The sequence below is a fragment of the Canis lupus genome, chromosome 3 (assembly GCF_003254725.2).
Source record: "Canis lupus dingo isolate Sandy chromosome 3, ASM325472v2, whole genome shotgun sequence".
NCBI lineage: Eukaryota > Metazoa > Chordata > Mammalia > Carnivora > Canidae > Canis > Canis lupus.
The window spans coordinates 65,644,806-65,788,984 of NC_064245.1; the positions used below are offsets into that span (position 1 = coordinate 65,644,806).

Below are 144,179 nucleotides of genomic sequence, written 5' to 3' on the forward strand. Positions count from 1 at the left end.
AAATAATTATTTAAAAATGTTTTATTTATTTATTTATTTGAGAGAAATTGTATGTGTGAGCAGGGGAAGTAGTAGAGGGACAAGGAGAAGCAGACTCTCCATGGAGCAGGAAGCCTGACTGAGGGCTTGATCCCAGGCCCCCAGGATCATGACTAGGAGGCTGCTTAACTGCCTGAGCCACCTAGGTGTCCTGAGAAGTATTTTCTAGAAGGACAGCAGGGGGAATGGCTTTCTCAGTAGAAACAACAACATAAACAAAAACACAGAGATATTTAAGTATACATCCTTGTTGGGAAACAGTATGTTAAAGTATTTGAGGGGCAAATTGTGAAGGATAAGTTTTTGAAAATGGTTTATGGGTTTAGGTTATGAGAACTCAGAGACTTCTGTTAATACCATCCCATAAACATCTGAGAATTTTTTCAGTTGAGATTAATTTTTGATGGTAATCAATCAATAATACAGTATGGAACATTTACTCTGGTCAAGGCCCCTGAAGGATAGGAGAATAAAATACATTATCTTCACATTAGATTCTCTGCTGAGAAACAAAAAGGCTACTGACACAACAAACCCCAAAACACCCATTCATTTGTTCATATATTCATCCAGTCATTTATAAATCCTAGTGAATCCCTATGATGTTCTAGGGTTCTAGAATAATGAATAAATGAAATAATGCCCTTGTCTTTGGAACTCAGAGACAATGAAATAAATGGTTATACTGCCCAGTGTTACAGATTATGGCAAAGGTACGTACAAGGTTTAGAGATCTAGTGGGAAGTGAATTTAAAGACCTAGTGGGAAGTTGGTCAAGGAGGGCTACCTACAGGAACCAGCAGCAGTGTGACCCCTTAGAGTATAACTATATCAAGCTAAGGAGGGCATGAGTGTTGTGCATGGTCTAGAGGGAGCAGAGAAGACAATTTTCGGAAGGATTTTCAGAGCAGGAAGTGAGGAGATCCTGTGACTGGAAGGAAACATTTATAGGTGGAGGTGGGCATGTCAGGAAATGGCTGGGGCAGGACTAAAACTGAGTAGGCTGAGTAGGGCTTTACACCCAGGATCTGGCTTCAGATGAGGGGCTGTCCATGGTACTGAGGAGCACAGAGGAGGTAGCCTCTCAGTACTGAGACTTTGCAAAACTTCAGAGACAAGAAACTTTTCATAGAAATAGAAAACCTTTTAAAAGGTCTTCTATTTTATTCTGAAGCCTAACTAAAGAAGGTTTCCAGTTCAGAGAAAGAGAGGGAAAAAGGGAAAATTTAGTTTTCACTAAATATTTTTCCCATCCCATCACTCATTTCAGAGCATGGTTCCTTTAGTCTCTGGGAAATGCTCAGATAAAATGAGAAAGAGCTGATGGGAAGATTGAACTCCATCCTCCACCCCTCTCATCCATGCCCCATGAAGGTAAGGCTTTATTTTCCTTTGGTGAAAGCCCCTGGGAGTGGGCTTGTCTACTCTGGGGACTGACTAGATGTCTGAGGCTGTGCAAATGGGAAAGCTCCAGACCCCAATAATGCCCAGAGGCATTATTCACCCAACCTCCCAGAGGGCTTGTCCAAAGCTATCCCAAGGTAGTTCTTAGAGACTTAGTTTAATAATTCACTAATTTTATTGTGTTCCTACTGAAATGCTTCTCAATCAGGACTCCAAAAATCAGTGGCAGAGTGGTATTACTGTTAAGAGAATGAAGTCCAACAGGAGTTCTGATCCTTAATCTTGTCTCTCTCAAACATGTAAAGGAACCATTACTGGAAGGGATTATAGCAGAGTTGTTCAATGCCATGCAAGTCAGACTGCCCAGGTGTAAAGGACTTAGCCATTTGCTGGGCTAATTAATTAAGCTCTTAGGCCCTTGGTGTCTGTATTAGTCTCCTGTGATCGTTACAGCAAATTACCATGTATTTGGTAGCTTAAAACAACTGAAATCTATTCTCTCACAGTTCTGGAGGCCATAAATTTGAAACCAACGTCCCTAGGTCAAATCAAGGTATCAGCAGGGTCATGTTCCCCCTGGGATGCTTTTGGGAGAGTGCCTATCTCTTGCTTCTTCTGATGGCTGCTGGTATTCCTTAGTGATGGTGACTGTCTAATATTCAAGGCCAGAATCTTCAAATCTCTCTGAGTTCCATCTTCACATAGCCTTCTCCTCAGGGTGTAGTTAAAATGTTTCTCTGCCTCCCTCTTACAAGAGTATATGTGGCTGCATTTAGGGCCCACCTGGATAATGCAGGATACCCTCTCAAGATCATTTATTTAATCATATCTGAGAAAACCTGTTTTTTTTTTGTTTTTTTTTACATATGGAGTATCTTCAGGGTATTTGTTGGGTGGCTACTTTTTCAGCTTACCACATTGTTATTAAATATAACACAGATCTAATGAAAGCATCTACTTTATTGGGTATTTGTGAGGATTAAAGATGGAACTCTTACCTCCAACTTTCTCTTTCTCTCTCTTACACACAAACACACACACACACACACACATCAGTATCTGCCGTATGTATGGTACATGGTCAGTAAATATTAATAATGATTGCTTTTCTGTTAAAAAATACCAAAAAAAAAAAAAAAAACCACCCAAACTGAAAAAACCCTTTTATTTCTTTTCTCTGCCAAAATTTCTAGGGGCCTTTCTTCCCCCTCTCATCCTATCTTCATTACCTTGTTTTTCTTTTTTTTTAATTCCTTCTTTTTTTCAGTACTTAAGCATTATTTTGATGGCATCATCCATTTCCTTTTGTTAAAAAAATATTTATTTATCTATCTATTGATTTATTTGACAGAGAGAGTGAGAGAGCACACAAGCAGAGGGAGCAGCAGAGGGAGAGGGAGAAGCAGGCTCCCTGCTTCAGCAGGGACACGGGGCTCAATCCCAGGATGAGGATCACAACCTGAGCCAGAGGCAGATGCTCAGCTGACTGAGCCATCCAGGGGCCCCAACATTATCCATTTCTGATGACAACTTTTCTTTTCCCAGGATGAGCTTTCTTCTAGGAATTGACTTCTTTGTCCTTAGTGAATAGGGGGTGAGATTAGAAGTTAGAAGAGAGAGAGTTCGGAACAAATAAGGAGAGAGAAAGGGGAGATCATAAATCTATACACATTAATATTTTCTCTTCCTTTAAGAACTTTTCCTCTCCTAACCTCACTCATATCCCAGAGTATCACCCATGTAACCATGGAAGGGTATATCTATACACCCACATAGGGAAGTTAGAAGGAATCTTGGACTCCTCCCCTTCTCCATGCCTCTTCTGACTCCATTGCTACTCCCCACTTTTCACCAGCTGAAACCCAGTAGAAACATCTCTTGATTGGGCCTCGGTTCTCTAGTCCCAGTGTCAAACTCCTAGTTAGGTCACCACTACTCTTAGGTCACCACTACTCACCACTACACTCTTAGGTCACCACTACTCACGCTGATGATTAAAACAGCCTCCTAATTGGTTTTCAGCCTCTTAATTTGCCCCATCCTTTATACTTTCCAAAAGCTCATTTTTGTTTGTTGGCTTGTTTGTTTTCCTCTTCAGAGGAAAAATGAGAGAATGGTCTTTGGACTCAGATAGGTGAAGATTCAAGCTTTTACTCTGTTGCTCAAGATATGCAATTTTTCTTAGGCTTGAGGATAGCCTAAAAGAGCTATTGTAAAAATTGTCTAGTGAATACAAAGCATGATGCCCAGCATCTAGCAGGTGGCAGATAACTAGTTCCTTTTTCTGCGTTTTATAAGATAAATAAAAACTTCTCATATCATGTTCCTATATACACATCTATCAAGGACCTTGTTTTATCGATTTTTCCTTTTATATGTTGCATCCTCAATAAGTATTCCTTTTGATTAGATCATTCCAATCAGCGTACATAATCACTTGACTTCACTTCTGGGAGTCCTCACCAATTTCTATGTATTTCTCTGCTTCAAATATTGAAATAATTGTCTCTTTTCAATTTCTCTCCTCTTTTCCCTCAAAAGCAATTTAAAAAAGTCTTTCTCTCCACCACTCTGTGGTAACTGCTCACTTCAAGGTCACCACTGAACCCCCAAATTATTGAATCCAGTGGTCAATTCTCAAACTACATCATACTTGATTTACCAGTAGCATTTGACACAGGTGATTCACTTCTCTTTGATATACTTTCTTTACAATCCCCAGGACTCTAAAACTTTATGATGTTTTTCCTACTTTACTGATGATTTTTTTTCTCAGTTTACATTATTGGTACTTTGTTGTTATGACCTCTTTATCTGAGGTTGCCCCAAGCTCAGCATTTGTCTTTTCCCTCTTTCCTTACAAGTTTATTCCCTTGTTGATCATGCAATAGCCAATTTTAAATACCATCTATGTGCTGAAGGATCAAGACCTCTCTCCCAACCTTCAGGTTTAATATTCAACTGTTTCACATCTCTATTTGGAAGTCTAACAGACCACTCAAATTCAATATGCCAATTACCTTCTCACTCCATCCACTGTCACAGCCTGATCTTTTCAGCCACCTTCCCATCTCATTTGATGACAAATCCTTCCTTCCATTTGCTAAGTCCAAAAATATCTTCAACTTGATCCTCTAGGGTACCATATTTGGTTTTAGCAAAGATGGTTGTGTTCTCACAGTACACTGTATAGACTGTCAATGTGATATTTATCATATTTTTTTCTAATTTATGTTTTTATCTGTGTCTTCTTTCCTTTCTTGTTTAGTTGTACCATCAACTCCCCAATTATCAAGCTAGGGATCTATTTGTTGTGTCTTCTAAGTATTCAGCACAATGCTCAATGTACTATGGTCCATGATTCAAAAAAGTCAATTTAAAATATGTTAAAGGTGATAAATAAATATATGAAAATGCAAGGAAGTAAAAACTAGGTGGAAAATATATAAATATTTAGTTGCTTTTTTTTAGTTGCTTTTTAATTTTATGATTGAACACAGTGATTTTTTTTAACCAATGTCTGATGAAACAGAACAGAAAGGTTGAATAGATCAATTAAAAATCTACTCAATAAAATAGCTTTAGGGCAAACACAGAATGGATGCTGCAGGTTGTATGCACTGGAAGGACCTGAGCTCTAAATCTGGAAGACTTGGACTTGAGTGAGGCTCAGACTCATCATTCACTAGTTGAAGACTTTGGGCAAGCTATTTCATCTCCTTGAGCTGAAGCTTCCTCATCTGTGAAATGAGCATCATAAATACTCACCTCAAAGAGTTGTTTTGAACATTAAGTGAGGGAAAGCCTGGTTCATCATCAGTACTGAATAAATGGTAGCTATCATTGTTAGCCTCAAGTAATTGTCTCAGTAGCAAGAAATGACTGTCAATTGAGAATTTCCATCTTCTAAATGTTCTGTTTTTTTCTCCCTTTTTTCAAAATTCTTATTTACATGTGTGTGCACGTACATGCATGTGTGCATTTGTGTGTGTGTGTGTGTGTGTGTGTGTTTTGTGTTTGTGTGTCTATGGCTATGGGTTAGAGGAAAGAGAGAGGAATGAAAGTGACTGAAAGGCCTCACCATCTAGCTATGGAACCATATGTAGCCACAAAGACTCAGGTTGTTTCTTCAACCTATCCTCCCAACACCTTGCCTGATATCATCCACTGTTAAGTCAACTACTCTCCACTTTGCTCTTTGCCACTATTGCTAGAGAAAGCCACATGGAGAAAGCCATGCCAAGGGTATACTCTCTAACCTCAGCTGTGAGCTCTCACCACATCTCCTTGCCTTATTTATTGTGATCCATTTGCTATGGCATGACTCCACTTGGAAAATCAGCAATATTTAAAGTCCTGAGGAGCCCCAGTAGTTCTCATTTCTTTATCTTCAAAGACAACTTTGTAGGAAGCCATTTCATTTATGGACAAAATATGTTACAAATATTAAATTTCTATGTGAACACAGAGAGTTCCAACAAGAAAATCTTAAACCTTGTAAATGATTAACTGCCCCATTTACATATGGAGAACTCTCCATCCTAATTCTGATGTGTTCATTGCTTCCAGAATCCTAGTCCTGATATTCTGCCAAAGCCTTCAGCCTGGCAGCAACTCAAAAGGGCCCATCAAGTGCATTTGGGGTGAATACCCAGTAGTGCAATTGCTGGATCATAGGGTAGCTCTGTTTTTAACTCTTTGAAGAACCTCCACACAGTTTTCCAGAGTGGCTGTACAGTTCACATTCCCACCAACAGTGCAAGAGGGTTCCCCTTTCTCCAAATCCTCTCTAACACTTGTTGTTTCCTGTCTTGTTAATTTTCCCCATTCTCACTGGTGTGAGGTGGTGTCTTATTGAACTTGGCCAAAGCAACTACTTGCAAAATACATCTATGAAGGTAAGGGAAACAAAAGCAAAAATGAACTATTGGGACTTAATCAAGATAAAAATCTTCTGCACAGCAAAAGAAACGGTCAACAAAACTAAAAGACAACCTACAGAATGGTAGAAGATATTTGTAAATGACATATCAGATAAAGGGCTAGAATCCAAGATCTATAAAGAACTTATTAAACCCAACACCCAAGAAATAAACAATCCAATCATGCAATGGGCAAAAGACAAGAACAGAAATTTCACCAAGGAAGACATACACATGGCCAACAAGCACATGAGAAAATGCTCCTCATCACTTGCCATCAGGGAAGCACAATTATTTACTAACCTGACCCTCACTTTGTTTCTGTTTAATAGGACATGGATATTTCAATCATGGGGTTGTTGTCATGGACAAATGGAGACCCAGTTAATACTTTCACCCTTCCCTTTTGGGTTCCTATTTTAGCTCGCTCGCTCTCTCTCCTACCTTTATATCCCAACAGTCTACTTTATTCACAGTAAGTGCTTGATGAATGTGGTGATCTGGGTTAATGAGGAGCCAGTAGAGGATAAAGCCAGCTCCTGCAGCCTGATATCATATTCTATGTACCCTCTGATATCTCTTGTCCTGGAATACCCTTGTGCACTACTTCACATTCTCTCAACCCCACCTTTTATGCAGCCATTTCTATAGTAACCAGTTACATGGAAGTTGAATTGACCAGGTGAAGCCTGACAGCATCTCACCTAAGCCTGCACTGAATACCTCTTACTTCCTGCCCTAACGATTCTCTGACACTGAAGATTGGTATGCACTGTCCACATAACCTGAAAGTGTAGGAGACATAATGACTATGGGGCTATCCTTGACCTGGGGAATAAATGTCCTACCCATATATCCCTTGTTTAGAAATATTTCATAAAACTTTAGAAAGTCATTCAGGATTGATGACCAGTTGGATTTCCCTTGTTTTGTGACCCGAACCGCCACTCCTCCTTTCTGAGATCACATTTCTAAATAAACTATCTGTAGACAAGCCTTTGCCTCAGTCTTTACTTACAGGAAACTCAAGCTAAAGCCTTTCAACCCACTAAAGCACATTGTAGTTCCTTGAACATAGTACAGTAAATAGTCGATGCAATTGTTTACTTCACGCATTCACTTCATTGCAGTGAGAACAAATAAAAGATTCACTAAAGTTTCCCCTCTCAGACTGACCTCTTGAACATTTTTTTTATTCCTCTTGAGTCTTTTCACCATTCACATTTCCTTATGTTTTGAATAAGTAATGCTGCAACCCTTGGATATAGCTGTTGATTGAATGGCGGACATCTGACCCAGAGGGAATCCATTCCTCAGTAGGGTGAGCTAATCAAATTTCCTCCCCAGAATTTGTTATCAGTATGTGGTGACACTAATCTCATTTGGTTGGATTATTAACTGGGAGATACTAAAACATCAAGAAGAAGATATAATAAGAGTGTAGAGAAAACCAGACTGTAGATAAAAAAGATTCAAATATATGAGATGAGAGGACGCAATAAACACAGGAATTGAAAAGGGAAAGCTGGGCAGGCCTGGTGGCCCAGCAGTTTAGTGCTGTCTTCAGCCCAGGATGTGATCCTGGAGACCCGGGATCGAGTCCCACATCGGGCTCCCTGCATGGAGCCTGCTTCTCCCTCTGCCTCTCTCTCTGTGTCTCTCATGAATGGATAGATAAAATCTTTTAAAAAAAAGAGAGAGAGAGAAAAGGTAAAGCTTTCCTATTTCTGTTTCTAGTCCTTATAGAAGAGCAATTGTACTCCCTGCCCTTTGGTTTTTAGTTATACTCTTGTCCTTATAACAATTAATTACTGAGTTTAAATCACTTCAGTGGCTTTCTTTCCTATGGACTTGGATCCTCTTTAGAACATTCAAGGTGATGACTAGTCCTTTTATCCATAGGATAGCAAGACCCTTAAAGGCCAGAGTTGTGTTCTGCTTATACGTGTATCCCCAGTGTCTCACTTACAGCGCTACATGGTAGATTTACATGTTTGATAAATAACTGACTAAAAGAATAAGCCCTTCCTTTATTTCTTTTATTCTCCCTTATCTTCCTAGTCAACCTGAACACCAGCATACAGTCCACCCCTGCACCCTTCTACCACTCTGAGGTTTTCTTTTTTTTTTTTTTTTTAGTTTTTTTTTTTTTATAGAAGTAATGTCTATTGGTGTTCAATTTACTAACATACAGAATAACACCCAGTGCCCGTCACCCATTCACTCCCACCCCCCGCCCTCCTCCCCTTCTACCACCCCTAGTTCGTTTCCCAGAGTTAGCAGTCTTTACGTTCTGTCTCCCTTTCTGATATTTCCCACACTTCCAACTTTAACTTCCTTAGTTCTCATCTTCCTAACACCCTGACCCAGTTGGTCCACTTTCAAGTCTATTGGTTTTTCTGTGCTCCATGCCAGCCCCTGCTGCTTAAGGAAATCACACATGTATGATAGTCAAATCAATGACAAGTTAATTCCATTTAACCTCAGTTTAAATCTGCCCACAGCTTAGCATCCCTAGGTTTATCTTTAAAGGGATCTGATATATTACCAAAGCAACAGCTACAAACCTTTTACATTGTCACCCCAATTCTTTACCCACTTACTCACCACTGACTCACTTCCTGCCTCACCAGAAAAATTGGTGAGATGTGCCATAGCTATTATATATCTTTACACAGTTTCTCTTCTATTGTTTCTTCTTCCTTGTTTGCCCAAATTAATAATTTTACTTCTTCACTAGGTCACCATGCCCACCTTTTTTTTAAAGATGTCATTCCATCTCTCTACTTAGTTTTGCTATAAGGATCTTAAAAATGTCTTATTTATATACAGCCTCAGTGTTATTATGATCCAGTTGGTCCTTCTGTAATCTGGGTTCCATTCATATACCTCTACTAAATTGATGGGTTGACAGTGCCCTTACAATTTCCAAAATTGTTCTGTCCTCATCATCCTCCAACACATCTGATTTTGCTGACTACTTACCTTCACTCTTCAGGCTTTTGTAAAACGTATTTCTCTTGGTCTTCCTGCCAACTTGATGGGTATTCTTTGCATGAAAATCATCCTTAAGCTTTAGTTATCTTTGCATTTTCTTGGAGCTATCTTCCTCTGTGGTATTGCTATAAGTATTGGATGGCTCCCCCAAGGACAATAAGGGAATTAGCTTCTCTTGTATATTCTGGTCTTGAATTTCTAATGATTGGAGTTTCCTTGGTTCTTCCCTAAACTGTTATATACTAAACATCTACTTTTACCAAAAAGACTAAATCTATATGACTTGTATGACTGATTCAGAGGGGGAATGCCGGAAAAGAGAGAAAGATGGAGAAAAGCAAAAAATGGGTTTTAGATTTTTAGCCACTGCTTTACTAGTGGTAATGTAGATAGAAAAAGCTTAGAGGCATTGGGTCATTCCTCTATCCATTCCTACTTCCAAGATAATTGGGTAGGAGGGGGATGGTTAATTATTGAGTTCCTACTGCATGCCAGACATTAACATACGTATTTTATTTTTTAAAACTTAAAAAAATTTTTAATTTCAGTATGGTTTACATACAATGTTATATTAGTTTCAGATGTACAATATAGTGATTCAACAATTCCATCTATCACCTAGGACATGTGCACTTTTTAATCCTCATCACCTATTTTACCCATTCTCCTCACCAACTTCCCCCTCTGGCAACTCTCAGTTTGTTCTCCATAGTTAAGAGTCTGTTTCTTGGCTTGTTCCCCCCCCCCCCTTCCTTTGCTCATTTGTTTTGTTTCTTAAGTTCATATGAGTGGAATCATGAAGTATTTGTCTTTCTCTGATTGACTTATTTCACTTAGCATTACACTGTCTGACTCCATCCATGTTCTTGCGAATGACAATATTTCATTCTGTTTTATGGCTGAATAACATTGAATAACATTACATTATATATATATATATATATATATATATATATATATATATATATACCACCTCTTCTTTATCCATTCATCTGTCAATGGACACTTGGGTTGCTTCCAATTTGGTATTGTAAATAATGCTGCTATAAACTTAGGAGTGCATGTATCCCTTTGAATTACAGGTTTTATATATATGAATGTCCAGTAGTGTGATTACTAGATCATAGGATAGTTCTATTTTTAACTTTTGAGGAACCTCCATACTCTTTTCCAGAGGGGTTACACCAGTTTGCATTCCCACCAACAGTGCAAGAGGGTTTGACATAGGCATTTTAAATGGGCTATTTCATTTAATTTTCAAAACAATTTTGTTTTACATACTTTCTATTACTGATTATATTTTACAGGACTACAGTATTTTAAGTGAGATTTTTCAAGATTATATAATGAGTTGTAAGCCCAAGATTTGTCCTGTCTATTCAACTTCAAAAACTATCTTTCTCATCATAGCTCATAATATGGAAATATAAGGAAATACATAAAGCCTTGAAGATTAAAGCAAAATTAATGACTGGCTTTAAATTCACATTTACAGCCAGAGTCAAGGTAGGCTTTTGTTTTGTTTTGTTTTGTTTTAAATTGTGGTGGTCAGTTTAAGTCCTAGTCCTTCTATTTAGGAAATTCTTCTTTCAGATATTACTGAGAAAAAACTCATTTTATTCAGGGTTTCTCTTCAGCTAGAACTCTGGAACACAACTCTTCTTTTGGTACTCTTATTTATACTTTTTAAATATGATTTTATTTTTTATTAATCTCTGCACCCAATGTGAGGCTTTAACTTACAATACCAAGGTCAAGAGTCACAGGCTTTACCAGCTGAGCCAGCCAGACACCCCTATAATCTTTTTTTTTTTTAAACACACAAACACATTCCTACATCAGGGCTTCTCACCATGTTATTGGCATTTGGTGCTAAAATTCTTAATGTGGGTAAGGCTATCTTGTGCATTGTAGCAAGTTTATCAGCTCTCTGGTCTTTTATCACTAACTGATAGCATCTTCACATTGAATGACAACCAAAAATTCTCCAGATATTGTCAAATGCCTTCTTAGGGGTTCCATATCCATATCATCCAATAAAAATGCTTGTGTGGTTCAAGAAGGCTGAGATTTATTAGTCTTGCTCACAACTCTATCCCAGTACCTGGAAAAATACCTTACACATGCACAGCACAAAATGCAATAAATATTTATTGAGTAAATAAGTAAATGAAGAGGAAGAAGCAATTTTTAAATGGAGAAACTATTTTATGCTATATCCTTCATTAAGAAATTTCCTTCAAAACAACTCTGCGAGGTTAATAATAATAAACTTATTTCCTAGATGAGAAAATAGAGGATCAGAAAGGATGACTTCCCCGAATCACACAGCTAGTTAGTGTAAGAATTGTCATTTCAATCTGATTCTGTCTATATTAAATTTTACCCTTTTTCCCAGGATACCAAATTGTGGTATAGAATTATAAGAATGAGAGTTTAAGACTGGACAGATGAATTGCTAATTATCATTCCAACTTTTTGCAGGGAAAATGTCTTTGAAATCATGTGTTGTCCAAAATAGAATTTTTGAGTACTCTTCTCCAAACTTTCCCTACTTCCTACCATGGGCAACCTTATTTCTCAAGTGAAATGTTTAGTGATTTGTCGTGATTTGTTTCTTTTCCTCACTGCACATCAGAAGCATGCAGACTTAAAGCTAAATTGTTGCCCCATGTGTTTTGCCCAATTTGATCCCTCCTTCTTGGACTTCTTCTCATATGGCTATCCTCCTTGTTCATTAACTTCTCATCAACTGCCCTTTTTGCCCCTGCATATGTCACTCACATCAATGTCATGGATGTTTTTGTACTTGGTTTTCCCTGTCTTTGAAATGTTGTTTGAAATGCTTATTTTGTAAATAAAGTTTTATTACAACACAACTATGCCTATTTATTTGCATATTGCCTGTAACTTCATTCATGCTACAATGGCAGAGTTGAGTAGTTGTGACAATGGATGATCAGTGATAAAAAAGGAAAAGGAACATCTTTTATGGAGTGCTTACAACAAATTTTGCAATGCTCCAACAACCTTGGCTTGGATGCAAATCCTGAGCCTATAAAGATAAGCTTATAGATTTAGGGGAAGAAATCAAATAACAACCAATATATTACCCTGGGGAAAATGGAGTGGTGAAATATTAAGGAAATGTCCTTTTACCAGTTTTGATCAGGTAAGATTAGAAGAAGAGATTGACTTTTTCAAAATGATACCCAATACTGTAATTATTCATTTCTGTTTTCTTTCCAGAGAACACTACAAATTGTAAAGTTACATTGCTTCCTGAAAAGAATAAGTTTTTCATCTGCTTGGCCACTCAGTGATGTGAACATGTTCCCAAATTGCTTATGACACATTCGTTGCCCAGATACAAGGGCTTGGTGAGGTTGATCAGCTAGGTCTAGCTGCCACTTTACCCATAGCTGAGAATCACAATCTGAAAACCAGCAATCTTTGACAAAAGTATTATTTCCAAGCACTTCAAGGAAATACGCTCTTTACTTTGTTGTTTGGAAGAAGCCTGGAAAGAAAATGGACAAATGCATCAAGATTTTTCTCTTGACCTAAACTTCAGATATCAGAAAGATTGTAATGAGTTCCCAGGCTAAAAAGTTTCTTTGGTTGGAATGACTTCAGTATAACAGTGGAGTTTCAAGTGTTCATTCTTTTCTCTTAAAAGTGAAAAGTTATGTGATAATAATTCTAATGATGATAATAATAATGTTAAGCAAGGTGAGCTGCATGCTATAATAAAGAATCTGAGGGTAGCTTAGAAATATTGATATTCCCAGTGAAGCAGACCTCCTGGGTACCTTGTTTCCAATGAACACCTCAGGGATGCTGGCTTCTTGCAGCTTTCAAAGCCACCATACTCATCACTGGGCCTCCATTGCAGTGGAAAGAGAGGACATGATGAATGTTTGCCATGTATTTGAATTCCTTGTCCTGGAATTAACACATACCATTTCTGCTCATGTTGGCCATACGTAACAGGACCCCACATAGAGTAAATACAAGGGGATTGGAAAGCATAATCCCTGGTTTGGTAATGACTTCCCAGCAACAACTCTATAGCATAGAAAGGGAACATGAATCATTGGTAGTCTGCATTTATTGTATATTTTAGGCACATTCTTAAATTATACAAGGTTAATTAGGTTCATTTCCATAATACTTTTCACTACAAGTAAAAAAAAGTATGGTATCATTGATCTTTTTTTCTATTAAATAAGGTTGTAATATGAATTAAATAGGTTAGTAAATGCAAAATGTTTAGAATAATGAATGGCACATAGTAAGTATAATGATTGATATCTATCATTTTTGTTATGTTTTCTGAAAAAAAAAACACCTTTTAGCTTTATTTTTTAATAGTTATTCAGGGATTCCCAACAAGACCCTGTTCTACATTGGTATTCAATTCAGTCCATTTGGTTCTACAGATATTTATTTAATACCTACCATGACTGAAGAGTTTATTTTCCATGGCTGTCTCTTCCTTCTCTGACCTATTATGAAATCCGTAAGCTATCTGAGGTTCCACTGAACAGATGAAGGGATATTCCATTTTATGTTCCATAATCAATCAACAGGTACAAATTCATGAGACTAATAAATCCCCAGACTAATGTGGTTTCTGTGGTGTTGGGGCTACTGCTAGCAAAGTTCAACAATTGCTTCCATATCTTTAACTGTATTAATTTCCTGTGGCTACCAAAACAAATTAATACAAACTTGGTGACTTAAACAGCAGAAATTATTGTTTCATAGTTCTGGAAGTTAGAAGTCTGAAATCAAAGTGTTGACATGGACAATTTCTCCTGGAGGCTCTGAAGGAGAGTATTCCATGCCTCTCTCCCAGGTTCTGGTGATTGCTGACAGTCCCTGGTATTCTTTGGTTTCTAGTTGCACCACTCTGATCTCTTTCTTCTCTTTCCATGTCATTCTTCCTGTGCCTCTGGGGCCAAACTATCTTCTTATGACACCAATCATTGAATTAGGGCTCATCGTAATCCGTTATGACTTCACCCTACTTGATTATGTCAAAGATCCTATTTCCAAATAAGGTCATATTAATGGGTGCTGGATTTTAGGATATGAAAATGCATTTTATGGTGAATGCAATTCAATCCACAGAACTAATTAAATTGATTATACTGAGATGATGATGATAAGGTAAACATTTATTATATGCTTGTTATATACCAGGCATTAGGTTAGGTATTTTATAAGGATTGCCTTATTTAATCAGAACACGCTATTGAAGCAAGGATATTATTATTTTTACTATTACTATCATCATCATCATCATCATCATCATCATCATCATCATCACACCATTTTCAAATGAGTTGACTGAGATATGGAAAGGTATGGATGCTTTGCCGTAGGTGAGAAAATGAATTGACAGAGCTGGGGGTGGAATAAAGTCAGTGTGAGTCCAGATCCAATGCTGTCATTTAATATATTGTACAGTCAACATCTGTTTCTAACTCAGTAACTGCTCCTGAAGCCAATAAAAATGTAGATCCTTCCTCCAGTTCCAATCCAGCACATGGGGCCCTTCTCTTGCTGCTGTTCCCTTCTTATGTTTTCCCTTTGATCCTTCCTGTTTATATAAATGTTTTCCCCATTTCCATCTCAGAGCTTTCAGAAGATGCTGCTCTTCTCAGTTAACCACAGCCAAAGAAGATTAGCTGAACCTTTTCCTGAAGCTGTGCTCTGGCTCAAGGCAAGCTTTCAATGCCAGCTTCCTTCCTTGGAATCTCTGGCTAATATGTCATGTAATTGCAGAGCAGAGAAGCCTTTCTACTCATCCTGTTTGGCCTGAATGTTTGCACAGGGCTTTGTAAAGAACTTGGGTTATTGTTCCTCCTACCTAAAGAGAAATCAGAAATTACTATTTTGGTGGGAAGAAAACTTTTTTCTTCATCTGAGGTTTATAAATTATAATCACTGAGGCAGTCTGGGTGGCTCAGCAGTTTAGCACTGCCTTCAGCCCAGGGCCTGATCCTGGAGACCCGGGATCGAGTCCCACATTGGGCTCCCTGCATGGAGACTGCTTCTCCTTCTGCCTGTGTCTCTGCCTCTCTCTCTCTCTCTCTCTCAATCTCTCATGAATAAATAAATAAATTATTTAAAAAATAAAATAAAAAAACAAATTACAATCACCTGTTATAGTAGGTAAAAATTAAGGACAGAAACAAAGCTATATAATGGCCTAATGATCCCCTCCACAGTAATACCTGCATTTCCATGCTTCTGAGGCAGCCAGTGTCAGTCAATAAGCTCATATACACCCTTCTGTTTTTCCCACTGTTCTGATACATGTATATAAAATAAGTGTAAAATAAAATAAAATAAAATAAAATAAAATAAAAAAGTGTTTAGACTCATTTTAAACCAAACAGAATCATACTATACACATTACTTTGAAACTTGTTCTTTAAAACAAATCTATCATTCATATATATATACACATATATATAATATATATAATTCATATATATTATATATATATAATTCATATATATAATATATATAACATACATCATGGCTATTTTCATCCAGAGTTTAATCCTTAGACCTCTTCTCCAACTCATTGTTCTCTTGGAGATACCATGCAGTCCCAAGCCATTGCAAGTCTCTAGGTTGCTGACTCCCAAATTTATATCTCCAGTCTGGGTCTTTGCCTGAATATCAGACTTGCATATCCTATTATGTCTTCATCATCACTCTTTGCATGTATTATAAAATTTAGCATTCTCACACAGAACTCTAATACTCTCTTCAAAACAGACTCTATTTGTGCTCTGTCCCATCTTAGTTTATGGAAATCTCATCATTCCATTGACTCAGGTCCCAAAAATCTTATAGCTGTGCATATGTCCTCTCCTTCTTTCCAAGGATAAAATCCTCACCAAATTGTTCAGCAAATCCCTTTGTCTCTCTTTCAGTGTATATCCAGAGTCAATCACTTCTTATTCCTTCATTATTTTCATTCTGGTTTAAATCAGAATCTAAATTTTATGATATATAATATAACATACACTCACACATATTTATAATTAATAATGTATTTAATTATATATTATATTCCATAACATTATATAGAAATTATATATATAATACATATAATCTTTGTTCTAAATTGACATTTTACACAAGTGGGATTATACTATGTATGTTATTCTACTGTCATCTTTCCTCTCATTCTCCTATTTTTATTTTCAATTTCTGCTGTTTTTCTTGCCACACATTTACCTTATCTACTCTCCCCATGGTAAAAAAAAAAATGCATCTTTTTATGCATAATTTCTCCAACCTTTATAAACATTTAAAATATATAGATATCTATTCACTTATAAATATATAAATTAAGGGATTAAGGAGTTCCTTGTTTGCTTTAGAAAAAAACTGAATTATATCTCCCATATGTTTTCTATATCTTATTTTTTCGACTTGTCAGTAAATAGAAATCTCGCAAGTTAACCTTTATTGCTCAAATTCATTTTAATGACTGGTCAGTAGTCCATGAAAAATGTAGATGCAGTAAGATTTATTTAATCTCATTCTCCTGGTGGATATGCCTTGTTTCTGATTTTTTTCCCCCTGTGAAACAATGCTGGAATAAACACTCTTACATTCAGTTCCTTTTATTTCTAGGGTAGGTTCCGGAGAGTGAGACTTCTGGGTTGAAAGAGATTCCTAGGTCAAAGGTGTATTTTTATTTTGAATAGATGTTTTCAGGTTTCTTTCCAAAATGGTTGTAATAAGTAACGTGTCTACAAGTGATGCATGTGAGTATATTCCTCCATTGTTGTCAGTAGTCAGTGTTATTGTACCTTTTAAACTTTGACAGGAGGGATCCCTGGGTGGCGCAGCGGTTTGGCGCCTGCCTTTGGCCCAGGGCGCGATCCTGGAGACCCGGGATCGAATCCCACATCGGGCTCTCGGTGCATGGAGCCTGCTTCTCCCTCTGCCTGTGTCTCTGCCTCTCTCTCTCTCTCTCTGTGTGACTATCATAAATAAATAAGAATTAAAAAAAAATTAAAAAAAAAATAAACTTTGACAGGAAATAGATATATAAGGTAATACTTTGCTCTTTCTCATCTACCAGTGAACTCGAGCATCTTTTCATATATTTGTTGTCCATTTGAATTTTCTCTTCTACAACTTACATGTATGTAGACTTTACTATTTTATTTTTTTGATAATATGTGATAACTCCATGTTATAGATACTACTTCTTTATCTGTCAACTGTATTGCTACCCCTCCCCCTCATTCTTCCCATTTTATTGACTTTATAGTATCTTTTCTCCCATTTCTATGGCCATTTGTGTCTATATTCTTTTAAGTGCTTCTGGGTTTTCTGTGTTTATTGAGGTCCCTCCAAACCCTAGGTTGCTGTGTGCTTTTGTCCTTTAATTTTGTTTTTCACATTTAAATAGTTTATCCATTGACTTTTTTCTTATATTTAGCATGAGATAGATATCCAACCTTATTTTTCTTTAGGAAGATAATCAACTGTGTTTATACTACTAAATAATTTATCATTTTTCCATTGTCTTAAAATACCACCTTTGACATATATTACATTTTTATATATACAGAGGTTGTTTTCTGGAATATTTTTGTAGTTTTTCTATTTGTAGATTACTGTTCAATACTATATTAGTATGAATACAGAGGAGTTGACATTCAGGTCACATTCTATACCAGTTAGCTATTATTACTTAGTGCCTTACAGCAATGATCTTTCTTTCCTTTTTCTCCTTCTTCTCCTTCTTCTTCTCCTCTTCCTCCTTCTTCTTCTCCTCCCCCTTCTCTTCCTCCTCCTCTTCCTCTTTCTTCTTCTTCTTCTTCTTCTTCTTCTTCTTCTTCTTCTTCTTCTTCTTCTTCTTTCTTCTTTTCTTCTTCTTCTTCTCTTCTCTTCTCTTCTCTTCTCTTCTCTTCTCTTCTCTTCTCTTCTTCTTCTTCTTCTTCTTCTTCTTCTTCTTCTTCTTCTTCTTCTTCCATCTATTTTGTTAGTTGGCTGGGTGGCTTTTCTGGTCTGAGTAACTTCTGATCCCTTCTGGGCTTTCCCATAGACCTGTGGTCAGCTAATGCCTTGTCCAGTAGCTGGATGATCTAGGATGGTCACACCCATAATGCCTGACTGTTGTAGGCTGTGCACTCTGGTGCCTCAGTCTTCTCCACTTGACCTCTCTTACTTTAGCAAACTAGTTTGGGTTCAGGTCCATGGTCATCTTAGGTCATCTCAGGTCATCATCTCAGGATTCTGAGTATGGTGAGAGAGAGAAAGTCCTAATGTGCAAGAACTTTCAACCTTGTTTATGTCATGCTTATTAATGAGCTAGTGGTCAAAGCAAGCAAAAGCCCAAATTCATATTCAAAGAAGGAAGGGTGCAAATTTACTCTGCCTCTTGGTTAAAGAGATATGTATGCAGGAATTGGAAGACTTTGTAGCCATTTTCAGAATGTTCCACACATTAAGAATCTGAATGAGACTTTGCTTTCCAGTGTCAAATAGGATCCTGCCACTCTCCATCTTATAAAATTGCCTTGGCATCTTTTGATCTTCAGAACTCTCAGCATGACATGGTCTGGTCTCTACCTACCTCACATCAGCAATGCCCATTCACAATACCCTGGGCTCCATCATGCAGAACTATTTTATTTTCCTTTTACCTGTACCTTTGCTCAACTTAAGACAATAAGATAGCTTTCTTGCTTTCATGTTTCTGCTTTGATTCATATTGGAAGTAAATGTTTCCCTTGATTCACTATGCCCTTGCTTGTTCCTACTCTCCAAAAAGAGGCTATTTTCCCTGGAAATATACTAGCAGCCACTGGCCACTGGCCTTCACACTTGATGATCCTTAAGAGAAAGGTCACTGTTCTCTTGCACCTGCAATACTTGGGAGGAGCACTCCCTCTCTTTCTTCCTCATCTCTTGTGGTCTACCCATCAAGACTGTTCCTTTCCCTGAGGAGGAAGCTCATCAGGGACTGGGTGGTAAGTCACAAGTGAGATAGGAAATAAAAGGTCCTGTCACATCTTCCAATCAATAACTTCACTTTTGCAAAGGTTTGGGCCCATGCTTGCTATAAAAAAGCAGATAATCCCACCCTGTCTTAGGTAATTAATTCTCATCTTTGTTAGGTAGACTCTGGACAGAACAATGGTGATGTCTTACATCCTATGTTCCTGTGTCTAGAATGTTCTTCTTTCCCTTTTCATTAATCTGCCCTTTCAATTGATATTTACTGACTGCCTGCTACATGCCATTGTGCTAGATGTTGAAGATACAACAACAGATTAGATCAACCCAGTCCCTGTTCTGATGGTGTTTGTAAGTCAAAGTGATTCTCTTATAAAGTCTTTCCCCATTTCACTCACATCCATTCCTACTTCCTATAGCAAGTACATCTTTTTTTTTAAGATTTTATTTATTTATTTATGAGACACACACACACACATACACACACAGAGAGAGAGAGAGAGAGAGAGAGAGAGAGAGGCAGAGACACAAGCAGAGGAAGAAACAGGCTCCATGCAGGGAGCCCGATGTGGGACTCTATCCAGGGTCTCCAGGATCATGCGCTGGGCTGAAGGCAGGCACCAAACCCCTGAGCCACCTAGGGATCCCCGTCAAGTGTATCTTTTAATCTTTGGTATTACTATAATTTTAGCTCATTTGTCATTCTCCAGGGGAAGTATATACATGCACATGCACACACATATCTAGGCTTGCTTCCCCAAGTTATACATGCTAGGAGAAGGACGATAACACAACAGTAAGGAAAAGGCACTTTTGTATTTTTTTTTAAATATTATATTTATTTATTCATGAGAGACACAGAGAGAGACAGAGACCTAGGCAGAGGGAGAAGCAGGCTCTCTGCAGGGATCCTGGTGTGGAACTCCATCTCAGGACCCTGGGTTCAGGACCTGAGCCAAAGGTTCAGATGCCCCAGGAAAAGGCACATTTGCATTGGAGCTTACACCCAAGAATTACTATGAATCCAATCCTTTGACTTTCTTTCCTTTCCCTTCAGGATCCCTGAAAGTTCACACATTTTGGGGGGTGATTAGTAAAGTGCTTTCCTGGTAGTTCAAGGACTGATTTCTATTTTCTTCCTTGTGGCTGTAGCCAGAGCTACTGACTGTCTCTTGTATTCAGCTCTCTGAGACCATAGGCTCTGGACTCAGAGACTCACTGCAGCTCTGTAGTTCTGGTTGGGGTGGGAAACAGGTACTTTTCTGGGGTTAAAGCTGTCTATTTAACTCCTCGATGTAACAGTGCTACACTTTCAGGTTGGTTGGTTGGTTGGTTGGTTGGTTTATTTATTTATTCATTCATTCATTCATTCATTCATTCATTCATTTGACAGAGAGAGAGCAAGCACAAGCAGGGGGAGCTGCAATAGGAGAGGGAGAAGCAGACTCCCCACTGAGCAGGGAGCCATGTGGAGTTCTATCCCAGGACCCTGGGATCATGACCTGAGCCAAAGGCAGATGCTTCAGTGACTGAGCCCCCCAGGCACCACGACTTTCAGTTTTCATATGGAATATTTTTTAAATAGTTCTGGAACAAGTTCACCTATTTCTGATTCAGAAAACACTTTTTTATGAGTTTTTTTATGAGCAGAAAACATTTTAATGGATCTTTTTGTTTTCACTTTAAAGGATAATATCATTATTATGATGATGATCATCATTATTATTATTTAGTATGCAGTTGCTGGATCTTCTTTTTATTTCTGTATGAATTTTATTTTTCAGTTGAAAATATAGAATGCTTCACAAATTCATGTGTCATGCTTGCTCAGGGTCCATCCTAATTTTCTCTGTATTGTTCCAATTTTGGTACATGTTCTGCTAAGCAAGAACTAAATATATTTCCTCTTTAGTGCTTAGTGACACTAACAAATCTACTCATTTTATGAATGAGGGATCAAAGGCCCAGAAAAAAGCCTTGCTCAGAGGCAAGTAATTCTCTCCCTGTCCCTCAGTCTTGTTCTCAATGTCCCAGGCTGGATTTTCAGCTCAAGTATTCATCAGGTTCTGAAGCAAAGAGGTTTGCTGGTGGTCTTTGGGGGCTTTCTGAGGAGTCTATATGAGCAAACAGATTAGGTCTCACCTCTTCCTCAACACTATCTTCATTTGTTGAGGGACATTTGATTGGCTGAACATGAGAGAGCACTCTGTCCTTTTCATCTCTTGGGTCTTGGAACCCAACTCAGGTCATTACTATCTAGCGGATTGTAATGAATTAAAACCTATTGGAAAATTATGAGGGTGAGACATACCCTGGCTCTTTGCTCCAGTCTAAGATAGTGATCTAATCCAAGTTCCTAAGGAAGTGTACCTGTGTAAACTTGTGAATATCATGGGACAAATAATCACCCTTCTAGTTCCCAAGCCTCTGACCATCCAGTAGAAACACCTTGCCTACTAATGCATCAGAAATAGAACAGAAATCATAATAGCTGCTACTTGTGATATGGTGCTTATATACCCACTGCAACTTTAAACTAATTACATGTATTGTCTCATTTAGTCTTAACACACCTTAAGAAGGCATTGCATTTTTTCCATTTTATAAATGAAAACACTAAAGCAGAGGAAAAAGTAACCTGCTAATGTAACACTTCAAATGACAGAGCTAGTCTTCAAATCAAGACACTATGACTTCAGTACTCGAGTTTGTAAAAAAGAGATGACAAAACAATCTCTTCATGACATTTCAGAAAATGTCTTGAAAACCACATGGGGCTTTGCTTTGTTTTGGCATTAATAAGACAGAGCAGTAGGACTGGAGCTGACCCAATAGTGAGTCAAAAATCCCAGATTCTCATCCTGACTCTGACAACTTGCATAGGCTTCTTGGACTGCAATGTCTTCATTTGTAGAATGATAGATGGAGCTAGCTGGTCATGACAAAGATGTCATGGGCTTTGTAGTCAGACAAGGTCTAAAGTTGATTTCACCATATACTAACTGTGCTTGCTAAGGCAGGTATCTTAATCATTCTGAATATTTTTTTTTCCACATGTGGAGTGGGATTTAAAACCTTATATTAAAAGCTACTGGGGCAGATAAATGTGTCATATAAGAAGAGAAGCTCAGGTGAGGCTTGTGACAGATGCCTGATCAATGCTCCATAATATGTTCAGGTCTTTCAGCTGGTGAGTCTAGAAACAAGATGTGGTTCCCAGAGCTCCTCTCTCTTTAGCACCTTTATTTCTATTGACATCCAAGGCTGAGCTACCCTCCTGATCTGTGGCTATGGAGTTTGTGGTTTGAATGTTTATGAAGCTTATCTCCCTGGAAGCCATAATCAGTGCCAGGATTCTCCCTATGGCTCCTTGTTTTAACAACTCACTTTTCTTGGCACATTTGACTGCTCTGGGTATAGGATTTCTATGATCTCTCAATATCCTGTTTCTGAAGTCCTTGAGGGAATCTGAGCAACCCTACATCCTTTCATCCTTTTCCCCACTGAGGTGCTTTACTAAGAGAATGATACACATAAGGCAGCAAAAGAAAAAAAAATCAGAAGAAAAATGCTTTGTTAATAGCCAAGAATTTAGCATCCATTAATATATAAATACCTGATAATTTTGAGTTAAGAGTTAATAAATAAAAGAGGAAGTGAAGTGTCTTATCTTCCCCAAGTTTAGATATTGAGACCCATGGGCTGAAGGATGCCTGTGGGTGAAGGAACATGTAAATGGGCACAAAGCTCCCTGAATGTATTTACCCAACTGGACATGGGGGTGGGAAGAAGTAGGCTAAGAAGGAAGACAAGCCTACCTTAGAACTGAGATTTTTTGCAGCAGAAGACAAAATGAGAAAGAGATGGGCAATGTAGTTTCCTGCATTAAAAGGTACAGTGGCCTCATGCTCCAGTAAGTGTAGCCCAATGAATACATAGGCTCTGATCAGTCAGCTCAACAAAATAGGCCTGGCATGAGAAACAATTTCAACATTTGAAGGAAAAATTCTAGAAGTCTTCTCTCTCATAGCTTATTAATCAGAAAGGACTCTAATGTATTTCCTTTTCAAATTGCCAGATAATTCACTTAAACATTTTCATGCTAAATTCCTAGAGTATCAAGGTGGAAAGAATCCTTGAAGACATCTAGTCTACCAACCAATCTTTTGAATGAATAAATAACAAAATTCCAGAAAGAAATGACTTGTCTAGAGTTGTTCCAGGGTTCTATATTCCTTAACAAGTATTCTCTCCTCTACTATAGTATATCATTAATCTTGAAATGCTGTTGTTGTTTCTTTGTTCTCTGTGCTTCTTCCTTCTTGTTATTTTAAAAATTTATTTCCAATACTGATGTATATTCTCCATATATCCAGAAAGGATTTCCTCATGTACACAGAAGACTACTAAAGAAGCAATTCATTCTAGATATGCACCCATTAGACTATACACATATCCACCAAAATAATTATATACAAATGCTCACAATTAGCTTTATTTATAATATTATCAAGCTAGAAACAACTCATATGACCATCGACAGAAACATAGATAAAAAATTTGTGATGTACTTAACATTCCATTTTACAATGGAATATTACACAGCAATATAAAGGACAAACTACTGATAAGTGCAATGAGGTAGATGGATTTCAAAGACATTATATTAAGTAAGAGAAGTTAGACACAGAAAATTAGGTATTCTATGATCTTATTTATATGAAGCTCAAGGAAGGCCAAAACTAATCAATGTAACAGAAGTCAAGTGACAGAGTTGAAGTTGAGAGCTATTGATTGGGAAGGGGTACAAGCATAGGGGAGTATGAAAATAATCAATGTCTTATTCTGGGTGGTGGTTGTAAGGGTGTGAAAATATGCAGACATGCATAAGTCTGCATATTTTATAAGTACCTAAATTATACCTATGTATAATCTTTAAAACAAATCTTTAAAAGAGCAGTAGAAAAGCTGGAACTATCCCAATGGAAAGAATAATTAACATACTCCAAACCTAGGCTAATAGAATTAATATCATTGAATACCAAATTTCATTTTAAGATAGCAGCCAATGGAAAAAAATCCTAATCATTTGTCACTCCCATTTTTTAAAATAAAAAAAAAATCACCAGGAGAGAGATTTTAGAAGTGACATTTTTCTTGTAAAATTAACTTATCATATAGTCTTTTAAATGAAAGGCATTAGACAATATAATGAATAAAATTTCTGATATTAACTCAGCAGAAATGTTGAAATATCTTAATACGCCCATATTTTTCTACCAGTCTTTCATAAAGATGACATTTATGATGAAATGGGATGAAGAGATTTTCTCAGAGGAAAAGATAATGAGATCCAGGTGATCATGACTTACCTAATTGACCAGAGGACAGAGCTTTGACCAACATGTCTCAACTATGACATGTATAGGAACCACCTGGGGATCTTGTTAAAATGTGGAAGATTCAACAAGTTAGGAATAGGGCTGAGATTCTGTATTTCTAACAAATCTCTGGGTGATACAGTTGTTGTTGGAACAAAGACCACACTTTGAGTAACAAGGGCTTAGACCACTCAGGAAGTGTTAACTCATCATTTACATTACTTGTATTGGGGTGTTTGTTAAAAATAAGATTTCTGGGCTCCGTCTCCATAGGAGGTGTGATCAAAGATGTTTTTTTTTTCTTTAATAAATCTCAAGAAGATTATGGCATATGTTAAAATTGTCTAGCCACTGACTAAGAGAAATGGACTTGTGACATGCCCTTTATAGTTTTCCAGAAACTATAATTGTTGCATCTGATTTCACATATCAGGAGAAAGGAAAAGAAAGGGAAAGAACATATTTTCAATATCTTATATACATCAGTCACTTAATGGATGTGCAATTAACTTTAGTTCATTTAATCCTAATGAATATCCTATAAGGTAGGAATTATTTTCAATATTTTAGAGTAAAAGATAATAGTTGATAATTATTCAACACCTACTATGTCCTAGACACTAATAAATGCTTTAAAAGTATCATCTCAATGAGTAGCATGATGAAATAGGCTTTGTTGTTTCATCACCATTTTATATTTCAAATAATGACACCACTCTGGAATCTGTCTTTCTAGAGCTCAAGCCTCAACCCCTAAATGATATCATCTAAGAAGGCCAGGTTGCAACCCAGGTATTGTTTATTTATTTATTTTCTTTCAACTTTAGTTTGACCAAATAGCACATCTTATTTTCTTTTCATTATGCTGTTATTACTCCATCATTCAATTATTTTGTTTTGAGAAGTATCAATGAAAAGACTTAGGGTATTAAACTATAGTTATTGACATCTGTACAGTATTTTAAAACTTATATATAGATTGTTTACAAAATATTTTAGCTGATTCGATTCTCCATGTATCCTCATTTTATGTATCCTCATTTTATGAATGCCAAGTGCCAGAAAAATGGAATTAATTCTCTGTATTTCAGATGTCAAACTTCTCACTCCAAATCTGCAAGCTTCCCTTAGGTCAGTCTGCTAAGGGAAGAAAGAGAAGAATACGGGAAGTGGGACAAGCAATTACTTGGGAATCAGCAGCATTGCATTCTGGTCCTTGCCCTGCCAATAGTGGAATGAAAACTTGGGCAGTCTGGTTTCTGTCTTTGAACTATAACTTTTTCCATCTTAAAAAAAGGGATTAGAGTATACTTGTTATTTTTAAATAGTGTTGACTCATTTTTATCAAAGCTCTTTCTTTAAAATAAATCTTACAAAAAAAAATAAATAAAATAAATCTTACAATGGACCACTAACTCATAAAGTAAATCTTATGGTAGATAGTTAACAACTAAACACTGAGAACCCATCACTTTCCATTCTAGGGCAGGGCCAGAATCACATTCATTTTGTTACTAAGTTCCCAGATCAGAACAGTGGGTACTCATAAATACCTTTGAATGAACAAGGCTCCTTTATGGATTCTCTGGAGCTCCCTGGGGCACAGTGTGAAGACTATTGGGTCAACAGGTGTCAAGCTTTTTTGTGATTCTAAGAGGCCACATTTCTTAGAAACTAAAACTTCTCATAAGAGTTCAGACAAAAAGCAGAGATATCTCTGAATATCCCTACTATACAGGGACCCCAGGTGTTTCCAGGTAAAGTCATTTCCACAAAGGCAGAATTCTACAGTGCTATTTTTCACATGATGAAGTATCTTATGCTTAAGGATTGGACAATTTGTTCTCCCATTCATTCTCAAGAAAATACCAACTGAATAACAAAGCAAAACAGACAAAAAACTAGATCTACTTAGTGACTTATTTTTTTATTTTTTCTTTGCTGTGAACTCCGTGCACAAATCTATTCTTCTCCCAACTCTTCTGCAAAATTCTTGGGTCCTCATGGAAATTAGTTTTATTTGTATGTTGTCTACATATCTAACTATGACACAACTGACACTTTATTTTTCTATTTTTAGATTTTAAAAAGAGGTTTTATTATGAAAAACTTCAAAAATACAAAAAAGTGGGATGAATTACTAGCACAATATTTAGAATTACTAATCACTTAGAGTTATGAATACAGTATATTCTCATACACTGCTCAGTTCTACTGTTTGTCTCATTTACTTTACCGATCCCCATTTTCCTTTGTGAAGAATTTTAAAAGTAGTTTGATGAGATGAGCACTGAGTGTTATAGTATATGTTGGCAAATTGAATTTAAATAATTTTTTTGAAAAAAAGAATGTTCACAGAGAGGATCTCAGTGTCTAAAACCAAGAGCAAAATGCTTCAAATGGCCAACCGAGAAGCTAGTCTTCATGGAAGGTCAGATATAGGCAGAGGGATGGCCATACTACCTAGCACAATCACCAAACCCTTTGCATCTAGCCCCAGTCAATAACCCTCACTTCACTGTCTTCCCCAAGAAGATCATATTCTATTTACCCACACCATGGGCCATCCTGAGTCAGCTATAAATAGGGTCCTTCTCTGAAATGTCCTTATCTCCCTTTCATAGCTGAGAAAACTCTCACTCATTTTCAAGACGTAGCATCAATGTCTCATTCTCTGGATTAAATTAGTCATATTTCCTTATTGATAAAGTACTCTATAAACAAAGATATGGTAAACTTATCAAAGCCTTTAATTATATATTATAAATCATCAAAAATATGTAATTGCTTATGAACATTTATAATTTATTTGTGTAGGCAAGGCATCTATTCATTCTCTAGGTAGATTCTAGGTGTGTGTTTGTGCCTGGCTAAATCCTTTGTAATCTTTCTCAGGACACCCCCATTTCCACCTGTGATCCTGTGTAACAAACTGATGCATACACTCATTGGCAACAGTAGAGCTATGGGCCCATTCAAATTGCTGCCTGTCATCTAGAAACAGATCTTAACTTATTACACAGATATAATGGAGCTAGATTGTATCTGCCTATTTCAGGGGGCTGATTGTACACCTCTATTCCTAATTCCCCTTTGGTGACATTACATTGGTGGTTTAACAGAAAGCCCAGTGGAAGTATTTATACTACGGAAGTGGGCAAACACTCCACATCATTCTTTTTCCCCTAGAAAGTTCGCTGCTGAACCTTTATCAGAATTGTAGTGCTCATTTGTCATTTCCTGATCTCTCAAATTGAAGCATGTCATTACATATTGTCATAACCATGCTCCTCTCCTTTGTAGTACTTACCTTTGTTGTAAATTGATATTCATTTCCACTAGGAAGATTAATTGGGATCATATATATTAAATACTGAGTATAGGTCTTGGATATTTATTAAGTTTAAATTATTAAGTTTATTATTATGTAAGTATCTGATAAGGTTATTTTCCCCTCCACAAAACTTTCCATGAAAGCAAGATAATATTTGTCTTCTATCCTCAGGATCTAGCACAGTACCTGGCCCATGATAGATGAGCAATTACATTGCAATAAATTAATAAATAAAATCACTTTTTTTTTTTTTGCTGTTGACAACAGCCCTCTGATCTACCACACACTTAACCCCCTTTGTGTTTGCTTCTCAAAAGTAAGAGAGTTTGGATTTTGCATATTATCTGCATAGGGGGTGCGAATGAGTGTCCTATGATTCTGTCACATTAGTCATGAGCATTTGTGTCTGTCCCTGTCTTTTAGTAAATTATTAGTATGAGGACAGGTTTCCTGAGAGACTAAGTAACCTTTAAAAATATTTAGTGAGTAGGAACAACAAACGTATCTTGGGGATTCATGTCTAGGAAATAGACTTAATTAGGTACTTAACCATTCACTATTATCCTCTCCCTTCTATGTAATAATGTGGCTTTGATTTGGTTACTATGGCTGTCCCCAAGTTGTCCTTGTTTTAAGAAAACTCATTTTTTTCCACTTGTCATTTCTGAGGATGTTACAAAAAGATAGTTATGAAGTATTTTTAGCTTTCCCTTTTCTCATTTGATTCATTAGTGGGAATGTAGCTAAAATGTGGCTTCATTAGGTCTTTTCATTGATGAGCATACATTCATTAAAAAAAAGCTTGGCCTTCCAATGCTGACTTTCATCCATCCAGGGATTCCTGTTCACAAGTTAGACCTTGCATCTTTAACAAGAACATCAGGGTGCTTAGCAGTGAGGGCTGCATAGGTGAGGCACCATGGATGGATTTAAAGGTCAATCCAGGAAAGTGAAATAATTTTGTTTTTAGTCCTTTGTTCTGCAAACAAGTGATTTGGAATATCTCAGACCTTACAGCACCAGGAATCCAATGTGTAAGTTTGTATAATTCTGGTGGCTACCCATGACATTGTATTCTTAGCATAAATGTATTGCTAACATGAGAGGCCCCTTGGGATTCTGGAAGGGACATTTGGCTGAAGGTCAGGAGACCTGAGCCCCCAGTCTGTCCCTGGTATTAATAATAATGATAATAATAAAAATAGTTCACACATTTTGAGTTCTTGTTTGTGATAGACAAGATTTTAAGAGATTTATAAGTATGAGGATATTGAAGAGATGCACAGGCTGAATGTAATTCTTTTATTCCTTGTATGTTTGCTCTAGTCTTCCTGCTCAATCCCATGCACTGGTGTCTAGGAAATAAATAAGACATTTAGTCCAATCTAAATTTAGTCATAATGAATACTTTTAACCTGAACTGTCCAAAATGGTAATCACCATCCACATATTCCTAGTTTGAGCACTTAAAATTTGGCTAACTCAGATTGACATAAAAAATTGTATAAAATACCATCAAATTTTAATATTTTGAGAAAAAGAATACAAATCTGTTTCATAATTATTATACTGATTGCATGTTGAAGCATTTTAGATAGTTGGATTATAATGCATTGTTCAAATTAATTTCATTGCTTACTTTTATTTTAATTTAATGTGGCTACTGCAAAGTTTAAAACTATATATGTGTCTACTATTAATGTATTCATCCAGGCAGAGAAACAGCATGTGTTAAGGATCTGAGTCTTAAATAACTTGGTGCTTTTGAAGAAATGGAAGACAACACAGTATCTTGGAGTGCAGCGAACAATTCAGAGAGTGTATAAAAGGCAGGGAATGAGATAAAGGTAGAGAGTGAGGGATCATATCATGCAGGAACTTGTAGTCTCTGGTAAGAAATTTGAATTATTCTAAAAACAATGAGAAACTGTTGAAACGTTTAGGCAGCAGAGGTAGGATATGATATATATTTGATATCACCTCTCTAAATTCTCATTTCCCTGCCTTTATTTTTTTATTTTTATTTTTTTAATAATAAATTTATTTTTTTGTGTGTTCAATTTGCCAACATACAGAACAACACCCAGTGCTCATCCCGTCAAGTGCCCCCCTCAGTGCCCGTCACCCATTCACCCCCACCCCCCGCCCTCCTCCCCTTCCACCACCCCTAGTTCGTTTCCCAGAGTTAGGAGTCTTTATGTTCTGTCTCCCTTTCTGATATTTCCTACCCATTTCTTCTCCCTTCCCTTCTATTCCCTTTCACTATTATTTATATTCCCCAAATGAATGAGACCATATAATGTTTGTCCTTCTCCGATTGACTTATTTCACTCAGCATAATACCCTCCAGTTCCATCCACATTGAAGCAAATGGTGGGTATTTGTCATTTCTAATGGCTGAGGAATATTCCATTGTATACATAGACCACATCTTCTTTATCCATTCATTTTTCGATGGACACCGAGGCTCCTTCCACAGTTTGGCTATTGTGGCCATTGCTGCTAGAAACATCGGGGTGCAGGTGTCCCGGCGTTTCACTGCATCTGTATCTTTGGGGTAAATCCCCAGCAGTGCAATTGCTGGGTCGTAGGGCAGGTCTATTTTTAACTCTTTGAGGAACCTCCACACAGTTTTCCACAGTGGCTGCACCAGTTCACATTCCCACCAACAGTGTAAGAGGGTTCCCTTTTCTCCGCATCCTCTTCAGCATTTGTGGTTTCCTGTCTTGTTAATTCTCCCCATTCTCACTGGTGTGAGGTGGTATCTCATTGTGGTTTTGATTTGTATTTCCCTGATGGCCAGTGATGCAGAGCATTTTCTCATGTGCGTGTTGACCATGTCTATGTCTCCCTCTGTGAGATTTCTGTTCATGTCTTTTGCCCATTTCATAACAGGCCCCTCCCCCAGAAGACCAGCTAGATGGAGAAGTTCCAGGGGAAGTCAAGGGACTTAAAGTATACAGAATCAGAAGATACTCCCCCGTGTTTTTTTTTTTTTTTTGCTTTTTGATGTCTGTTTGCTTCCCCCACCCTTTTTTTCCCTTTCTTTATTTTTCTTTCTCTTTTTCTTCTCTTTCTTTCTTTTTTTCTTCCTTTTTTTCTTTTTTCTTTTTCTCTTTTCTTTCCTTCTTTCTCTCCTCTCTTTTTCTCCTTTTCCCAATACAACTTGTTTTTGGCCACTCTGCACTGAGCAAAATGACTAGAAGGAAAACCTCATCTCAAAAGAAAGAATCAGAAACAGTCCTCTCTCCCACAGAGTTACAAAATTTGGATTACAATTCAATGTCAGAAAGCCAATTCAGAAGCACTATTATAAAGCTACTGGTGGCTCTAGAAAAAAGCATTTCCCTGCCTTTAAAATAGGTATAATATTAATGCCTTCAAAATACCATTAAATAAGATAATGCTTCAATAATCACTCTAAATGCTGTACCATGCTATAGAGGTATAAATTAATCTCATCACTATGACTAGTGCTCAGAAATCTTCAATGATTCCCTGACATCCGTGGCATAAGGTCTTCCATCTGTTAGTCACAACTGACCAACAGAAACATTTATCTTCCATCATGTCCCAATATATACCTCCAGTGTTCTCCCCATTGCACCTCTGCTCCTATACCTGGCCTTCGTTCATGATGGACAGCAGTTCACTTAGAATGCCCTCACCACTTATCTCCACCTATTCTAATCCAATTCACATCTGCACGTGTATTAGTAAGGACTCTTTTGGTCACAAGGAACTGAAATACCTCAAATTGTCTTGAACTGTTAAAGGAATTTGTGAATAATATAAATGAAAAGTCCATGGGGACATCTAGTTCCTTCAGGAATGAATGGATCTGACAACTCATGAAACTTTGCCCAGAATCTGTATTTTGGGTTTCCATCTTGAAGTTTCTCCCATAATTTACCAAGATGATTATTTGGAGCTCCAGATTTTATCCTACCAAGTTAACTTCAGTAGAAAGAGAATTTTTCTTTCTAGTGCATTTTAGCAAGAGCCTCATGTTTTACCATATTGATCTAAATATATTATACATCCTTAACAATCCTATGTAATACTTATTACCAAACCCAACGCCAGAGCCTGCCCATGGATTGATGGTACCAAGTGGGGTTAGTCCCAATTCTATTGAAATGGATAAAGTAGAATTGAGAAAATATTCTAAAAGAAAAAGAATTAGGAAATGGACACTGGACAGGCAAAAAGAAAGGAAAACAAAAAACTCACCCAGGTATCTACCATAATGATATGGCTCATGTCCCATGTCCTCTATGAGGCCTGCCTTGATGACTTCAGGCAATAATTATCTTTTTCCTTCTTGACTTTTCTTCATACTTGGTCTCTGAAGCATACACTTTTGGTTCTTGATATTCCATTCTGCACTTTATTACAACCATAAAATTTTTATTGCTTGATTAGACCTTGGTGGTAATCTCATCCTGGAGATGTGAAAGCCCAGAAGGAAAAATAATAAATTTTGGATTATTTTGAAAACATTTCTTAAGGACTTTAGGTTATATCTGGGGGAAAATAATATAAAAATTCTTTTAAAAACCCTTAGCTTTATTCCCAGAAATCTTCCCTTATTTTCCTCATCCTTAAAATTTCTAAGTATGTCAATGACAATTTTATGAACAAACTAAGTAATACGTGGTGTAATTATAAATATCTAACCAACTGTGTCTTTTGATCTACAAAGAAGGAATGTATTTCTCCTTTCAATGAATAGATCTAAGTATGTATATGTGTGTGTGTGTGTATTTACTTAATTCATTTGTTTTCCTTTGTCTTTACTTTCTAACTTTTTTCCCCAACACTCCTTTAGGTCTAAATGTGCTTGAATCTGCCTGCCTGTCATTCCTGTTATGTTCTTGTTTGTGTCTTACAGTTGTCTATGAGTTGAGAGGTATCTACCCAAGGGCAATTGAGTATCTGTGTCTGTTATAAGTCTAGGAGCTGCTCTGTATCTAAATGTATCTGTTTCCCGCCCCCCCCAGCTTTATTGAGATATAATTGATAAATAACATTGTGTAAGCTCAAGGTATATAGTGTGATGATTTGATACATACATATATTGGGAGATGTTTCCTGCTATAAGGTTAGTTAACACATCCTTCATCTCACATAATTATCATTTTATTGTTATTTTTATGGTGAGAACTTTAAAGCTATACCCTCATAGCAGTTTCTGAGTATACAATACATTATTGTTAACCATAGTCACCATGTTGCACATTATATCTTTGGAATTTGTTCATCTTATAACTAAAAGTTTGTACCCTTTGATTAACATTTCCCCATTTCCCTTACCCCTGTATCCCTGACAGCCACCATACTACTCTCTGTTTCTATGAGTTCGATGTTTTCTTTTCCAGATATAGTTTTCTTTTCCATATATATATATATGTGGTATTTGCCTTTCTTTAACTTATTTCACTTAGCATAATGCCATCAAAGTCCATCCATATGGTAAATGGAAGGATTTCTCTTTTATGGCTGAGTAATATTCCACTGTGTGTGTGTGTGTGTGTGTGTGTGTGTGATATGTATATACGACATTTTATTTGTCCATTCATCTGTTATGTACTATTGGATTGTATCTATATCTTGACTATTATGAATATTACTGCAATAAATATGAGAGTGCAGATATCTCTTTGCAGTAGTGATCTCATCCCTTTCAGATATATGCCTATAAGTGGGATTGCTGGATCATATTAAACTTTTCTGACTTCTGATTTCACAGATAGGAAAAGAATAGTAAGACCTTTTTGGTTGAACACACCTGGGGTTAACATTTGCTTTAACATTGAATAATTTTGAGTATTCCAGTACCATCTTTACCCTCTATTCTTTGATGTTCTCACTTTCAAAATATAGCAAATAAGGCCTATTTTATAGGGTGGCCATAAGAATTAAATAAAGTGAAGCATATAAAGCACCAAGAGCAATTCCCAGCATATAATAATCCATTCATTTATTTATTCTATTTACTAAATATTTTCTTAAGAGTTTACTCTGCCACTGGGTATTATTCTAGGTACTGAGGATGCATAGATGAATAGCATAAAAACCTCATGAAGCTCACTTTATAGTGAGAAATTGGTCAATGAGGGATACTTCTCTTCTGATACACCTTTTCCAACATCTCATGGTTTATTAGTAGCACTCTTAGGGCTAGAATCTGACATGAGGACACAGTTGTCCTGAATCCCAGACAAATGCTTGAATCACCAAATTTTCCTATTACATACTGACAAATATGAATCAGTATTGTGTATGTGTTTTTTAAATAAGTTTCTTAAAGGTTAGCATCATAATTTGGGGAGGAGGGAAGCTTAGAGGTATAGAGAAAAATAAGCTGAATGGAAAGGGCCATACCAGGATTTAGAGCACCCGCACTCTAATCCTGTTCCTCTGCTCCCAGCAAACTGTGAGAGCCTTTTCTTAATAGGCTCTGCCATTCTGGATCTCTATTTGCTTCAATATTAACTGAGAGTTTTGGATTAGATGCACGTGAATCTAACACTGATGTTTCTAATTACAAAAGATTTCCTTCAGTATCCATGAGTTCATTCATGTATTCCTTTATTTAATAGTTATTGAGTTGCCTCTTTATGCAGTGCAAGTTGGTAGACATTAGGAGTACCAATAGGATAAAATACATGACTCCAATACCCTTAGAGAGTACATTTTAATTAAAGAGGTTAACAGGTATGCAATGAATGATAACATAATGTGCAGAAAGCTACAGTATAGGTGTGAAGAAAAGGCTGTTGTACTGAAAATGAGACTGGACTTATTTCCATTTGTAAGGATGGTGGAGAGAGCCTTGACAGAGGAGACGGTGTTCAACCATGGCATTTGATGGATATTGATAGATACAATTCAGATAGGCAAGGAATTGAGGAAGGAAAGTTCAGGCAAAGATGACTCTGAAAGTTTATGTCACTTTATGGCAATGACTAGTAGTTTGGTTTGGTCAGGTAATATTGTACTTTAAGAGGAGTGACCTACATCATTAGAGATGTAAGTTGGAGTCTGATTGCAGAGCATAGAGACTATCAGATTTAGGAATTTGAACTTCATCTACTAGGTAATGGTTAAGTGTATATTTTCAGGTAGAGAAGTGGCATGATTAATTTACTTAAAAAAATAGAATTCTGGTGGTAGAATTGTAGATGAATTAGAGGGCAGTGAAGTGGAAGTTCAATTAGGAAGCAATAAAGATCCCAAGTAGGGCAATAAGAATTGAAATGAAGAAGTGGATTAGACACAATTAAGAAAAAAGTGACAAGTTTTAGTAACCATTTGAGTATAGGGGCACTGGACAGGAGAAGCTGGAGATGAATATGTCATGTCTCACTTAGGTGACTAGACACTCCTAGTTACATAGGGGAGAGAAGGGCGAACTTTGAGAGAAGGATGAAGGTTCTGGTTTGCAACTGAGGAGATGTCCTAGTGTGACAGACACCTAGATGGATGAATCTGATATATATGGACATTGGAGTCTGGAGCCAGCAAAAGAGACTTTGAGCCCTGTTGTCAGTGTATCCATCCATGAAATAAAATTATAATATAGGTGAGAAAATAGAGTTTATGGAGCAAATAGAGCTTCATATGGAGAAAACAGAGCATGAAGGAGTTAAAAGATAGTCCTGGTCCTCCTCAAACAGTGACCCTGTACCCAAGGGGAATTGCTCAATGTCATCTCAAAGAGGCAAAAGCCCAAGTGAGTTACTACAGGTAGAGATTCCTAGGGTATTAAATTCTGTGGTCAACAATCAAGAAGATAAGATTGAAGTGAGGGTATGCAGGAAGTAGAGCAAAGAATAGCATTATGGAAAGGTTGGTTAGGCAAAGTCTGACAAGGATCCAGAGGTGGGATCAAGTCCTGAGGGTAAGATTTTCTGAATTGCTCATGGGATGCTTTTATTAGTAGGTTAGGTTCATCTAAAGGGTCTGGTGTGTGATGAATGTTTTAACGACTTTTCCTTATTGTGCTATGAAGGACAACATATATTCAGAACAACTAAGCCATAAAGAGAATTTTTGAGGTAAAATGACTGAAAAGTATAGTGGTATGGCTTCACCTAGATAGCTCAAGTTTAGGTCAACAGCATTTATTTTATATGTCATCTTTGTTTATGTATTTATTTTTTTAGAGTCATTGTTGACTATTGTAAATTTTATAATAATAGGAAAGCACATCATTTAAGGAAAGAGTGAAGAAATTATTTTCCAGTTCTATGCATATTGGATTATTAGTGGCAACATTAGCTGCCATTTTTGTTGAAAACAAACATGTATATATTTTTAAAAACAACTTTTGTTTGAGTAAAGTTGACATACTGTCTGTGTTTATATTGGCCTCATTATCAGTCAAGCTCTTCTAGTGGTGGAAAAATGGCTCTAAGTCGTGTGTCTTTTCACCATCAGGAGCAGAAGAGAGGTGAGAACTACTTCACTGTAGAAGCCACAACATATCAGAGGCTCTAAGCTAGTTATGAACTAATGTCTGAGCCAATCAGTGTGGCCAGAAGCATGGCCAGATGATGTGCTTCTGGTCAATGGGGCCTCACTTCTGGAAGTAGTTTAAACTACCTTAAACATATTGGCTAAAATTGAGGGGCATGCATTCCCAAAAGTACAAGAATGGTAAAGACACAAGCAGATGACCACTCTAATTTATCAAGGTGATTCTTTGTTATTTTGAAAGAATGCTACTCAGAGACAGGAGTTAGTTTTATTTCTCTCTGTCTGCTCCCCCATCTCTCTTTCTCATTTCCTAGTTGAATATAGAGGCAAAGATGTAAAGCTTCAGGAGGATCCAAGGCAAAAATACATAGGTAAAATAAGTCTAAGACACCAGGAAAGTGGTACATCAATGTCACCTGAGATTGCTGGTAATTTGAAATGCTAGAGACAGAGTTTGTTGTGACTTCTTATTAGCTATCCGAGGCTCTATGACCATGTCTGACTTGTATCCATTGCTTCAGATTTATTTTAGCTTCTAGGAAAGAATCATTGGCCTGAATACTTCATTTTCCAACCAACCTCAATAGCAATGATATTTGGTGTAATTTTGCAGGTTGGCTTTGTTTCAAACCATCAACTTTCCATCAACACGTTTTGTCTCTGAAGGCAAAATCACAGTTTCTGCCCTGTACATTTTTATGAAGGTTCTCATCTCTGGGGATGCTATATTCAAAGTTACCAGATGTGCAAATACAGCCTCAGGCTGAATCTGTGGCCCCATTATAATCGGACTTCCTGTTTTGACAACTCTCCGCTCATACAAAGAGGAACAGGTAGCATCTTGAAGTGAATTCACTGCAACCATTTGGAATGAAACCTTCCAGGTGCAGCAACTGACAACTACCTCAATAGAGAAAATGACAGCATTTGCAGCTTGGAGAGTCACCTCATAAATCTGCTGTCCCACTTTTAGTATACAGATTTTAATTTAGACTTGATTTATTAGAAAATTTCCAAGCTACTGAGAAATTAAGCATGGACTGAAATGCCTTTCATCAGAGAATTAATGTCAAGATCACTGGTGATGTAACATAGAGAAGAAATTACAGCTCAAATATAATGAAAAAAAAATCTTATTTAAAGTCAAGAGAATTGAGTTCTAGTTCATGAGTTGGCCCTGAGTAGCTGTGTGACCTTGGGCAATGTCCTTGTAGGATCTCATTTTCTTTACTTGTAAATAAAAGGCTGCAGTTGGAGGACTTTCAGTCCTAGTAATCTATTCCATTTTTGCATTCGTTACTCACAAGCTAAGAGAAAAAAGGAGATAGAAAAGAATGATAAAACACATCAGCACTGAATCTACTCAACACTCACCATCATAATAAAATATATTTAAAAAGTTGCAAAAGGAAAAAATCTATTATACTTTATTTTCGACTCAGTTACCTAATTTCAGTGAACAAATGACCTCTAGTTACATTTACTTAGACCTAACTGGTTAAATTGTGTGGAAATTTTATTATATTTCAGAGGATCTTTAAATTTTTATTCTGCATCAGCACATCTGTGGGGTAGCATCCACTAACACCATTTAACCCCAAAAGCTTGTCTTTGGTGGATGGGCCACCCTCAGGTTACAACAGCCTCTCATGGAGTAGGAACTGAAGTGGACATAGAGATGTGTCACCTGGGATCTGTTACCTACCTTATGAGGCCCAGGGCACAAAATGCGGGGATCCATTTTTCAGTTACCAAGAATTTTCAGACAGCAACAGCAGAGCATTGACCCAAATAAAGGCCCCTGAGGGACCCTGAGTGACTGAAAAAATGATATACCCATAAAGCAGGCCCTGGTTTTACCCAGATGTCCCTATAAGGAAAGACTTGTTGCCTCAGCTGTCAGGAATGCCAAGGATGACATCAGCTGTGGCAAGCCACCTTGCTGAAGATCAGTAGCTTCTTGGGGTGGACCATATCCGACTGTGGCAGGGATAAAAAGGACCGGTCATTTTAGGCCTAAGTGAGACAACTTGGATGTGCCATTTCCACACCTTCTCAAGGGTCTGCTGAAGCTTGGTCTGTATCACAATTTACTACTTAGTTCTGCCTCCCCTGTCTAGTCCATAGCTGTTGTTTCCAATAGTACTTTCTGTATCCTAAATGTTGTCAGAGGCTGCTTCTGAAGACCCCATATTATTATTTATTTTAAGAATAAGAACTTTGAAAATTATGTAGTTTTAATTAAAAACATACAAGAAGAATCTTTACAAGAGAAGATAAGAATAAAATCACACAAATGTTTCACACCCAGTAAGGATAGCATTTGTATGTGTTAAACCTTATCTCAAGTTTCGCTCTGGGCCTGTGTACAGATAGAAGGGTTTGATGGTTCCGTAAAGAGATAGATGCAGATAGATATAAATAAAAATAAAGTAAATGTGAGGACTAAACAATATCACATACTAAGTCCACACAAGGAATTCAAAACACCACTAGGCACATAAGGGATAATGTCCCCAAATCCCTCCCTGTACATGTATTTCAATTGAAATTCTATTATATCACTGTTTTCCCACTGCAAATATCACTGGATGTTCACATATAAATGAGGTTCCAGGGAGAAGTTCACAACAGTAAAAGAAATATAAAAGGTGCTAAGCTTTTGGATGGATGCTGCTTAGTTGGTAGTTCCTTTACTGTAAGACGTAATAGCTCCCATGTGTTAATTATAATGACAATTGATCTTTCAAGGTCAAAACTCTGGAGGAGGAAAACCTTTCAAATTAGCAGCCAATGTAAGTTGAAATTGTCATCAGTGCCTTTGGCCTGAATAATATGTTTTTGCAAGCTAGGAAGCCTTAATCACCAACAGAACCATAATAGAAACAGAAATATAATTCAGAATTCTCTTCCTGGAAGCTTTCTTCACTGAAGAAAAAAAAAAATCAGGTAGAATATTTGGTTGCAGGGTTTATTGTTACCCCAACAGTGCAGGTTTCTTTGACAGCCTTCTAATTGTAAGGAGTACTGGGAGTCTTGGTCCCTATTGTAGTGCATTCACCTCTAAAATCTGAGGGTTTGACTGAATATAGTAGTGTGGAATAAGACTCGGCGACTTGGAGGTCCAATTTAGGATCATCACAGAAACCTAATATATAACCCAACAACAACAGATCCATCATTAAATCCCAATTAGAAAAAAAAAATTCAGCTAGCCAAAAGGAGTATGTGTTTATCTGAAATAAGAACAGTACTTTGGGGCAGCCCGGGTGGCTCAGCAGTTTAGCACCGCCTTCAGCCCAGGGCCTGATCCTGGAGACCCGGGATCGAGTCCTACGTCGGGCTCCCTGCATGAAGCCTGCTTCTCCCTCTGCCTGTGTCTCTGCCTCTCTCTCTCTGTGTCTCTCATAAATAAATAAAATCTTAAAAAAAAAAAAAAAGAACAGTACTTTGAAGCAAACCAAATATGAAACATCTTCTTCTGCCCAGATGATGTCCTAGAAGAATGCTTTGCCAGATGTATGTTTCAAGTTAGAAGGAGTGCTCCTAGAGCCTCAAACTAAAGCTATCTTCGGTAAAAAGACAGAAGAATTGCAAGAATCATCTGCAAACAGACTTGACAGCCCTTGAGTAAATCTTTGGAAAGTCTAAAATCACCAGAATTTGAAGTCCTAGTGAATCATAAGTGGGCCATGTGCTGTGCTGATTGCAGCTCTGCAGGGTGGAGCCATGCGGGAATGGGTATGAATCCTAGCCCAGTCACATTTCATCTGTAAGAGTCGTCCAGTCTCTTAACCTCTTTACACAATAAATTCCTTACCTGTAAGTGGTGATGTAAACCACATCAAGTGTCATTGTGAAAGTGGTTTCAGATAACTTACATTAGGCACCAGGACAGAGCTGGCACACAATGCATGACAGCTATTACTCCTCATGGTATCATCTTTCAGAATTCTGCGGCACATGGGAAAGAGGGAGAAAAAGACAGAAATAGCAAGCCAAAGAAACATGAAGTTTGAAGCTTTCGAGGCATTTTAAGATTCAAAGAACAACTTGAAACACAAAGTGTTGCAGCAGGAAATGAGACACACAAACCTGGATGCTTAAAACATAGGAGGAGGTTTTCAATAGAAATAAAAATATGTATAAGAAAGTCTTCTATAAAGGGCACAGCCCTGCACTGTTCCTACCAAGAGTGTTGTTTGGGAGTTCAGTGATAAACAGAGCACCACGACAGCAGCCGCCATGGCCGAACATTAACAGCTTATTATGCATAAAGACATGCTAAATGTGGGATCCCTGGGTGGCGCAGGGGTTTGGTGCCTGCCTTTGGCCCAGGGCGTGATCCTGGAGACCTGGGATCGAATCCCACGTCGGGCTCCCGGTGCATGGAGCCTGCTTTTCCCTCTGCCTGTGTTTCTGCCTCTCTCTTTCTCTCTCTGTGACTATCATAAATAAATAAACATTTAAAAAAAAAAAAAAGACATGCTAAATGCTCACCATGGATGTCTTATTTTATATTTTTATATCTTAATTTATATTTTATATTTATGAATATTCTTATTCATTTTATATAAATATATATTGTTTAGATGAAATTTATGTATTTATGTATATATTATTTGATTTTTTATTTTCATACTGGAAAAGTCCCCAGACATTGGCTTTTTTTTTTTAGAGTTTGCAATGTAATGTTTTGTATATGTTTCACAATATACATTGTGAAATGATTACCACAACCAAGATAATTAATATATCCATCACTTTATATAGTTACTGTTTTGAAACATGGGTTAAAAAGACTTATGAACTACTCTCAGGAAATTTCAACTATCCAACCCAGTATTATTAACTATAGTCACCATGCTATTCATTGTATCTCCAGAGCCTATTCATCTTCCATAATTGAAACTTTCTGCACTTTGACTAACATCTCTTCATTTTATTATTATTAACCCTATTTTATAAATGTGAAAAAAAGGCACATGTTCGGCAACATGCTCAGCATCTCACAAGCAGAAAATGGAGGATCCCAGTTGCCAGTTTGAGTCCTGCCTGTACATTTCTCATCTGCCATCTTGTGCCACAGACTGTGGAATGCCACGGGCTTCACAGTTATCAGGAGCCTGCTTGGCACTACTACATGTTAGTTGTTTACTTCCTGGCCACACAATTATTCAGTTTTTCTTAACTACCATTTATTTATTAAATAAGGAGTATACCAGTTCCTTCCTTGCAGGGTTGTTGTAAAGTTGCTATTATTATTAGTGTTTTTATTAATGTAGAAGATATTTACTCATTTCGTTGTTAATTTTCTTGTCTTTTAAGGGGCAAAAACACTTTTCATAACACTTTTCAAGCAGAAATCACTCTTCTGGTCCAGTGTTCTCCATTTTCTTCCTCATCTCTAAGAATTTTACATTTATTTATGTATAAGCTTATAATATTATTAGTCTTTCTCCCTGTAAGTTGCCTAATATGTAAGTTGACGACAATTTAAATATCTACTGTAATCTCATCCAAAGCAATAAAATCTGTGAAATCTCAAAGCAGATGAGATACTTTGATTTTTGGTTGTACTAAAATAACCAAATGACCATCACAAATTAAAATTCCAACCCTGTCCTGACAGGCTAGCTTTTGTGCCCTCAGTGGTATGAACACTGCACTTTGGAGAACAGCATTTAATCAACCTTCACACAAGAGTGCTGAGACCCAGAGGTGCAAAATGCTCCTGGGCATACAGATAATTCATGGCCAAGCTTGGAACTCACACTTCCAAATGGCTTACCAACTATACAAGATGGCAATCCTGTTCTTCAAAGCCAAGTTGCAGGTCCTTGGACTGAAGCTTAGGAAGGAAGTGTGAGATTGTTGAATCAGTTCATTTGAGGGGAACAACTGAGTCCCCTGTGTTGTGAAATGTGTCTCTGAAACTTAACACAGATCACACATTTTCATTCCTACTAAAAATCCTGTCAGAGTTTCCTCAAACTGGGCTTTGAACTCTTGGCTAAGTTTGAATTACATATGCTTTGGCACTGTTTAGGAGGAAGTGTTCTGGATAATGTTTCTCTACTAATAGAGGGAGACTTTCAACACTCTCATTGAAATGTTACTGAATTGGAATCCTTTTCTGTTCATTGTGCTTAGCAAGGAAGACACTGTTTTCTTTTTGATGTAGACAGAGTAAACAAATACTACTGTTACTACTGTGTATGTCAGGACAACACTCATTCCTTTGAAATGTCCAAGTGTGATGCTACTTCCCAAACCCAGATGGATGTTCAATGTACTAATTTCCTGTGCCATTCTGGATATGGTCTGTCAACATCTGGCAGACCATGAGATGAAAGAGGTCATAGTTTGAAACTGGAAAACCAGCTCTGACACTAAGTAATCATACAATCTTAGATGACCATATGACCTTAGATGATGAACTTAACTCATCTGGACTCTACTTTCTTCCTTTGGAAAATGAAGAGGATAATAATGCCTGGTCAATGAAAGTCACACAGATGTAATGAGGGTGAGAAAAAATATGTATGGAAGAGTCATTTATCAAAGGCGCAGCATTACATAACAATTACCAAGGATGAACTCTATTTTGGAGTTCAATTATAATATTGGAATGCACTTTAACACACCTTCTTTTTTTAGATTTTTTTTCCTAGATATTTTATTTATTTATTTGAGAAAGAGAAAGAGTGTAAGTGAGTGAGAGAGAGAGAGAGCACAAGGGTGGGGAGCAGAGGAGAAGCAAAGTCCCCACGGAACAGAAAGCCCTGATACAGGGCTCGATCTCAGGACCCTGGGATCATGACCTGAGCTGAAGGCAGATGCTTAACTAACTGAATCACCCAGGCACCCCTAAGACACTTTTGAAGGTGAAAAATGTTGGTTGAAAAAGTGGAAATGTGCACTTATGCTGTCACTCATTTTTTCTTCTATAAACTATGTTATTGGCTCCTCCAATTCTTATTTTTTTAATTCTTTAAACTAACTGGGCAGAGATGCTGAAGAAAGGTTCCTGGTGAATTGTTTTGTTACTTAGTTCAGAATAATAAGATGTTGCCAAATTCATTAAACTACATTTTAGGTTGGTACAGTATAATTTTCATCATGCTTGGGAAAAAAATAGAAACTACTCTTTTTGAGATTAATTTTATTTTTGCCAAGAAATTCATGTGCATAGTGAAAATAATTAAATATTATGAAAAAGGCTCTAAGTAAATATAGCAGGAACTTTGTTCATCTCTTCCTATGCACGAATCTTTTCTTTTGAGGTATCCTCTTTCAGCTCTCAAAGCCATTATTTCTGATTTTTATCTCTAAAACTCTAAATAACATGTTTATAGTTTTCTTTCTTTATTGATTAAATGCGAATATTATCTATTGACTCTGTATCATGGTAGTTAGTGAGTATTTAGCTCTCTTACATCTAGATTTCTGTTCTCTTCCTATGATAGATTAGAGTTGACTGCAAAATCTGTGTCACCTTTTCCATTTGAGAGGTAGGACCTACTTCCCTCCCCTTGAATATGGACTAGCCTATAACTACTTTGATCACTGGAGTGAAGCAGAAGTGATGCTATGCTATTTCTGAACCTAGCCATTAGGAAGACTGGTAGTTTTGCCTTGATACTCTTGGATTACTTGCAGACTATTTGCTAGGTAGGAAGACTGAAGAATTTTAGACATGTTGTCCCACAGCAACCTCACAGTCAACCAAAAAGTATAGGGATGCCTTTGTAAGAAAGATTTATAGATATGAATATCATCTAATATAGTAGGCCCTAATAATATTCAAAAGAAACTCATGAAGTTTTAAAAATAATTTAAATGGTGTATATATCACCAGCTTTGTGTGAAGAGTCAGAGAGAGCTCAGAGTAAGAGCTATCAGAGCCTCTAACCTCTCAGTAGGAATCAGACTGGACCATGTGCTATCTAGTTTTCTTCTTATGGAAAAAGAAAGATAATTCATGATGGAACTGGAAACCCAGAAGACAGTCAAGAGCAATGGAGAACTTTCCCAAGAAGCAGGACCAGGATGGAATATAAGTACTAACAACACATGTCTAGTTAGGTGCCAAAATTTCTCTAGAGTAGTGACTGCAACATGAGTCTTAATAATCTCTTCTTTTTAAATAGGAGCCTCTGTGGTAGCTATTCTCCCTCTGTTCCAGCACTGTGTATTTGGTGTTCAGGGGTCATGTAACTTTGTGTTTTGTTTCTAGGTCTTTAGATTGAAAGGACTATACTCATAGAACCATGCCTGAAAAGTCTCACCACTTTTTCCTTATTCATTCATTTTGTCCTCTTGTACCAGGGCTGACCTATGACTGCTTTGACAAATGGAGCATGGGGGAAGTGATGCTTTTTCAGTCTATGTATCACATTTAAGAGGACTGTAAACTTCTGCCTAAGTCTCTTGGATGCCTGAATATATGCCATGAAATAGATCACATAGAGAGGTCCTGAGACTACATGGAGAGAGAGAAGGGTCTAGCTAATCCAGGGAAGGTCCAGGCATGTGAGTAAGACTATCTTACATTCTCTTTTTTGTCAGTGTTTGGAAATAAAAAATGGCACTTGATTTTTCCCCCATTCACTGTGCAGAATTCTATGTAATTTTGCATTTTCAGTGCCTTACTCTCAGCTTCTACCAGATATGGTGACTTCCAGGGCCTCTCTGATTCTCATTTCTTGAAAGAATAAATTCTGTTTTTTTTTAATAGGAGAAGGAATAAAATTTAGTTAGTTATTTCTTCATGGGGTAGGAGAAGGAATATGGGGGGTCAAATCCACATTTAAGCTTATCTAAATTTTCCATAGTACACAGTACACCAATTTTGAACATTTCTGGGATTCTTTGGGTTTAATCAAATACTTCTCACAATCATTCCCCTCCCAGGTGTTTAAGTTCAGATTTATAGTGTTATTTTGGTATGTTAACAACATAACAAATGCATGCTATTTATATAGACACTTGTGTTAAGAATTCAACAAATTATAGCTTTGCTTACAGTTGTTATCTCTAACTGTATGGTAAAGGATATACTGCATCTGTATAATGTAGAACACAGGAACTATATTGTCTGGGTTCAGATCTTCATTCTGCTATTTCATAGTTAGGAGATGCTGAGCAAATTCCTTCTCTCTTTCCATTCTTTGCATCAGTAACCCTATCTGTAACGATGGGATCAATTAAACTATCTCATAGGGAGATATATAGCAATCAATATAAATCACCAAACCTTTAGATAATATTGAATGAGTATTAGCTACTCTTATTAATAACGTCTCTAGATCCTCTCCAACTCAATGATTCTCAAATGAAGTATCTCTATAATGACATTTATTTGATCAAAATAAAGTATTGAATATGATGGAAGAGTTACTGTTTATTCATCTCTTTGACAGCTCATTAATCATCTCTGTAGGTTGTCTGGGAGGTTGGCTTTTGAGGGTTCAGCTTCTAGGTCTTTTTTACTTTCTCTCTGAGAGGCTACTGTGTACAGAATCATGGGCTAGTTGCATTTCTAGTGTCTTTATTATAAAGCTGGGATATAGAGTTTCTTCCCAGAAATCCAGCAAGACATTTTCACATTGTTATGGTACCATGGGTTTTATAAGTTACTTGCTCTTTGTAATGGATTGAAACCTGATCATTGTCTTCTTTAGGTAGAACTTCATTAGCAAAGAAAGCATACTCCAAACTACAAAAAGAATGTTGTCCTTTAAAAGCAGTTGAACCTTGGAAACAAAAAAAAAAATCTCAGTCAACCTTAAACAGAGGCATACACTTGGGCCTTATTTTGTGCAATAGAAGTCTTATGAAAAATCTGTATGAATCTTACTTTTGAAAAAGATAAGTACAGCGTCCAATTGTCTATGTGGTTATTTTAGTAATTTTCAGTGGGCAATGGATACTTACTGACAATTCAGGAAATGTATTAACATCTCCAGCATCAGTTATGTTTCTCTTCACTGAGTATATGTGGTTTCTCTCCCCAGGGAGTCCATAATCTAGTGATGCAAATGGACACAGAAATGAGTAATACTCAATGTATTCAAAAGTCATAGAAAATTTAGTAAGCCTACCTCCTCCTGTAATCTACTTCCTTATTCCATAATGATCTTCATCTTTAGTGTGCCTTCAAAATTTTTCCTCTGTAATTGTTTTCATTTGTTCATTCATAAACCAACATTTACTCTAAGCATATTTCTAGACCAAATGTTAGTTTTGGAGAAACCAAAGCAAAGAAGTCTATGTATTAAATAAGTAATTCCAATGGTTTTGGGACTGTATAGAATGATATCTGCATAGGGCCGGGGAAAGCCCTGTGGAAAAGATAGTAAAGTTGAGATATATAAAACAAATGGGGTTTACCCAAAACAGAAGGGCAGGAGAAAACCCAAGGTGCAAGAAGTCATATAGTGTATTGGGAAAATGGAATAGAGTTCATTCTGCCTTCAGTGAAAGATTCGGGATGTGGAGTTGGAGGATATGAGGTCAAAGAGGTAGGTAAGGGTCAAGTTGTAGAGAATCTTACAAGTCATATTACAAAGTGATAGGTTTATATTTTAGTATAAAAATTCATTAATCAATTGATTGATATTTAGATTGCTTCTATATCTTGGCTATTGTAAATAATTCTGTAATGAACATAGGGGTACATATTTTTTTTTTCAAATTAGTGTTTTTATCATCCTTGGATGAATACCTAGAAGTAGAATTGATGGATTGTATGGTCATTCTAATTTGAATTTCTTTGAGGAAACTCTGTACTGTTTACCATAGGGGCTGTACCAGTTATATCCCACCAACAGTGCATAAGAGTTCCCTTTTTTCTACATCCTCACCAGCACTTGTTATTTATTATTTTTTGGTAATAGCCATTCTGCTGGGTGTGAGGTGATAACTCATTGTGGTTTTGAGTTATCATTTGCATTTCCCTGATGATGGGTGATTTTGAGCATCTTTTCATGTATCTGTTGGACCTCTGTTTATCTTCTTTGGAAAATGTCTGTTTAAGGATTCTGTCCATTTTTAAATCAGATTGCTTTTACTTATATAAAGAGTTTTATCAGTTCTTTGTATATTTTGGATGTTAACCTCTTATCAGATATATCGTTTGCAAATATCTTCTCTTATTCAGTAAATAAAAAAAAACACTTTAAATTGTTGTCTGACTGGGTAATTTCCTTAACTGCTCCATCCTTTCTTTTTCTCATCTGCAAAATGAGCATAATAACAGTACTGGCACCTTCCATATAAAGTTGTTACAAAGATTACGTGAGGCAACAATCTAAAATCATGACTGCCCTTAAGATATAGGGAAAGGCTCAATATGTTTCATCTACTCTCATTTTCATTGCCATCATCATCATTACCATGAAGACTTATTCTTCAGAATACATAAAAACAAATGTGAGGAAGTTGAGACTCATTAGAGCAATTTTTGAAAGTCTCAAGGAGTTAATGGAAGAGACAGGGTATCTTTGAAGATTTTTGAGTCAGTGGTAATAAAGGTGAATAATGGTAACCTGGGAAAGATTCATCCAACTTCACTATAGAAAATGCATTATTGAGGGTGGAAAGAGAAAGAGAAAGTCAGAAAGAAAGATAACAGATACATCTGCTCTAAGAGAAGATATCACAGAATTAATAAATAAATTAGAGATAGCAAAGAGTAAAATAGAATAGTTGAAAATTGAGTGTCCGTCCTAAAACAAAGTCTTGGGATAGTCACAATGAACAAAGAAGAAAAAGATAGAGACTAAGAAAATCCAAAGGAGAGGATAGATGTGGAAGGCAGAAAATGTGATCTTAACAGATGAAAGAAAAGATACTTATATAATGCAAACAAACTCCTTGAAAGCAATAAAAAAATGAATTCATAGCTAGAAAGTAAAATTCTGATTGACTAATATTGGGACACATTCTAATGGAGATATCGGTTGGTTGTCAAAGATAAAGAAAGAATGCTTCCAATAACCTGGCCAGGAAAAAAAAAAAAGAGCCACCTATAACGGAAATTAGTAGTCAGGATTTCGACCTCTTGACAGTAATATTCAATGCCAAAATATAATGGAGAAATACCTACCTGGATCTAGTAGCATGTATAGAGATTATAGTGGTGTTAGGCATAAATACTCTAGAAATACAAGAACAGTGGGTCTCCATTGCAACAAAACAAACAAAATTGATAATTAGCATAAAACACACAGAATTTGAAAATGAAAAAGCTGTGTTAAAAGGCCTGCAATGAATATTAAACTTTCTTAATTGTAACTAAAACTTAGGTAGTTAAATATGCAAAACACAATGTGACTATTATAAAACCCGATAATATAAAAATAATAATATAGTTTACAAAGATTAGAAGTAGAGAAAGGTTGAGTGCAGAGGAATTATTGGCAGGGTAGGCTCACCACCTGATCTGACATGGTTCATAATAAAGAATGAATTTAAACTTTCCAAAATTAAAGCATGTAGTCAAAAGAACTAATGAATTCAATCTTATAATAATTTTTTCAAGTCATTTTTTTCTTAACTATAAAGGAATGTTTTTAGTAAATGACATTTCTTTTTGTGAAGGAATTGTGTGAATTCAACAGTTTCCTTAATTTTACTTATTAAAATTAAGTTCAATATAAATTTTTAAAAATTAATAAATAGGATTTATCAGAATGATTCTTTCCTCTAGAAATTACTTCCATTTACTCATGTCTTTAGCCTTTTCACTGTATATATGCATAAATTGATATCTAGAATTATATTGTCTAATAATAATGATAAATAATAGTAGGAGCTTCTAGCACTATTTACTGAGCACTTACTCAATGCAGGAATTTTCCTGAGCACTGTGCATGCAATACTTCATTTAATCTCACAACAACATTGAGAGCCAAGTACCATCATTATCATAGCCATTCTATAGATGAGAGAATTGAGGCATAGGAGGGGTTTAGTAAAGTAGCAACATAGGTATTGAAGATAAAGCCATGATTCTAACCCAGATAGCTTTCAATTACTAACATTAAAGTTTCTAGGTACTGAGATTTTAGGATAACTTGTTTCTTTTTTTTAAATTGAAATATAACTGGCATATACTCTTATGTTACTTCAGGTGTGCAACATAGTGATTCAACAATTCTACACATTACTCAGTGCTCATCATGATAAGTGTAGTTACCTTCTGTCACAATGTTATTACAGTATAATTGACAATATTCCCTATGCTGTATTTTAATCTCTGTGGCTTATTTATTTTATACTTGGAATTTCATACCTCTTAATCCCCTTCACTTATTTTGTCTATCTCTCACCCACCCCAACTCTGGTAACTACCAGTCTATTGTTTGTATTTAAGAGTCTGTTTGCTTGTTTTTTTTTTTTTGTTGTTGTTGTTGTTTGTTTGTTTGTTTTTTAGATTCTACATATAAGTGAAATAATATGATATTTGTCTGTCTGACCTATCTTATGTAGCATAATATACCATAAGCCCATCCATATGGTCACAAATGGCAATATTCTATTCTTTTCTATGCCTGAGTAATATTCTATTATATATCTGTTATATATGCATATGTGTATATATATGTATATATGTGTGTGTGTGTTGCTTCCATATTCTGGCTGTTGTAAACAAAGCCACAATAAACATAGAAGTGCATGTATATTCAAATTAATATTTCTGTTTTCTTTGGGTAAACAATCAGTAGTGGAATTAGTGGGTCATATGGTATTTCTGTTTTTAACTTAAAAGAAAACAAAACCCCCCAAAAATTCCATACTGTTTTCCACAGTAGTTGCATTGTTTTCATTTTTGTAGTTCCTTACTTCTTGAATTTTATGTTACAAATATATGTATACATTTATATGTACATATATATTTGTCTGAGAGATATATATTTATTTATTCACATGTAAAGATAGAAAAAAAGAAATGTGCTAGGGGAGAGCTCTGAGGAGAAAGAGGGTTAAGGGAGATAAGAAAAAAACAGAGGCTGGAAAACATCTTTAGGCTAAATCTGACTTGCTAGAAATTAAAAAAAAAGTCTTAAAATATCAGGGAAATTTAATATTCAATATGAATGTATTTTCTACATGCTATTGTGATGTGAATCCACTAGGGAATTATAATCTACTAAAAGCAGCTGAGAAACCAATGAGATGTACACATGTCTAAATTCAGATTTACACTGGAGCAGAAATAAATAACAAGCCACAAGATGCAGGGTAATGATTGAGAGTTTAGCAGAAGGTAGAAATTAAAGCTGAAAGTGACTGGGAAAGAAGCAAAATCTCAGGAGTTCCCAAAAGTCTTGTGAAGGAGTTTTCACAGTGTGTGAGATCAGATATGATGAGGTTCAATTGGTTCAATTACTCAAATGATTCAATTGACACTGTGTATGACTCACATACATCTTCACACCAACACTGTCTGGTACTTTATTATACCCATTCTTTTTTTAAAAACTTAAATTAAATTAGCCACTATACAGTACATCATTAGTTTCAGATGTATTATTCAATATCCCCATGTTGACATAGAGGAGGAAAGCCAATGAACCTTGAAGAAGGGAAAAGTTCTCCCCAAGTGTACCCCAGTCAGCTTAGTGGCAGAGGATGAATTCACAGCTATGTCTTACTGTCAGCAAAGCCCAGAATCTTTCACAATTTCTTCTTCTGAGTAGTGTAATATGCTTTATTATCTCACCTCAAGAGAGAGAGAATACATTAAAAGTGATATAAGCTGTGTGGCTACTCCTCTGTTAGCAGCCAATTCAGGCTCATCCCGTCAGGGAAACTCTCAGATCAACCCAGTTATTCTTCAAGTCAGTGTGAGCCCATAATTTAATAACTTGCCAGCATAAAATTTAGTTTTGAGGCAAATTCCCAGGTGACATCATAGTACATTGCCTACTATGTGATTAAAGAAAAAAAGATCTTAAAAAAGAGGAAAATATCACTTGTTGTGAGCCACAAGTAAACAACTAGTATAGGATTTTCAAATCAGTATTCGTATATCTGAAACTAATATAACATTGTGTGCCAACTATACTTCAGTAATAAAATTTTATAAATAAATTCATGAACACAGCAGCACAGGTAGTGAATGAGAAATGTCCATCAAACAGCATAATTCTGTCCCTTGACATCAGGATATTACATAGTATCTCATAATGCCTCCTGGAGAATTCAGACATTTTCCTTTGTTGACTCTATCTATACCTCTTACATGGCTGGAACTACTGCTGCTCTGAGATTTATCTACTGCCATCAACTGGTGCCTGGCTTGGACAATTTCTGCTACTGTTCCCTTTCTTTGGTACTTCTAGCAAATGCGTACAATAAAAATATGAGACATGTTTTATAAATATACATAATATTTATATATAATATCTATAACACCATATATAATATCTATAAGTATGTTATAGATATTATATTGTACTGAGCACTATATTATTATTATTATTATTATTATTATTATTATTAATTATTTGAGGCAAACCACCTCTTGTGCTTCATCACCCCTAGAATATGGCCCATGAAAAGTATTCAGATTTCTTACATGCATCTAGAGAGACCCAGGAAAGATGCTGATACAGGCTGACTCAAGAAATTCTTATGCCCAATCAAGCTATTATCCCATGGCTACCATCTTGTCTTTAATATATGGAATGGTGGAATGGAACCATCAGAGGCACTGCCACTCTCAATGGCCCCAGGAAGGAACGGGATTAACTATTTCTTTAGCTTTCAAATTTCCAGCCTTCAAAGGAGGGTTTCCTTATATCTCCATGTGCTCAAGACATTCCATTCCTTTCTACTTCTTTCTGTCATGTAATTAGTTGTCAAAAAGATAGAAATAAGTACTTTTATTTGAGGTGATAAATGTTACTTACTGGATGACTTTATTATTTATTGAGCTCTTAGGGTGAAGTTGAACAAAATTTTCTAGAAATAAGACAGATGAAACTATATGAGAGACCTCTAATTCTTTATGATTTCTGAGTTCATGCATTTTAAGAAGTCCAATGGTCCCTATCAAATATCAAAATGGTGGGAAAGTCCACAGAAATGTTAACTTGTAAAGACATTTGGTATCTATGAAATGAACTAAGAAAAATTAATATTGTATGAATTTAGTGATTTAATTGTGCTTGGATTAGTTAATTAGATAATTAAAATAAGAATGTGCTTTTCATATTAGCTTTCTATATATTAATAATGGAATTGCTCATAAGATGAGAAAACCAGACATTGGGAATTGCTAATGAACTTCAGAAATGGAACCTGCTAATTGCTAAAGTACTTTCTCCTTGTGTCCTTTAGAGAAGTGCCATAGCACACCATTTGCCGGACTATCTTTTGCCTTGCTGATTGATGGCTTTGTTTTTCAACATTTGTTTTTTTACTTGTCACATTCTTTTAAAAGCAAATATAAATCAGAGAGGGAAGCAAACCATGGGAGACTCTAAACTCTGGGAAACAAACTGGGTTGCGGAAGGGGACTTGGGTGGGGAGATGGGGTAACTGAGTGATGGACATTAAGGAGGGCCCTTGATGTGATGAGCACTGGATATTATATGCAACTGATAAATTATTGAAAACTACATCTGAAAATAATACTGTAATATTTGTTGGTTAATTGAATTTAAATAAAAAAAGTAAAATATGCTTAAAAAGCAAATATAAATATAATCAAATACATTTCCACATGCCTGCATGAAATAATCTACATAATTGCTTCCATGGCTTTCTACACAGAATTCTGGCAATTCTTTGCATTCTATCAAGTTGTATTTCTCTCTGAAAAATACTTTAATTCATGGGGTACATTCATTAGTACAAACATGTAGCTTCTAATATATAGAGTCCCCAAAATCTAGTGGTTTAAATAAATAGAAAATTATATTTTAATGTAACCATGCATTCAGTTTCACTTCTACTTTCCTCCTGAGTGGGTTGTGAATAGTTGGAAGCCTGGCAAACTGGCCTTTCCCAACTCAACTGGATGCAGTTGCCTCTTTAAGATAGAATGGCATTGACAATTCTTCCTTTATTGATCTTATGGTTGTAGCAGTCTTTGAAGATTAAAAAATACTCTGTAAACAACCTCTCTCTCTCATATTCAAGTTCTCAAACTATTAAAAATAAAATATCACTTTTTTTACTGATAAAGGTAATATTAGGGAGATAGTGAATCCCATGAGCAACTGGGATCCATTACATTGAACTAAAAAACTATACAGACTTGCCTAGTAAATGTTTCAAATATGAGAAAATATAAGAAGAAAGGAAGAAGACCCAACATAGAGAAATCAAGGAACTGAAAAGGACTCATATTTTTAACCAGGAAATATTTAAAAAGATTAGATGTTTATAAGTGAATACTTAAGAGTCACTTTGAAGTACACAAAAGATTTTTTTTTTTTCATCTTATAAGGATGCCAAATTCTACAGATCTGGGACTGTGAAACAAGAAGTTTAAAGCTTTTGATACTTCTGATTAGTTTGGCATTTTTAGCTCTTTTCCTTCTAAGGATTTTCAGAAATTTCTCATTTTTAGGAAAAATTCCTAAATGCAAATTTAATGCATAGTCATTAGAAGGAAGTATAATTCTTTAAAGTTTGGATGTTAACATTTACACAATTATTAGGATCAATTTGCTTATTTGTGTTACATAAAAAACATATTTTTATTGACTAATTTTAAAAATATATGCTATGTTTGCTGCAGCATTACTGACAATAAGTCAAGATATGGAAGCAACTCAGGTGGTCACTGCTAGATGAATGGATAAAGAAGAAGTAGAATACTATTCAGCCATAAAAATGAATAAAATCTTGCTATTTTCAAGACAAATGCCATATGATTTCACTTATATATAGAATCTAAAAAAAACAAAACAAATGAATAAACAAACAAAAAGCAGAAATGTTCTTATAAATACAGAGAACAAACAGGTGGTTGTCAGAGGGAAAGGGTTTTAGAGATGGGAAAATGGGTGAAGGGGAGTGAGAGATAGAGACTTCCAGTTATAGAATAAATAAGTCATGTGAATAAATGTTACAGCAAAGGGAATATAATCAATGGTATTTTTACTTTTTTATTTTATTTTATTTTATTTTTTTCAATGGTATTTTTAATAGCACTCTATGGTGACAGATGGTAGCTATACTTGTGGTGAGCATAGCATAACATATAGACTTGTAGAATCACTTTTGTGTATACCTGACACTAATGTAATGTTGTTTGTCAACCATACTTAAAAATAATTATGTTGATAGTCAGAGAGCTCTTTATCTATCTCAATATTCCTTATTTGGTGTTTCTTATTTCATTAGTCTTTCTCTTGTCCTTTCTCTTTCTGTCTCTCTCTTTGACTCTTCAAGAATTGAACTCATGGTATTATCATCTCTCATTTTTAAAAATTTCATTGTTTTTTATTTTAATAGCATATGATTTTTTCTTCATGTTTCCTTTTCTTTTATTTTCTTATTCTTTTAGTGTATAGAATTGAATAGCTTGATCATTTATTCATTCCTGTTTTCTAATAAGTGCATTTAAGCCTATCTCAACAATTTAGTGTGGTGTCTTCTTATTTGATTCCATGTTATATAACTTCAGTTTTGATTTACTATAAAATAATTGAGCTTATTATTCGATACCTTGTTGAATATCAAATTAGAACAGATTGCATGTGCAATAATTCTGAAAGTTTTTATTTTGGGTATCTTTCTTAGAAGTAGCTCAATAAAGAAGATGGTGTCGAATATTAGTGATAAGGGCCCCGAGTTATTAGTGGAGTAATGGAAAATCTCAGAGATCAATGATCCAGAGGGAAACAGGCTTATAATGAGAAATTTAGTGTTTATGTCTTACGCAGGAAGATCACATAAATCTTATTATATATTTAGGATTGTGTGTGCTCTTTCTATGTTTCTTTAATATTAATATCATGTTCAAAAGCAAATATATACTCTTTACCATGACTCATAAGATCTTGCTTGCTCCATATGTCAAGCTGTTCAAAGACTCATAATTTTCCCACCAATATGGTACTACCTCTTCAGTATTCTAGGTATGAGGACGACTACAATAAAGAAAATTTACAATATCACTTCTCTCAAGGAGATGATTATATTCTAAAAGGTGAGAGAGACAGTAAGTTATTAAAAACAAAATGATCAAGATTGTTTCTAAGGAGGGCACATGATGTAATAAGCACTGGATTTTATATGCACCTGATAAATTATTGAACAGTATATCTGAAATTAATGATATACTATATGTTGCTAATTGAATTTAAATAAAAAACAAATGAAAACAAAATGAAAAAGAAAGAAAAAAGATTGTTTCAATTCTTTCCGAGAGTACTGAAATGTATTTAAAAATGTTGATAGTGATATGAAGATAATCAGGAAAGACCCTTCTGAGGACGTAAAGAGAGAACAGAAGAACAAGAAGAGTCTGAAAATTTAACTGTCTGAAGGAAGACTATTTCAGGTAGAGCGGTCAAGTAGAAGGAACAACAAATACGAAGGCCCTAGGACAAGAAGCCTCTAGGCTTGGACAAGGAGAAGAAAGAAGGCCAGGGTTGCTGGAGTGCAATTAGTGGCAGGGAATGTGATTGAAGAGGTAGGAAGAAGCAACCATCAAATATTTGAAACAATATAATAAGGACATATATTATAGTTATAATAATTTTATTATATTATAATAAGGGCAATACAAAAGTAAACAATTCCCATCTTCAAAGTGGAAAAGACTTAAAAGCTTGATAATATCACATATTGAGTAAAGAAACTGCTCACAATTACTTCTTGTACAAATTGGTAGAACTACTTTGAAGAGTGAATTTCAAAAATGTCCATTCTTATGATCCAGTTCCCCAGAGAAATGATCTCACGGATGCACCAGATGGTTCATTGCATTGTTGTTGTGAATAGCAAAACAAACAAACAAACAAACCTGCAAAAATATTGACTGGAAACAATCTAAATGTACATTATTGGGAAGATAAATAATAAGTTATGGAATAGTATACAGTGAAAATTCTGTATCAGTGGAAATTAATAAATAAGAGCTGTAGTCATCCCCTGGATGAAGCTCACAATGTTGAGGGACAAAATGTTGAAGAACAAAAAAATTACATCAGAGCATATAAAGTGCAATTCCATTTGTATACATTTTTTATATTTTTATTTTGGAATAATTATAGACCCTCAAGAAGTTTCACAAGAGTGCAGTGAGATCAAATCCACCCATTACTAAGATACCATCAGTAAAAACATCTTACGTATATATAATACATTATTAAAATTAGAAAGTTGACATCAGCCAATTAACTAGACTGCAAACCAAGCTCAGATTTCATCAGTTTTTATATGTAGTCATTTTTTATGCCCATAGTTTACATGTGCAAGTTCTATGCCATTTTATCACTTGTATAGATTTATATGACAACTGCCACAGTCAAGATACAGGACTATTTTTTTTTTTTTTCAGTACATAGGAAGTCCTTCATGCTATCCCTTTATAATCACAACTTTATCTTAAATCCTAACACTAATTTATTCTCCATTTCTATAATTTTGTAATTTTGAGGATGATATATAAATGGAGTCATAGAGTGTGCAATCTTTTGAAACTGTTTTTTTTATTATTATTATTGACCATGATGCTCTTGAGATCTCTCTATCCAATAACTCGTTTCTTTTTTGCTGAGTATTATTCCCTTGTGTGATGTACCAGAGTTTGTTTAACCATTTACTTCTTGAGGGGTATTTGTATTGTTTCCAGTTATTCCAGCTATTTTAAATAAAGCTGCTATGAATATTTGTATTTAGTATTAGTGTAAATATATGTTTTCAATTTTCTTGGGTAAATGCCCCAGAAAGGGCATTGCTGGATCTTGTAGTGAATACATGCTTAACTTTAAAAGAAAGTGACAAATTCTTTTCCATAGTGGCTTTATGGGTTCCATTCCTTTTAGCAGTGTGTGAGAGATCTGCTTTCTTCACATGGTCTCCAGGATTTGGTACTATCAGTATTATATCAGACATTTTAATAGATTTTTAGTAGTATCTAATTGTGATTTTAATTTGCATTTCTTTAATGGCTAGTGATGTTGAAAATCTTTTCACATGCTTATTCAGCATTCATATATCTTCTTTGGCAAAATGTCTGTTCAAATCTATTTTTTTTTTCACTTTCTAATCGGATTGCATTTTTCTCCCTCACTATTGAGTTTAGGTTGTTTTTAAAATATAGTCTAGATAGAAGTCCTTTGTCAGATATGTGATTTGCAAAGAGTTTTTTTTCTCATTGTTAGCTTGTCTTTTTATCCTTTTAACAGGATTTTTCACAGAGGAAACATTTTAAATTTCAATTAAGTTTATCTTAACCACTTTGTTTTTTTAGATCTCTCATAGATCATTGTGTCTAAGAATTTTTGTCCAACTCTAGGTCACAGAAATGCTCTCATGTTCTCTTCTAAAAATTTTATGGTTTTACATTTTACTTTTAGATCTGTGATTTATTTTCAGTTAATTTTTATTAAAAAAATCCATTTTAGTTTGAAATTTATTTTTTGCCTTTTGATTTTCAGTTGTTCCAGTATCATTGGTTGAAAATACTACCCTTCTTCTTGAGTTGCCTTGGCACCTTTTTCAAAAATCAGAGAAGTATATTTTGTAGATCCGTTTCTGGGCTTTTTATTCTGTTCCATTGTCTATGTGCCAATCCTTCTACCAATACCTCACTGTTATTAATTATTGTAGTTACATTATAAGTCTTACAATGGGAAAATGTGAATCTTTCCACTGTACTCTTCCTCTTCAAAATAAGTTTAGTTATGCTTTGCCTTTACATATGTAAGTTAAAATAAATTTGTCTACATCTATAAAAGTTTTGATTGGGTTTTGGTAGGAATTGTGTTAAATCTATATATCAACATGGATAGAATTGACATTTTTACTATGTCTTCCACTGCATTTATATTATGTCTCTCCATTTAATTAGATCTTGTTTGCTTCCTTTCATCAGAGTTCTATAGTTTTCTACATATTTAACCCACTGGTGCTTTATTAGATTTGCACCTACATGTTTTAATTTTTATAGTGGTTACAAGTGGTTTGTGCTTTGAATTTTGGTTTCTGATAGATTAATGATGGTATAAAGAAACGCAATTAGGGACGACTGGGTGGCTCAGCGGTTGAGTGTTTGCCTTCAGCTCAGGGTGTGATCCTGGTCCGGGATCCAGTCCCGCGTCAGGCTCCTTGTGGGGTGTCTGCTTCTCCTTCTGCCTGTGTTTCTGCCTCTCTCTCTCTCTCTCATGAATAAAGAAATTAAAAAAAATTTTTTTTAAAGAAATGCGATTGAATTTTGTGAGTTTATTTGTACCTTGTGACATATAATTTAATAGGATAATATCCATATAAGTCAGTTCTAAAATTAATCTGGGAATGTAATTTAAAGCAAGACAAAGGAACAATTGTTTCACTGGACTTAAGGTATAATATATGAAATAGTAGTAATTAGCACAATATTATTGGCATAAGAATAGGTAAATGAGGGGCTCCCTGGGTGGTTCAGTGGTTACCGCCTGCCTTCCGCCTGGGGCGTGGTCCTGGAGACCCTGGATCAAGTTCCATGTCGGGCTCCCTGCATAGAGCCTGCTTCTCCCTCTGCCTCTCTCTCTCTCTCTCTCTCTCTCTCTCTCTGTGTCTCTCATGAATAAATAAATTTAAAAAAATTAAAAAAAGAATAGGTAAATGAACAATAGGTTTATTCTCTATTCTTTATTCTAAATAGAAAATCCACAGACTCATGATCATTTGGTAGGAGAAGAGCTTTGGGCTATTGGGCTTCCAATGAAGGTTGATGAAGTGATTATTTTTAGCCAATATCCACATAAGAAGCTTTAGCTTTCCCATATGGTTCATTCAGTTTTCTCAGACAACAGACTCCACTTCATGACTATGGGTAGATGTCAGTTCACCTTGGTGTTGTGCAAAGGGAGAACAATAGTTAAGGAGATCTTAAATTATTCCATGTTTTACAGTCCACTTCTCATTTCAATCTTCCAGTGCACTTGTTGATCTTGAATGAGCCAGTGGATTTTTTGAGTCCCTATGAGCAGAGGGGCCCTCACCTCCTCTGTAACCTCCTGTAGCAGGTTCTTTAACGCCACTTTTTCTGAATATTCATCCATGAACTTGTTTTTATTCTCTTCTATTTAGTAATTTGCTGAACTCTCTCCACTGTCATCAGTAGTGACTCCTCCAGTCCTTTGTTTTCTGCTATAAATGTGCTCCTTTTTGTACTTCTAGAGTTTCATTTCAGTGAAGACTCAGGAGAGACAGAAGATAAATGTAGAAATCACATCCTCCATCTTGAAGCTGACAGTACTTGTCTATTGAATGAATGAAAAGTTGTTCAGATTATCAAAAAAAATTGTTGAGTGAATGAGTAATTATTAAACAGAATTTGGAAACAAAGCACATATCCCAATAGAAAGTAAAATCAATTTAGATAACAAAATCAAAGCAAGATTTTTCAGGTTATGATAAATTTAATTCAAGAAGTGTTTTTCAGAATGTTTGATGTACTTTGTTCTTTACTATGAACAGGCACTTGGTCCATGATATGGAATTAAATCTAACACCTGCTCTTGCTGTATGGTGATCACAGAATAATTTTTGTTCCCAATGTTTAGTAGCAACCCCAGCAGACCCCACAGAATTAATTTCTTTGCAATAATCTGTCTCAATGTCACTTATTCCTTTCTGATATCATCTCTTTCTCACTCTTTATCCAAGGGATCTCGAAGGCATTGTTGGAATAGATTCAGTTTCTGGCTTTCATCTTCTGTTCCCCTCCTTCACAGACACTACAGTCTGGCCATGCTTCACACAATTCCCTATTTTTGAGTTTTCTGACCTCCGTGATACTGCTCACTGGGTCTGTCTCCCTGGAATGTACTCCTTCATTCTGATCCATAATCAACACAAATTGTGTTTGCCTGCTTACTAAGGAGTCCTTAATGACCCTGCCCTCCCCCCTGGGCAGGAAGTGCATTTTTGACTAAATGCACTGTACCAGTTGGACTCTTTCCTTAGAATTTGAGCACAGGAATAGAGATGTCAAGTCATGAAATGCAGCTACAAGCTAGTTATTTCTTGGCTGCATCCTAAAAAGAAGTCAAGTGCCTCTGTTGCTGACATGTCTGGACATCTATCTCCTGGTTCTTGGCCTTTCCTCAAGCTTGTATTTTAACTCTTTAATGCATCTTTCCAATAAATCTTTTCTTTCCTTTAAGAGAACTATTACTTTTTTTTTTTTCCTTTGCTGTCTGGTGCATACAACCAGGAACTTTAACCTACCTTAAACCCACCTTAAACCCTATCTCTTCAGATCTACCTTTGCTTTCCATTTAAGGTCACATTCAAAATCTTTCTTTCTCTGTAAGGAATCTTTATGGCCATACACAAGTAGAAGCCTCTCCATTCTCTGAATTTTCACAGTCCTTTGCCTTCACCTCTCTCATGACAATCACCACTTATAACTTATCAGAAGCATATTAACATATGGTGAATATCTCCCCATATGAGAACAGTAGTTCATTAATATCATGACTTGCATTTTTTTCCACAGTGCCTTTATGATACTTGCACAGAGCAAATATTCAAAAAACAATAGTTAGTTTTTAAACTTGCATATTGGAAAAGAGCTTCCCCATCCAGGCATTAGACACTGAGAGTGGCCTTTGTTCAGATGCCATTTAATTTAATTTAATTTAATTTAATTTAATTTAATTTAATTTGATTTAATTTATTTTGAAAGAGAGAAAGCATGTGTGTGAGCAGTGGGGGAGGGACTAGAAGGGAGGGCCAAAGGGAAAGGGAGAGAGAGATTCTTAAGTAGACCCCACACTCAGTGTTTAAGATCCTGACCTGAGCCAACTGTGAGATCATGACCTAAGCTGAAATCAAGAGTCAGATGCTTAACCAACTGAGCCACCCAGGTGCCCCCAGAAGCCATTTTATTAATAGCAGCTACCCTCTTCTTAAGTGTACCTTCGTGCTATTTCATGCTACTTTCTTAACTTTGCTGCAAAATAGATAATATTATGCCTACTTTCTAAATAAGGAAGAAGTTCAGAGAAGTGGAATATCTTTTCCAAGGTTTAATTGTGATTCAGAAATGTACCTGAATCTTAGTTCTGATTTGGATTCTGCTTTGATATAGCTCACAAGTTCCCTTATTAGAGATTGCTTCTGTCCAAGCCACATCTACAATTCCTGGGTACTTAAAGGAGTAGGAATGCTGGAAGCAAGTGAAAGGGGACAATTTCTTGTCTGATCTCCAAGCACTCATTCCTTGAGCTCTGAAGCAGACAGCGCTCGGGACCAGTGATATATTTGTGATGAAAGTATAAGTGCAGATTTTTTAGCCCTCATTATTCCACAATGAAGTGAGCCATTACTGCAAGTTAGAAGATGTTTTGAAAGATGTCACTGACAAAATGTCCCAGAGGGACTAAACGAGTGATGGAGGAAAATATTCTGTTATTCAACACCTGGAAATAAGAAAAAGCAGTGCTTATTTTTAGGCCTGGACCAGTATCAGTGCCAGTATGAGCATCCACAGACATTTGCATGTTTATTTCCATTTTAGAGATTAAGTAACTGAGACTCAGAGAAAAATATCTGACTCCTCTTCATACAGAGAGTGTCAGAGTCAGTATTCACATTAAAATCTTATCTCATTCTCTGGTACTTTTTCACTGTGTTGCATTGTTTAACAGAAATCAAGTAACTCAGGAGTAATAATGGAAGTCGTAGTCAAAAATGGTCAAAAATGGTAGATCAACCCTACACAGAGACTACTGATGAATAATTCTGTGTGATCTCCAAGTCAGCCATCTCTTGGGGCACCACAGTGTAACCAGGGCACAGGATTGCAAGAGCACCAGGTTTCAGGGGTCCCAAACAGACCAGGTTTGACCACTAGCTGCTGACAAAATCCAAAGGCAGAGGGACAAGTTATGGTGAACCAAGAAAGGAGTTTATTTCAGTGAGGCCCACACCAGGACGATAGTGGAATATCTCAAAGACTGTGTCCAAAGTCCAAACCAAAATACCTCTAGGTTTATATAAGGAACATGTGGGACAAAAGTCAGTGGATACATACTGGTGGGCAATGAGGTCAAGTGGATCGTTGTCTTGGGTCTTGCTGATGTCAGGGCCTGAGGGGGTAGTTTTGGTTCCCATCATGGGATGCATTACCTGTAGGGTCTTTTGCCTGAGTTAAGAAGTAAGCTGGAAAGAAGAGCTTAATCAATTAGAAAGTATAGTCTGAGGTCTGAATGGTGGTAGTCAAAGTCTTTCTACAGGGTTCTCCTGATCCCATCTTGGACAACATTTTTTTTTCAAATAAAGGATGTACACAGACATGGAGACAAGCTTGCTAAAAGGGCCAGAGAAGAGGGGGTTGGTAATTCTTATGACTAAACAAAAGAGAATGAGATTTAAATAATCTCTGGAGGCACAAATGCTCTGAAAAACTGTAAAAGTAAAAAACAATAAAGGTGAAATTACAAAAAAAAAGAAAACAAGGTGAAATTGCTCATGAGAGAAGGCTTAAAGAGAAATTTCATTACTTCAGGAAGGAAGAGGATTGATCAGACAGTTGCTCACTGGGAGATAACTGAGGATTTGCTTGATTGCCAGCCTTACATACACCTGCCGAAGACTGATGGATTGAACAAGCAGGGTCTCACTGCTATAGCCCCTCATTTTTGTGCAGTGGACAGTTTCTGGTGGGATATGCCATTTTTATGCTTTTGGAAGCATATAGACAAACCAAAGACTGAGAGATTTTGTGCTTACTCATTGGCACATTCTAGTCCCTCTGCTTGGAATGTCTCTTTTCCTGGGGGGCACCAGGCAAAGTCAGTTGGTTTATCCAGTCTCCTTTCAAATTTTTGCTCCACTATGGAGTCTTCCTTGTCATCTCCAGACAAAATGCACCTCCATAAAAGGAATGACCACAGACTGGATTTGTGGGGGTGTCTATCTCTCCACAGGTTGAGAAGTCCTGCCTGATAGATTTTCCAATCCACATCTTATACCACTTCACTCTGTGAGGTGTGAAGTATTACAAGTTATTGTCATTATGTGTCAGCTTGTAAACCAAGCAGTATACTTTCTAAAGATTTAATTAACTCCCAGTGTGTCAATGAGCCAGCAATGAAAGCTCAAGACTTTGTTTATGCCTTGGGCTTTTAAACTTCTCTTTATCCATGTAACATAATAAAAAGGAATGTTTTCTGAGTGTGCTACAATGCTCTGATTCAGATCAATGCAATCTGAGCTGTGTCAAATAGTATATTGTGAAATATTGGATTTCACAGAAAGACAGAGGTTCAATTTATTTTTCTGCTGGCGTGCCCATCTAATCAGAAGAATAGACCCACTGCAGATTTTTTCTAGACATGATACCTAAGGAAGATGAAAGTGCAATTACATTCTGCTATTGCGTGGCAGTTTGAAAGGTGTGTGTGTGTGTGTGTGTGTGTGTGTGTGTGTGTATGTGTGAAGGAAGGGGGAGAGAGAACGAGAGAGAGAGAGAGAGAGAGAGAGAGCATGGAGACAATGGATGCCCTCCACACAATGAATTGTGGGAGACGGAGCCAGCGAGAGGGACAGGTGATGTTTAAATGATGACAAGCAGTGATGGGCTTGGGAGTCACTTCACGTGTCTGCCAGGCATCAGTCAAACAATAATTCTCTGTTTGTTTGTTGGGAGCCTGAGAAAACACTTTCAACTCGACTGAACATAATTGCTTCCTGAAAATAGATTCTGGCGAGTGAATTGAGACTACTCCCTTGTAGCTGTAGCCTTTTAGAGTTTTTAGAGTTTACACAGCATTTTCCCACACACTGTCTCAAGCATTGTTTTGAGCCCTCTGCCAGGCACTGGCAGTGCTACATCGAGCAGGATCAGACATAGTGTACATCCTTGGGAAGGCACTAGTACAAGTACAGGTAGATATTAAGCAAATAATCACAAAAGGAAGTGTACTGTTGAGATTCTTTTTATTACACTGGTATTTAAAAACATTAAGTCCATTAGAGGTACTTCTGCAACAGCTATGGAAATCGGGGGGCGGGGGATTAAAGGACAGGTTGTGGTCCTTATCTCTGTTTCAGTTAACAGCATGCAGGTTTTGTTTGACATACCAATATTTATAGTAAGCTTTTACTTGAAAAAAGTTTAATTGTATGCAAAATACCAACAACTTCTGAACTCTACATTTAGGAGAATGGGTAATGTGCTATTTACTAGAATAATTGTATTTTTCCTGGTGTGCTGCTGTTTCTAAGCATAACACTTATGTGTTTCTCTCCTTGAATGCCACTTTGTTCAGTTAGTGAAGGTCTATTCTCTGAGAATTCCAAATGTGACTCCAGCAGGGTGTCAGTGAGGGAGGCTACCTGACTTACCAAGGCCAAGGGGACCCACCTGTCAGGGCCCGTGCAGCCTTCACTTAGCATTAGATGCCCAGAATGCCACTTCTCCTCACAAGAGGTAGCTGACCTTTTCAAGACAAGCCCTCCCTTCTTACAAATATCTGTGCAGTCTGAACACCTTTTCAAAGGTCATACATAATGTTTTAGTCTTTGGCTGATGTGAACTTTGACTTTCCTTGGGGCTTTTTTCAGGGTCAGGTATAGGTGTTACTTAGCCGTCAGGATAATCACATGAAGTAGGCCCTTAGCGTCACTGTGCTTTCTGGGATTATGGTCATTGAAAAGGTGAAGTGCCTAAAAACTGCAAGTTTCTCTGTCTTTTCTCACACCCTGATCAGCTTCTACTGATCCCACAAACTTCTGAAGGTCCCATTTGAGAAAATTGAAGACTTGTGTCAATCATCTGAGGAGTCACTTACAACACTAAATAGGTATTTGGGCAAGGTTGGTCAACCAGTGAGATCTCTCTGGATATTTTCCTTTTATCTGTAAATGGGTGAATGGCTCAGGTGGTCCTGAGCCAGCTATACCAGCAATACGATTCAGTAGTTCTTTGGCACAATTTTTAACAATCATAATTCTCATATTTTCAGCTCAATCCATTGAATGTATCTTATTTCCCTTTGAGTATTAGTCTCTTTATCTATTAGGTGAGTTACAATCCAGGTTGCACAGAATTGGGAAAAATTAATTAAAGTATGATAGGTATGAGTTTGTCCTCCTCCTCCTCATCTGCCTTATGGTTCTCCTTGTTTTTTATCTCTTTTAACCTGTCCTTGTTACCTTCCTCCTCCATCATCAGTCACTGTATCCCTTTTCTTTGTTTTCAATAGTCCTGAAATCCTTCCATCTTATTTGTCTCTAATAATGTTGCATTTAGAAACTCCATCACATGAATCATTATGTGAGTCACAGGTCATTAATGCTTATTGTCACTCATTAGTTATTTGTGTATTTTTTAAAAACTTATTTATTTGAGTGAGGAAGGGTCAGGGGGAGAGGGGGAGAGAGAGAATCTCAAAGAGTCTCTACTCTATGACTTGGGGTTAAATCTCACCACTCTGAGATCATGACCTGAGCCAAAATCAAGACTCAGATGCTTAGCCAACTGAGCCACCCAGGTGTCCCTGGTCATTTGTGTATTGAATCCCTAAATACAGGGCCCAGAGCCAAGCCTGGGAGAGAGCAGAAAGTAACACTGACCTCAAAGAGTTTACAGTCCTCTAGGAAGACCAATTTCAAACATGTAATTTCAGTAATGAGTGAAAAATGTTTGATAGGACATTTAGCAAAGGAAATCTAATGTTCTTATAGGTTGAGATCTGAATTATTCATTCCATATTAATTCAACACATACTAACTTAGTCTTAACTATATACCAGTCTCTATTTTAGGCACTAGTACTTCAGGAGTTAACAAAACAGACAAAATTCCCTGCCCTCTTGAAGTTTATATTATACTGCCCACCTGCTCCGAGGGCATGAGGAGGAAGAGGAAGAGTGGAGCTTGACCAGAGTTCCAAGTGCTCTGAGTCCCATTTAGAGTCAACAGATGTTTACAGAGTCAGGCCATATGAGTTCCTCCCAAGATTCATTTCAATTAATTAGGCTTTAAGACTATGTATAATTCTGAAAATTATTTCTGCATTTGTTCTGAAATTATCATAGAGGACGGTGTATACCACACAAGTAAGTGGACACCCAGTAGAATGACCCATATGGAGATCAGTTTTGAAGGTTGAAACAAGAAAACTATAATAATAGTTATTTCCAGGAAACTGAGACCTTCCTTCCTGTATAATGAAATTCAGTAACTTAGCACATTGCACTTTTTGCTCTCACAACCAGAAAACTCAGGGAAAAATCAGCCATCAATATTTAGGCTTCAGGTATTTGCTTCCTATTCATTTGTTTTAAATTTATATTTTGTTAACGTTGCTATATGAATATTTTTTATTTGGTTAGTCTAGATCCTAAATATGGGCTTTGGTTATAAAACTGTCAAGAATGATGACTCAGAATTTTCTGTTATTTTCACCTCGTTTTGCTATATCTCTGGTAGCATATAATACGACAATAATGCCAGGGGCCAAGAGGGAGAAGATCATTCTTCTCTCTTAAATGAAGCTTTGACATTTCTCTCTGTATATTCACATTTATCTATCAGTTGAGTTTCTTTGACTGCTCATGCTTCCCATGCCCTGCTAACTTTGTCTTCATATGGCTTTGTCTTCCTGTCTTTTTCCCTCTATGATTCTTGCTTCTGATAATTCTAGATACCTCCCTTTGGCTTTTGCCCATATTACTCACTACTTTGGTCCTTCTGTTCTTGTATTTTAAGTTAATGAGTGAGGCATCTGATTGAATCATCTTTTCATGTCAGATAAAAGATCTACATCTACTTGTAGAACTATTCTGTCCATGGGCCAGGTACATACACTGGTCTAATTGGCTTTTGCTAGCTAAGGTCAGGTTATGTCTGACAAAATAACACTGAATGTTCCTTACCACAGATGGAGAGGTACCTTTACAAGGACTAGAGGTGGAGCAGGAGCAATGATATCTCTAGTTACATGGCTTTCCTGATACATGCTTAGGAATAGGGATAGAGAACCTTCATCAATCCACTCAACATTGCAATGATCTTGCATGGGATGTGCTCTCTGCCTAGAACTTGGAGTTCTTTTTCTGCCTACACCTGCCTTCTTCAGTTTTCTCCCCTGATCATCTTGTGCTCATCCATTGAGGCTCAGTCCTTTTATTGCAGGTCAAGGAAGGTGTCCTTAATTTCTGTCCCTGTGCAGGTCTTTTGATTCTGATCTCAGAGAACCCTGTGCTTGCCTCTCTTGAATCTTTTTCCATTTTATTAGTTGTCTTTTTCCTTATTTGGTTCCTCCTGCTAGGTCTTGACAACACTGACAAAGTTAGCTTCTCATTTCTGTACATTTAGTCCCTGAAACAGCATCTGGCCCTCATTAGGACACACTATGAGATGGAACAGGGAATTGAGGCTCTTCTTCTTCTGTCCCAGGTTAGGACAAAAATCCATTTTCTGGAACAGATATTAATTTGGTGCTCACATTTGTATAACAACCCACTGGAATGAGAATTAAAAGTCCTAGACCAAATGTTGAGACCACAACCAAGTATTCCTTTCCATAGACTTCCTGGAAATTTCTTCCTTTGCCAGTTTCTTATCTCTTTTCTATCCCCACACTCTATGTCAACTTGTTCCACACTCATCATCTTCTTATAATTTACCATCCCTTCCTTCTAGGTCTTTGCATATAACCCCTACTGGCCTCTGTTGAAATCTAAGCCTCTGTTGAGCTCATCTTTTGAGAAGGTTGGCTTGGAAAACTTAGAGTGAAAGACTTAGCTCCACATCTCTGAAGTAGGTGACTGCAAACAAGTCACTTGATCTCCTTTTCTCTAAAGTGAGAATCACAATTCCTTTTCTGCTCTTTTCAAGAACTGCTGAGATTATTCAGTGATATAAACACAGAATAAGGTTTTTAAATCCTGTGCCAATATTAGTGACAACTATTATTCAGCTTCCTTTCCTACCCCCCATTCCATCTCCCATCTTTGTTGCTTATTTACAATCTCTGACTTCCAGAAAGGATTTGAGGCAATTGTCTCAGCAATATACCTTTCTAAAACTGTGTGAATCCAATTTAATAAATATTGATCTCCTGTTATATTAACTTTATTGAGTACTTGCTATGCCCTGGGAGCTGCATAAATCGTATCGCTGAAACCACACATGAAACACTTGAGGGAAATATTTTTATTTACCTTTGCTTGCAGATGATTGTGTTGAGGATTATGGATGTTAAATAACTTGGTCCAGGTTGCACTTGGAAGTTATGGAGTCCAGATTTAATTCAGATGTCAACGAGTCCAAAGTCTATACACTTAACCATTACTCTATACTACTTGTCATGTCCTGTGGCCTCAAATGAATCATTTTTGATGTCTAACTAATCTTTCAGTCTTTTCCAAACATTATTCTGGAAGCTGTCCAGAATTGTCAAATTAGTGAATGAGGTTTGTGCTCATAGGTACATAGCACTCAAGGAGGCTTCCCACGGACTATGTTCCTTGAGTAGGTGACTCATTTTCTCCCTGTAATTTTCATCTCACCTGTCAGTCTACCTAATTAAATTCTAAGCTCTTTAGAAGAGATTGGAAGTGATATCTACATACTGTATTCCCAGGCTAGTTCATTTTTTTTGTCACAAGTTAATGTAAAAAGGTAATTACATTGTAATATGAGGGTTGGTGGTTTATTATGTCATATATCACAGTGTTTAATTTCAAAATTCAGAATCTTACATTCTTTTCCTTCAGCAGCAGAAACCCTTAACTCAGAAAAAGGAAACAGAACTTCTGAGTTGTGAGGAGATGAAGAAAATCCCCCAATCAAGAATTTTTGCTTTTGGAGGTGAGAAGAAGGAAGCCTGGATCAGGGAAGTAACTTATTTTTTTTGGGGGGGGGGCACGGGGGAATAACTTGGTTTTAAAAAGATTTTGGGCGGTTCAAATTCTCTTCTTTCATATGACTCATCATTGTGCATCTAAGAATAGCAACACAGAAGAGTGAAAACAAGAGTAGGTTAGAATAGGGGAGAATGGATACTGGGTCCTTCTGTCCTTACCTGCTTCTTGATGCTGGCTGGGCAATTTCATGCCTCTGACACTCATGTAACTCCACTACAGACTTGGCCTATCAGACTTGGATATTCTGCTGGTTGAGGTTTCCATTGTGTTCTATTAGGTGGAGAACACAACAGAGAAAACTTAATAGTCTTCACTTTGAAAGAATTTCATAAGAAGTTCCATGTTGAACATGTATGCATAGACACAGCAACACTCACTTCATGAAGCCAAGAACAACAAACTAGTTTTATGCTGAAAGGCATGAAAATGATAACTCATGTATAAATTTAGAGGCACAAAGGTCATTAGAGATAGCATTATCAGGTCAGTTCCTATGATAGAAGTAAATCACTGAAGTAGTCCTTGAAGGACCACATAGAGAAGAGTAAGGAGTGTGGTCCATACAGAAAGACCAGAACAGACAAATGCGAAGAAGTGGGAATGGGATGGATGGAAGATCACGTAATGTATGTGAAAGCCAATTTTGCGAATGGTGATTAAAATTTTTAGATTGGTTCTTATATTAAACAAATAATCATGGAGTTCCTACTATGTGTGAGGCCCTATGCTAAGCTGCAAAATATGGCATTGATCAGGACAATGTCCTTTTCTGTCTGGATCTTCCATTGTAGGAGGGTGAGGGACACTAATTAGAATGACTAAAAGTTAAATGTGATGAGCATTGTGGAGGGAAGCCCCAAGGACTGGGAGTAAAAACAAGACCCAGTCAAGAAGCTATTCTCTGTAACATCTGCGGTATCATCCAACTTCTCCTTTGCCCTCATGTTCTCTAAGGGTCAGAGAGAGCCATTGTCCTGCAGTCCTGCACAACCATGATATATAGCTATTTAATTACGTCTTTTCCTTCTGTTATATTGTAAACTCATAGAGACTAGGGATGATGCTCTTCTTATACCTAAATCTCCAACACTTAACTCAGAACTTGTCATACACTAAGTGGAATGAGATAATGAAATATCATCTTTCCTCTTCTATGAAAAACACATCACTATCCTCAGCTTTTCTCTAAATGGGCTCTGCCATGATAGTTCCAATGATTTTGTGAACTATCAAGCTAGCACACATTCACATAAAGGCCAGCCTTCTGTGTCCCAACACTATATGTATACTGTTGCTTAGCAATTCAGTGCAGGAAATATTACTTGATCAGCGGGCAAACACAAGCTTAGTTTGAAGGAAGAGCAATAGTTTAATGCATGCATGGATGTTGGGGCTGCTTCATGCAGTAACATCATTAGCTGCAAAGAGGTGTGGAGAAGCAAGAGATATCCAGGGGTCTTTGATTATTGTTTTGGAATGTTGCATTGACATTTCTCCTTTCCTAACTTGAATCTTAGGTTTGCAATGAGGAGTGGATGGGATTTCAGAGGAGGATTAAGTAAATAAGTCATATTAAAATGACAAAATGGGTAAATAGAATATAACATGGAATGAAATGTAAATTGGATTTAGGCAAACACTTTTATACAGCCTTACCATCCAACCCTATCCGACTGCTTCGGATTCCTACAGTGGCTTCCGCACACAGTTCTATTACATGTTGCCACTCAAGGGCATTTGATGTTTTCTCTCTCTGGAAATTCATTTGCATTTAAATGATTTGAAATAATCATAAAAGCCAAGTGCTATGAAGTTTGAAATTAGTTACTGTCTATAAATTGCGATGCCATTAAAAGATGATTGTGGAGAGCTTTGCTGTCTCAAATGTAGGCAGATTAAAATCTAACAAAGTACACCTTGTTACAAACCTGTAAAGAATGATGGGATGCAGAGTTAAATTGATTTATTCCTCTATCAGTGCCTGTAAACTCAATGTACTTGAGTTTATTCTTGGAGTAACAAACTTTTTCATCTGGTCTGTATCTGTCCTCTTTAAATCTATGGATGTTTTATAGAACTTATGAGATTTCATTCTTATCCTTTATAGAAAAGTGAAAGGAAGGGGAACCGGGTTACATTTTCTTTTTAAACTTGAGGATCTGGGCAACATGCTTTGTAAGAGAAGCTTGGACACCAGCTGGTTCATGTTTGAAAGCTTCAGATCAAAATTATCTCCAATAGAAACTCCTAGCCATCTTGGAAGACCCATGTAACAGTATGTCAATATCAAAAAGTGCAGGCTTAGGGGTCAGAAATTTAGTTTTAAATGACAGTTCTGACTGTCACCATCTATATGACCCTGGGTAAGTTGCTTGATCTTTTTTATTTCAAACTGGCAATACAACAACATCTATATTATAGAATAAGAAATAGAGTAGAAAGAAATAAAGAACATAAACAGCTAGTACAGTGCCTAAGGCATGGGAGTACTCCACAAATGTTAGTTGTTATTTTTTACAAGGCATAACAAAGATGCTCCATCCTTGATTTTGTTTCTCAGTCTCAATTCTTAAGATGTTTTCACACATGGACTCAGTATTATTTGATGCTTTTTCCAACAAGAAGTGGGGTAACATTATGTTCCTTCCTTTTAATCTGGCTTCTTATTTTTTGACCAGTAGAGTACAGAGGGAAAATAGCACTGTGCTAGTTTCTGAGTCCATGCTGGAAGAGACTGGCAGTTTCTGCTTCCCTATTCTTGGCATGTTCGTTCTTGGAATCCAGCCAGCATGCCACAGGGAAGCTCAAGTCACTCCAGAGAGAAACCCATGTGCAGAGAAACTAATAGCTAGCTAGATTGCTTCCTTAGGGCTGCTGTTAAAAAGTACCACAAACTGCATGACTTAACCAACAGAAATGTATTGTCTGACAGTTCTGAGGACCAGGAATCTGAGATCAAGGTATCAGCAGGGTTGGTTCCTTCTGGGGGTGACATGGGAGCATCTGTTCCAGACCTCTCTCCCTGTCTTATATGGTCATATTCTCCCTGTGTCTTCACAGTCTCCTTTCTATATATGTCTATGTCCAAATTTCCTCTTCTTAGAAGGACATTAGTCAAATTGGATTAGGAGCCACACTAATGACTTTGAACTTGATTACCTTTATAAAAACCCTATTTCAAAATAAGATCACCTCCTGCTATAGCAGGGGTTAGAATTTCAACCTATGAATTTTTTGGGGGGGATACAATCTAATCCATAACATTTACATTAACTTGCCAATCATGTGAGTATGCTATCTTCAAAGTGGTTCTTTCAGCCTCCATAATACCACATGAACCTAATTCATGAGAGAAATAAATGATTATTGTTATTTTAAGCCACTAAGTTTGGTTTGAGTTATTACATAGCAAAAGATAACTAAACCATGATCTTCTTTGAATTGGACACTTAATGTTGATTTTCATGACATAATCTAAGACCTTTGTCTTCAACCTATCCTTTGTTACATTTTATTCCTGGCTGTGTTAGGAAGGGTTTATAATCTAGTTCTGGCCCCCAAGAATGAAATCTCAGCTCTGTATAGTTAAACTATGCAATCTGCCCTCCATACCCAGTCAGTCCAAAAGGTCAAGTTTGGACACCTGACTATGACCCAAGGCACCCCTAAGGTCTCTTACAGACACAGCTTGGCTTGTGTCAAGGAGATGCCAATGAAAAACACGTGTTTTTCAGGCTAGTGTATCAGAGAAGAAGTGAGATTAAGGTTAATTTTGCAGGGCACCTGAGTGGCTCAGCCAGTTAAGCATCTGCCTTTGACTCAGGTCATGATTTCAAGGTCCTGGGACAGAGTCCCACATCTGGCTCCTTGCTCAGCAGGGGAGTCTACTTCTTTCTCTCTCTGCCCCTCCCCCCACTCATGCTATCTCTCAAATAAATACATAAAATGTTTCTTAAAGAAAGATTAATTTTCAAAATGAATCACTGCTTCTTCTGACTTTTACTATCCTGGTGTCTGAAAAAGCTTGTTAATAAAGCTAGTCTTACCAATATACTTCCATGGAGATGACCTCCAATGTTATTGGCATGTGACTTATTCAACTTCATTCTTGTCAATTTTCCATCACTTTTCTGGATTGTTTCTTCTAGTTCTATTTTTTAAAATTTTATTTTATTTAAATTCAATTAATTAACATATAGTACATCGTTAGTTTCAGAGTAGAGTCCAGTTATTCAATCAGTTGCATGTAACAATCAGTACTCATTATATCATGTGCCCTCTTTAATGGTCATCACCCAGTTTTCTTTCTATTTAAATATCACACTGGGTGGGAGCACTAGGCCTTCCTTTTCTTTCTTTCTTTCTTTCTTTCTTTCTTTCTTTCTTTCTTTCTTTCTTTCTTTCTTTCTTTCTTCTTTCTTTTCTTTCTTTCTTTCTTTCTTTATTTCTTTCTTTCTTTCTTCTTTTTCTTCCTTCCTTTCTTTCTTTCTTTCCTTCCTTCCTCCTTTTTCTTTCTTTCTTTCTTTCTTTTCTTTCTTTCTTTCTTTCTTTCTTTCTTCCTTCCTTCCTTCCTTCCTTCCTTCCTTCCTTCCTTCCTTCCTTTCTTTCTTCTTTCCTTCCTTCCTTCTTTCTCTTTCTTTCTTTCTTTCTTCCTTCCTTCCTTCTTTCTCTTTCTTTCTTCCTTCCTTCCTTCTTTCTCTTTCTTTCTTCTTTCTTTCTTTCTTTCTTTCTTTCTTTCTTTCTTTCTTTCTTTCTTTCTTTCTTTCTTTCTTTTTTTCTTCTTTCTTTTCTTTCCTTTCTTTCCCCAAGCCAGAGTGAAGATAGTCTCCTCTACCTGAGACAACCAGGGGTGGGAACATCAAATGACACATCTGGCCAGAATCTTAGAGAGTACCAGGGTGGAAGCTGAGAAGATTCAGATTGTATATCATAATCAAAGGACAGGACCAGAGTTAAACTAGACAAAAAAAAGTCTAAAGTCTGATTTTTTTCTCCACTTTCCTTTTGGTTTTTTAGTCTTCCTATCATTTTTTTTTTTTTTCCTGGAATAGACATTGAGGGAAGATCAGAAAAATCCAATGAGCTTGGAGGGCCTGGGCCTATGGCTCCAGACAGAGGAAATCCTGGCACCTCCAGACTCAGGGACTTTGATCTTTCATCCCCTGTGGCCTCTGAGTGCTGGTTCAATTGCAGGAGGCACAGAGACTCTATAAGATTGAAGACTGTGGACAGGATGAACACATTTTGCAGATTGGCTCAAGCTACAGTTACTGATTAGACAATATACCTTTCTACCTATGTAAGTTTTTTTGCAAAAAAGTATTCTTAAGTTCAAAGGCTGGAGACACTGTGGGAACAAAATAATTAGGTGACTTACAAGGGTAAGACTATATGATTATCAGCACCACAGTATTTAAGGGAGAATGTGGCAATTTTCTTGGTGATGTTGATCACCTTAGGGCAACCAATCAGATGTTCAAACATAAAATCTTTCTCTTTACAACAAGCAGATTAGGTTGATTACTTAAGGCAAAAACCTCCGACTTAATTTTTCTTTATTTTTTTATTATTAATACTTTAAGATTTTATTTATTTATTCATGAGAGAGACATAGAAGGAGAGGCAGAAACACAGACACAAAGGGAAGCAGAACTCTTGCAGGGAGCCCGATGTGGGACTCCATCCCTGGACTCCAGGAACACACTCTGGGCCAAAAGGAGGTGCTTAACCACTAAGCCACCCAGAAGTCCCTTAATTTTTGTTTAAAAGATCTTCTCTTAGTTCAGACTGCCATTTGCCATGCAGAATATTTGCATAGAGTTTTTTGCCTTGGGGTTTATTTCATGTAGAAGATCTCTCAATTTAAGATGTAACAATTCTTCTGTACCTGAAAAGCAAAAAAAGTTCTCCATTTTAATTTCATGGTTTTGGGCTTCACAGTTCATTATGAGAACCAAACTCAAGGGTTTATGTATCGACAGATGGCATGATTATACTCATTAAATGTGTTGCACTCCTATAGATTTTCCTTAAACTTAGACTTGTCAACTTGTATGTGATGGAGTAAGCCCAAGGATAAAACAGATGGGAACCAGTGAGTGTGTGCCTTTTTTTAAAGAGGTCAACAGAATAAAATGTATATTTTTATAATAGTCTACACAATGTGCATTCCCATTCACTGAAAGGGTAGTGCCATATCAACATGCAGAGGGACGCGAAGGGAGGCTTTGAAGACACCCTTGTGGTATTGACCTCAAATGGGAGTAAAATTGAGAGCTGAAATATCAATTGTTTACTTAGTAGTTAGCCTTTCTTCTATTAAATATTTACTTATGATACTTGTAGACCTGTGTTCAGGGCCAGAAGATTAAACCATCTGACCAGAGTTACATCCAGGGCTGTGATTATGTGTAGGCTATAGTGATTATGTAGTTTGAGTCCCCAGCCTCACACAGATAAAATAGAGTAAAAGCATTACACTACTTCCAGTATAGCTTCATCCCTCTCCTCCAGTGGAGGGAATGTTTATTCACTGGCAAGACAAAACAGACTAGAATAAGCACAATAAGAGAGGTATTAAAAATTCATGAAAAAATGAGCTCAATCTGAGTAGGCCTTGTAAGACTCAGAGGAATTTGACCCACCCTGGAAGAAATGGGATTAATTTTAACACTTAGCACCCAGACAGTGAACTCTTCCAACAGATAACCAACTTCTAGAGGGCAAGACTTAATGACAACTTTACTACAGTTTCTAATTCACAAGACTGTGTCTGGTTCATGGTAATTGTTTTAGTAACAGTGCTTTTGAGTCTACCTAACAGAAGACTCAATTTATCTGACTTAAACAATAGGGCCAAATATGTTGGGTCATGTCATGGGTCATGTGGTTCCAGAATTGGTTTTTTAGTGTCTCAGCAATCCATCAAGTACGCTGTTTGTTTGTTTGTTTGTTTTTCCATCTTTTCTTTTACCATATTCATTAATTTGACTATGTCCTTGGCTAGAACCCTGTATTATCACTTTGACTGAAAGAAAAGAGACTATTTATTCCAACTGTTTGTGTCTAAGAGTTATGGAATTTTCATGGAAGACCACCAGCAAGCTTGTCCCTTACAACTCATTGACTCACATTGGGTCACAGAGTTCCCCCAAACCAAACATTGTTAACGGAAAGGGATTGCCATGTTTGAGTGAAATAAATCAAGATTTGCCTCTGAGCCAAATGGTGAAGGGGTGAAACAAAAATGAGTATTTCTGTTGAGTAGGCAACCAACAGTGCTTACCCATTGTTCAACCCACTCTAAATTTGAACTGAGGTGGAATGGTAAATCTAGGCAGAAAGTGCAGCATTAGCAAAGATACAGAGAGGTCCCATGTTACTCTTGTTGGACTATTTCCATTTCTCCCTCAATGTCTTCAATCTCTTCCCCTCAATGAAAACTTGAGTTTTCATTCCTAGTCCAATATTCTTTTCTACAAACTATGATGTTTCCTTTATTTAATTTTACATTTTATAGTAGAACCATAGTATACTGTTTTAGTCTATCCTGGTTGCTATAACAAAAATATTATAGACTGAGTAGTATAACAGCAAACATTTATTTCTCATAGTTATGGAGGTTGAGCAGTCCCAGATCATGGTGCTGGCAGATTTGGTACTAATGAGAGCCCACTTTGGTTCATAGACAGTCAACTTCTCCCTGTGTCTTCCCATGGAAGACACATCATCTCTGGGGCCTCTTTTTTTTTAAGACTATTTATTTATTTACTCATGATAGAGAGAGAGAGAGAGAGACAGACAGACAGACAGACAGAGGGAGAAGCAGGCTCCATGCAGGGAGCCCCATGTGGGACTCGATCCCAGGTCTCTAGGATCACATGCTGGCCTGAAAGTGGCACTAAACCACTGAGCCACCAAGGCTGCCCTGGGGCCTCTTTTATATGGACACTAATCCCATTCATGAGGATGCCATCTTCAAGATCCAGTCACCTCCCCAAGTCCCCACTTTCCTAATGCTATCACACTGGACAATTTTATGTTTTTAACATAAAATTTTGGTGGACACAAATGTTTGGACCATAGTGCATGCCAAACTACAAGAGGGAAAAACAACAACAACAACAGGAGTTTTACAAGCAAACTGTAGTGTAATCTATACAGAATTAGACCTGATATAATTCAGCAGTTATACACTGTGCATGACTTCCAAGTGGGCCCTTCAATGGTGTGATACAGGAAGGGGCATACATTGAGAAGATGATACATTTCTTCATACATTTCCATCATTCGTCTCCTTTAAAGTTATATCCACCCTCTCCCTTCCTCCAGAATCCAGGCAACCACTAATTTGTTTTCCATTGTTATATTATGTCATTTCAAGAAGGTTATATAAAAGAAATCATATATTATGTGACCTTTGCTATTGGATTTTTTTTTCACTCAGTATAAAACCTTGAGATCCATCTGTATTGTTTCATGTATCAATAGTTCTTTCATTTTTAACACTGATTAATATTCCATGATGTCTTAATCTTCTCAGTCTACTATAATGGAATACATAGAGTGGGTGACTAAACTGAAATTTATTTTTCACAGTCCTAGAGGCCAGGAAGTCCAAAAGCAATGTGTTGGCCCATTTAGTGTCTGGTTAGACCTCTCTTCCTGGCTTGCAGATGGATGACTTTATGCTAAATCCTCAAATGACCGAGAGAGGAAACAAGATTCTGGTCTCTTTTATTTTTTTATTTTTAGTTTTTTATTTATGATAGTTACAGAGAGAGAGAGAGAGGCAGAGACATAGGCAGAGGGAGAAGCAGGCTCCATGCACCGGGAGCCCGATGTGGGATTCGATCCCGGGTCTCCAGGATCGTGCCCTGGGCCAAAGGCAGGCGCCAAACCTCTGTGCCACCCAGGGATCCCTGGTCTCTTATTTTTAATGTAAAATCAATAAGTAAAATATAGTGTATTATTAGTTTCAAATGTAAAGTTTAGTGATTCATCAGTTGCATATAAAACCCAGTAGTCATCACAATAAGTGCCCTCCTTAATGTCCATTACCTAATTACCCTATTCCCCTATCCATCTTCCATCTGGCAACCCTGTTTGTTTCTTATAGTTAAGAGTCTCTTATGGTTTTCCTCTAGTTTCTTCTTCAAAGGATATTAATCTCATCATAAGAACTCTGCCCTCATGACCTAATTGTGTCCCAAAGGCCCCATATCCAAATACAATGGGGGTTAGGATTTCAACATATGAGTTTTAGGATGGATGCAAATATTCAGACCATAGCATCGATGGTATAGAGGTACAACACTCAACCACTCAGCTAGTAAAGAAAATTTTGGTTGTTTCCAGTTTGGGGCTATTATAAATAAAGATGCTATAAACTACCATGTAAGGTCTTTGTTCAGAAAAAAATGGTTTTATTTCTCTAGGATAAATGTCAAGGAACACAACTGCTGGATCATAAAGTTGGTGTGCATTTAGATTTTTTAGAAACTGTAAAGTGTTTTCAAGACTCGCTGTGCTATTTTATATTCACACTAGAAATTTATAAAAGGTCTACTTTTTCTACATGCTCATCAGCACTTGGTATTGTGTTTATTTTTTTTATTTCAATTATTTGAATAGGTGTGTAGTGATATCTCATTATGGTCTCAATTTACATTTCCTTAATGGCTAATGATTTTGAACATTTCTATGTGCTTAATTCCATTGTATACCTTCTATGGTGAAGGTTTGTCCTTTGTCCATTTTCTAATCAGATAGTTTTATTACTGTTGAGTTTTGAAAGTTATTTCTTTTTTTTTTCTTTTTAAATATTTTATTTATTTACTCATGATAGACAGGGAAAGAGAAAGAGGCAGAGACACAGGCAGAGGGAGAAGCAGGCTCCATGCCGAGAGCCCGATGTGGGACTTGATCTTGGAACTCCAGGATCACATCCTGGGCCAAAGGCAGGTGCTGAACCACTGAGCCACCCAGGGATCCCCCGAAAGTTATTTCTGAATCAAAACTGGCCCTAATGGGTCTGAGTAAGAGACTATGAGCATTTATCATGTTTTATTTAACCGGCTCTTATTGATGAAGATTTTAATTGTTTCCCGTGTTTGTTCTTACAAAGCTAATACATATATGTTCCATGCCTGTGAGTAATCTATAAGGTAAATTCTTCAAAGAGGAATTTCATGGGTCAAAGTGTTTGAATATTTTTAATTTTGCTCAGTTTGACCAAATTGTTCTTATGCTCCCACCAGCACTAGGAGTATCAATTTTCTCTGTCTGTGGGATTTTCATGTCTACTGAGTGAAATTAGCCCTCAGTCATCCAGTGTTTCATTAGCTGGAACTCTTCATCAGCCAGGGACACTCTTTCCTGAATGATGAGAGTTGGTGACAGTGAGACCCACAAGGATTTAATGAAAGGAAGAGAAACTGGTGCTGAGCCTTGTTTGAGTATCAGGTGAAGTTGACTAGCTTCACTCTTGGAAAGTAGGCAGCTGGGTACAGTAGATGAGGTTTAATGATGAAGTCATGTGACTCATCTTTTAAGCAATAAGCCAGATGGTAGGCAGTGGTAACATTGTGGGTTACCAGGTTTGTCTGAAGGGAAATGATTGTCCCGTGTTGTTTTAGCAACTGCAAGGTTGCCCTTGGTCATTGAATTAGAACACAAGTCATTGCTTGTCTTGACAAAAAAGCTTACTGTTGAAGGAACATAGTTGTCATGAAAGGATCTGGGTTCAAATCCTGCCTTTGCTGCCTAGTAGCTATGTTCACTTAGGCAAGTCACTTGACTATCCAGAGATTTGGTTTTCTCATCTGTTTAATTAGAATAATAACTATTATATTATTAATAGTGTATTATTTATATTATATAATAAATTATATTTTAAATATAAAATATAATATATTATTATTATCAAGCAGGATTAATGTATTTTAGATACCTGACATGTAGTATGTACTCAGTAAATCACTGGTTTTAATTTTGAAGTTCTGAGCTTAGAGGTTCTAGATTCCTGTTAATTTTTTAACTCTTACAGATAGTTTCTTCATTAGATCTCTCAAAAAGATTGATTTGAACAGCTTCAATATAAATGAATGAATCTTAAGGAGACTCTTCCAGGTTGTGTTATAAATAAACTCATTATTTTCAAATTTTCTTCAGGACAGTAAACAAATATATAGCATAAGAATTTTGAAAGTGGAAAATAATATATATGCACAGGAAATTTATAAACTATAGGAGATATATAGTTAAATTTTATGCTAACAAATTTGAGTAGCTCAATACAATGAATATTTTTCTAGGAAAATATATTTGACAAATTTAATCACAAAGAAGTAAAATATTTGAAAGGCACAATATTCATGAAAGATAAGAATGAATTGAACCATTAATGTGTTAAAGGTATATTATAATATGTCTCAGAAGGGTTTTTCCCAGACTCAAGGATAGTTCAGCATTAAGAAGTTATTAATCAACACATTTATTGCAATAAGATAGAAAAGGAAAAAATAGATTTTAACTATCTGATAGGTTGCTATAAATTTATTGAGATTAAATATCTATTCTTAACTTTTAAAAATTTTAGTATATTAATTATGAAGGAGAATAATACTTCTGTAGCATGATAAAGTATGTGTCAGAATCTAACAGTAAATATTATGCCTACTAATCACTGTTATAGTGAACATTTGCTACCTGCTAGGAACTGTTCTAAGTACTTGTGCATATATTAGCTCACTTAATACTCAAAACACTCTTAGGTGAGTAGTGTTATTTTCCTCTTTTTACAGATAAGAAAATTGAGGGGCAAAAAAGTGATGCAAGTTTGTCAAAATCCTACATTAGGAAAAAATACAGCTGTCCTTTGAACTCAGGAAGACTGGCTTCCAAGTAGACTTTACCATGCAATAAGCCTTCATGAGTATTACAAGCAAATTCCACTAAAATTCAGTACAAGAAGGTTATTAGGTGCCTGGCATCAATATTAATATTCAATATTTTGGGAAGACTATAGCAAAATGCAATAAAATAGTGTGTATATATACCTTCATTTTTATAATTCATATTATATATATATATATATATTTCTCTATCTCATTGAATATGGCAATAGAATTTTATTTATTTATTTCTTTTTTAAAGTTTTCTTTTTAAAGATTTTATTTATTTATTCATGAGAGACACAGAGCAAGAGAGGCAGAGACATGGGCAGTGACAGAATCAGGCTCCATGCAGGAATCCTGATGTGGTACTTGATCCTGGGTCCCCAGGATTATGCCCTGGGCTGAAAGCAGATGCTCAACCACTGAGCCATCCAGGCTTCTCAAAGTTTTTGTTTATTTTTAATTTTAGTTTAAATTAATTTATTTCAATTCAATTAGCCAACATATTTATTTATTTTGAGAGAGAACAGGAGAATGGGCAGAGGGAGAATGAGAATCTCAAGCAGACTCCCTGCTGAGCATGGAGACTGGTGAGGAGTTCAATCCCATGACCCATGAAATCATGACCTGAGCCAAAACCAAGCGTTGGATGCTCAGCTAATTGAGCTGCCCAGCACCCCATAGCAACAGAATTTTAAAATGCATAATTATTAATGAACAAGTAAGATGCAATATTTTGACTTTGATGAAGAAAGCTACAAAATTGTACCCAAGTGCATGAAGGAAAACTTAACAGATGTACTTATAATTTTAGATAATAAAACTCAATATCTATTATATAGTTCTTCCAAAAAAATCCTATTCCCATCAGAATTTCTACTTGACAAATTGTTTATTTAGATAACTAAATGCACAATAATATCCAATAAACTTCTGGGAAAGAATATAATGGTGTGGAGGGCTGTGTAGGATGACTTCGGGTCCTTCTACCAGAGATCTGCTACAGAGATATAGAAAATAGAATAGAGATATAGTGGCACAGATAGAGATAGAGACAGGTAAATTGACAGAAAAGAGCAGAATATACAGAAAGAGACTTTTATGTATGCAAGAAACTGGCATATACTAATACTAGTCTTTTGAAATTCCTGGGGAAAGAGGGACAATTTGAAAAATGGTGAGACAAATGGATTCAGTTAGAAAACAAAGTCAAATCCATCTATCACACCTTCAGTTAAAATGAATTCCAGATGGATTTAAAGTACAAATCTAAAAAGGCAAATATTAAAAATCATATCTTGAAGATGTAGAGAGGTATATAGAAATCTATAGAAGGCAGACATCACAAACTGATGATACCTGCAGTACTGTCAGCTGATGCCTTCAGCTTGGCCTGGGGACGGATTTTAAGAAAGAAAGGAGGGATAGAAGGAAGGAAGGAAGGAAGGAAGGAAGGAAGGAAGGAAGGAAGGAAGGAAGGAAGGAAGGAAGGAAGAAGAATGAAAAGAAGGAAGGGAGGGAGGGAAAGAGGAAGGAAGGATGGAAAGAAGGAGGAAAGGTGGGAAGGAAGGAAAAATAAAATGAGAAATGGAGGCCTCAAAGACACATCATTTCTGATTGTCTCAGCAATAAAATATTAGGTAGTCTGATGTATAGTTTTACACATATCTGTTACCTGCTTGGCTCCCAAAGGCATTTGATTTTGTGTAACTACTTTCCTCCCAATTATAAAGGAATGGCTTTAAATATTTTAGTTCTAACGATGTGTGTATGTAAATATAAAATAAAATGGTAAAGTTAAAAGACAAATAGTGCTCAGTAAAATCTTTAACATAAATGACTAAGTGGTAATATCCTTAATATATAAAAAGTACTTAGAATTCAATCTGCAAAAGATAAAAAAAAACCTCAATACAGTAATGGGTAAAAAATACAAGCAATACAAAGATTTATGGAGGGCAGAAAATATAAGCCAAGAATTCCATAGCACAATGGATCTAAGAGATGAGTATGCTCTGCTTGTTTGACTATAACTTTGGGAAAAGTTGAAATATTAGCAATGTTTAATACTAGCAAGTGCAAGGAAGAAACAGGCACTGCCAGGTATTGTGGATAGGGTTATACATTTTTATAATTTTTCTATGTACAACTTGGCAATGTATGTTAATATATAATATATGCATACCTTCTTTTTTTAAGATTTTATTTATTTATTCATGAAAGACACACAGAGAGAGAGAGAGGCAGAGACACAGGCAGAGGGAGAAGCAGGCTCCATGCAGGGAGCCTGACATGGGACTCGATCCCGGGTCTCCAGGATCACGCCCTGGGCTGAAGGTGGAGCTAAACCGCTGAGCCACCGGGCTGCCCCATACCTTCTTTTTTTAAAAAATAATATTTATTTACTTATTTATATGAGAGAGAGAGATTAAGATAGCACAAGTAGGAGGGAGGAGCGGGCTCCTCACTGAGCAGGGAGCTGGATGTGGAGCTTGATCGCAGAACACTGGGATCATGACCTGAGCTAAAGACAGATGCTTAACCAACGGAGCCACCCAAGCACCTCTAAAATATGCATATCTTCTGACTCAATAATTCTACTTCGAGAATTTACCATTTAATCAACAAATAGATATTGAGATTGTATTATATGCTAGATACTATAGTTAGATCCTGGGGATAAAAAGATGAACAAGTTCTTTAAGCCTCCCTTCTTTTTACATAGTGCCTATTTTCATGGATATATATCCTTAGTAAATGATTGGACATATATACAAATATATAGGTGCAAGGGTATTTTTTCCCCATATACTTGATGTAGTTAAATTTGGAATTCAAAAGCCATCAATAATATGGATTGGGTAAATTATTTCACATTCCAGAAAAGCACACTATGCAGCCATTTTTAGGGTGATAACAGAGCCAAATGATTTAACATAGAAAATGTCCATGATGTATTACTAAGGGAAAATGCAAATTATAGAACTGTACAGCATGGTCTATCTACTGGTTGAAATAAATTATGCCTAAATAATGTAGTAGTGACCTCTAGACTACTGTTTGGTAGTCACAGAGAGAACTAGTATGTGTTTCTTCCAGAGCAGAGGTGATGTGAACAGAAGCTGAGGACAGATCATGCCTGAGCTAGGTGTGCGGGCTGGCATCACAGTGTGCAAATTGGAGTATGGCAAAGTTTCAAGGCTGATGGAAAAAAAATCTATCACCCAAGGAGATAGAGAGCTCTGGTTCGTTGAATGGCAATGCCAAAAATCAGCAGTCCAGAAGCCTGAGATTTCCAGGACAGCTTCATAACAGTCCAGATTTTTTTAGGCTGGAAAGGATTTTGGAAAGGAATTAGCTCAATAGTTTGGCTTCATCATTAAGGAACATGAAGCTCTGTGAAGGCAGAGGGTGGAAAGGGCATGGGAATAACAGTCACCATGAATATAGTATCGTGAATTTTATGTGAATTACTGTATTCCATGTTCCCTTGAAAGTTGTTATGCTGTTACTATTTTCAACTTACACAGGAAAGAGAACTCAGAATGGGTTAAGAATTGTTTGAGGCCACAGAGTTAGCAAGAGATAGGTAGGCCCATTTGCCCTCACAAATACTCTTTAATCCATGCCCCATCACATAGGGCACTGGTGGCAGAGGGAGGAGATGGCCCTTCTGATGCCCAAACGAGGGCTCCTCTGAGGGCTCAGTGCTTTCACCACAAGGTCTGTAGACCGATGCAGTGGGCTCTGCTTTTTCCTGGGCATTCCCCATGTCTTGAAATTCCCTCATCCCTGGCCCCAGGATCTCCCAGTCCCAGCACAAATTGGACTGGAGGGCTATAGTCACTGACACAGCTGATTCTGTAGGGGCCTTTGAACTCAATGTCTTTCTTTCTTTCCTTCTCTGGAGAGGCTGGCTAAGACAGTCAGGATATGGGTTCATCAGAATTGGAGTTCCCGTGGCATCTTCCAGCCAAAATTGTGGTTTCATCAATTCAAGTCATAGGTTCTCAAACTTAACACTATTGACATTTTGGGCCAGATATCTCCTATTGTTGGGGGCTTTCCTGTGCAATGTGGGGATGTTTAGCAACATCACTGGTCTACCCATGAGACACAGAAGCTCCCCCCTTCAGGCCCAAGTCACGACCATTAAAGATGTCTCCAGACATTTTCCCTGAAGGCAAATCTCTCCCAGTTTGAACCATGGATTTAGGGAAATGTCCACACTCTTCTTCCTCATAAACATCCTTAAAAACAAAAACAAAAATACCTAAATGAAAACTTAGGAAGGAGAATCTCATAGTTTTTCTAGAGGCTAATTAGATCCTTACCTGCCTCTTGTGTGCATATGGGGATGCCCAAAAGGAGATGGTTTTGCCTGATTCAGTGAGATAATTTTCTTTCCTTTCCATGTTTTAGGCTGTCTTTGCTCTCCTCCTTACCATTCATCTGCCTCTTGATGCTTTTACTTTCTGAGCTTTTACTTGAAGAAGACACCTGTTTAGCATTTTTAATTTTGCCACCTCTTGCTTCCTAGATTCCTTTAAACATTTTCTGCACCCCTTCTTTCTGTTTCCCCAGCCAGTTTTATCGTTCTTTTTTGTAAAGATGGAAGGCTGGCTGAGGTAGAGCTCAGGGGCCTGCACCAGGTTTGTGCTCATTTTTTGTCATCCTTACATTGTCACATGATCTTGAACAACTCACCCAACTCACACACCCTCTCTGAGACTCAGTTCCTCCTCTGTAAATTGGGTGTGGGGGGGTCTGGCCTGCCTTTCTAACATTACAATATTGTATTAAGGATCAAATGGCTGCATAGATGTGAAAATGCTTTGCAAAGAATAAAGTGACATAATTTATTAAAAGTATCATTATCATGACAAATTGCACACATCATTTAAATTACAGGTGGGACAGATGAGCTTTTTATCATGTGGCCTCAGCTCTTCAGCCTTGCTTGGCATAGGGAAGACACACTGGCCAGGAGTCTGGGAGTGGGCTCTGTGACCTAGACTTGCCCTTTGTTTGTCAGTGCCCTTCTTTGAACTCTAGTTTTCTTGTCTAGCTCAAGCAGAGGATTTGACTGGATGCCCTGATGTCTTCCTCCCTTGCAAACTAATCTGTGGGATGAGGTGTTGCCTCCAGGGCAGTGTTCAGAGTAACTGGCCTCTTCAAGATTACTTCATTCTTTAATTTGTCTTCTAAACTGCATTTGGGATGCTGACACAAGAGATAACACTGAGCAGCTTTCTAGGGGACCCTTAAAAGGGAGAAGGATCACATCAGAATTCCTTCAGGAGAATTTTTCAAATCATCCAATTCCATATTCACTTCTGACCTCTTGGATGGCAACATACTTTGAGTTCCACTAAACTAGGATAACGTTTTATGATATGGAAGCAAAGTAAGAGGACCCCCCCCCCCCAGGAGTTTCTACAAGATTATGTGGGAACTAAGTAAAAGCCTACCAGGACAGTAGGTGGAAGATGTGCCCACTATAAACTCACTAATGCCTTTAGAATGTAAGAGCAGGAGCTAGGGGCTGGCTGGGCTGAGATGGAGGGGTTGGTGAAAGGTCAGACCCAATTCTATAGCCCAATGCTGCCCAAAAGACCTTTCTAAGATGATAGAAATGTTCTGATCTACACTTTCTTTTCTTTTTTTTTAATAATAAATTTATTTTTTATTGGTGTTCAATTTGCCAACATACAGAATAACACCCAGTGCTCATCCCATCAAGTGCCCCCCTCAGTGCCCGGCACCCATTCACCCCCACCCCCCGCCCTCCTCCGCCTTCTTGAGGTGTAACTTATACACAAAAAACTATATATTTTTAATTTGTACAATTTGATAAGTTTGGATGTGTGTAAACACTCATGATACCATCACCACAATCCAGGTATTAAAATGTCCAACACCTCCAAAAGTTAGCTGGGTCTCTTGTTTTCTTTTCCCTTCCTTCCTTCCTTCCTTCCTTCCTTCCTTCCTTCCTTCCTTCCTTCCTTCCTTCCTTCCTTTCTCGTCTTTGTCTTCACCTTCATATTTATTTTGGGGCAAGAATACTCAAGAGGAGATCTACTCTTTTAACAAGATTTTAAGAACATAAGAATGTAAAGTTAGCTACAGACACTATGCTGTGCAGCAGATCTCTAGAACTTATTGGCCTTACATAATTAAAGCTTTGTATCCAATGAGCAGCATTGCTTCATTTCTCCTTTCCCATAGCCTCTGACAACCACCACTCTACTCCTTGTTTCTATGAGTTTGACCATTTTAAATATCTTATATAAATGGAGTAGTATTTGTCCTTCTGTGGTTGGCTTATTTCACTTCACTAATATCCTTCAGCTTCATCCATTTTGACATAAATGGTAGGAGTTCCTACATTTATACAGTCTGAATAATATTCCATTGTATTTATACACCACATTTTCTTTTTTCATTCATCTGCAGAAGGATATTTGTGTTGTTTCCATATTTGGGTTATTGTAGCCACTGGTCACATGTGATACTATAGATAGATAGATAGATAGATAGATAGATAGATAGATATAGATACTAGATATTTGAAATAAGACTGGTGTGACTAAGGAACTGGATTTTTTATTGTATTGAATTTTGATTAATTTTATTTAAATTTAAATAGCCATATGTCTGTTTCAGCACTGTACTCAACTTTCTGGACTCCAGAGATCAAAGGTAGCAAAGATGTAGTGCTCAGTCAAGGGGGAGGATAACATCAATCCTGGCACCAAAGGTTGGGACTCATTTCAGTCACAGAAAGTAGGGAGATGCCAAGTGGCATAGAGCTCTTAGAGCACTCATGAAAAATAAAATTGCTATCAAAAAGTATATTTCCCTACTGTAGTGACACTTATTGTTACCTCTTTTATCTAGTCCCTATATATACCAAATTGACAAATGAAAACAAAAAAGCAAATCCATCAGATCGATCCTACAGATCAGTCTGGAAGGAAGGAATGGGAGACATTAGGTCATCCAGCCTAGTCTTCTGATTGAGCTAGAAGTGAAAAAACCTGGAGCTCATATAAAGAAAGTGACCAGCAGTGTAGGTTATAACTTCGTGCCTCTAAACTGCCAGCCAATGTGTTTTCTCTCGTCTCCAACTTCAAATGCCAAGAATGGAGCATCACATAGACAGGTATGTGATGTCTTTGACAGAAGAACTGTCAGTTCCCAATAGTAAATAAGTTGACCTTATGGAATCTAAGGGTATTAAATGAGAGAGGAAAATAACTAAAAAAAAAAAAAAAAAAGAGAGAGGTAAGATTTAATTGGATTTAAAAATAAAAGCAAAAGTCCAGGACATCTATTTAGGATATGTTCATTCATATTTTCATCAAGATTTGAGGAGATACCAAATCAATAAAGAAAGAAAGGTGATTATGAATTAGAGTGCTTTAAACCTAACATATTTTAGAAAGTTAAGACAGATTATTTTTGAATTGAAGAAAAAAGTAATGGAGACACTGGGTAGAATTGGTTTCTACAAGAAAAGTAAATATATCAGGATTTGAGAAGTTGACAAGAATCCACCAAACTCCTAGAGGAGAACACAGGCAACACCCTTTTTGAACTTGGCCATAGCAACTTCTTGCAAGATACATCCATGAAAGCAAGGGAAATAAAAGTAAAAATGAACTATTGGGACTTCATCAAGATAAAAAGTTTCTGCACAACAAAAGAAACAGTCAACAAAACTAAAAGACAATCTACAGAATAGGAGAAGATATTTGCAAATGACCTATCAGATAAAGGGCTAGTATCCAAGATCTATAAAGAACTTATTAAAAAAAAAAAAAAGAACTTATTAAACTCAACACCCAAGAAACAATCCAATCATGAAATGGGCAAAAGACATGAACAGAAACCTCACAGAGGAACACATACACAAGGCCAACACGCACATGAGAAAATGCTCCGCATCACTTGCCATCAGGGAAATGCAAATCAAAACCACAAGGAGATACCACCTCACACCAGTGAGAATGGGGAAAATTAACATGACAGGAAACCACAAATGTTGGAGAGGATGCGGAGAAAAGGGAACCCTCTTGCACTGTTGGTGGGAATGTGAACTGGTACAGCCACTCTGGAAAACTGTGTGGAGGTTCCTCAAAGAGTTAAAAATAGACCTGCCCTACGACCCAGCAATTGCACTGCTGGGGATTTACCCCAAAGATACAGATGCAGTGAAACAGCAGGGCACCTGTACCCCAATGTCTATAGCAGCAATGTCCACAATAGCCAAACTGTGGAAGGAGCCTCGGTGTCCATCGAAAGATGAATGGATAAAGAAGATGTGGTCTATGTATACAATGGAATATTCCTCAGCCATTAGAAATGATGAATACCCACCATTTGCTTCAATGTGGATGGAACTGGAGGGCATTATGCTGCGTGAAGTAAGTCAATCGGAGAAGGACCATTATTATATGGTTTCACTCATATAGGAAATATAACAAATAGTGAAAGGGATTATAGGGGAAAGGAGAGAAAATGAGTGGGAAAAAATTAGAGAAGGTGACAAAACATGAGAGACTCCTAACTCTGGGAAACGAACAAGGGGTAGTGGAAGGGAAGTTGGGTGGGGGCATGGGGTGACTAGGTGACAGGCACTGAGGGGTTAGTTGACGGGATGCACACTGGGTGTTATACTATATGTTGGCAAATCAAACTCCAATAGAAAATATACAAAAAAATACTTGTATCACTCAAGGAAAATAATAGAAATATGACAAAAGAGAAAATAAATGATATGTAGGATCAGATAAGAAATGAAAGAAATAATAAAATAAGATTGAATAATTAATGTTCAAATCACAAAGTCTTACCCATGAAATGAATGTTATGAGGCTCATAGCTGGAATACTTGGCATATAGCTTTGTGACATCCATAATGAAAAAGGAAAGGAAGGGACCCCTGGGTGGCTCAGGGTGAGCGTCTGCCTTCGGCTCAGGGTGTGATTCCGAGATCTGGGACGTAGTCCTGCATCAGGCTCCCTGCATCAGGGAGCTTGCTTCTCCCTCTGCTTATGTCTCTGCCTCTGTGTGTGCGTGTCTCTCATGAATAAATAAATAAATCTTAAAAAAAAAAGAAAAAGAAAAAGAGAGGAAACAGAATTTGCAATTTAAGCAGGAAGTAAAATGAGACTATACCTATAGTGGCCAAAAGTTTTCTGTTTCCACTTCATTTCTCCACAGTACTACACGGGACAAGGCCACTCAGGTGGTTCAAACATGACATAACCCATATAAACACTTTTATTTCCTCCCAATGCAGTTAGAATAAATTGCAAACTCATTACATATTTTCAAAGAAAGAAATTCAAAGTCAGTATCTCCAGGTATTTTTATAGTGGATTTCCAACGCTTAAAGAATGGAGAAGTCATATGTTATTTAAATTATTCCAGATCTAAGTGTCTTATGAGGTAAACATAACTTTGTGAGCTTGCAAAAGAGAGTCCAGAAAACAAAATTCTAGTCCAATCCCACTTTTGAACACAGCAGTTCAAATTTATATACACACTCAGACAGATTACAAAGAAAATCCATCATAGTATTTTCAGGAATAATGCCCATTATTTACTTGAGAAATAGTTTAATATTAAGAAATGAAGTGACAATTTTTTTTATAATTCTTGGCATGTAATAATAATAGCTCATGCTTAATGAGTACTTACTATATGTCAGGTGCTATTCTAAATATTTATTTATTTATTTATTTATTTATTTATTTATTTATTATAGTCACAGAGAGAGAGAGAGAGAGAGAGAGGCAGAGACACAGGCGGAGGGAGAAGCAGGCTCCATGCACCGGGAGCCCGATGTGGGATTCGATCCCAGGTCCCCAGGATCGCGCCCTGGGCCAAAGGCAGGCGCCAAACCGCTGTGCCACCCAGGGATCCCTCTAAATGTTTTTTTTTTTTTTTTTTTTTTTTTAAGATTTATTTATTTATTCATGAGAGACACAGAGAAAGAGGCAGAGACATAGGCAGGAGGATAAGCAGGCTCCCCATGGGGAGCCTGATGTGGGACTTGATCCTGGGATCTCAGGATCACACCCTAAGCCGAAGGCAGACGCTCAACCTGAGCCACCCAGACATCACTCTAAAAGTTATTAAATCCTCATAACACCCTTTTGAGGTCAGTGTTATTGTCCCCATTTTATAGAAAATGGAGACACAAAAAGGTAAGAATTTTGTCCGAAGCCACACGGATAGTAAAGTCGGAGGCAGGATGTGATTACAGGCAGCCTACCCCTGATCTCGGGGTTCTTAACCGTCGTGCTGCCCAGCAGGCATATGGTAAATATTTGTTGACCTACATTTTATTATTTCTGCTAAGAGTATCTCTTGCTGTGTGCCACTTGCCCTCTGCTTAAGGTAATTTTAAAAAATAAAATGGGATCCCTGGGTGGCCCAGTGGTTTAGCGCCTGCCTTTGGCCCAGGGCGCGATCTTGGGGACCTGGGATCGAATCCCACGTCGGGCTCCTGGTGCATGGAGCCTGCTTCTCCCTCTGCCTATGTCTCTGCCTCTCTCTCTCTCTCTCTCTGTGTGACTATCATAAATAAATAAACATTAAAAAAAAAGATTTATTAAAAAATAAATAAAATAAAATAAAATAAAATAAAATGAATTATTGTGACTCACAGTTTTCAGTGGGTTGACTGGGCAAGGCGCCCTTGAGGTCTAATGTGCAGTTCCAGTGAGATGCTAGCTGAAGGTGTGGTTGCTCTGGATACTCAGAGGCTTATTTACGATGTGTCAGAGGCCCCAATACTTCTCAGCCTCTGCACTAGGCTTGGGCTTCTTGGAGCATGGTGGTCTACAGGTAGCTGCACTTATTCAATAGCCGTTAACTTCCTAGAGGCAAGAATTGGAAGCTTCTAGGCCAACTGATGGCATCCCAAGTGGACACAGCATCATTTCCACCATGTCCTATGGGACAAGCAGTCACAGGCTCCCTCTGGATTCAAGAGGACATAGGAAACAGCTCACCGGCGGGTGGGGAGTGGCAGTGGTACATGATAGGAGAGCAGGGCTGACCTGCCACAATTACTATTTGTGTTTAATAATGCAAAAGCTAAGCACTATACAATGATCCTCAGTGAAAAGACTTCTTCCTTCCATAGTTGTCTTCATCTTTCTGGTTTTCCCCAGCTACCTCCAACTGGTAACCACTTTCATTGCTTTGTTAATGTGTCCTTCCAGGTCCTTCTTGGAAATATAACCAAAAGCAAATGTATATCCTTCTCCTTCTGGTTTACAAAAGGGAGCAGACTGTATACACCAGTTACCACCTTATATCTTGGAGAACTGTCTGTATTAATATGCACTAAAAGAGAAAAAGAGATGGAAGGAAAGGAGGGAGGAGAAAGAAGAAGGAGGAAGGAAGAAGATAGAATTAGAGACTACATACCAACAAAAACACCAGGAGCAGACACTACATTATTAGTAGAGGTTATCTCTCCAAGAAGAGATTAATGCTATTTCTTTCTCTTTTCTGCATTTTCTGAATTTACTATAATGAATATAGGTTATGTTTGTGATAAAAACGTTTTCAATACCAAAACCACATCATTCAATTTTTATGCTGCTCTGTATTTTGTTCTTGTCGTTATTGTTTGTCTATTTTTGAAAAATTGACCTCTGACCATGGTATAATAGAAAAAGAAGACTGATACGGCTTTCTTTGGGAATTTCTCAAATATACCTGCATGATCTTAGACAAGTGTACTGTGTCAATTCCCTTTTCCTGCAACCTGACCTTCTATTGAATCCATGATGTTACCTTATTATCCTGAATATAATTGTTATGTACCTACCATGTACAAGGCAAGGCACTATGCTATGTGTTCTGGGTTTTGGAGATGATAAAGAAGAATACATATATACCTATCTGGGCTATAATTTGATAAGTGTCATATTTGCAAGCCTAATTTGGGATCACAAAAACAAAGACCTATTAATCTTTCTGATAGGAATAGGAATTCAGGGCACAGCTTCTATAGTGGGTGCTATTTGAGCTGGATCATCAAAAACCCATTTTTGAAAAAAGGTAGGATAAGGCAGTCTGAGTAGGAGCTGTGGTTGCTGCTAGGGAGCTTGATGAAGCACCTTTGTGGGTAAAGTGGTAGCAGGTGACGCTGCAAATACAGACCCAGATCCAAGGACAGAAGGGCTTGAAGCCAAATTGAGAAGTTGCAAGTTCTGCCCTTGAGCACAGGAGGGACAGCCAAGAAAGGAGGGTGACCATGTGCCAGGCACCAGATCTGTCTTTCCTTTGATCCAGGTGCCTTTTGCGCAAGACACAGTGAATTAATATTTGTTCTTGTAACAGGTACTTTCTGAGTTCAAGGAAATAAATCCTTGAGGGTTTTTATTTCATTTACACTCTCAGCAATCTCAAAAGAAGACATTGTGTCCCTCTGAGGTTTCAGTGGAGGTGAAAATACAGAGATTAGGCTGGGTTTAAAACTCTCTCGAGACTCCTCTTGGTGTCACTGATGGATAAAATCCTCTTTGCCTCCAAATAATAAAATAAAAAACAAATATTCACACTGAATGGTACTTCTTCGTCCTTCTTCCCATGGCTAAGAGCTCTGAGAAACTAGGCAGGTCACCAGGGCACTCAGGCCCATGTGTGGTCCATTCTAGACGCTCAAAGTAAGTTAATTGTCATGCTGTGGCAAAGCAGAACCAAGACACACATCTCCAAAGGACTAATCTGCAGAAATTAGTCTTGCACCAGCTTTGGCTTCCTGTTGGTACTCATGGGTATCTCTAGCAGGAGGAAAACCAGACAGTGGGTGCACAGAGCACAGAATAGTAAACTGTGAGAGCTGGTACAGCATTTAAGTAGAGAGGCCCAAATTGTCAGATTCCTACTTTCCTCTGTTCACTAGAAGCCATTTTTCCCTGAAGGCTGGCAGGGAGGGAGAGGAGGCTTGCCAAGGCCAGCCAATAGGAGACCATCTGGGAAGATTGGCCTGTTGCAAGTATATGTTTCATTTACATCCTTCAGGACTCACTAGGGAGATAAGGGACTTAGAAAGTGTGTGAGCAAAAAAAAAAAAAAAATTAAAAAAAAAAAAAATAAAAAATAAAAAAAAAGAAAGTGTGTGAGCTCCTCATAGTTAGAGGGACTCCCTCTGAGATTTCACGGGCTCATTCAATGCCTCAACCTGCAAGTTACTGCTCAAATAAGAAGCCTCCCTTAATTTTTCAGCTGGAAATGCACCCCTGTATTTTCTGAATCAGCAAAGCACCTTGTTTTAAGGATCTTAGAACACTGGCAGGACAGAGAGAACACTGGTTTTTGACTCAGATGACCCTGGTTTTGATATCTTGCAGCGCCAGGTGCTTGCTCCATGGCCTTGGAAATATATTTATTTATTTGAGTCCATAAGGCTTTTATCATTAAAGGGAAGGGACTACTGACTGCGGGATTGTTGTGAGAACGAACTGAAGTTCCATGTAAATGACTGCCTAGTTATTCTATAGAGAGAGTCCAAATGAAGACTTGGTCAGGCCTAAATTCAAAACCCCATTTCTTTTTTTAAGATTTTATTCATTCATGAGAGACACAGAGAGATTGAGAGAGGCAGAGACAAAGGCAGAGGGAGAAGCAGGCTCCATGCAGGGAGCCCGATGCGGGCCTCGATCCCGGGACTCCAGGATCATGCCCTGGGCGGAAGGAAGGTGGCAAACTGCTGAGCCACCCAGGGATCCCCCTCAAAACCTCATTTCTACCATGTAATCTCTTGGTAAGACTTTACGACAGTCTCTTAGCCTTTAGATATTTGAGTATCCTCTTTCTGAAAAATTACATTCATCCTGTATATTGGTTGTAAGAATTAGTGGAAATGTAGATAATATGCCTAGCACAGTTTCTGGTGTCTGGCAGATATCCAAATATGACCTCTTCTCTTTTTATTTCTTCTTTTTTTTTTTTAAATTTATTATTTATGATAGTCACAGAGAGAGAGAGGCAGAGACACAGGCAGAGGGAGAAGCGGGCTCCATGCACCGGGAGCCCGATGTGGGATTCGATCCTGGGTCTCCAGGATCGTGCCCTGGGCCAAAGGCAGGCGCCAAACCGCTGCGCCACCCAGGGATCCCTTTTTATTTCTTCTTGATGTTGCCTTGTCTCTCCCATTTTTCAGACAGTAAAGAGACCATAAAGATTCTTTGAAGGCTAAAAACATGCCTGTGTCCAGACACCTTTAATTTATTTATTGAATAACTAAAAGAAGATTTGCTAAATAATTTGGTTGGTGTCACTGGGGAATAAGAAGAATAAATCTATGGGTGGCTTTCTATTTTAGATTTCAGTTAAAATCCCCTGAGTGGCACAAGCCCAGCCTCCCAGGAGTCCTTGCCTCTGTCACCACTGTGTAGATACACTGGTCTCACTATGTCCAGAAGCAGCCAGCCCCTCCCAGCCTTGGGGCACTTGTGCACTTCCTTTGCCTGGGATATTTTCCCCATGAATTTCTACCTGGCTGTTTCCTTCTTGCCTTTTGTAAAATTCCTCATGTTGAAAGATTACTTCTTTGGGGAGCTTTTTCCAGGCCATGCTCTCAGAGTTAGCATTTTCTCCAATGCTTTTTTCTTCACTAATTTGTTTCTTTCATAGAATTTTCTAACAGCTAAATTATAGCAGAGTATGTTTTTGAGTTTTGTTGCCCAGAATCTTCTTGGTTCAGGATAATTTGATCCAAGCTTTTGAGATGCCAGGAGCTTCGGATGAAGCTGACTTCATCCCAGGGCTCCAGGATAGGATTGCATGACGTAGAAGAAAGCAATCATTAAACTGTAGCCCTCTGCTCATGGTGATGGGTTCAAAGATCTCTCTCACTCTCAAATCAGAATACTGTAGCCAAATGAAACTCAATTCTGGGTCATAAAAAGTGATTGGAGAAGTAGCTTCCTCTTTCCTATGGACATAAATCAGAAAAGATATAGAGGCTGAAGCTGGAGTAGTTATCTTACAGCAAAGAAAGAGAAAGGAGAATGTGTGTGTGTGTGTGTGTGTGTGTGTGTGTGTGTATCTTATATATGATTATCATTTAAATATCTGGCTCAATATAAACTCAAACTGGACCTAGTAACATAGTCTTCAGTTACATACTCAATATATAATTGACCCTGAACAATGCAGGGGTTAGGAGGGATACAGATCCCCTGTGTATTAAAAAAAAAAAAACCTCATGTATAACTTTGACTCCCCAAAAAGCTTAACTACTAATAGCCTTCTGTTGACTATGACTTTATATGATAATGTAAACAGTCGATTAACACATAGTTTGTATGTTATGTGCATTATATACTAAATTTTTACAATAAAATAAGCTGGAGAAAATAAAATGTTATTAAGAAGGCCATAGAGAAGAGAAAATACATTTATAATACTGTACTGATTTGTCAAAAAAATGTGCATGTAAGTAGGTCCACAGAGTTCAAAGTCATGTTGTTCATGAGTCAACTGTATTTCTTTTGCTTACCCAGTTTATCTGAGTTTTCTGGCCTGTTACAAAAATTATCAAGATAGAAACATTTATTTAGTATCTGTCTTTAACACTAACTAAATCTTCAGGAGTGAAGGAATTGGGTCTCTTTCCTTGTTGTATCACTCATGCCTAGTATAGTGGTATTTATAAAATAAGTTCTTTATAAATATTTTTGAACAGATAAACATGGTATAGTGCCAAGCTCCCAGGGGCCTCCTGTATTCTCCAGATGTGGTCTCACTCAGACTTTTGGAGTATTGAAAAGGCTTGGAAATGGTTGGGTTGTGTTTCATAATAGTGATAAGTGTGGAACATCCAGAATGCCAGCATTAGCTTGCAGATTTTTGTAAGAGTTTTGGTACCTGAGTAGACCTAAATGAAGGCTGTGTGTTGAGGCAGTTTCTGAGCATCCAGGGTAAGACACGAATGTTCAACTCAACAGAAGTCCTACCTTTCCCTGTTGCTAAAATCACTCTGGGACTGCTGAAACTGTCATGGAATCAGAATTTTCAAATTAAAATAAGCCCTAGGGATTCTTTAATCCTATTGTATGGATACAGAAAGATATGCCCAGATAGTTGAAGAATTGGTCATCCAGCTTACCATACATCACTCCAGACCACAATTCTTTGTTGCCTCCTCCTCTTTTCCTTCCCCTCTTTCTTTCATTTCAAATATCTTCACAGACGGCTTTCTCTTTTCCTGCCAGCCACGGTCTGTAATGTTGGCACTATACTTATGCAGACAAATATAACATGATCTCTGCCCTTAAGCATCTTATGATCTATTAGAAAATGGAGAACAGGCAAAGGACTTTCATAACAGCATGTGGTCATTATTGAAGGTTGTTGAATCCTGTTTGTAGGGCATTGTATCTAGTCGGCTGGCTGAGGTGGCTGAGTAATGGTGGTTGGTGGTCAAAGGAAGGTTATGGGGAACTTTGAAAAGGTAAAACATGAGCTGAGCCCTGAACGTTGTTTCAGGTGGAGGTCATCAAAACATTAAGATTGGCGTTACGGTGACTTTAAACATGGCAAGATATGCTTAATCGGATGGACAGTGATGAGAGATGAGATGGTAGAGGCACATGTAGGTTGCATGCGAATGGCCTTGCTGGTCATTCAGGAACCTTGAACATTATCACAGGGACAGCAAGTGTTTGAGAGATTATGAGCAGGGAAGAAGCATGGTGAAATGGGCATTAGAGAGTGACTGCTCTAACTGCCCAGATTGATGGGTGGATAGGACAGATGACAGGCAGAGAGTTAGGAGGCTGTGTCGGTAATCAGTGTGGGGGTGGGGGGCTGGTGAAGGCTGGCGGAGGTGTGACAACACAGACTGCTATGACAAGACACCCTGACACTCTGATGCTTCACTAGACTCCCTCCTCCCTCCTTCCCTCACCTTTAATGATTTCTGGATGTTCTGAAGTGGAACCTGGCAGATGGTATTTTAAGAAAAAATGACTTCACAGCCTCAGGTTCCGATCTGATTTATATATTTTTCTACCAGAAGGAGATGAGAATGCAGTACCTTCTTAGGTAATTAATGATTCAACATGGTGCCTTTGCAAAATGAAATTGAAGCGGCTGGAAGCCTCATTTGCAGCCATAAGAATTCAAAGGACACAAGAAGGCTGATTTGTGATTGTTGCTTTTCCTCAATAAAAATTAAACTGATTACAAAGAGCTGACAACGAGACAATGTCTTGCGGAAGTAATGTTTCTGACATTTCGCTGAGTGTTTACCACAAATATTCAAATTTATCATTCTTGACATTCTTTAGAAAAATGGAGATAAAATATTATTTTGGTCCTGCAATATTTGCTTGTATGCACATTTATATGCATGCATAATTGATGGAAAATTAAAAGATTTCTGAGCTCCCCTCATATTCATTTTTTAGATTAAGGACTCTGATGAGAGATCATAGAATTAAGCCCATAGAGCTTGTACTTTGGATATAAAAAGCATTTAAGGAGTCATATTTTCTGCAGAAAGAATGTGCCCATCATTAAAATCCTGGGATTCTTTTGTGAATTCAACTTTTGAAGAAGAATTATTAACAGAAATAATAGATAACATTCATATGACTTTTGTAAGCTTACAGGTACGATCTTAAGTCTTTCGATGGTCATTTGGATATTATTACTGTCCCATTTCATGATGAGACCAGAATTCTACTCCTTATTTGATATCAGACAAATTCCTAAGCACTTGAGCTTTAGTTTCCTTGTCTGTACATGGAACTAATCATTCTTGTGTCATGGGGCTAGTATCAGGATCACAGGGTCAAAATAAAACACAGCGCAGTGACTTATTAGTAGTGTGCATTGATATTATAACATCAATTCTATTACACTAGGCCATAGTTTAATTCTGACTTTCTTTTTCATTTCTGTTTTAATAATCTTGAAGTCATCCTAAATCAAATCATTCCGTTGTTATATAGGCTTTTCTTTTACAGTATGCTCTTTGGTTTTGTTTTTATTTTATCTTTATTCCATTCTGTCAACCATTGGCACTGTACACAGTTTTACAAAATTTCTTTAAGGCTGCTCACCTGGTCTTCGCCCCACCATCCTTTCCACTCATTTCATCCTTCACAATGACACTATGTGAATCTTTCAAAACATTGTCTTTGATTATATTAGTTTCCTGATAGATTTTTGTTGTTGGAAAAGACCCCGAATAGCCAGGGGAATACTGAAAAAGAAAACCAGAGCCGGGGGCATCACAACGCCGGATTTCAAGTTGTACTACAAAGCTGTGATCATCAAGACAGTGTGGTACTGGCACAAAAACAGACACATAGATCAATGGAACAGAAGAGAGAATCCATAAATGGATCCTCAACTCTATGGCCAACTAATATTAGACAAAGGAGGAAAGATTATCGATTGGAAAAAGGAAAGTCTCTTCAATAAATGGAACTGGGAAAATGGGACAGCCACATGCAGAAGAATGAAACTAGACCATTCTCTTACATAATATACAAAGATAAACTCAAAATGGATGAAAGATCTAAATGTGAGACAAGATTCCATCAAAATCCTAGAGGAGAACACAGGCAACACCCTTTTTGAACTTGGCCACAGCAACTTCTTGCAAGATACATCCATGAAGGCAAGGGAAACAAAAGCAAAAATTAACTATTGGGACTTAATCAAGATAAAAAGCTTCTGCACAGCAAAAGAAACAATCAACAAAACTAAAAGACAACCTACAGAATGGGAGAAAATATTTGCAAATGACCTATCAGATAAAGGGCTAGTATCCAAGATCTATAAAGAACTTATTAAACTCAACACCCAAATAGCAAACAATCCAATAATGAAATGGGCAAAAGACATGAACATAAATTTCACAGAGGAAGACATAGACATGGCCAACAAGCACGTGAGAAAATGCTCTGCATCACTGGCCATCAGGGAAATATAAATCAAAACCATCATGAGATACCACCTCACACCAGTGAGAATGGGGAATATTAACAAGACAGGAAACAACAAATGTTGGAGAGGATGTGGAGAAAGGGGACCCGTCTTGCACTGTTGGTGGGAATGTGAACTGGTGCAGCCACTGTGGAAAACTGTGTGGAGGCTCCTCAAAGAGTTAAAAATAGTTCCACCCTATGACCCAACAATTGCACTGCTGGGAATTTACCCCAAAGATACAGATGTAGTAAAAAGCTGAGAAACCTGCACCCCAATGTTTATAGCAGCAATGTCCACAATAACCAAAATGCGGAAGGTGTCTTGGTGTCCATCAAAAGATGAATGGATAAAGATGTGGTCTATGTATAGAATGGAATATTACTCAGCCATTAGAAACGACCAATACCCACCATTTGCTTCGACGTGGATGGAACTGGAGGGTATTACGCTGAGTGAAGTAAGTCAATCCAAGAAGGACAAACATTATACGGTTTCACTCATAAAGGGAATATAAAAAATAGTTAAAGGGATTATGGGGGAAAGGAGAGAAAATGAATGGGAAAAATTAGAGAGGGTGACAAAACATGAGAGACTCCTAACTCTGGGAAACGAACAAGGGGTAGTGGAAGGGGAGGTGGGCAGGGGGATGGGGTGACTGGATGACAGGCACTGCGGGGGGCAATTTACGGGATGAATACTGGGTGTTATACTATATATTGACAAATAGAACTCCAATATATATATATATATGTAAATTTTGTTGTCTACAAAATTGAGAACATATTCCATCCCTGACATCAAGGACTCCTGTATCCAGTTACCTTCTAATTTCTCCCTAAATGCTTTTCATGAGTGCTAAAACAATAGCTTTCACTGATGTAATGTTTTATAATTTATAAAGTGTCTGTGGATGCCCATGACATTCGATACAAAAACATTAATTTCTTCTGTCATAGCTTTCAGAGACATGTTTAATTGTATTACATTGGAGATGTTATGGTGTTGCCTAATGGAAAAATACATTTTATCTCAGATTCTTGCAAACAAAATGATTATTTATAAATAGAGTACACACCTGTTGAGATGGCTAAAATTAAAGAAAAAACCTGACAATTCCAAATGTTGTTAAAGATTAGAAGCTACTAGATCACTCATACATTTCTTGCTAAGAATGCAAAATGATACAACTATCCTGAAAAACAGTTTGGCAGTGTTAATAAAGTTAAGAATACATTTCTTATATGGCCTAACAATTCCACTTCTGAGTATTAACCAAAAGTAGTGAACAGTTTTGTATACAAACCTTGCTACAAATGTTCAGCTTCATCTATAAAAACTAAAAACAACATTTTAATTTGTAATGGACAAAACCTGGAAAGAAACAACCTTAATGTCCTGCAGAAGGTGAAATGTTAAACAATTTCTGATATATCCATACAATGAAATATTACTCAGCAATGAAAAGGAGCAAATTATTGATTCATGCAACTGCTGGATGGCTCTTAAGCACAATGAATGGAATAAAAAAACAACCAATTTAAAATGTGGCAGAGTGCCTGGGTGGCCCAGTTGTTTAAGCATCTATCTTTCACTCAGGTCATGATCCTGGGGTCCTGGGATGGAGTCCTGCATCGGGCTCCCTTCTCAGTGGGGACCCTGCTTCTCCCTCACCCTCTGTCCCTAACCCTGGTCTCTCTCATGTTCTCTCTCCCTCAAAAAAATAAATGAAATCTTTAAATAAAATGAAATATTGCATACTGTATGATTTTGCTTATTTAACCTTCTCAACGTGACAAAATTAGAGAGGTGGAGAACAGATGAATGGTTGTTAGGGGTTAGAGGGAGGGTATAACAATTAAAGAAGGAGAATTAGGGATTTCCTTTGTGGTGATGGAATAGTCCTATATCTCAATTGTGCTGGTGGTTTTACAAAACTAAACAGTTTACAAAATATCAGAGCCGCACACACATACACAGACACAAATGCAGAAATGAGTGTATATGGAAGCTGGTGAATTCTGAATTTGGTCTGTAGTTTGGTTATTATTATGGTGTGAATGGTTACCATAGCAAACGAAGATGTTATCACTGGAGGAAACTGAATGAAGAGGATATGGGAATTTTCTTTATGCTTTTTGCATGTCTTAAGTCAGCCTAAAATAATGTCAAAATCAAAAAAAAAGTTTTTTAAAATGTGAGAGAAGTAAGAGAGGTAGTAAAAATATTTCCAAAGCCATAACAAAGATTAAAAAAGCAAATTATACAGACAGACTTTAGATACAAAACTGTCTGACTGGGGATGCCTGGTAGGCTTAATCGGTTAAGCATTCACCTTCAGCTCAGGTCATGATCCCAGGGTCCTAGGATGGAGCCTCACGTCAACCTCCTTGCTCAGTGGGGAGCCTGCTTCTCCCTCTCCCTCTGCCTGCTGCTCCCCCTGCTTGTTCTCTCTCTCTCTCTCTCTGAAATGAATAAATAAAATCTTTAAAAACAAGCAAAGGAACAAATAAACAAAAAATGCCTGACCAGCACAGTTGAGGGCTATAACATCATCTTCCTTTTCATTAACAGCAACAGTCAGCATGTTGAAGAGAAGCAGAGTCTTTTAAATTTAATTAATTAATTAATTTTGGAGTCCAACTGATACTCAGTCTTTGAAGTCTGTATTTTAGGCAAATTCTTAAGTCTAGTCTAAAAGCTTTCTAAAGTAAAAAGCACCTGTGTCCACACAAATAATATTTAACGTGTGACCCAAAATAGAAACCAATCTGGAAAAAGCCCGGGTGACTACTACAAAGATTATTTGTGAGCTGATTTAGAAGTCTTGGTCTAGGATCTGTTTTCAAAGTCTTGAAATGTTAGAGAGGGAAAAAAAAAAAAAAACACATCACACTCACAATGACACAAAGCAAGTTGGTTCAATAACCTGAATAAACCTAGCCTTTACTGGGGTGATAGATGTTATAGATTATTTTTTAAATCCTCTTACAAAGAAGAAACTGAAGGCTATAAGGACACACTATATCCTCTAGAATTTGCAGTATGTAGCTTGGTACTATAATCCATGTAGAAGCAGAGATTCTTATTCCAAAGGATGAGTTTAATCTCAGTGGTTTCTTTTGCATTTATTCATTAATTTATCCTTTCATTTTTTGACCAATATTAATTGCTTCTTTATTATGTGCCATGAGCTATGCCAGTAGCTGGGCTACAACAATGAACAAGAAAGTGAGACTTCATGAAACCGTTATAGCAGGGGAAATGTTACCCAATAATTAAAACAATAATTAAAATTGTGACATGTACAACACAAGAAATAGGCATGATGTTATAAAAACAACAGGAATACTGATCAATTCTGGAGTTAGTGATAGCTTCTTAAAACCAGTTTCTTCTACCTCATTTCAGATTGTTGTGGAAAGACAGCAGAGATCCAATGGGGTAGATATAGTATGGAAGGAGTGTCTCCACCCCCTTCATGATACCGGATAAGAGGGATCCGTGAAAGGGGTAGTAAGGGCAGGAGGGTGGAGGCTGCTCATCAGGAATCAGGCCAGGCAGTTTCACTTAGAAATACAGAGAGACAGGTTGCTAGTTCCTGGGAAGTTTGTGAAGTTTGTTACTTAGCTGGTCATGAGTAACACTCAATTCCCTGATGAGGAGAGAAAACTAGGGATCCAGCAGAGTTGATGGTCGAAAACACAGCAGACATCAGCAAACTGAGCAGGGAACAGGTGTGGAGTCTCAGGAAGCTGGTGTCTGAACTGGAAAATATTATAGAAGGAAAAACGTCCTCCCTAAGGTTGAGTTTGAAACCTATAGGTTAACATTAGCTAGTACTCATGCCATTCTCAACATTGAGTAATACCCCGGCCTCCTGCCTAATTTCTTCATCCTTTTCCTCCATCTATAGCCAGTGCTTAATCCTAACATGTGGCAGGAAAAGCTGAAACTGTATGAACTCTTTTGGCCAGCTTTTGAAGGTCAATTTGATAACTGACTACTTCCTCATAGACCTTAAAGGAAACTGGTCCTTCCAGTGTGATCTTGTTTGCCAAGGAATAAAAACAAGTTCCCCAAAGGGGATTAAATGGCAACAGTCTCTATGACACTTACAAATGACCTTTCTGACCATTTCTGAACCACCTTTACTCAGCAGACTATAGTTTGTTTGTCTATGCAGGACACCAAGAACAGGGCTCATTAAGATGGCACCAAAACTATCTTCATCTTTCCTTTATTAAAATCCGCATAATGTTTTCTCTGCAAAGGTGTGAATCCAGATGCCATCAATAGCTCTGATATCTGAGAATTACCACAATAAGCATGTAGGTCAATGTCCCCCACCCCACCATGAACTATGTCATATATGATTAAACTAAACTTCCAAGTGATATAAACATAGGGAAAACACATGTCAAAGAGTGTTAGTAGAGGAAGTTACTGCCAGGAGGGGTGAAAAGGGACAGTTTCAAAATGGAGGTGGCAAATGAATGAAGCATTAAAGCATTTAGTGTAGAGGCCATGCAGTTGCATTACTCAGAGCTTCTTTCAAGAGAATCTGCCACAAGAATCAGGTGGATTGAGAGCCTCCTGCTGCCATACCTTATTTTTTAATTCATATAGTATCCACCTGAGGCTACGATTCCCAGCCAATGACTGAACATAATGGGACTATTGAGCCAGGCTATTTCTCCCCACTGTGAGACCCCTCTATGAGCAACTTTGTTCCCAGACTCCCCTTGACCTTACTAAAACTTTCTCAGAATTGCAATGCAGTCTCAGGCTTCTTATACCTTATCTTCTTTCCTTCCTTCTTCCCTTTCATGGGTGCAAGAGCTACATCATAGTCTGAAGGCTCTTTCCACTTTTATGCACATGTTTATCCTTCACAGGTGTTTCTGAAGAGGGATTTATTTCCCCAGTAAATCTCTTTTACATCCAATCCTGTCTTGGTTTCTGCTTCATAAAGGTTCTGATTCAGGTAGGGTTTTTGAGTGACTGATCTGATTAATGGATGGCTTAATCAACATGATCACAGCTTTGCTTAATTTAGTGGACAAACACATACCCAAGTTTCAGTCATGTGTGGGACCTCCCTTGGTTCCTTAAGAATTGAAGTTGAAAAACATCTAGACCTATAATAGCACTCCAGCTGGTCTGAAGGGTTAACGTGCTTCAAGGAAGCACACTTCTTGCCTGCTGACTTAAGGTCCTTGATCTGTAACAGAACTCATTTATTTACTTCCTTGAGAATTGCAGACCACTGGCCCTGGGGAATGAAGGACCAGAACTTCCCTAGGCCACAGAGGCCATCAAGTCTGTTTGAAGCTGCCTTAGCCTTCTGATTAGCTCAGCAATATTTTAGCAAAATGTTTTTCTTTTTTGAGGTCACACAATCACTTTACTGACCTTCCTTTGTGCATCTGTAGGCCCTGCTCTCCTTTGCAGAAAGAACAGAGTACTCTTGTACAACCTCTGGGTACCAAGGAACCAGACCTTCTTGCACAACACCCCACCCCCACCCCCTAATCCCAGGCACCAAGGAACTAGAACTTCTTATACAACTTCTGAGCACCAAGATAACTTCGTAGCTGACATCATGGATTATGCATGTAAACAAGAAATGTCACAGACCACTGTACTCCCTTAACTGATTAAACCCCTTTTAAAAATCTGTGGGCCAAGCAGAAACCTGGGAGTTGGCCTTTGGACAAGAGTCTGCCTTATCCCCAGGGAGGCAGCCTCCTGAATAAAGTTTATATCCCCTTCCAATCAAAACTCATCTCTTGATTTTTGGCCTTTGAGCCATGGGCCACTGAACTTGGGTTTCAGTAACAGAATATGCCAAGTAATAAAAGAGCAGCTACACTGAAATCACCTTGTGTTCTGTCTGGGTGGTGGCTCTTGAGGTGGCCTCGCTTACACTCAGATTTCCCTCAGACCCTCTCAACCCCAACCCATCAAACTAAAGGAGCAAAATCTGCCTCCTTTCTCTACAGACAGTTATAAATTTTCAGACCTTTATCCTTTCAGGCTTGTTATCTTAGGTATGGAACCTCAGGAGACATTATCTTGGCTTCCCATCAACCTATTCATTAATTCAATAAATCCCACCTGAGAACTCATAGAAGCGATAGTTATTTAAGGGTAGTGAAAGAGAGTAGACTTTGGAGCCCAAATGCCTGTGTTAAGAGAAAGACAAAGACTTTATGATTTCACTTATATGTGGAATTTAAGAAACAAAACAGATGAATATAGGGGAAAGGAAGGGAAAATAAAATAAGATGAAAATAGAGAGAGGGGCAAACTATAAGAGATGCTGAACTCTAGGAAACAAACTGAGGATTGCTGGAGGAGGGTGAAGAGAAGGTGACTTGATGATAGGCATGAAGGAGGGAACTTGAGGTATCGAGCACTGAGTGTTATATGCAACCAACCAATCACTAAATTCTACCCCTGAAACTAAGAAACAAAAACAAACAAAACAAAACAAAACAAAAAACCCACAAAACAAAACAAGAAAAAAACAAAACAACTCAAAAACAAAACAACTCAGGGGATCCCTGGGTGGCGCAGCGGTTTGGTGCCTGCCTGCCTTTGGCCCAGGGCGTGATCCTGGAGACCCGGGATCGAATCCCACATCGGGCTCCCGGTGCATGGAGCCTGCTTCTCCCTCTGCCTGTGTCTCTGCCTCTCTCTCTCTCTGTGACTATCATAAATAAATTAAAATTTAAAAAAAAAACAACAAAACAAAACAACTCAGCCTTACCATTTCAATCAACAGGTTAAATTCTCTGTGACTCAGTTTCCTCATCTATAAAAAAGAATAATAAATTACCTGTCCTATGGAGTTATGATAAGAATATAAAATATAATACGAACAGACATTTAGAACAGAATCTGCTACATGTATAGAAAGTATTCATAAAAATGATTATTAGTATTTCTATGTACCATAACCTGTGCCAGGATTTGGAAATGCAAAAGTTAGTAAAAGAGACAGTTCATGCCCTCAAGGAACTTTTGTTTTAGTGGAAGAGGCAAACAAAACAAACAAACAAAACTCCAGAACAAAAAAACTTAAGGAAATTAAATACTTTTTAAATTCAAAATTATATATTTTGGCATGGTATTAAGTTCTGTAATGGGAAAGGGGTACTGGGCTGATTTGGTACTGCATAATTTGGGGCATCAGAGACAGCCTTTCCCCTGGGGAAGAACATATCAGGAGGAGACAAAAGCATGTGCCAAAACCCTGTGGCAGAAAGAGGCTTAGAGTGTTGGAAAATGAAAGGGAAAAAAAGAGCAAGATGTCTCAACAAATAAATGCATCCTAGAAATCTATGCTAACACATATTCTAGACATATTCTAGGCTGGCTCCTCAACACCACCTGCACGTTGTGGCCTGGCTCCCTGCTGAGGTTTAATATTATTAGAATCCACCTGGCCTTTTATATATGGCAGCCCCATCTTTAACCGCATATTATACCCAGGTAGTTTTTACATTAATTGCTTTAACCATTTCCTGTGTATGAGACAACGGCTACTCCATGCTTGTCCCTGTGTTTATCCAACCCATCACTCTGAGAAGCATCCGACTTAGAAGATAACAGCATAAACTCTGGATCTATTTTCCAAAATTCACACCATCACTTGACTTGGGCTGGCTACTTTACCTACTTGTGCTACCTACCTGTGCTTCAGATTACTCATCTGTAAAATAGGGATTAAAAACATCTTCCAATCTATAAGGCTATTATAAGTATTTGACGGCTTAGCATAAATAAAATAGTCCTATACTTGACAGTCGGTCGATGCTAGCCCTTACTGTTATAAACACCATCATTATCATTTTATAGGCTCCTGTTCTTCCTTTGAGGCTCTATTTTGGGGACACTGTCTGTGTTTTACTGTGTCTTCTGTGAGCCTCTCCATCCTCTTCACTGATGGACAGTCTCTCCTTGACTTTCCCAGCCAGGGTTTTGGGCCAGTCAGGAGAGGAGAATTCTGAGTGGCATTGGGAATGCCTAAGGGCTCACAGACATGCACATGCACACATCCAAACACACCCTCTACCTCTTTCACTCCTCAATGCCCACTGAAATGGTGCATCGTCCTTCATGGGTTCAATCTCTTGCTGTGTTGATATTCTTCCCTACTTTCCATCATAAATGATAATTTTAGGGAGAGCAACTGACATTTTAAATAATCATGATCTTCAGTAAAATGGTACTAATTTTTATGCTTTCAACTACTGCTCCTTTTCAAGGCACAAAGCAGCCAGACTTCCTTTTCACTGAAGAGATTGCTAATGCGATGACATCCGAACCATCAGCTGCCTCCCACACGGATATTGACAGCTGGGGTGCTTTCAGTGTTCTCCACAGTTATCAGCCCCTCTCCATTTGCCTCTCTCGCAGATTAGATTGAAATGGTAGCGTTTCACTCCAGTTGAGACCAGGGGGTTCTGCAGATTGACAGATATAATTATCATGTTTGCTTCCCGGCATGTGGTATCTAAGTAATAGTCTCCATATTTATCCAGCGTTAATCAGGAAAGAGTCCAATCAGTCAGAGAGGGTTTTTTCAAACCGGGCCCTGCCTAGAGAACTCATCCAGTAACGATGGTTCTCATTTCTGATATGAGGCTGGAGTCTTGCCCCAGTTCAGTCTCTGAGCAACTTTTATTATCCAAGAACCCTGGGCCTTCACGAGGGCAATTGGATCAATACAGAGGACCTGCAAAGAGGCCTGCTCCATTCATTCTGAGGAGATGGAGCAATTCAGGGACTTCCATCACCAAGGGAGTAATTAGAGAATGATGAAAGCAAAAAGTAAAATATGATTTATTATAGTTTGGTAATTTAGTTAGTAGAAGCAGTAAGAAGGGTACACCAACACATTGTTTTGTTGTTGCTTTGCTTGTTTATTTGTTTGCAAAGGAGTAAGGATCATGGCTTTTGGTGCTCTAATGAACTTTAAAGATTATCTAGCCTGCCTTCCTTCTTCCTTTTTATAATGAGCAAATATTAGCCTTTTTCCACTAGGCTAGAATCATTTGGTTAGTTGGGGGGAGCACAGAATTTATGTGAAGGAAGAAGCCAAGACATGAAGCAGCTTTATAAATGGTGGGTGCATTTGTCACTGTTATTCCGTTTTATATTATCCTTGACTTAAGTAGATGGAGGGGGGCTTTCAAACTTATGTGATCCAACCTCATTCTTTAACACCCCTAAGAAAAGCAGTCCCATCCATCCTTGGATGTCTTCCATAAAGTATGGCCACCCAGATATAATGAAGAGTCAGAGACTGACATTACTAAGAATAGTAATGGTGGTAGTAATTGTAATAATAGTGATTCTGGGAGGTGGGAAGCAGTCTTCTATGGAACCATTGCTTATTCCAGACCAGGCAACTTCCAAGGGCTTTACATAAATCATCTTATTTAGACTTTTCTGTAATTCCATGAGTCAGATGACTTTTATTTCCTTAATTTAAAAATATGGCTTAAAATATTAGGAACATTTTCTGGGTCAGGCAGTGGTCAAGTGACAGAGATACAATTGTCTGATTGAAGCTTTTTCTTAGCCACAATGCCATTCCGCCTTTCATGTACTCCTTCATGTGCTCAGATCACCAGTTCAAGGAGAACATGAAGGGGAGAGAGAATGTGAACAAAGGTAAGTTTGGGCCTGGTTTTTTATTAGGAAAAAAGTCTGTAATAAACAGTGAAAGATAGCATGTACTCAGGCAGAAATGAAAACTCAACCTAAACAGAAGTTAAAAGTGTATGAACACAGCCAGCTAATTTTGATTCTCCAATTGCTATGTGTCTTCTGGGGAGGCTCATCAAATGGCCCACTACCTCTTTATCTATTTATTTTATTTTGTTTCTAAGATCACCAAGCAGAAACTAGTCTCTTCTCTGTGGCATGCCCATAAAAGTTAAATAACACTTCTATTTAAAAAACACAGGGAGAGCTCACTCCATTTTCTTAGGAGACCTAGTCACCACTATCCTGCCTCTAGTGTGACCATTTTAAATAGATTTTATTCTCCCAGGAGGTATGGTAAGTCTGTTCCAATTAGTTGGGATATTTTCCTAAAAGAAGAAAGTGGGCAATTTCAGCGACATCTCATCTTTTATGTTTACCTGGAAGGGGGAAAGTGAATGTAGAAATTCTTAAAATAATGTTTTAATATAAATTCAATTTGCCAACATATAGTATAACACCAAGTTCTTATCCAAAAACAATAATTCAAGCACTATTCTCAGTAGCTTACCCACATGAACGCATTAGTTGATCACAGCAATCTGTTGAAGTAGGGATCATGATAGAGTTGAAACTGCAGTGAAAGAATATATACTTGAACAAGGCTGTAGTGCTAGTCTGCAGCAGTGCTAGGACACTTATGAATCTTACTTTAGAGCCAGATATAGGGAGACACCTGGGTGGCTCAGCGGTTGAGCATCTGCCTTTGGCCCAGGGCATGATCCTGGAGTCCCAGGATGGAGTCCCACATCAGGCTCCCTGCATGGGGCCTGCTTCTCTCTCTGCCTATGTCTCTGCCTCTCTCTGTGTGTCTCTTATGAATAAATAAATAAAACCTTAAAAAAATAAAAAGACCCAGATATAGGAACTACAAGGGGAATGCCATTTATGTATAAAGGCTGGGGGCACTGAAGTCCTCTCTGAGGAGGGAAAATCTGAGCTGAGACATGAAGCATGGGGAAGGACTGGAAAAAAAAAAAAAACATTTTGAGCAGAAAGAACAAGTGCAAAGCCTCCAGATGATAACTACCACTTTCAACAAAGGGCAAAAATATCATGATCATTCCAGAAGGATGTCTGGATAAGCAATAGAGTTGAGATTTAAATTCATGCAGTATGTTTTCAAACCCTATATAAACCATACTGCTAACTGACTCTCTTAATCCTATTGAGTGCTGCAAAGGCTCCCAGGTAAGAATAAGACACAAAACTGCCCATTGATTTTGCCTTCTGGAGACCTTAACAAGAGTAATATCCATCGCTTGGTAGTTGGCAGAAACCAAATAGGATAGGTGGGAAGAGTTAATAGTAGACTGGGAAGAATGGACAGCAAGTGTCAACAACTTTCTCAAAAAGCTTTTTTGTTTTGTTTTGTTTTCGTTTTTGTTTTTGAGAATGCTAGAGGAAAATGTAGGGTCAAAAGAGGATTTGAGGGATCCCTGGGTGGTTCAGTGGTTTAACGCCTGCCATCGGCCCAGGGTGTGATCCTGGAGACCCGGGATCGAGTCCCGTATCCGGCTTCCTGCATGGAGCCGTCTTCTCCCTCTGCTTGTGTCTCTGCCTCTCTTTCTGTGTCTCTCATGAATGAATGAATAAAATCTTAAAAAAATAATAAAGAATTGCTTTAAAAGATGATTTGAGAAAGGAGAAAAAAAATGTGTGAATGCTGATAAGATTGATCCAGGAGAGAGAATGAGTCATGATACAGGAGAGAGAAATTGATTATGTCCAGAAACATTGGTGCATGATTTGATTCTTAGCCTTTGGCTAAAAAGGATTTATGGACATCTAGGAGCTGTGGATGTGTGTTCCATCCTGTTTATCTTGTTTTCATACTGTATCCATCCTTCACTCCAGTGAAGTCAAGCACAATCAATGTATAATATGTATGTTGCTTTTATTGGCAATGGTTTTATTTTTTCCCCAAAGCTCATTGATTGATTCTCTTCTTTGTGATAATTAAATGAGCTAATCAGCCAGTTAACTTATTATCTCATTCTCTCCACAAATATGTTTGACCACCTTCAATACGTCAGATACTATAACAAATAGATATGATATAAAAATGGATAATATAAGCATAGAATGGCTGCTTCTAAGAAGCTCTTATTCTTAAGGGATACAGTGCAATATTCTACATCACACATTAGCAACTCTTTGCTCAGTCAACTTGAGTTTTCATTTTTATCTGTAAATTGGAAAGAGACAGTGATTTAGAATTTTAAGCATTTTTTAGAGCTCTTTCCCCTTATCTGATATCCCTTTTCATCTTTTCTTAGATGTTCATTTATATGTATTCAATTATATGTATTATAATGAATATATAATACACCATACCTGAATATATCTTTATAAACACATATATATCTAGAATATGTAACAAGTTTGTAAAAATAAACAATAGGACTAATTTGCCACTTAAAATTGGGCAAATGACTTGTACAGACACTTCACATACATGCACAAAAAGATATATAAATGACGAATGAACATATAAAAATTTACTTTGGATCATTAGCCATCAGGAAAACAAAAATTTAACTACAGAGAGATACCAATACATGTCCTCTGGAATAGCTCAAATTAGAAAGACTGATGGAAAATGTTGGTAAGGATGTGGACCAACTGGAATTCTCATATATTACCAGGAGGTTGGAGTGGGAGTGTAAAACGCTACAACCAATTTAGAATAATATTTGGCAGTCAAACATATATCTACCTAAAACCCCAGAAATTTCCACACCTGGTTACCTACCCAATATAAATAGAAAGTTATCATCACACAAACATTTCTCAAGAATGTTTTATACAGGCTTATTTGTAATAGTCATGATTTAAATGTCCATCAACATTTCAATAAATAAATTGTGGTATGATCATATAAAAGAATACTATTTCTTAATGATATGGAAGAAACTGCTGATGTACACAACATCATGGATGATTCTCAAAAATGTTATACGACAAAGAAACCAAACACAAAAGAGTATGATACACACCATATGATTCCCCTTATATAAAGTCAAAACCAATCTATGGTGATAGAAATGAGAACAGTATTTGTGAAGTTGAAGATTGACTAGAATGGGGATGCCTGGGTGGCTCAGCAGTTGAGCATCTGCCTTCGGCCTAGGGCATGATCCTGGGGTCCTGGAATAAGTCCCACATCGGGCTCCCTGCATGGAGACTGCTTCTGTCTCTGCCTGTGTCTCTGCCTCTCTCTCTGTGTTTCTCATGAATAAATAAATTATATATATATATATATATATATATATATATATATATATAAACGAAAGATTGACTAGAATGGGCATAAGAGAAGTTTCTGAGAGAAAGTGGTCTGAATCTTGATTGGGGTGGTATAATATGGGTATGAAAATGGTCAAAACTCATCGAAATGTACACTTAGCATGGTACACAGAATTTCAAGAAATGCTCATGGCCTTTGTCCCTGGTGCAACTCTCATGGTTTCCCTACAATATAAGAGAAAGAAGAGATGATTTAGGGGGACCTAATATAATCACATGATTCCTTGGAAAGCATGGAATTTTCTCCATTTGGTAAGAAAAGAAGAAATCAGAGAACTTTGACACATGAGAAAGATTTAAGGTGCCTTTGCTGGTTTGGAGATGAAGAAGGCTGCATGACAGGGAAATCGGAGGGTCTCTAGAATTTGAGGGCTGACTGACAGCCAGCGAGAATAATGGGAACCTCAGACCTAAAGCTGCAAGGACTGCACTCTGTCACCAACCTGAAACGTTGGAAGTGAATTCTTCCCCAGAGCCTCCAAACATCAGACTGGCTTGGCAGACATTTTGATTTTGTGAGACCCTAAGCAGAGAACTAAGTTGACCCCATCCATATGTGTGACCAACTGGAAGATAATAAGTGAGTGCTGTTTAAAACCATTAACTATGTGATAACTTGTTATTCGGTAATAGAAAACAAACACACTTACAATCACAGTAGGTACATATCATTTCTCTCTCCCTCTCTCTCTCTTTCTCTCTCTCCCTGTATGCATATGTCTATTTCAAGGAGTTTAGGCAAATTTAGAAACACAGTGATTTTTAATATAAAACACACAGATAAGCTGAGTTTATCTCATGGATGTAGATACAATTAGCCGCCTCTGCTTCCCCAGCTGATGAAGTCTAAGAAGCTGATGTAACAAACACAAGATTCTTAAGTAGAGCTCTTTGCATTGCTAGAAAAAAAAATATGTTTAAGGGTAAAAATATTTTTGTTTTTCTAAAAATGCCTTTCTCTAGTTTTCCCATAGCTAACATTTATTGAGCTCTTACTGTGTACCAGCCATGCTCTTAAGCTCTTTTCACATACTAGCTAATGCAATCCTCACAAAATCCCTGGGAGGTACATAGGTACTTTCACCACCTTCAGTTTATAGATACCTCACTCCAGCGTAATAGATAACTTACACAGTGAGGCAGTCTCCCTCTAGAGCTCCAGTTCCTAACTACAATGCTATATTTTTGCTTCATTGAAAGTAGAGTTATCCTTGCGTCTTTCCCTCACACCCCAAATTCAACTCATCAGAGCATCCTAATGGCACTGCTTTCTAAGCATATCCCACCCTATTTAAGCCACGATCATGCCTCTCCTGGACCATTGGGAAAGCTCCCTCAGTGCTCTCCCTGCTTCTGACCTTGGCCCCATCCCCTCCGGTTCTTGGTCCAATCAGCTTGTTTCTGTCCTCTGCTTAAAACCCTCTGATGGTTTCAAGTACAGTTATAATAAAGATCTTACAATATCTTTCAGGGAACATTTGGCAGTATCTAGAGATGTTTTAGGGTGTCATGCCTGGGGGGCAGGATTGCTCCTGGCATCCAGTGGGTAGGGGCCAAAGACGCTATTAAGCATTCTGCAATGCACAGGTTATCACTCCAAAACAAAGAATTGTCCAGCTCACAGTGTCAGTAGTGCTGAGGTGAGAACCCCTGTTCTGCTGCACATAGCAACAAATTCAAAGCAGAGAGGATCACATACCTTGCAGCCCTAGTGTTTAAGAGCTGCCGGGCTCTCACCAAATTGCCATGGGGATACAGCACTCTGCAGGCCAGGGAAATCCAGAGATGCAGCCTCACTCCAGTACAGACCGACGAGCTGGCTCTGAGCTGAGACTGAGATCCTAAGACTCTGCAAGTGGCAAATTGAATTTTGAAGAGTGATGACAAAAAAGAGGAACATTCTTCAAAAACACCATAAAGGAATGTCTGCCACTGCTTTGACCTCAGGAATACCTGCTTTTCTCCTGGAGTTCCTGATCATTGCTCATGCACGCTCAACAGTTAATGACTAAGATGGTAGTGCATTTATATGAGGATTGATTTTTAGTAACATTCTTTTTTCATAAGATAATACAAGCTTAATGTAAAAAACATGGTTGGGAGATTTTTTTTTTTAATTAAACATCTAAAAGAACAGAGAGGGAGGAAAAATATACATTTCCACTAATCAGAAATAACCACTGATAATACGTTGTGTGTGTGTGTTTTATCACAAATATTATGTCATTAGATTTTTGAAGACCATTGTATAATATTCTACCTATGGTGGTGTTGTAGGTTTCAGACTCTTCCCAGTTTTTGTCACTGATACGGATAATACCCACTTCCCTAATCAGTTGTCAGAATGAACGGACTGTTTACTCCACAAACATCTATGAGATGTTTCCTTGTCAGACCTTATACTGTGTATAAACAATGAATAAAATAGGGCTTCCGCTTTCCAGATGAATCCAATAGCAGTGGTGGGTGGTGTGTGGCCACAGAGCAGATGAGAGACTGGAAGCAGCTTCTGCAGAGACTCTTGAGAATCACTGCTTGGGTGGTGAACTTAGCAAAGGAGGCCATTTGCAGCATCCTCCTGCTAATCCAGAAGCTTCTCACTTTCACTGAGCCCCACTCTCCTGCTTATCTCAATGCTTATGGACCTCTAAATCCCTGTAAGGAAAACAATCCTTGGGAGTATGTATTAATCTTTTAGGGCTATTATAAAAAATCACCATAGTTTCTGTGGCCTAAACAACAGATTTATTTCTCACATTTCTGGAGGCTGCAAAGTCCAAGATCAATGTTTCAGTCAGTTTGGTTCCTGTGAGAGCTCTCTTCCTAGTTGCAGATGGTTGCTATTATATGAGCCTCACCCTTATGACCTCCACCAGCTCTAATCACCTCCCAAAGTTCCATCTTCAAACACCATCACATTGAGGGCTAGGGCAGCAATATATACATTTTGGAGGGACATAGCTCAGTCCATAGTGGGTTATTTAGAGTGCACTTCTTTTGTGGTTTGTAAAACCTTAATTTTATTCTATAAAAAATGTGTTCATGCACCATGGAGATAATCTTTCATCAAGTTAATGTATATCTTCCCTTTATCATATCCCATGTGGCTCATATTATCCATATTATATACAAAAATATTACACTTCAACATTGGTTCACATGTGTATTCCACAAATATCTACAAATACCCATTCTATGCTGGGTGCTGAGGCTAGTGGTGGAGAGTTGAATCTGACCTGATAGAACTTAGAGTCTAATATAAATTGGAGGTTTTTCCCAAGTTTCACTGTTAAACAAATGTTTCAGTGAATATTATTTATGTCTAACTCTGCACCTAACTGACATGTGTGTTTTAAGAAGAATTGTGTGTGTGTGTGTGTGTGTGTAAACTAACAAGCACTTGGCAGTTTATTTCAAACACTGATAGTCTGTTAATACCTTCTTCATGTTAGTCATGTCCTTGGGACTAGGATCCTTGTCATATGAGTCTTTATGTGCCCTGCATCTTTCACAGAGCTCCATGCATAGTGGCCACTCCATGATGCTGACTGAATGAATGAGGAAGGCCTTGGCATTCCTACATTACTCAGCTCAGGCTGCTGTAACAAAACATCACAGACCAAGTCACTTAAACAACAGAGGTTAATTTTCTCACAGTTCTGGAGGTAGAGATTTGAGATCAGGGTAGCAGAATGGACATATTTTGACATGATCCCTCTTCCTGGCTTGCACATGGCCATCTTTTCTCTGTGTCCTCACATGGCAAGAAGAGAGAGGAAGAGTAAGCTCTCTGGTATCTCTCCTCATAAGAGCCCTAATTCTATTGGATCAGAGCCCTAATCCTATGATATCATTTAACCTTAATTATTTGGTAAAGGCTCTTTCTCCAAATATGGTCACATTGAGAGTTAAGGCTTCAGCATATGAGTTGGGGGGAGGGGCACAAACATAATAATAATAATAATAATAATTTCCAATATACAGATAGAAAATCAGGATGTGACAGGATGTCAGCTGTGTTTTGACCCAAATGTCGACTTCCTCTGATCCGTAGTGGCTGCTTGGAGCCTGGGAAGGGAAGGATTCTGGAGCCATAGCTGACCTGGGTTCAGAGGAAAGCTGGGCATGAATCAGTTAACAGCATGTGAAAGAGGATGGAGCAGGGACCAGCAGCATGTGTTTACCATCACTGTGTTTGGTACCACACAGCATTATCTTCTTCAATACTTACACCCTGAAAGGCAAGCATTTTCTTTCTCAGACTATAATGACTGCCTTAAAGCTAGAGAATGTAAGTATTTTACCAGAAGGCAGTTAAAAGTAGAACTTCTATTTGAACCAGGTTAAAGTGCCTTTTTGTGGTACAACTGACTTACGTTGGCTTCCTCTAATACTGAGGATTTTGTCAGTGTCTCATTTCACAATACATTTAAACACACACACACACACACACAGCCACCAGTCAAATCACAGTGTTCAAGAAAGTAGAAGCACAATTGATTCTTAGAGATCATCTGAATTCATTGATTTAAAAAATATACATTTGTGAAATATTTTTGTCAGTGGGGTGTTACTAGAACTCCACTAAATGCAAAGCAGAGTTGAGCAGGACAAAAGCTTCCCTTTGTCACCCCTAGATCCCTGGAAATATCTCCAAGAAACCCCAGATTCCATGGAACATAATAAACCACTGATCCAGCTTACCCTCTTTATTCAGTTGAGAAAGACACCAATTACTTACTGAAGGTCACCCAGCTAATTAATGACAGGGCCAGGCATCTAGTTCTAGCCTCTTGATTCTTAACGCAATGCTGCTTCTAATACACAGGTGTTGAAATATTTTTAAAAATCATCTGTCACTTTGAGGCACCAAGCTCCTCTGGAATCATAACTGAATTATGTAGGGCACGTGAGGTTTCTTGAAAATCCCAAAGAAAACAAAGGGAAATTGGAAAAGCACTGTGGGATTGACTGCAAACAATTGAAATTCTTCTCAGTTAAATGTCGAGATGAAAAGGCCAAGACAAGCACAGTTCTGCAAAGAGGAGAAATGAAAAGTCAAGTCAGAAAGCTTTATAGATGTCGATATTCTGCTGAGAAGACTTAGTTCCAGAAGAAAAGAAAAGCTCTGGTTACTGAGCGCATGCCAGCGTCTGGTTCCAGTATAAATGCCCAGTCTGACTCTGGCTCAACCTGGTGTGTGTTTAATGAATATTTCAGAGATTCCTACAGAGTTGAAGGACTTTTGAGGTCAATGAGGTCCATCTACCACCTCATACAAGAAACTTCTTTCCAGCCACTAATGTTCAGGTCGGCTACCAGCTCTCACACCTGGTTGGATAGCTCTGAACACTAGCGAGACCACGCTTGTACAGAGCTTAAAAAGAAAGGGGAAAGGGAAATTCTTTCTGTGAAATTATATGTACCCATTCAATTTTTCCAAGAGTCTGTTGAGGATGATATGATAGTAATCATTTTACAGATGACAAAAATGAAGCTCAGAAAAATTAGACAATTGGTCCTATGGTACACAGCTAATTATGTCATAATTGGCACATGAACTTAAATCTGCCTGAACTCTTTCTACTGTTTGGCAGAGACCACTTGTGAGTACAAATATTGGTTTCTGCTTTCCTTCCGGGGCAAAGCACTGGAATGCATATTTTATATTCTCTTTTTCATCTCAGATGAACCCGGGAAGCTGACTTATGGCCAACGCTATCAGAAATGTTGGGATCCGTGTCCAAAGCTGGTCCTTAATAACACTAGTTGCTTCTCATTAATTAGGGGAGGGGAAGAAAAAGGAAGCTTTTAGGATCTTGAAGGGTATAGAGCTACAGGATAAAAGGAATTTGGGTCCTTGAATGACTTCGTGGAGCTAAACTTGCTTCCTAAGTTCTCAGGCCTGCCTTCTCACTGAACTCTGCTTCAGATCATTAACCAGTCATTATTCCCTGTTGTGACTATGGAGTAACAAACCCTAGAGGTATTTGGGAAAAGCCTCCTTTAGCTCTTGCTGTCCAATGCCATGAGAAGGTGGCTATAATCACAGCTCCAGGGTCATTAAAGCCAGCAGTGTGATGTTGTAGGCTAGCCCTTTTACCAGGTCACCTGCCGTATAACTATGGGCTGAAAGTAAACATCTGGATTCCTATTACACTTTGATAAAATTGTTGAAGAACTCTAATAGGAAGATGTGCTATTAGACCTTCACCCCCATTCAGGGATGAAAGGCTCATTCCTCCAAGGTGAAGGAAGTATTGATTGGTCATGGCTTGTGTTTGAGTCTCTCTCAAGAGATGTAGGAAAAAATCCACCTCACATAACATCACAACCCCTTCACAGCCACATCATTTATCCAATGACTGGTCCAATGCTGAAATATAAAAGCCCTTCCCCCTTATCAAAATTCAGAACAATTTTGTGAGCTATACCAGTTCCAGAGGCAGTTACCCTCCCCCACCCTCCACCATGAGATTAGCAGAACCATTTGCTGTCACTATGTCATAGCCCAAGATCTCCTTTTCTTGGTCCTGGTGTAGTCCAAATCTTGTCGTTAAAATTTGTTTTTAATTATTATATATCCCTAAAAGCATGGACTTAGGATAAGGATACACAAATAACAATTTGTTCTATAAGAGGTGGGAAATTATGGTATGTTCACAGCCAGGAGCCTCCAGAGTATTTTGGAGCTGCTTTAATTTCCTTTGTGATATTTAGTTCATTCACTTAGGCTCTGCCTGGTAATGAAGTGTTTAGACTTAGAAGGAAACCATTGCCCTACTCAAATAGTGCATGATCTGTGACTCTATCACTCTTCTTTCTTTTTTAAAAAAAATATTTTATTTACTTAATATGTATATATAGAGAGAGCATGAGCGAGGGGGAAAGGTAGAGGGAGAGGGAGAGGCATGATCCCCACTGAGCAGGGAGCACAATGTAGGGCTCAATCCCAGGACCTCAAGATCATGATCTGAGCCAAGGACAGACACTTAACTGACTGAGCCATCCAGGTGCCCCTCTCTGCTTTCTTATAATCAGAATTATCTACTCCCTTTCTGAGGCCTCCTCTGCATTGGGTACATACTTTTTTTTTTTTTTTAGAGATTGTTGTGATTTTTATTCAATTTGGGATCCTTATTAGAATAAGAACAGTGGGAATTATACCTTACAAACATTGTGTTATTACTACATCATTGTGATATGGTTTCACATTGATTGGATATAGAAGGAAAAAACATAGGAATTAAGGCAATAAACACATGTGCAAACCAAGCACAATACCCTGACACAGTCCTTAGTAAATAGCTCTTTTGGTTAGGCAATGGTTGATACTGCTGCATGCAAGTCAGTCATTGGAGGATATGCTTCATTTATTTTAAAAAATCTCTCCTACTGGTCCATGATGGCCAGAAGAAACTTTTGGTAATCTCCACTTGTGTCACTTGCAATCATCGTGCCCAGAGTCTTCTGATACATCTGACTGAATGTCTGTTTTATTTGCACAAGATCAATCCCTCACTTCGAGTGACCACAATCCTGACAAGAGTGGAATCATCTGTGCCAGCACCTTTCATAAAACAGTAGAGCCTCTCAGCAAAGAAGGCAGGGCAGTTCAGGGCATCACAGTCTACTGATTTTAACTGTTATTATCTATTTACATGTCCATCTCCACTCATCTAGGATTTCCTCCAGGACAAATAAGGACAATAGCTTATTAGTTTCTGAACTGCCCTGGTCTTCATATGAAGTGCTCTCAGGAATGGTTTCTTCAGTGTTAACGGAACAAATTCACATCATACCGCTTGACACATAAAGGCCCTTTGCAATAGCTTTATTCACCACTGTTCTATTACGTTGACTAAAACAAGCATAGAATGAAAAACTTCATAAAATTCAATCTAGCCATAAACTTGAGCAAGATAATATGAATGTAAAAATATACTCTGTTCATCCCAACAAAATAGAAAGGCCTTCCAAAAGAATAGCAGTTACCCTGGTGGAGGAGTTTAAAGAAGGACGTTTTCATATAAGTTGATCTTGAATATGTCTGTCTTTCTCCATCCTCATCACCCACCCCCATCTAGGGTATTAATATCTCATGGTCTAAATTTATATAATCTATAATGAGGATTATGTAGCTTCCCTTCTCATGCAAATACAGGGCCTTGCACATAGTAGGATCACTGCAAGGTAAATACAGGTTTAGGAAAGAAAGAAAAAAAAGATAAATGAAAAAAAGAAAGGTAAGAAGAAATGAAAGGAAGGAAGGAAAGTAGCAAAGAAGGAAAGTATGAGGGAAGGAAGGAAGGAAGAAAGGAAGGAAGGAAGGAAGGAAGGAAGGAAGGAAGGAAGGAAGGAAGGAAGGAAGAAGGAAGGAGGAAGGAAAGACGGAAGGAAGGTTAGGACAATGTTAAAAAGAGTAAATTGAGGTTTATCTTATAACTTTTGACTTTTGTCATAACAAAGCCAACAGACTTTCTACTATACTATACCATCTCTCTGATAGATTAAATCTGTTTTGGAAGTATAATGTATATAAATCAGCCAATTCAACTGAACTAGGAATTCAGAGGGTATCCCAGTCATACCTGGTACTTCAGTCTTCCTAGAATCTGGCCTTCCCTTGATCTATGGTCTAATTCCCACTCTTAAACAGTTGACTCCATGATAGAACTAGAGACATTCTGGATATTGCTTTTAAAAATTAACTAGGAAAAGATAAAAGGTCCAGATGATGGGTGTGTAAAATCAAACCAAACCCTTAAATAAGAGATCCTTTTATTCCAAGAAAAATAGAACAGAATCTGCTATAACAAGGAAAAGACATATTAGTTAATCTCAAGGGCAGGAATGCACTAAAATATGAAATCTGGTATCTCATAAAAAGCTTCAAGGGTCAAAGTTAAACAAACAGGCAACACTACAGAGAATGGAAAATCTCATGACTTGATGCTCCTGTCATTAATTGCTGAACTCCCAGTTACCCAATGAAACATTATATAATTTTTCACTGGACACGGATGTAGCAATGCCCTAAAATAAATAAGACAGTCAATTAGAATTAATCTGTTAAAAATTACCCTGCCAAGACAAGCTGTAGAAAGTGGAAACAAAAATAAAGTGTTGGTGAACAAGGGATATATTTCTGAGCCTAGCAGTGATCTCTTATCTAATAATTCATAAGGTCCATTCATCCATCCAGTCAGAATTATTCTCTTGTTCCTGGAGTTGAGTTAGACATGCTCAGGCACTGAATGGGGGCTTGGCCACAAAGTTCTGAATGAAGGATACAAATGGCTCAAGAAGGTCTAAGCAAGGTGAGCCAACTTTAAAAACCAGAGGTTGAATTAAACACTATTTTCAAAGGAGAAAGACCCACAGGAAGTATATCCAGACACTGAGTGGGTGTCTCAGACCCTCATAAATGTTTTGGCTTCTCTTTAAAGGCTATCACATGGATCTTATGGGGGCTCAAGTGAGATCACCTACTTTCAAAAGTCAAATGTTGAGATGATCTGTCTATTGATCCATTATCCTACCATCCATCCATGCTTTCGTATATTCCATTCAGCAAGCTGAAGTAGGAGGAATGAATTGAGACACAGCAAACTGCCCACTGATCTATATCTGTTCATCTATGTTCATGCTGCACATGTTACCAAAATTTAGAAAAAGACCCACCAGTTTGTACTGTGGTATTATCTGTGTTCTTTACCATCCACATTAACAGAGAAGAAGACTTTTCACAGTAGTTAAACAGCCTGGTTGGCATAAATCAATAGCAGAAATACTTTGATTTCCTCACCCATAAATGGAGCTGATAGTGGAATCTACTTACAGGACTATTGTGAAGGTTGAGTGAACTAACAAATGTAAATAATGCCTAGCACTATTACTACTTTCAAGAGTACCTATAGATAAATAGTGATTTATATTTTAAGGAGTATTATCGCAGACAGTATTTCATGGGATTCTCCCCCAAACACTTGCAAATAAAGTGTATTTCTTCTCATTTCACAGCTTAGAAAATATCAGACAATCTTTTTCACTCTCTCTAAAATAATTAAACTCCTCGGGGGCAAGGCTCGGGACTTTTGCTACCTGGTCAGCCCAGTGCACCTAGTATGCGGTAGGTAACTGTCAACAACCAGTTGAGGGATCCCTGGGTGGCGCAGCGGTTTGGCGCCTGCCTTTGGCCCAGGGCGCGATCCTGGAGACCCAGGATCGAATCCCACATCAGGCTCCCGGTGCATGGAGCCTGCTTCTCCCTCTGCCTGTGTCTCTGCCTCTCTCTCTCTCTCTCTGTGACTATCATAAATAAATAAAAATTAAAAAAAAAAAAACATTTAAAAAAAAAAAAAAAAACAACCAGTTGAGCTATCTAAGTTGCAAAATCCTCCTAGATGGCTTCTGTGATCTGCCTTGTCCACCTCTCTTTGGTCAATGCCCTGGTTTAGGTCTCATATGTCCTCTGGATTGTGGCCACGGCCACCCACCTGGACTCCCTGCTGGATCCATTTTTCTCTACTGCGTTCAGGGTCATCTGTTCAAAATTAAATTTGGCCTTGCTTTTTCTAAAGCTCTCAAGGGCTAACCATTTCAGCAGGAGGTAGCCCTCTGTTCTCCCTCTTGCTCACCAGGCTCTTTTCAAAGGGCAGGTCTTACCGTTGTTGCAGAGCTCAGTCTGCCAGCCTACCACAGAGGCTGAGGGTAACTCCAGGTCACAGAGGAGAGTGATGGAGCCCGGAGGTGAGGGTGCCCATCTCCCCTCCTGTTCTGCTTCCCCACCCGGGATAGAGTATCCCTGCTCTCTCTCCTCACTCTCAGCCCAGAATACTGCTCTCTGGGGGACCTGCATGGTAAAGGTCCCAGGGCTGAGCCTGGAGGGCAAAGAGGATGGGAACATTTCAGGGGAGAAAGATACTTTCATTCTACTGTCTTGTAAATGTTAATAAATGGGAACTTCTGTTCAAAAACATGTACGTCGCAGGATAGCCTTATTCTTTTTGCATCCCAAACAAACCACACGGGTCATATGGCAGCCAATCATTTTGAGAAAGATTAATGGTAACTGTATTGGGCATTTTTGCTACATTGTATAATTTCAGTCCTTGCAATAACATGTGAGTGTATGACAGTAATTTAATTTTACAGATTAAAAAACCGACCTTCAAAATGTTAAGTAACTTTGCTAGGATCAACTGGCACATATGTACAAGGTGGGATTTAAATTCAAGTTAGGACCATGTTTACAATGAAATATATAAGTATCAAATCTCACTTGTGAAAGGCATCATAATCCTCATTAGTCCCTTTTTAAGTGAACCCCACCCTCTATCCCTAGACCAACCTACCAAATTTAAGTCTACCCGAGAAAGGTACTATATTTGAATTCCCAGGAATATTACAAAGCTCTCCAGGGGATACTAAGATTCCCTCTTGTCCACTCTTGCACATGCTGTATCTCATCAGGGATTACACTGTTTCCTGGCATCCCTTAATTGATGTTGGGACAGAGAATATAAGAGCAATTATGTTGCCACATAAAAGACTATGACGCCTGAATGGGGCTCCCTAGGTAGGCCATGGAGACCAGAGAGACTTGGTGAGACACCTAGAAGGAAGCACCAAGTTCAAGAGGAGGTGGAGACAGTGCCAGAAGATACCTTCACATTGAAATGACTGGTTCCTTTACTCATCTGCTTCCTCCTACACTATAAGCAGCTTGGAGGCTGGGGGCATGTCTTCCTGGAGCTGGATGCACAATTTCTAGCAGTGCCCAATATAGACTGTGTCTTTATTACACAGCTTGAGATGACTAATGACTTCTCAGTAGGATGGAGATGCCAAAAGAGTAGAGCTGCAGTCTTTGTGGGCAGTGCCAGTAGATCATCATATGGGGCTCTGTGGGATCCACCCCTGCCTCTCTATTCTTGTTCACAACTTTCACCCTCACTATGCATGCCCCCACCACACTGACCTTCTGCTAGATTCTGGAATATGCCAACCTCCCCTCTGCCTAAGGGTCTTAAGGTGCTGTTGCCTATATGAGATGATCTTGCCCACATTATGCTGCATGACTACCTCCCTCTTCTTCTTTAGTCTCAAAACATGTGCTTCTCTGACCCAGCTTTTGTTCTGCCTTCCTTTTATGAGCTCCCAAAAAACATTTTTTTTTACCCACAGCATTTATACAATTGTAAGGTTAATATTTACTTAGTAGACCTTGCTTGTTACCTGCTTATTGCACTAGACTAAAATCTCCATGATGACAGGAGACTGTCTAGTTAGTTACAGCATTCTTAGTGCTTGTCACAGGATCAAACACACACTAGGTACTCATTACTTGTTGAATAGTTGATTTTCAATAAACTATGTGCCAGAAATTATATTGCCCAATGGAATGAGTAAATGTCCCTGAATTTATGCTCTTTAGGGCTGAAATAAAGAATATAAAAAACACTGGGGGAGAGTGGAATGCACCTGGGTAGCTCAGTAGGTTAAGCATCTGCCTTCGGTCTAGGTCATGATGCAAGGGTCCTGAGATGGAGGCCTAGCATCTGGTTCCCTGCTCAGCCAAGAGTCTGCTTCTAACCTCCTCCTCTGTCCCTCTCTCTGTTGGTGCACTCCTGCGCACCCCCCCCCCCCCCGCTTCTCACATTCTGTCTCTCAATAAATAAGTTTTTAAACTAACTAAATAAATAACACTGGGAATTTAATAGTGTAGAAAACAGAGGGTTTGGTAGTAGCATGCATTATACACTGTATTAAAAGGGCTGGACATGCTTCTTACTTAATTAAAAATTTAATATGGTCATGTGCCAAGGGCTTTATGTGAATAAAGAACATTGTTGTGTTGACCATATTAGATATTCCTACATGGAGCCTATGATAGCAATGGACTAAAAAATGGCAGAAAAATTTAATTTAGATATTTTTATAGTCAAAATGATGGATGCACAGGTTACAGTTGTTTATTAATGATGATGGTGTGTGCACATACTGTTTTATAATTCACACAACATGTTCTCGGTCGCTCATAAATTCTCTTGATCCTAAGGCTGTTTAGCCATGACACATCCCTCTTGAGAGTGTAGATCTGTTATGGCTCACCAACAGGAGCCATTTCTGTGAGAGCTGGTATTCTGCAAAGGGGTTGACCAGACCATTTTACTAGTGCATGTTCACAAAAGAATTTAAATTTTGATTTTTTAAAAAATGTTATCTACAAATAGAGAACATATGTTATCTGTATGTGTGTTTGTGTGTATTTTTCATAATCTTGTCTTGACACTTTTTTTATCTTTTACTATCTTGGAATCCTTAAAATTGGGGAAAGCCTATGTCATTGAGTGGCCTTGTGTCCACAGTCCCTTATAAATTGGATAGAGAGGACACACTCAGCAAGCACTAGAACCAGTAAAGCTCGGACTTCTTCCTCTGGCCTCCAGATTCCCTGGAAGCATGAACGTCTTGTTCATTTTCAAATTTCAGTGCCATTATTCTCAGCTCTGTAAATATTGGTGAATCATGTCACCTCTCTGGGCTTTAGTTTCTTCCTCTATTAAATGACAATGCAGATTTCAGTCTACAATGCCTATCTCACAATTCTGAAATCCAGAAAAAGTCCTGAAATATAAAATATTTTTTCCTTATAAGTTGGGGGCAAAAGTTATTTTTGGCAGCAAACTTTTCTGAATTGGCATGCGACTACTTAATCATTTGTCACATTTTGTCTCAATATTCACAATGTGAGAGTAGAAATGTTAATGTGATTATGCTGGAGATATTATGTAGTACACAACATATATACTATGCTTTTATGTAGCCATAAACTTCTGCAAGCCCCAGGAGCTTCATCTGAGGGACTGTGGCTCTGTTCTTCATGGTGTGCTGCTGGGGTTTGAAAAAGGTAGAGTCCTTGGCTCAAAGTAAGAACTCAACAAAGAGGGGGATCCCTGAGTGCCTCAGCAGTTTAGCACCTGCCTTCTGTCCCGGGCATGATCCTGGAGTCCTGGAATTGAGTCCCACATCGGGCTCCCTTCATGGAGCCTGCTTCTCCCTCTGCCTGTGTCTCTGCCTCTGTGTGTGTGTGTGTGTGTGTGTGTGTGTGTGTGATTAATAAATAAATAAAATCTTAAAAAAAAAAAAGAACTCAACAAAGAGTATCCCTCTTTACAAAGTATTCTTTTGGCTTTCCCTTATTAAACATTAGCACTCCTGTCCCTTCACTGGCCATCTAGTTGGTAAACACCAGGCTTTGAATTAAGCTTTCATTCTATTTATGATTGAGTGTAATATCAGTAATTGATACTTAAGAAAGAGAAGAAGGAATAGGAAGAGGGAAAGGAAGAGGAAGAGAAAGAAGAAGAGGAAGATAAGTGAAAATTGAAAAAAAGAAAACAAAACCAAGGAGTAAACAAAAGAAGCAGGGGTATAAGAGTGAAACATGCCTATATCCCTAGCTATGGAGTTTCTTTAAAACTATTCTCTCTTGAATCTCTGTTGATACCAATGTTGCCAAACCCAATGGCAAAGCACTTAAGAGGAGTCCCTGGAGTCATTCTGCCTGTTTGATACCAAACAACTGGGTGACTGTGATAGACAAACCCTAAATGACACCACCCCCACCCAGGATCTCTTCCTTCTGGTATTCATAACATTGTATAATCTCTTACCCATGGCTGCTGTTGTAACCTGTGACTTGCTTCTAATCAATGAAATATGACTAAGGTTATGGGTGGTCACTCCCATGATTGCATTACATTATATAAGATTATGTCTTGCTGAAAGACTCACTCTTGAGATTCTTCTTGCAGGCTGCATGAGGCAAATGGCTATATTGAGGAAATTCATATGGCAAAGAACTAGAGGCAACCTCAAGAAATTGCATAAAGTCTCTTGCCAACATCCAGCAAAGAACTGAATGAGCTTGCAAGCAGAATCTTCCCTCTTTGAGCCTACAGATAAGGACACAGCCCAGAGAAACTTCGGTTGCAGCTTTGTCAAGCTCTAAGCAAAGGACCAAGCAAGCAAGCTGTGACTTGACTTCTGACCCACAAAACTGAGATAATAAATACATGTTTTATTTCAGCTGCTACATTTGTAATACTATCATTATACAGCATAAGAAAACAAATACCCACCATTTGCTTCAACGTGGATGGAACTGGAGGGTATTATGCTGAGTGAAGTAAGCCAGTCGGAGAAGGACAAACATTACATGTTCTCATTCATTTGGGGAATATAAATAATAGTGAAAGGGAATATAAGGGAAGGGAGAAGAAATGTGTGGGAAATATCAGAAAGGGAGACAGAACGTAAAGACTGCTAACTCTGGGAAACGAACTAGGGGTGGTAGAAGGGGAGAAGGGCGGGGGTGGGAGTGAATGGGTGACAGGCACTGGGGGTTATTCTGTATGTTAGTAAATTGAACACCAATAAAAAAAAAAAAAAAAAAAAAAAAAAGCCCTAAAACCAACCAAAGTAGTAGTATTAATGGTTATAATGGGAAAAAATGGTGGGAGTGGTATTTCTAGTGACTTAGAGAGCACTTTAAAGACATCTAAAGACCTAGTAAAGATTATGAGGAACTTGCAGCTCTCCAAAGACCATCAATAACCCTCAATCCATTTCAAGTTATTTCTGGAACTATTACTTCTCTACAGTCCATAAAAACACTTTTTCTCCCTTCATCTAATACCTTTATTGGGATTGATTTATGTCTCAACAAATTAGATGGTGTTGACATCTGGCTCATGTGGCTTCACTCTATTTGTAGGAAATCCAGTCATGGGAAACATCTGGCAGATGTGTTTCAGAGTATTTTAAATGGGTGGCTATGGCAACCATTAAGAGTTCTTTAAGGGAGATTACAAAATTTCCTCTCTCCTGATCATCATCCCACAGACTGTAAACATTTTCCATACTAAGCAAAATTTATTATTATTGTTGTTGCTGCTGTTATATTAGGAGTAGTATTATTTTGTAATAGCATTTTATTTTTTGTACGTGAAAAGAGGCCAATACAGCATGGCTCTGTGAAGAGTGTTGTAGAGATTGGGTTGAGGCTTCCCAAGGAATTCTCTCTGCATTCTTTCAGAGGGAAAGGGGTGCTATAGAGACTGTCAAAGCTGAAACAAACTAAAGATATCTTTAATCTAATGGGTTTCTTCTGCTAACTTGGAAACTGAGCCTCCGAGTCTATGTCATATGTATATTTATATCATCAATGTGGAAAAAGTTTGAGAATTAATGTTTCAGATGGCATAATAGGATAACAAAATCATTCTTATATTGTACTTTTTTTTTTTTAGATTGACTTCAAAGTCTTTAATGCCATCTCTTTTTTTTTTTTTTTTTTTTTTTTTTGTCCTCCAGTGGCCTGGCACATCCTATCCTATGCACACATATGCATGCACACATTAGAGATCAAATAAAAATTTCACTCTTTCTTATGTATTTGCTCAAAACAAATCCTGAAGACTAGAATATTTATTTCTGGGGGAGACTTTGTCTTGTGTCAACATGTGCTGTAGCATGTTGCTTGCTGGCTTCTCTGCTGAGTCAAAACGACAATGTATTTTCTGTAAGCCCTCTTACTGAACCAGACTCACGTGCTCCATTGTGTTTTCTTCAGTGAGTATTTTCTGTTGGTGCACTCAGCATTCTCTGCTCACTCCAGCAGAGAGAGGGACACATTAAAATCATTTTGATACAAAGACTTGTTTCTTAGTTTCATTCTGAGCTAAAAGTGGATCAATACTCTTCCTTCCTAAATTAAAAAACAAAGCAAAACAAAACTGCATTACAATGACATTTTCAATATTCATTCCATAAACAGCCATATCTGTGTCTTTACTGACCCACAACAATTACAATTTTAGATATTTCCACTTAATAGCATCCTGCCTGCTACCATGTAAGTCCTAGGGGTTAGTAGAACTGACATGATTATGCCAATTGTACATGGCAGGAAAAATGAAGAAAATATAATTTACTGAGGTTTTTCTACACGGTGTGTGTGTCACACATCTCCACCATGTAGATATTTAAATGTTCCAGAATCATGTACTGATGTATTCTTATTTGGTATTTCTACGTATTTTTGTAAAAAATCAATTGACAATATTGATACGAGTTATTTCTAGAATACCTACTTCTCTCCATTTTTTTTATGTCTTCAATTATTCTCAGCATTTAAAAACAATTATCAGTAGATAGACCTACACATATTTTGTTAGTTTCATATTTCTGCATACTTTTCTAAATGATACTGTTTTCAATTTAAATTATAAATCTTCACTGTCAGTTTATTAAAACAAAATTAATTATTATTATTAATCAAGACCTTATGAATTATATTAGATAACATTGCTAAAATCTATTATAACTTCTAGTAGTTCCTATAGATCCCTTTAGATTTCCTACACAGATGTTAATTCTTCCGTAGATAAACAATTTCACCTTTTCCTTTCCAATTTGTATGCCTTACTTTTCCCCCAATACAATGTTGAAGAAAGTTGATAAGAGTAAACATAACTGCCTTGTTATTGATTTTAATGAGAAAGTATTCAGTCTTTCAACATTGCCCATAATGTTAGCTAGAAGTTTTCTGGTAGATGCCATTTAGTAGAATGAGGAAACGTGCTGAGGGTTGTTTTGTTTTGTTTCATTTTTTCATTTTGGCTTTGTAAGATATGGAATTTCATCCAATTTTTTTTTGCAATGGTTTAGATGATCATATTATTTTCTCCTTCATTCTGTTAATATTATGAATTAAGTTGATTTTTTTTGAAATGTGAGATTAACCTTGTATTCACAGAATAAATCAAACTTGATAATGTTTAAAAATATTGCTGGATTTATATCCTAATGTTTTCATTAAGAATATTTTTGTAATAGCTTTGTTGAGGTATACTTAAGAAATAAAAATTGTGTATATTTAAGGTATACAATTTGATGCTTAAATATACACATATGCATCGTGAAATGATTATCACAATCAAGCTAATTAATACATTCATCACCTCACATAATTACTATTTTCTTTTTCTTTCTTTTTGTGATGAGACCATTTAAGATCTTTAAGATCAGCAAACTTCAAGAATACAGTATTGTTGTATTGTATACAGGATTGTTCACTATAGTAACGATGATGTACTTTAGATCTCCAAAATGCTAGGACCGTGAGATTACTACTCAAACCAAAAGCAGACAGTTAACCATCTAAGCACCCAGGCACCCTGACTTTGACCCTTTCAAACTCTACATATAATTGAGATCATGCACTGATTGTCTTTTATCTGTCTGGCCTATTTCACATAGACGTAATTTATTCCAGGTTCCTCCATGTTGTCACAAACGGCAGAATTTTCTTATATATATAAACTACACATTACATGCACACACATACACGCACATGCACACACACCACTTCTCTTTTTATTTCAGCTGTCAACAGACCGTTTCCACATTTGGGCTGTTGTAAACAACGCTGCAGTGGATTTGGGAGTGCAGATACTTCTTTAAAGTTCTGATGCCTTCAGAACACACACTCAGAAGTTTGAGTCTATGTTGAGGGATGTAGATCTGCAGTTTTTCTTCTTACAATGATTTTGTCAGGTATTGGTATCTTGTTATCAAGGTAATGATTGGTATCACATACTAAGTTGCAAAGATTCCTTTGTCCTCTATTTTCTGAAAGGTTTGTATAGAATTCACCTGCTATCTAGGACTGATGTTTCCTTTGTGTAGGAATTTTTATATTATGAATTCACTGCTATTAACAGTAAGGGGGATATTCAGGTTTTCTATTTCTTCTTGGATCAGGGGAATTTATGTCTCTGAAGTATGCTTTGGTTCATTTATGTTGTTTAAGTAACTGATAAGACTTTCTTCACTTTATTCCTTTATGATCATTTTGACTTTGAAGGAACTATAGTAATTTCCTTTTCATTTCTGACATTGGCAATTGGTTTCTTTCTTTTTTTCCCCTTTATTAGCTAGATAGTCTAGCCAGACTTTAGTTATGTAGTGGTCTTTCCAATAGATCAACTTTTTTTTTAATAATAAATTTATTTTTTATTGGTGTTCAATTTGCCAACATACAGAATAACACCCAGGGCTCATCCTGTCAAGTGCCCCCCTCAGTGCCCCTCACCCATTCACCCCCACCCCCCGCTCTCCTCTCCTTCCATCACCCCTAGTTCGTTTCCCAGAGTTAGGCGTCTTCGTGTTCTGTCTCCCTTTCTGATATTTCCTACCCATTTCTTCTCCCTTTTGATTTCATTGATTTTTTTCCATTATTTGTTAGTCTGCTGTTTCATTGACTTTTGTACTTATTTTTACTATTTCCTTCCTGCTACTCACTTTTTTTTCCCCTTCCCTCTATATTTCTAGTTCCTTATCATAGCACTTTGGTAACTGATTCTGAACCTTTATTATTTTCTTGTATGTGCATTTTAAGCTGTAAATTTCATTTTTAACACTGCTTTGGTGCATTTAATATAGTTGATTTTTAATTTTTTTACTATTTCAAAGTATCATTTAAATTCTCTTTGGTTTCTTTTTTGATCCAAGGGCTACTTTGAAGTGTGTTGTTTAATTTTCAAATATTACCTGTTTTCTAGATTTTTTAAAAAATTATTTTTAATTCAATTCAATTGTGGTCAGAAGACTTACTCAGTCTTTTGAAACATATTAAAACTAGTTTCATACCCCGTATATGGTCTCTGAGGGAATGTTCTTTTTGTGCTTGCAACAAATGTTTATTTTGGTGTAGTCAGGTGGAACTTTCTGTAAAAGACAATTAGTTCAAGTTGGTTGATAGTCTTGTTCAAAACTGCTATGTCTTTGCAAATTTCTCTCTACTTGATTTATTGATTACTGAGAGAAATTTCCAATCATAATTGTGATTTGATCTATTTCTCCTTTTGCTTTCCATCAGTTTTTGCTTCATATAACTTGAAGCACTTTATCAAATGCATGCACATTTATGAATACTAGTTATACTTTATGAATTCACCTTTTTATAATCTTGAAATATACCTTTTTAACTCTGGCAATATGTTTTTTTCTGAAATCTGTTTTGTCTGCTATTAATATAGCCAGTGAGACTTTTGAAGATTAAGATTTGATGGTTTGTATTTTTTTCAATTTTTTACCTTCAAAAACTATTTATGATACTATAATTAAAAAGCAATTCTTAAAGACAACTATATTTTGGCATTGCTCTTTTTTCCAGTCAGGCAATCCTTATCTTTTAATTGAAATGTAGAGATCATTTGATTTTGATTTTTATTTTATTTTTTTAAAGATTTTATATATTTATTTTAGAGAAAGAGAGAGAGAAAGTGCATGTAAACATGCATGAGCGCGAATGAGGGAGGGACAAAGGGAGAAAGAGAATCTGAAGCAGACTTGGTGGCTGAGTGTGGAGCATCATGCAGAGCTCAATATCACCACCCCAAGATCATGATCTGAACTGACAGAGCCACCCAGGCAGCCCAATAATTTACTTTAAAAAATTTCAGTGTTTTCCTGTTTTTAAAATTGAAATATAATTAATATACACTGTTATTATATTAGTTTAATGGTACACAGTATAGCGGTTCAACAATTCTGTACATTACTAAGTGCTCATCATGATTAACTGTTCTCTTAATCTCCTTCACCTGTTTCACCCACCCTCCATTTGCCTCACCTCTGACAATCACTAGTTTGTTCCTTATAGTTAATAGAAATGACAAATACCCACCATTTGCTTCGATGTGGATGGAACTGAAGGGTATTATGTTGAGTGAAATAAGTCAATCGGAGAAGGACAAACATTATATGGTCTCATTTGGGGAATATAAAAAATAGTGACTATATTTACTTGTTCTTTACTGATTTTTCTGGCATTTAACTTGCAAAGTTTAACTTCAAATACAGCAAGACTTTCTTAAAAATTTTATTTATTCATTCATGAGAGACAGAGAAAGAAAGAGACACAGGCAGAGGGAGAAGCAGGTTCCTCACAAGGAGCCTGATGAAGGACTCAATCCCAGGCCCTGGGATCACATCCTGAGCCGAAGGTAGATGCTCAACCGCTGAGCCACCCAGGCATCCCAATACAGCAAAAGTTTATTAAGATATACTTCTTTTTCCTCCTCCAGTCATTTAGAAAATTATTTCGTGTATTTTCTTCATATATTCTGTAAACCCCATACTAAATTACTATTCTTACACTAAAGAGTTAATTAACTTTCAAAAGAATTAAAACATGAGACTAAAAAGTTTTTTTATTTAACCAAATATTCCAGTGCTCTTCACTCCTTTGTGTTCATCCAAAGTTTCATTTAGCATTATTTTCCTAAAGCTCGAAAAAAATTCTGTTAACACTTCTTATAGTGTAGTCCTCCTGAGAATGAACTATCTCAGTTTTTGCTTCCCTGACAAGTTCTTTATTTCATCTTTATCACTGAAGAATATTATCATTGGATGAAGAACTCTAAATTAAGAGTTTTTTGCAGTACTTAAAAATATATTTGCATTAGTTCTGGCTTGTAGCTTCTGATGACTGCTTATTTGTATCTTTATTTAAATATAGGTTATGTGTTTGGCTTGATGAAATTTTTTCCTATGAATCATTTTCTGCAATTGATTATGACACATTTTGGTATTACTTTCTTTGTATTTATCTCACTTGATAGTCACTGAGTTTCTTGGATAATAAATGTTACCAAATTAGGAAAATGTTTGGCTATTTCTTCAAAAATTTATTTTTTTCAATTCCACAACTTCTCCTTTTGGTTTTGTAGCTATGTCATATGTTAGGATGGGGGACATTGTTCTGTAATTTACTGATGCCCTGCTGATTTTTTTCTTTAGTCTTTTATTTTCTCTTCCTTACTTTCTTGCATAATTTATATTGCTATTTTCCAAGTTCACTAATATTTTCTTCTGCCATGCCTGATTCCGCATTAACCCCAATTTATTTTTTCAATCCTACTATTAATTTCACATTATATATATTTTCATTTCTGACAGTTCTGTTTTTTTGTGTCTTCTATATCTTGTCTGTATTTAAATCATCTTATATAGTTATATACTAGCCATTTTAACTTCTTTCTCTGCTCATTTTATCTTCTTCTTCATTTGCTTCCATTGACTGTTTTATTCTCCAAATTGTGGTTTATTTATTTATTTCCCCTCCTTTGCATGTCTAGTAATTTTGACCAGATTCTGGATACTGTGATGTTTCATTGTAAATTGTCTGGGCTTTATTGTTTTTATTTCATGAATGTTGGGTTTTGCTGTTGAAGGGTGTTAATTGTTTACAGTTCAGTGTGAGTTCTTTTTTTTTATTTTAAATTTTTATTTATTTATGATAGTCACACATAGAGAGAGAGAGAGAGGCAGAGATACAGGCAGAGGGAGAAGCAGGCTCCATGCACCGGGAGCCCTATGTGGGATTCGATGCCGGGTCTCCAGGATCGCGCCCTGGGCCAAAGGCAGGCGCCAAACCGCTGCGCCACCCAGGGATCCCTCAGTGTGAGTTCTTAAGCTTGCTTTTAACCATAGGGAAGATCTGAACTAGTTTTTATTTTAGGGACTATTTACTCACACTAATAAGATGTGGCCCTTGTGGGTTTTCTTTTGAACACCCTTAGTGATCAGTACTTAGAACTCAAGCAAGTCAAAACTCAAATGTCATTCTGACCTGAATTTGGCTATGGAACCATTTTAATCCCTGTATTCCTTGCCCTTCTCCATGGAGTTTCACTCTATGCTTGTGTGTCATGGTGTTCAGCAAGCAAGCATCCCTATTCAAATTTCTAGCCTTCCTGACTTTCCTCCCTCCCTCCTTCCTTCCCTCTCTTTCTTCCTTCCTTCCTTCCTTCCTTCCTTCCTTCCTTCCTTCCTTCCTTCCTTCCTTCCTTTCCTGTTTAGCTCCCTCCTTTATGAAACTCTGCAGCTCTCATTTACCTCAGCCCCCTTGAACTTCAACTCTTGTCATCTAAATTCAATGAGACCAATACTTTATGCTTGCACTATTCCTCCCAGCTCTGTGGTCTGACATGTGCCTCCAGTTGAAATGCTAGGATGATCACAGGACCCACTTGACTATTGTCCTTCTCACAAGAACCACATTACTTTGCTGCCTTGTTTTCAGTGTCTAAAAATAATTGTTTCATATATTTTTGTCAAGTTTTCTAGCATTAAATGTCAAAAGAATAATTTTGACTCCATTATTCCATTATGGCTGGGAAAGAAAATAGTTTCTATATTTTCCAATTTACCCCACTTGTGCAACACAGTTTGATGATGATATTATTGGTGGTAAATGAATGAATGAAAGCCACTAATAAAATGCCAAGTATTGAGTGAGGGCTATAATGCAATAATTAATACCACAATACCAGATTTACTAAATAATTCAATTCAGCAGAGTCCTGAAATTCAGTGCATTAATAGAGAACTTCAGCCTCAAAATATTCTGATGGACTCAAATTAGCAATAGTCATCATTGTGAGATGAGAGCACAAGAACATTATAATACATTTCTTGAGTCTAAAGAAACCAACCTTTTTATTCATATAAAAAGCCAATTTTCAGTTAGAGCAGCATGAGAAAAAATAACTAAGAATATTTTTTCAAAAGATATATGCAGCTAGAAAACAAATTGTAACTTCTTGCGGTGGCTGGCTGGGTAGGTCAGTTAAGCATCTGACTCTTGATTTCAGCTCAGGTCGTGACCTCAGGGTTATGAGATCGAGCCCCACCTTGGCTTCTGCCCTCAGCAGAGAGGGTACTTAAGACTCTCTCCCTCTCCCTCTGCATTTCCCCTTGCTCTTGTGCTCTCTCTCTAAAATAAAGAAATAAATCTTTTAAAAAATAAAAGAAAATATAACCTCTTATTGAATATATGCTTCAAAATTTGAAAATTTTCAATAGCTTTGATAGGACCTCTGGAGCTATGTTATATATAATATATAAGGTATATGTCATATATTATATAGGAAAAAAATTAAGTGCTTTTAAAATCACCTGAGCTAACCTTGTGTTTCATTTTACTAGGAAAAAAAATAGCAGTTGTATTTCAGGTATTGAAATTTTGCTTCTGTTAATTAGACCTAAATTGTGTCACATGGACACCTAGAACTCATGAAGCAACATTACTTATCAGGTGGTATCACGAGCATGTCACAAACCACCAACCAAGGAATATTTTACCTATTTCTACTTTTATAACACTTAGTGGTGGGTGTATGTCCAAATTATAGGAATCCCCGGGTGGCACAGCGGTTTGGCGCCTGCCTTTGGCCCAGGCGTGATCCTGGAGACCCGGGATCGAATCCCACGTCTGGCTCCCGGTGCATGGAGCCTGCTTCTCTCTCTGCCTGTATCTCTGCCTCTCTCTCTCTCTGTGTGACTATCATAAATAAATAAAAATTAAAAAAAAAACAAATTACAGCACTTACCAGCTCAGTAATCTTAGGGAAATTATTTTACTCTTTCAGTATCTCTCTATGTCCTTCTGTAAAATGATGGTGGTGATGATTCATAACCTATTTACATACTGGGAAGGCCAACTGTGCAATAAGTCTAATGTACTTACACTGTTTCTCATAATAAGTAGTAAACTCATGTTGAGTTTAGTATTGTTGTTAAGTCATCTTTGTCATGACATCTTTATTTTCTGGGTTCTTCTCTCTTAAAAATCACTTGCTTTGATTAAATAAAGCAAAGCCTCTCTCTTTATTTTGTATCTCTCAGTTACTCAGCATCACTCCTTTCTGAATTGTGATTACCATCCTATGATTCTTGTGCTTGTTTTCTCTCTGATCCTCACCACACTCCCAGATGGCTATTTTTTAATCCAAAATGTCTAGTCCTATCTTCTTAGATCCAGGTTTTTTTTTCATTGTTAAAATTTTCTAATTTGTGAAGGAACCATGATAATATATCAAACTTGTCTCAGTCTTCTTGATGGAGGAGATGAAAGTGACAACAGGGTGCACACAGAGTCATCTTTTACCCATCCCATTTCAGGCCATTAGGTCCAGCTCTGGGCCACAATTCACCTTTCAGAAACACATCATACATCCCACCGCCATTTTTTCTCCTATGCTATTTCCTCTACTGGAAAGGCTTTTGACACCTTGGAAAAAATGTCATATTATTCAGGAAGACTTAGATGTTCCTTTTCTGTGTTTATTTTATTTATAAAAGTGTAATATAATTTTCCAGTTATGGCTTTTTTTTAATACTCCAGTGAATGAGTTTCAAGAGCAGGGATTGTGACTTATCCATCTTTGTATTTTGAGACTTTGCCTAAGTCTGGATCTAACAAGTGTTCAATAAATGCTCATTGAATGCATGCATGTGTAAACACTTTACTAAATGAAGTTAGAAGCTTAATATGTGTCTAAAATGTGCTGCATTTTTACCACCAAAATTGTCTAACTCTTAAAATACCTATGAAAGAGGAGTATTACCTTTGTGGTAAGGTAAATGAGTCTGAAAAACTTTAGATCATTTTCTCAAAGTCTGACTAGTGACCAGAGAGTGAATACAATGGGTAAAGCTAACGTTTTGTTTGTTCAAGTTATGCACAGGTGTATGTCAGTAGGTTATCTGAGCAATCCCTACTGCTGTTTTCTGTCCTTGTGTTGCAGTCCTGTCCTTCAGAGTGATTGGCCCAAGCTTAATGGTGTGTTCACTTATGTGTTTACTTATGCATCTTTTTTTTTTACTTACTTTATTCAAATTCAATTAGTTAACATTTAGTGTATCATTAGTTTCAGATGTAGAGTTCAGTAATTCATCAGTTGCATGTACACCTAGTACCCATTACATCATGTGCCTTCTTTAATACCCATCACCCAGTTACCCGTCATTTCCCCATATCCCCTCCAGCAACCCTCAGTTAGTTTCCTAGAGTTAAGACTCTCTTATGGTTTGTCTCCCTCTCTACTTATGCATCTTCTACCTCCGGCAATAGATTTTAAACTTGTCTCCTCCATGACTTGATTTAAAGAGCACAGACTTCATTTGTTCTCTTCATTGATGTACCACCAGCATTTAGCAGAGCTGTCAGCACACAGAAAATACTCAAGATCAAGGCAAATCCTTCTTATACCTAACCTCCTTTTTTGTTGCTGTTTAAAAAAAAAAAAAAAAAAAAAAAAAACCACAATGCCATTTCTAGGATAAGTGAGAACACAATGCAAAGGACCTTTAAGCCAGATTGAGCCCAAATAGCTTTTCCACCAATTTCACGAACTACTTGGAGCAAGACATTTAATCTCACATTTTTCTTCTGTAAAATGATGCTAACAAAGCCTAAATGTCATGGCTAGTGTATGAATCTATTAAAATAATAAATGTAAAGTAATCAACCTCAGTTCCAGAAAATGCTTTATTCCCATCCCTTCAAGGATGTTTCATCCATATATTACATTCAATGTGAAAAGAAATTTCACTTAAATTGTGAAAACAAAATTGTCATTTTAAAGAACAAACATAGTGCTGATTAAAATCATCTGAAAGAAGTTCTAGCCTTTAAGCTGAATGAATTCACGAAATGAACATTACCACAGTTTTCTGCCTGTGCTCTGGATAGAATTAGTAAGAAGGGTGAAATTTTTAAAAAAGAAAGAAGAAATACCAGCTGGCCCTGATTTATAAGTTGAAAGGAAGGCATGCCAAGAAAATACAGAGATGCATTTAGGAAACGTTGATGGGGCGTCTATTATGTGCATAGTGGAGTTGCCCCTCATCTAAGGGTGATTGTTATGCCTGGGATAAGTCTGGATTTTGCATTCAATTTTTGTGTACTTTGGAGCAAATGTGTATCCTTTCTTGACTTAAAATTTTACATTTTCAAGAGAAAAAATCATTTCCAGTCCATCTTCACAAAATTATGGACAATTTCAAAGACAGATGTATGTGAAAGAATCATTCATCCATAATATAAATATTAACTGAGTGACTTCCACATGCTAAGTATTGGCAATACAAGGGTTGACCACACATACAAGTTCTTAATCTTCCTGAATTTACACATTTTATAAGATGGAAAGTAGTTGACAAATCATGAGTATTTCACAAAGGCTCAAGGTTCTAGAAGAATTTAGCCTAGTTTCAATACTGTAATAGCAGAAGCAATGGCAGTTTGTATTCATTTGCCTGATGTTATCAAGCTATGCAGTAGCACTTTATTAGCAAAACACAGTTCCCCTAGTAAAGAGCATCAGTTTCTCAACTTGAGCATTTAGTTTGTATGGTCCAGGTTCCAATGAGCTGGTATAATTTCTGAGATAGTTAAAATGAGCTTTCCTATACTCAAAGTATCCTTCATAACTATTTAACACTAGTCATATTATTAACAATGGCTTGATTGTAACAGGAAAAAAATCAACCTTTGATATTAGTCTGGGTCAGTTAAGCATAGTTTTCTAGGCCTGAAGACTGCACATAATTATTGTCTAATGTACTCTTGGCTTCCCTCTTGAGATCAAATCCAGATCAGAAGTATTAATCAGTCACACTACAGATAGATCTTAAATTTTAAAGTTTGCATTGCAATAGGGAGTTTTATGAATTAGTTATCTAGTTATTTAACGATGGCTATACTCATTTACACACTGACATGTTTTCACATTTGTCCTTCTACCTGAGCAAGATTTAGCCTCTGCCATAGGCAGTATAAGGCAGCTGGAAATCACTTTTTGTTGAATTAATTATATTTTCTGAATTCTAAGTTCCGATAACAATCTCTGTGTAGCTCTATCTTAAACCTTTTCTCCACTGTACTATAATAATCCTTTGTCAATGTTTGTCACTCGAATCTTGTTTCTACCACTTACCATCTGTGCCATCTCCCTCCTTATCCTATAACATGGTGGTGATATGTCTCTCACAGGTGTGTGACCATGAAATGATACATACAGTTTCCGACAGAATTATCACCCCAGCCACCTTTCTCTTTTATTATTGTTGTTTCACATAGAAATGGCTCTAGTTGGGGAGGGAAGGTAAGCATGACAGGGAGGTTTTGAAAAAATTAAAAGATGGCTCTAGCTAACTCTTGCAGTGAGTGTCTCCAAATTGGTAGACCTGCTACCCTCTACCGCCCTCTCATTTCCAGACAGCCCCAACCACTTATACCTTCAGATTTTAAGCTCAGTGATTCTCAACATAAACACAAGGAGGAGCCAACAATTTGGAACCATACCCACCTAGGCTGTGAGAACCCTGGTTCTAGGATTCAGAGGTTTGCTCCCCTTCAAAGCTGAGTTCTAGAGTAAATCAGACACATAGTTGGTGCTCAATAAATATTTGTTAAAGGGGTAAAATTCATAATTGCATATTACTACAAGACAAAACAGAAAAAGTGCAATTCTAATGACCATGTTGACAAATTTAAGAATGATATATTTGAGAAACCAGGCTATTCTGCTAAACTGTGCTTGTTACATAATAATGACAGTTTACCAAACCAGTTCATTTTTGATGTAAGTTTTACTGTGGAAGCCCAAGTTCATGTTTTTTTTTAACAAAATTTTTGTAATTGCAAATCAACACGCATTCATTATCTTCAAAAAAATTAATAGTTTAACAGCTAAGTTGATTTTATTAACTTAGCAGAAAGAACCATGGGTATAGTGATGGATCTGTGTTTGAAATTCACTGACCTGCCAAGTGCTCCCTGACAAGTTATTTGGAAGGAGAGGAAAGTACAGGGGAAATATGGATTTTGAATATTGAAAGGTTAGAAATGGAATTTCCTACATCTCAGTTTTCTCATTTGTAAATGGCATTAGTAATTTCGGCCTCATCAGGTTATTAGAAGCATTAAATAAAATACTGCCTTGTTAAATGCACTAGGAACTAAATAATTTATCCCTCTTTCAAGAATGATTGCCTGCATGATAAAATAAACATCTATTATAGAATGATGGGGATTGAAGTAATGTATATGAGATGGCTTTTAAATAATAAATTGCCATTAAATTATGTCATTATTAAAATTGAAATTATCAACAGAACTGAAAGTATTTTATTCCAAATATTCTAAAGGCTTCATTTGAAGCATTTAAAAATTGTTTTGGACATAAGTGTGTTTATTTTTTTTAATTTACAAAAAGACAAGTATCAAATTAGACTTCTTATGCTATTTTTAGAGCCCACAAAATGTATGTCTGACTGACAAGGTCTGTGCCAGTTTTCTATCAGATGGGATTACCATTGCTTGCTTTTAAATCATGTTCGAGAGCAGATTTTACTGGTGAGTAAATGAACCTGATGTAGTCGATAGGGCACTCTTGCAGGATAAGAAATTTTTTTTTCTTTTGTTACTACCAGGATATTATTTAATAAATTATCCTTTGAGAGTGCCCATATTAATGGAGGCCTGGAAGAATTGCCAGTGTTCCAAAGCATGGAATGAATAGCAGTTTGGTTACAGGTGGCCTCTAATATCTAATATGACAGTTGCACATCATTTATCCAACATCACAGGAAAATGTGCTTTTTGATGAAACAATTCTGCAAACTACTGAAAGCTTTCCATTCAATGCAGCAACTAAACTTCGTTAATTATTTGAATGGAAACTTTATAAATGAATTTTATATTTCCCTACTTTATTGATTAAAATGCTATCAGTTTTTGTGTTCCTCGTAGATATGAAGAGTGAAAGCCTATCTTCCCCTGCACCAATGGCTCCAGTTTGCTGTGCTTGCAAGGATCATATCTGGTCTTTTACTTGCTTTGGCTTCTCTGGCAGATCAGTTTGAGCTCATGCTGGTGCTTCTTCTACCTCCACCCACACCCCATCTCCTGCTCATACTCCTGAGGATGGCTGAAACAGAGTAACTGGCTTCCTATTTTTAGTTCTAAAGCCCATATTCTGGGAAACCCTTAAATTTGGGACATTGGGGAAGTTGGTCACTCAGCTTACAACCTGCTTACTGAGATCATAGCATGTTAGAAATCATCATAAAGGAACCTAACTAAGAGCCTGGGGTCTCCTTCACAAGTACAATTAATGAGTTTGATCACATGGAATGTCACTATAATTTAAGGCCAGTTTTTGTTTCCATAGTCATCCTGAAGTTAGTTCTGGATTGCTGATATTATATGATGCAGCATACTTTTCCCTCTGGATAGGGACTGTGGCCCATACCATTTCAACCAACTCCAGGTCGTTAGATTCTGCTAGTTCATAAGCAGTTGCTTAGGTGTGCCTAGTGGTGTCTAACAGTGATAAACAACTAGTTTCAGAGTTATAAGAAAATAAGCTCTGCATTTGTGACAACACAAAAGAACCTGGAGAACATTATCCTGAGTTAATTAAATGGGTCACAAAAGAACCATTACTGTGTGATTTCACTTACTTGAGGCACCTAAAATAGTCAAACTTATAGAAGCAGAGAGTAGAAGGGTGGTTGCCAGGACTGGGGGTGGGGAGGGTAGATAAATGTGTTCAACTGGTATAAAATTTCAGTCACACAAGATGAATGAGTTGGAGAGAACTGCTGTACAGAGAAGTGCCTAGAATCAACAATTCTGTATTGTGCACTCAAAAATTTGT

General features: G+C 37.4%; 1 long non-coding RNA gene and 1 other non-coding gene across 10 annotated transcripts; one reads left to right on the plus strand and one right to left on the minus strand.

Moving 5' to 3' along the window:
- Positions 1–688: 688 nt before the first annotated feature.
- On the plus strand, positions 689–93,153 carry LOC112653694 (uncharacterized). Of its 9 annotated transcripts, none has more exons than XR_007409916.1 (6): positions 689–752; positions 1,310–1,413; positions 12,612–13,094; positions 25,485–25,540; positions 69,482–69,575; positions 92,769–93,153. It is a non-coding gene; the product is annotated as an uncharacterized LOC112653694 (long non-coding RNA). The 9 variants fall into 9 exon arrangements; XR_007409914.1 differs by lacking the exon at positions 92,769–93,153 and adding an exon at positions 65,468–65,573 and having other exon boundaries at positions 69,482–69,623; XR_007409915.1 differs by lacking the exon at positions 92,769–93,153 and adding an exon at positions 65,468–65,560 and having other exon boundaries at positions 69,482–69,623.
- Positions 21,154–21,259, minus strand: LOC112654254 (U6 spliceosomal RNA). The gene has a single exon (XR_003132903.1). It is a non-coding gene; the product is annotated as a U6 spliceosomal RNA (small nuclear RNA).
- Positions 93,154–144,179: the final 51,026 nt, after the last annotated feature.